Raw genomic sequence first — 144,179 nt, forward strand, 5'->3', positions numbered from 1 at the left:
GGAAAGGAGAAAATTGGCAGGAAGAAGACAAAAAGTATGTGTGCTACCAGGTAATATTTTCATTATATTGAAAATACATAAACTTGCTTTTAAGAACTTTTTAAACAAAGTATTGTGTTGGAGTGTTTCTGGAAACCTAAATCTGACCAGGATAGAGGCTGCAATAGAAGGTTGAATTCAATGAGAAGCAATAAGTAGACTAGCTCTCCATTTTACAGCTGTTCCTTGTTCCACTATCAATTTGAAATTGTTACAATTTAAAGCAAAACTCTGCTTTTTCTTTTGCTAAAATAATATTCCAATTTTTAACATACCTCACATCGGTGAGCAGAAAAAAATTACTTGCTTTTGTCTCCATCTACTATTTGACCCTTGATGTAACCAAATGCCTTCACTCGCTTCTTTAACTCTTCCTCCATAATGAAGCCTCTTTCCTTATGTTCGCTGCCTCATTTACAGGCTCTCTCTTCATATATTGAGGACTAATACATTAAGAGCAAGAGGATAATTAAACTAAGAGTGGGGCCTATTAAGGACCATAAAGGTAACCTGTGTGTGGAGGCAGAAGACATGGGTATGGTTCTTAATGAATACTTTGCATCTGTTTTCACAAAAGAGAGGGGCGATGCAGACATTGCAATCAGGGAGGAGTGTGAAATATTAGATGAAATAAACATAGTGAAAGAGGAAGTATTAAAGGGTTTAGCATCTTTGAAAGTGGATAAATCTCCAGGCCCAGATGAAATGTATCCCAGACTATTAAGAGAAGTAAGAGAGGAAATAGCAGCGGCTCTGACCATCATTTTCCAATCCTCTCTGGCTACAGGTGTGGTGCTGGAGGACTGGAAGACTGCTAACGTGGTATCGTTGTTTAAACAGGGAGAAAGGGATAGACCGAGTAATTACAGGCCAGTCAGCCTAACCTCGGTGGTAGGAAAATTATTGGGAAAAATTCTGAGTGACAGGATAAATCTTCATTTAGAAAGACATGGATTAATCAGGGACAGTCAGCATGGATTTGTTAAGGGAAGGGCGTGTTTGACTAACTTGATTGAATTTTTTGAGGAGGTAGCAAGGAGGGTCGATGAGGGTAGTGCGTTTGATGTAGTCCATATGGATTTTAGCAAGGCTTTTGATAAGGTCCTGCATGGCAGACTGGTCACGAAAGTAAAAGCCCATGGGATCCAAGGCAAAGTGGCAAGTTGGATCCAAAATTGGCTCAGAGGCAGGAAACAAAGGGTAATGGTCGAAGGGTGTTTTTGTGACTGGAAGGCTGTTTCCAGTGGGGTTCCGCAGGGCTCAGTACTGGGTCCTTTGTTTTTTGTGGTATATATCAATGATTTGGACTTGAATGTAAGAAGTATGATTAAGAAGTTTGCAGATGATACAAAAATTGGCCATGTGGTTGATAATGAAGAAGAAAGCTGTAGAAAGTGGGCAGAACAGTGGCAAATGGAATTCAATCCGGAGAAGTGTGAGGTAATGCATTTGGGGAGGGCTAACAAGGCAAGGGAATACACAATAAATGGTAGGTCACTGAGAAATGCAGAGGATCAGAGGGACCTTGGAGTGCATGTCCGCAGATCCCTGAAGGTAGCCAGTCACAAAAACACCCTTCGACCATTACCCTTTGTTTCCTGCCTCTGAGCCAATTTTGGATCCAACTTGCCACTTTGCCTTGGATCCCATGGGCTTTTACTTTCATGACCAGTCTGCCATGCCGTACCTTATCAAAAGCCTTGCTAAAATCCATATAGACTACATCAAACGCACTAGCAGGACAGGTAGATAAGGTGGTTAAGAAGGCACACGGGATACTTGCCTATAATAGCTGAGGCACAGAATATAAGAGCAGGGAGGTTATGCTTGAACTGTATAAAACACTAGTTAGGCCACAGCTAGAGTACTGCGTGCAGTTCTGGTCACCACATTACAGGAAGGATGTGATTGCACTAGAGAGGGTGCAGAGGAGATTTACGAGGATGTTGCCTGGGCTGGGGAATTTTGGCTATGAGGAAAGAGTGGATAGGCTGGGGTTGTTTTCTTTGGAACAGAGGAGGCTGAGTGGAGACCTAATTGAGGTGTATAAAATTATGAGGAGCCTAGATAGAGTGGATAGGAAGGACCTATTTCCATTAGCAGAAGGGTCAATAACATGAGGACATAGATTTAAAGTAATTGGTAGGAGGTTTAAAGGGGATTTGAGGAGAATTTTTTTCACCCAGAGGGTGGTGGGGGTCTGGAACTCACTGCCTGAAAGGGCGGTAGAGGCAGAAACCCTCATCACATTTAAAAAGTACTTGGATATGCACTTGAAGTGCTGTAACCTACAGGGCTACGGACCAAGTGCTGGAAAGTGGGATATGGGTGGATAGCTCTTTGTCGGCCAGCACGGACAAGATGAGCTGAACGGCCGCCTTCTGTGCTGTAAATTTCTATGATTCTATCATTCTATGATTCTATGATGTTGTAGTCAGTAACATTGTCTTGTATTATCACACATCATTACAACACTTTTTAGAATCATAGAATGGTTACAGCACAGAAGGAGGCCATCGGCCCATCGAGTCCGTGCTGGCTCTCTGCAGGAGCACTTCAGCTAGTCCCACTCCCCCGCCCTTTCCCTGTAACCCTGCAATTTGTTTTCCTTCTGGTACTTATCCAATTCCCTTTTGGAAGCCATGATTGAGTCTGCCTCCACCACCCTTTCAGGCAGTTAATTCCGGATCCTAACCACTCGCTGCAAAAAAAAGTTTTCCTCATGTCTCCTTTGGTGCTTTTGCCAATCGCCTTAAATCTGTGTCCTCTGGTTCTTGACCCTTCTGCCAATGGGAACAGTTTCTCTCTATCTACTCTGTCTAGACCCATCATGATTTTGAACACCTCTATCAAATCTCCTCTCAATCTTCTCTGCTGTAAGGGGAACAACCCCAGCTTCTCTAGTCTTTCCACATAACTGAAGTCCCTCATCCCTGGAACCATTCTCGTAAATCTTTTCTGCACCCTCTCTAAGGCCTTCACATCCTTCCTAAAGTGCAGTGCCCAGAATTGGACACAATACTCCAATTGTGGCCGAACCAGTGTTTTATACAGGTTCATCATAACCTCCTTGCTTTTGTACTCTATGCCTCTATTTATGAAGCCCAGGATCCCGTATGCTTTTTTAACCACTTTCCCATCCTGCCCTGCCACCTTCAACGATTTGTGCACATATACCCCCAGATCTCTCTGTTCGTGCACCTCCTTTAGGATTGTACCCTTTAGTTTATATTGCCTCTCCTCGTTCTTCCTGCCAAAATGTATCACTTCGCAATTTTCTGCGTTAAATTTCATCTGCCGTGTGTCCGCCCATTCCACCAGCCTGTCTATGTCCTCTTGAAGTCTATCACTATCCTCCTCACTGTTCACTATACTTCCAAGTTTTGTGTCATCTGCAAATTGTGAAAATTTACACAAAGATTTCCTCTAAGTTGGAACAATTTCAAATATTTTTGTTAATAAAACAGTATAACTATGGCTGCATTTACACGGCAGTTGTGGCATCAGTGTGCAATGGCTTTACTTTGCAGTCTCACTGAAGTTGCAGCGTGAATCTTGAGCTGGCCGCAGAACAAAGCAACGTGAAGTTCCACAGAAGAAATAAATACCCAGACTAATTATTGTAGTATAAATGAATCTCTAAGTACACAATATTAGCTGGAAAAAAAAATCCCATCTTGATGCCAGACTACAAACCTGGCCCGATATCATTTTGTAGTCTTCTCATCACTATTCCCTGATGTACATCCTTTCATTCACCCATATGTTCAAATGGGTTAACAGATTTTTTCAACAGCTGGGACAGATTCTGGTCATGCACTTGTGGTCAGTTCTGTATGCAACCCAATTCTTCAGAGAGTACGACGCAGGGACCATGTGGGGCTTGCACTCTTGAATCAGTTAGTGAGCTGAATAGCAAAATAGTCTACTCCAGCGGTTTCCCGTTTACATGAGCCCTATCAACATCACCTGATGCGATCGCAAACCTCCTGGAGTGTTGGCGCTGCATTCCTTAATAAAGCACCCCACCCACCCGTCCCTTCAACCACCGTCTGCTCCACCTGTGACAGAGACTGTAGGTCCCGCATTGGACTCATCAGACACCTGAGAACTATTTTTTAGTGAGGAAGCAAGTCATCCTCGGATCCGAGGGACTGCCTAAGAAAAAGACATCGCCACCCTGACTGAGACCCGGCGGGCAGGGAAAGGCCAGCTCAAGGAGCAAGGCGGTGGTTACACCTTCTTCTGGAAAGGCAGACCTTTAATAAAGCAATGAGCAATTCTTATTATTCCCACTTGCATTTAACATTTTGCTTTGATATTGACTGCCGTACATCTTGTACACTCTTCCATGTGGACAAATGGAACACCTGCATATAAACCTTGTAATTAGTTAAATGATAAAATACGTTCTCAGTCAGAATTCGCTTCGAGGGAAGTTTGTCGGTCATAACCAGCTCTAGCTCTGTTGGAGAAGAGAGGCGGGCTTGAACCTTCCCCTTCCCAACCTGCTCATCCATGAAGCGTGTGCAGGCTAGGATCATCCTGCCCCACCATTTAGAGAGAGCCAGATGGATATGTGGGAGAATTTTGGACGGGGGAGCAGAAACTACTCTCTCTATAAACACAAGTGGAAAACTATGTTTATGCAACATTCATATGTTGATACGGAAAGGAATACTTTCATTAATTTCCAATCTTCTCCCCAGCTGCTCTGGTTCAGGGTGGGCTATGTTTCCCTGGATCCCAACAGCCCTACTTTAATTTAACAAAGTGACCCTGTCGCATCTGTCAGCGTAGGCTGCGAATATCAACAGACCTTTTCATTATTCACCATTTTGGTCAAGCCCGATGCTACCCTCATCCAATGTCCACGTGCGCGCACTTTGCTGCATGTGTCACTGGCTACCGGTTACTGCAAACCTTGGCTAGTTTTTACCCTCCTAGTCCAGGAGACACAGGCCCAACTGCTGCCATAACTGCGAAAGAAAAAAAACCCCCAAGACTTGCATTTCTATAGCGCCTTTCATGACCTCAGTACGTCCCAAAGCACTTTACAGCCAATGAAGTACTTTTTTGAAGTGTAGTCACTGTTGTAATGTAGGAAACACAGCTGCCAATTTGTGCACAGCAAGCTCCCACAAACAGCAATGTGATAATGACCAGCTCATCTGTTTCAGTGATGTTGATTGAGGGATAAATATTGGCCCCAGGACACCAGGGAGAACTCCGCTGCTCTTCTTCGAAATAGTGCCGTGGAATCTTTTACGTCCACCCGAGAGAACAGACGGGGCCTCGGTTTAACGTCTCATCCGAAAGACGGCACCTGCGACAGTGCCGCGCTCCCTCAGTACTGCACTGGAGTGTCAGCATAGATTTTTGTGCTGAAGTCTCTGGAGTGAGACTGGAACCCACAACCTTCTGACTCAGAGGCGAGAGTGCCGCCCACTGAGCCACGGCTAAAACTAACTGAGGTCAGTTAACTCAGCACAGATTGAGGATTTAACCTGTCATCTTCTTGAAGTGTATGCTTCGTGCTACATCATATGCTGCATTTGCACATGAACCATGGGAGAGCTCAAGAATGAAATATTTACTTAACAGCGACCCTTAATTCAGACTAACTTTCTGAGGTCTACATAATTTTCAGCAACCATCTCTAAATAACAACACCTTAGCTGATGAAATTGTTCTATCTGATTATTATTTTTAACCCTACTATATAATCATTGTTTCAGTTCACAGTGCCACGCTTTCCATCATGCTTGTCAAAGAATTAACGTAATTAATCGATGTCTAGCATAAAAATTTCTCTGAGTGATGAGAGAATATAAAACTAACAAAACAAGGGTACAGTAGCATAGTGGTTATGTTACTAGTAATCCAGCAGCCTAGACTAATAATGTGTTGTTCAAATCCCACCACAGCAGCTGGGGAATTTAAATTCAGTTAATTAAATTAAAATCTGCAATAAAAAGCTAGTATCAGTAATGGTGACCATGAAACTACCGGATTGTTGTAAAAACCTATCTGGTTCACTAATGTCCTTTAGGGGAGGAAATCTGCCGTCCTTACTCGGTCTGGCCTATATGTGACTCCAGACCCACAGCAATGTGGTTGACTCTTAACTGCCCTCTGAAATGGCCCAGCGAGACACTCAGTTATATTCAAGAAGGCGGCTCACCACCACCTTCATGAGGACAATTAGGGATGGGCAATAAATGCTGGCCTTGCCAGCGACACCCACATCCCATGAATGAATTTTTAAAAAATTCTTAAATCCACAGGAATGAATACATTGCATGCCCAAAGCAAGAATTATACAAAAGTTTTGCTAGTTGTATTTTCGTTCATAAGGAAACCTAATCAGTACTGATCACAAATGTTTGGTTAACTGTACATGGGCTATGAATTGTGGCTAAAATGCAACGACAACAACTTGTATTTATATAGCGCCTTTAAAATGTTAAAACTTCCCAAGGTGCTTCACAGGAGCGATTATCAAACAAAATTTGACATCGAGCCATATAAGGAGAAATTAGGGCAGAGGTGTCAAAGCGGTAGGTTTTAAGGAGCATCTTAAAGGAGGAAAGAGAGGTAGAGAGGCAGAGAGGTTTAGGGAGGGAATTCCAGAGTTTAGGTCCTAGGCAGCTCAAGGCACGGCGGCCAATGGCGGAATGATTAAAATCGTGGATGCTCAAGAGGGCAGAATTGGAGGAGCGCAGAGATCTCAGGGGGGTTGTAGCGCTGGAGGTTAGAGAGATAGGGAGGGGCGAGGCCCTGGAGGGATTTGAAAACAAGGAAGAGAATTTTAAAATCGAGGTGTTGCTTAACCGGGAGCCAGTGTAGGTCAGCGAGCACAGGGGGTGATGGGTGAATGGGACTTGGTGCAAGTTAGGACATGGGCAGCGAGCACAGAGGCGATGGGTGAACGGGACTTGGCGCGAGTTAGGACACGGGGCAGCGAGCATAGGGGGTGATGGGTGAACGGGACTGGGTGCGAGTTAGGACATGGGCAGCGAGCACAGGGGGTGATGGGTGAACGGGACTGGGTGTGAGTTAGGACATGGGCAGCGAGCACAGGGGGTGATGGGTGAACGGGACTGGGTGTGAGTTAGGACACGGGGCAGTGAGCACAGGGGGCGATGGGTGAACGGGACTCGGTGCGAGTTAGGACACGGGGCAGTGAGCACAGGGGGTGATGGGTGAACAGGACTGGGTGCGAGTTAGGACATGGGGCAGTGAGCACAGGGGGCGATGGGTGAACGGGACTGGGTGTGAGTTAGGACACGGGGCAGTGAGCACAGGGGGTGATGGGTGAACAGGACTGGGTGCGAGTTAGGACATGGGGCAGTGAGGCTAACAGGTCTGTATTTCCCCGTTTTCTCTCTCCCTCCTTTCTTAAATAGTGGGGTTACATTTGCTATCCTCCAATCTGCAGGAACCATTCCAGAATCTATAGAATTTTGGAAGATGACAACCAATGCGTCCACTATCCCAATGGCCACCTTTTTCAAAACCCTAGGATGTAGGTCATCCACTCCTTGGGATTTAGCGACTTTTAGTCCCATTAATTTTGCTAGTACTGTTTTTTTTCTAATCATTTCTTTAAGTTCCTCATTCTCGCCACACCCTTGGTTTTCTCGTATTTCTAGGAGGATTTTTGTGTCTTCCTCTGTGAAGACAGAAACAAAGTATTTATTTAATTTCTCTGCCATTTCCTCATTCCCCATTATAAGTTCTTCCGTCTCTGACGGCACCTCCAACAGTGCAGCACTCCCTCAGCACTGCACTGGAGTGTCAGCCTTGATTTTTGTGCTCAAGTCTCTGGAGTGGGACTTGAACCCACAACCTTCTGTCTCGGAGAGGCGAGAGCGCTGCCCACTGAGCCACAGCTGACACTCCAGGGGCACAACATTATGCTGGCAACTCTTGTACTGTCAAACAGATGAAATTATGCCTAATGTTTGAAATACTTTGTCAATAACTGATCAAATTGAAGCGCATGAATACAAATTAAACAGGGTGCTAAGATTTGAATATATAACCACAAAGGTATGAAGAGAATATTTCACCAATCTGAGCTGCAATATGTGAGATTTCCTGCGGTTTTTCGTTACAGATTTTGCACACCTGGAGTTGCTGGCTTGAAATGAGGAAGAAAAACCTTATATTATCCACCATCACAAACAGAATAATTAGCAAAGTATATATTTTTTTTATTGAAATATACAGAAAACATCCTACAAACGGTTGAGAAAACAAATACAGACTGTGATTCTGAAACTGTCTAGACTCAGTAACACTTGATGCTAACGTACAAGATAACTTTTCTATTATATGTTTACTTTGAAAAATTATATTTCGTGTAAATGTGTCAAAAAAGTTTATAGAGAACTGGAGGATTGGTGCACAAATGCAGAATACCTGCCTTACTGTTGTCCGCACAAAAGAACCATGGATTTCCATTTAGGAAGGCACTGATTGAATGGATATTGTCTGTACTTTCGTACCAGCAATTGTTCTCTTAATTGTGGTGTCATTCACTTCTTAATTACAAGAATAAAACATGGACTATTCTCAAAAGGAAACGCTGCCGCAAAAGCAAGAAATACTTATCACATATTGGCGAAAGTAAAATAATGATTAATACTGTGCGCAGTAACTTTATCCAACTTTCCTTTTATCTTCTTAAACAAAGCAATGGGACTATAAAACTATTCATAAATGGCTTGGGGGGACCTAATGGCCTTGGATGAACATCACTGAGAGAGTACAGTGACGGAGCTAACTGAAATGCCCAGCACCTCCTGTGTTAGCTCATTGAGTAAATTACAAGACAGACAAGAGTAATTGCAACAATTTCAGTGCCTCGTACGCTGCCTGTGTGTTATACTTTGAGAATTGCCACGTTGGAGTCAGGTTTGGCGTAATGTGGACTCTGGCTGCCGCCGTTTGACGTTTTCTCCAGCAGTTTCTTGTTTAGTTGCTCCATGCGACGGCTGTTCTTCTTCACCTGCCGCAGGGTGCGTTTCACTCTCTTCACCTTGTCTTTCAGTTGCTTGTTGCGACTCTCCAGCATGGCGACGCGGCTGATCAATTTCTTCACTCTGTCTTCCTCTTCGAAAAGTGCCTTCTGCACTGTGGAACACATGAGCTGCAAAAGGAGCAGAAGTTTAGTGCCTTTTCTTTTTGGTATCGCATACAGGAAACCAAATGGTGCTGGCGAAACTCTACCACAACAAATAGTCAATGCTTTCCGTATATAAAGTACACAGATCACTGTCCACCTTGAAGCCACGGTATGCTACCTGCCAATGTGATTCTTATCTCCTTTCCCCCTTTTCCCTTCAGTTTTCTTCCCTCTTGCCCTCTCTTCTCTTGAAGGGATTGACTCCTTGCTCAGGTATAAGAACAGGAATTACTGTTGGGAATGTCGTTCTATGACCTCAGTGCACTCGTATCAAACTCTTCTGCTATTTCATGAGTGGCATCAACCCATTTATCTTAAATGGGTTCCCAACACAGCTAAAATAGCAGAGAGAGGAATTTGATACAAGCTCGTTAACTGTTCATGCAATAATATCACCGACAGCAATTGCTATCCTTTGATTTCACCATCGCCATTTGCACTCCACTACCTCACCACAACACCACATCACAATTCAATGTGAACCTTAACGATAAAAAGAAAAAAAAAAGACTTGCATTTCTATAGCACCTTTCACGACCACCGGACGTCCCAAAGCGCTTTCCAGCCAATTAAGTCCTTTTTGAAGTGTGGTCGCTGTTGTAATGTAGGAAACGTGGCAGCCAATTTTGCGCACAGCAAGCTCCCACAAACAGCAATGTGGTAATGACCAGATAATCTGTTTTTTTTTTTTAAGTGACATTAATTGAGGGATAAATATTGGCCCAGAAATTCAGGTCGGAGGCTTCCCGCGGGTGCAAGCCCCCGACCTGCACTTACCTAGCGCGCCGGCCGTTGTGCTGTGGGCCCGCGTGGGATTCCGATCCTGGGCCTCCTCCAACTGCCGGCGCGCAGTGCTTGCGTATCCCAGGGGCACAGTTAGTTTGATGCGTCCCCTGGGATCACGTGGGCCATGGAGAGCCAATGGTAGCAGGGAATGCTTCATTCATAAGTTTGACAGGAAGAGCTGTCAAACCTATAAATACTATAAGCCCCAAAACATCACTAAATCTTCAAATAAATTTTAAAAAAGCATCACATTTTTAAAATAAACTATAAATTACATGAAATAACTATTTTAAACAATAATTTAAATTTTTGAAAAAATTAATTACATTTTCTAACGGGGTTAAAAGTAAACTTACCTTTCTTTAAAGTTTTAAAAATAATAAACCTGTGGAAAAAATGTTTTAATTTTAATTAATTCACCACTTACCTTGTAAAAAGCAGGCCTTGCGACTGCTTTTTACATGTGTAACTGCTGGAGACTTACCCTGCCGGAGAAACCTGCAAAAAAAACGTAAGTTCGATGCGCACGCGCTGCCTCTCCGGCGCACGCGTTCGACCTCTGAACCCCTTCTTTCAGGGGAACGGAAGTGCCGGTTTCCCGCGCATGCGCAGTGCATGCACGAAACCGGCACTTCCATTGGGCTTACGGGTGAGTACCCCGCGCGTACTCACCCGTGGAGACCCGAATTTCTGGGCCATTGGCCTCAAGACACCGGGGAGAACGCCCCTGCTCTTCTTCAAAATAGTGCTATGGGATCTTTTGTGCGCAAGTCTCTGGAGTGGGACTTGAACCCGCAACCTTCTGACTCAGAGGCAAGGGTGCTACTCACTGAGTGGGATTTTTGACCATGGGGGGACATGACAGCTAACTCGTATCCTATCCTCACCTGGTGCCCACACACGTGCGCTTCCACTGGGGGTTACTGGTTAGGGATCAGGAGCTGGAGCTCCTGATTTTGCCTTTCTTAACCCAGTGGCCGAATGTCACGCCTCTACCACCACCCTGTGAGATCAACGAACCCAGCACAGACTGGGGATCAGAGCTGGGATTTCTTGTATGGTTCATCTAGATCAACTCGCTGAGGACCATTCGGGAAGTGGCAAATGCCTTTATTCGGTTTTTAGAATTCTTTGACCCTTCTCCCTCTTTCAATCAAACCAATCCATATTCGGACTTTTCCAGGAACACAGTCAATTTTGCTGCATTTTCAGAGCATGGTTTGGTGAAACGTAATCTTTATGAAAAAATGGTGAGACTATTGAAATAATCATAAATTGTTTTTGGACTAAAACATCATTCAGATGCAGTGTCTGACCTAGAATCATAGAATGGTTACAGCATGGAAGAAGGCCATTCGGCCCGTCGAGCCCGTGCCGGCTCTCTGCAAGAGCACTTCAGCTAGTCCCTCTCCCCCGCCCTTTCCCCGTAGCCCTGCAAATTTCATTCCTTCAGGTACTTATCCAATGACCTTTTGAGAGCCACGATTGAATCTGCCTCCACCACCCCTCTCAGGCAGTGCATTCCAGATCCTAACCACTCGCTGCGTAAAGAAGTTTTTTCTTATGTCACCTTTGGATCTTCTGCCAATCACCTTAAATCTGTGTCCTCTGGTTCTCGACCCTTCCGCCAATGGGAACAGTTTCCCTCTATCTACTCTGTCCAGAACCCCTCATGATTTTGAACATCTCTATCAAATCTCCTCTCAATCTTCTCTGCTCTAAGGAGAACAACCCCAGCTTCTCCAGTCTATCCACGTAACTGAAGTCCCTCATCCCTGGAATCATTCTCGTAAATCTTTTCTGCACCCTCTCTAAGGCCTTCACATCCTTCCTAAAGATGTGCGGGTTAGGTTGATTGGTATGATAAATTGACCCTTAGTGTTAGGGGGATTAAATACGTGGGGTTACGGGGATCGGGTGGGATATGTGTCGGTGCAGGCTCGATGGGCCAAAATGGCCTCTATCTGCACTGTGGGGTTTCTGTGATTTCTGTGATGTGATAAAGTGCGGTGCCCAGAATTGGACACAATACTCCAGTTGAGACCGAACCAGTGCTTTATAAAGGTTCATCATTTCCACGCTTCTGTACTCTATTCCTCTATTTATGAAGCCCAGGATCCCGTAAGCTTTTTTAACCGCTTTCTCAACCTGCCCTGCCACCTTCAATGATTTGTGCACATGCACCCCTAGGTCTCTCTGTTCATGCACCCCCTTTAGGATTGTACCCTTTAGTTTATATTGCCTCTCCTCATTCTTTCTACCAAAATGTATCACTTCGCACTTTTCTGCATTAAATTTCATCTGCCACGTGTCCGCCCATTCCACCAGCCTGCCTATGTCCTCTTGAAGTCTATCACTCTCCTCCTCACTGTTCACTATACTTTCAAGTTTCGTGTCATCTGCAAATTTTGAAATTGTGCCCTGTACACCCAAGTCCAAGTCATTAATATATATCAAGAAAAGCAGTGGTCCTAGTACCGACCCCTGGGGAACACCACTGTATACCTTCCTCCAGTCCGAAAAACAACTGTTAACCACTACTCTCTGTTTCCTGTCACTTAGCCAATTCTGTATCCATGCTGCCACTGTCCCTTTTATTCCATGGACTTCAACTTTGCCGGTAAACCTATTATGTGGCACTTTATTTGGAAATCCATGTACACTACATCAACCGCATTGCCCTCATCAACCCTCTCTGTTACCTCATCAAAAAACTCGATCAAGTTGGTTAAACACGATTTGCCTTTAACAAATCCGTGCTGGCTTTCCTTAATTAATCCACACTTGTCCAAGTGACTGTTAATTTTGTCCCTGATTATGGTTTCTAAAAGCTTCCCCACTACCAAGGTTGAACTGACTGGCCTGTAATTGCTGGGTTTATCTTTACGCCCTTTTTTGAACAATGGTGTAACATTTGCAATTCTCTAGTCCTCCGGCACAACCCCCGTTTCTAAGGAGGATTGGAAGATTATGGCCAGTACCTCTGCAATTTCCACCTTTACTTCCCTCGGTGTCCTAGGATGCATACCATCTTTTCCTGGTGACTTATTCACTTTAAGTACAGCCAGCCTTTCTAGTACCTCCTCTTTATCAATTTTTATCCCATCCAGTGTCTCCACTACCTCCTCTTTCACTATGTCTATGGCCTGACCTCACCAAGAATGCTGAGCACCTCTGTGAGTTCATTGGGTAATTAAAAGAGAACGGAGAGTAACTTGTGCTTTCAGTGCCTTCTACATTATATTTGGCTCCCGCCTGATTTCTTTTCTTACTTGACAGCCAAGTAGTTTTATTTTGGTCATCCAATGTTTCATCCAATTGAAGCCTGTCCAGAGAACCAATGAAATGAGCAAATGGAGGCACGTCAAGTGTCCAACAGTCAAGGCTGGGAATTCAACTCATGAACCTTTGGTTTAAGAATTCTAGGCCTCTAAAAATAAAAGTACACCGGTCAAAAGACTTGCATTTCTATAGTGCCCTTCACAACCACCGGACGTCCCAAAGCACTTTACAGCCAATTAAGTACTTTTTGAAGTGTAGTCACTGTTGTAATGTGGGAAACGCGGCAGCCAATTTGCGCGCAGCAAGCTCCCACAAACAGCAATGTGATAATGGCCAGATAATCCATTTTTTAGTGATATGATTGAGGGATAAATATTGGCCCCAGGACACCGGGGATAACTCCCCTGCTCTTCTTCGAAATAGTGTCGTGAGATCGTTTACGTCCACCTGAGAGAGCAGACGGGGCCTCGATTTAACATCTCATCTGCGAGACGACACCTCCGACAATGCAGCACTCCCTCAGCACTGCACTGGAGTGTCAGCCTAGCTTTTTGTGCTCAAGTCTCTGGAGTGGGACTGTGAACCCACAACCTTCTGACACAGAGGCGACGGTGCCGCCCAGAGCCACAGCTGACACTCAAATACTTCCATAAATCAGGTGAGGTTTACTGGAGTTTTTTTTAATTTTTAAAAAAATGCACGTAGTTAAAATATGATATAAGGAACTAGTATGTGTTTTTCTGGACAAAATTCAAAATTTAAGGTGACTAAATAAATCATTCGTTACGAGTAATATTATCCTCCACATATTATGCACCGGTGGTGAGTTAGTTGACACATTCTCTCCAGCACTGTTGGCAAGTTCTCCTGGTTTATTTTTATTTCTAGACTACAATTTCATTCCGTTACATTGATGAAGGATGAGAATAGCCAGAGTGTGTTGGAGGCAAAGGAACTGTTAAAAATATCTTGCTCTATATTTTTAGATTTAATATTTTGAAATGTGAGGAATATTAATGACATTCTAAATCAGAATCCAACAATATAAATCTAACTATAATATATTATGGCCATAATTTTCTGCTTGAGCAATCCTAGCACATGCTTATTATAAAAAAGCATATCTTCCAATGCCCTGCAAGTAACATAAGAACGTCAGAATTAGGAGCAAGAGTAGGCCATTCGGCCCCTTGAGCCTGCTCCGCCATTCAATAAGATCATGGCTGATCTTCAACCTCATCTCGACTTTCCTGCACTATCCCCATATCACTTGATTCCCTTAATATTCAAAAATCTATCGATCTCAGCCTTGAATATCCTCAACGACTGAGCCTCCACAGCCCTCTGGGGTAGAGAATTCCAAAGATTCACCACCCTCTGAGTGAAGACATTTCTCCTCATCTCAGTCCTAAATGGCCGACCCCTTATCCTGAGACTGTGACCCCTGGTTCTAGACTCTCCAGCCACAGTCACACCACAGCCTTGTGGTTATGGCACTGGATTAGTAACCCAGGGGGGTGTAAATTCATAATCTCATCATGGGAAGTTCTGACTTATTGGGGCCGATTTTCCTGCAGGTGTGGTGAATTGTCGGGTTCCCCGAATATCAGGATTCCCACACGAATGTAAATGGGTCTGCCAGATTGATGCAATTTTCCCTCAATTGGCCAATTCATTTCCAGCGTGTGGGAACCCTTGCTAATTAACTATTTCCAGTCAGAAAGTCGCACAGTATGATGTCATCATTCGTGGTGCTTTTAAGGTCCACAGCAAGCATTGCTTCCTCTGCAGGCTTCCAAACGAACCATACAGGATGGCAGAGGAGCCTGCAGCAGCTGTGGCCAGTGCCAGACCCCGAGCTGCCTCCAAATTCGACGAGGCTTCACTGCAGGCATTATTGGATGGGGTCAGGGCCCACGGGGAGGTCCTCTTCCCTAGGTCAGGGAGGAAGAGGCCACCCACTGAGACCAAGGCTGCATGGATGCAGGTGACAGCAGATGTCAACTCGCTGGGAGTCACCAGAAGAACCTGGATACAGTGTCGGAAACGATTCCATGGCCTTCACCGTACAGGAAAAGTAAGTATGAAGTTTCCATCACCCTCAAACTGATCCCCATTGCCTTTCCCCACCAGCACTCAGCTTTAGCACTCTCTTCCTCCACATCCCACTTCAGTCACATCCATGCACCCTTACCCATTCCCTTTCTCTCTATGTTCACATTCACATAACTATTCCACCATGCAGCCCTCACACTCCCTCTCACTCTGATGCTTTGAACACAACTGACAACAAACAGGGAGGGCCCTTGGTCTTGCAGCCTCACACCATCTTTGTCTCCCTCTAAGTATCTATGCTATGCAATCTCTATACTCACTCCTTCATTCTCACTCAAACTCCACTTGTCTCCCTCATTGCAGGAAAAGAGAGCTCACAACAACAGAGAGCGAGCCAGGACTGGAGGAGGCCCACCCTCAATAGCCCACCTGACCCCCTGGGAGGAAGGAGTGCTGGAAATTGTCGGGGCTGATGTGGCTGCGGAAGTTGGGAAAGGAGAGACGGGGCAGTCCCGCAAGCTGGTGACAGAATAGTTTTCCATCTCTGTCATTGGCACAGCATGAGTCGCTGTTATGATTCTGAAGCTACATCATTTGGACTTATGAACATCTGCAAAATCCAATGTGCATGTAACCTTGACATCACATCTCCAACTCTTTCCTTTACTCCCCCACAGGACCATCCAGAGCCCCTGTCCCCACTGCGGAGGAGGAAGAGGCTGAGCAGCCAGACTCCTCAGAGGAAGCTCCAACCTCTGAGGGCACAGCGTCAGCAGAATTCAGCGCAAACACTCACACCTCGGTGGGACCTTCGCGAGATAGAGTAGTATTTTTACCTGGTGTATCACAGCTCACAAGTGAGCATCAGCAGATGGTGGAGACAGGAACAGCAGTGGAGAGTCCTCGTCGGAGGGCGCAGGGCTCTGCCAGCTCAGCTCAGCTCAGCTGCATGTCAACCCTCTGCCTCTGGGTCCATCTGCAAGAGAAGAGGTGATGGATCTCCATGCACAGATGCAGGAGTCTCTGGCAGGTTTTGTCTCCAAGGTCGCTGCGAGTGTGGAGCGAATGGAGGAGTCCATAACGAACATGAGCAGAGCCTTTGTGGAGTCATTGGCGCATGAACGCATCACCACAGAAAGGATGGCAACCTCCGTGGAAAGGATGGCTACAGTAGAGGAGAGGATGGCTACGGCCATGGAGGAGCTAAGTCGCCAGAGTGTTGAAAACATGGTGAGTGTTCAGAATAGACTGACATCTCTGGAGGAGCGATGGTCAGCTATTGAACAGAGAAACCAGGCCTTCATGGCAGGTCCTCCGAGTAGGACTGCCATTGTAGAAACGGGTCCCCATGGCCCCCCTGATGTGCAGCAAGCTGCTCTCAAGCCATTTGCAGGCACTGAGGGGGACCTGACCCATGAGAGGGAGGTTGGTGGCAGACCTCAAGGAAGTGGGGGCTCCTCTCCAAGCGTTCACACTTTCATGCCACAGCAGAGCCCTCGGTCAGAGCCCCACCGGAGTCCACACCCAACGGAGATCGAGGTCTCAACCCCTGCACAGCCGCAGGAACAGCAGACTGCTGGCGAGCCCTCACAGGCTCGCAATCCCAGAGGATGCCCGCCAAAGGTGTCGAGACAGGAGCAGCAGGAAAGTGAGCAAGGGGCCTCCACATCTGCTGAAGCCACAGGGGAACCACTATGTAGGAGTACGCGTAAGAGGAAAATAAAGCACTAATAGTCACAAGGGTAGTCACTTGGGTGAAATGTGTTTATTTGAAAAATGCCATCTGTTGGTTATTGTAAATAAAATTTCTGATGGCAACTTCTGCAGTTGTGGCGTGTGTCATTTCGCGAATGGGGCTGGAGGTCCTCTAATGCCAAGAGGGGAAGGAAAAAAAGGCCTCCCATGCTTCTGGTAGGTGCCTCAGTTGAGGAAGCGCTGAGTGAGGGTGGCGAGAGGGGCTTCCCAGGAGCTCACACTGGAGAAGTGTGTGAGGCTCCAACCTTCCACAGCTGTGCCTAAGCCTGGAACAAGTTGCCCCAAGCCTGAAACAACAAGGTCCTGCAACCTACAAATGATGTCTGATTAAATCTCTTCTTTCCTGATTGACCTGCAGCTGATAGTCAGCAATCCGATATTGCTCACGCCAGGTTTCATCAGCGGGGTTCCCACCAGGCGTGTTTAACGTGGGAAAAGGCTGAAAATAGCAAGGGCCACTGAAAATGGCATTATAGATGCCAATTATTGGTGATTAAGGTGCCTGAAGACCAGTCCCACCTGCTGCGGGCGGGACTGATTCGGGTCAGACAGAAACGCCTGGGTGAAAATCGGACGGGGCGGGGAATCAGGCGGGGGGGGGCGGTCACGACCCCCTATTTTTGCAATTTCCCCCCCCCCCCCCCACATGCCTGAAAGCCCGCCTGACGGCTCCAGGAAAATCAGCCCCATTGTATTTAATTCACCTGCTAGTACATGGGCTAGTGACAGGAAAAGATGATCATAAAAGCGGTTTGTCCTAAAAACCCAACTAGATCAGTAATGTCCTTCAGAGAAAGCATTCTGCCACCCCTAAAGATCTGGCCTACATGTAACTCTTAATGACCCCCGTGGCAACTAAGGATAGGCAATAAATGCTGCCTTGCTGTTGTCGCCCGCCCCCCAAGAACAACTTAAAAAAAAATTCTGCTAGCATATAAAACAAAGACTTGCATTTCTACAGCGCCTTTCGCGACTACCGGACGTTTCAAAGCACTTTACAGCCAATAAAGTACTTTTCGAAGTGTAGTCACTGTTGTAATGTGGGAAACACGGCAGCCAATTTGTGCACAGCAAGCTCCCACAAACAGCAATGTGATAATGACCAGATCATCTGTTTTTGTTACATTGGTTGAGGGATAAATATTGGCCAGGACACTGGGGATTACTCCCCTGCTTTTCTTCAAAATAGTGGCCGTGGGATCTTTTACGTCCACCTGAGAGAGCAGACAGGGCCTCGGTTTAACGTCTCATCTGAAAGACGGCACCCCTGACAGTGCAGCGCTCCCTCAGCACTGCACTGGAGTGTCAGCCTAGATTTTTGTGCTCAAGTCTCTGGAGTGGGACTTGAACCCACAACCTTCTGACTCAGAGGCGAGGGTGCTGCCCACTGAGCCACCGCTGACACTGCTATACACAAATAAAAGCCTTGCATCTTGGGCACATTAGTCACGCGCTGGAGATCACACTCCAGGCTCCACACTTCAACATGTCACATTTTGTTACAGAAGCACAAAAATCTTTCTGTAAAAAAAGAAAGCCTCAAATTTAAAGTACTTTCCAGTTTATAATTAAACTCCATTGCACTGGGGCCTTAACAGGGCAGGATAATTGGCTGTGCTATAACTCTTCTGCCCTTACTTCACTGGCCTCTCCGGGATTTTGTAAGAGTGAGTAGAGGAAGTTCGGCCCAAATTGGAGCTCAGAACAGAATCAGGTTGGTAAGTGAGAATTACTTGTAATTAATCAATGCTAGAGTAAAAAGAAAGACTTGCATTTATGTAGCGCCTTTCACGACCACCGGACATCCCAAAGCGCTTTACAGCCAATGAAGTACTTTTTGAAGTGTAGTCACTGTTGTAAAGAAGGAAACGCAGCAGCCAATTTGAGCACAGCAAGCTCCCACAAACAGCAACGTGATAATGACCAGATCATCTGTTTTTTAGTGATGTTGATTGAGGGATAAATATTGGTCAGGACACCAGGGATAACTTCCCTGCTCTTCTTCGAAAATAGGATCTTTTACGTCCACCCGAGATATCAGACGTCTCGTCCGAAAGACGGCGCCTCCGACAGTGCAGCACTCCCTCAGCACTGAAGAACTAAGCTAGATGTGTGCCAGATGCATGATGCGAGATATCCTGGATCTACAAAGTATTCAGAATGAAAACACATGCACGAAGAATCATAGTTGTGTTGCTCAAGCAGGGGAATGCTGAGCTGAAGGATCGGCAGCATAATGTGGGCAGTAAAGGTTTCTGGAAGACACATTAGATGGAGAGGAATAGTGAAGCAGTGAGGAGGAAGTGGGTGACTATCCACAGGGAAGGCAGGACATAGGAGGAACCAATACAGTAAATGCTGTGGTTCAAGACTTGCCCAATACATATACAGTTCTCAACACCTATGATGAGGAGGAGGATGGAAAGTAACCAAGAGCAACACCATAGCACCAAGGAGCAAGAGGTCACCGATGAGTAAAAAGAGACATTATCCATTAGAACAGGCAAGTGGTAATAGTAGTAGAGGATGGGCGGCCTGTTTATCAGCCATGACCCAGAGACCCAAATGGTGTGTTACCACCAGGTGGGAGAGTAAGAGACATGCAGAATAGGTGGGAAAACATCTGAAAAGGGAGGGAAACCAACCAGGAACCAATGTTGTAGGAAACGGTTGAATGGATGTCTTGCAGATGAAGTTTAAAGAGTACTAGATTAAACTACAAGATCTTCCTTAGCAACTCTCTGGGAACAACAGATTAGATCATGTCAATGCCTTGCTAGAAAAGTGTAGGATACAGGGGTTCAGAGTCCATTGGGACAAGAACTGGAGCAGGGTGAAGCTGTTCAGGAGAAGTGGGCTTCATCTATACCAGACTGGTGTCTTTGCAGAGAAGTTAAATAGGGTGGTAGGAGAGGTTTTAACCTAGTATAGCGAGAGGGGGAGGGGGAAGAGGGCGGGCGGGGGTTACAATAGCAAAAAGATCAAATCAGAAACAGAATCTTTTGAAAGATAGGCTTAAACATAGTTATATACAATTGCAGGGAGCATCAGAATTAAAGTACTGGAATTTACGGGTTAATTCAATTTGAAATTATGCAACAACAAATTTCCTGTATTTTATTAATATTGTTTGATTTGTGTTACTGGATACTTTCTTTTCTCAGCAAAAAATGATTTCAAATGAATGGAAGTAGAGCGCAAAATGTTTTGTAAGCATAGATCTAAGAAGATAGGCGGAGAAGTTGCCTTATTCATTAGAAATGTGAAGTGACATTAAGAAGTCTGGCGAAGGGTCATCGACCTGAAACGTTAACTCGGTTTCTCTCCCCACAGATGCTGCCTGACCTGCTGAGTGTTTCCAGCATTTTCTGTTTTCAATCAAGATGTTTTGCTCCAGTGACATGCGGAATGTGAAACCTGGGATTTTCATTTTGTTTTTAAAGTCTTGCTGTTGTGTCGGGACAGTTGCACAAAATGTCTGTTCTAAAGATGCCCGTAACCAAGAGTGGAATTGTACCCTAAGGGAAATGGACAGGTACCCAATGTATTGCATCACTGGGATACAATTAGTCTAAGTCGCACAAGTACCATTGCTTTGCAGAGTTGTTAGATCCAAGTAGCTCCACATACCACAAGTATTCAATAGATAGTTTACATAAGAACGGAAGAAATAGGAGCAGGAGTCGGCCATTTGGCCCCTCGAGCCTGCTCTGCCATTCAATAAGATCATGGCTGATCTTCGACCTTAACTCCACTTTCCTGCTCTATCCCCATATCCCTTGATTCACTTAATATGCAAAAATATATGACTAAGCCTCCACAGCCCTCTGGGGCAGAGAATTCCAAAGATTCACCCTCTGAGTGAAGAAATTTCCCCTCATCTCAGTCCTAAATGGCCGACCCCTTATCCTGATACTGTGACCCCTGGTTCTAGACTCCCCAGCCAGGGGGGAAACATCCTCCCTGCACCTACCCTGTCAAGCCCTGTAAGAATTTTATATGTTTCAATGAGATCACCTCTCATTCTTCTAAATTCTAGGGAATGTCGGCCTAATCTACTCAATCTTGTAGTGTATGTAACTGTTCTACCTTTAAGAGAACTATTGTATGTAACCGTCCACCTTTAAGAGAACTATTTTAGGTGTGGCACTACTTTATCTTGACTGCTGTATACTGTAATACCGACGGTGACCACACCGGTATATAAGTGCTGTGTCAGGATTTATTGGGCAGATTCGCCCTGACCTTCGAATAGTAAAGTCCTGTTAAAGTTACTCTTGTAGTCTGTGTATTAATTCGCCATAATACCTACAGACTTTACAGTGGCGACGAGTTCGATCTTACCCTGCGGCAACAATACTTCCGAAGCAGTTAACGAGCGTCGAGAAGAGGCACCCGCCCTCGTCGTTCTGCTGAGAGAAGACTCGAGTCTGCAGAGCAAGGAAGAAGGAAGAATTCAGACACGAAGCCTTCCATCAGTAACAGGCACTGATTGTCCCTTCTGCCACGGTGGTGAGTGAGCCGATCAGCACGAGAAGCAAGTCGGCCACGGTGACTGTGAGTAAAGGGAAAATAAAAAAAATAAAAATAAACGGAGGATAAGGGCGGTGAACTCGACCACAGTCGGGGGGAAAGGAGCCGGACAGAAGTCGGGCCCAGAGGCGCTGAGACTGGGGCAGCGTGGAGCACGGAAGGCGCGGTACAAGCGGGCTGGGAGACGCAACGGCGTCGTGAGACAGCTAGACCGCGACCGGCGAAAAAGGCCGGGCAGCTACCGAGGCCACGAGGCGCTGCGACCGGGATCGTAAGGCGCGGGAAGATATAAAAATAAATAAACCGCGGTGAACTCAGCCGCAGCCGGGGAGGAAAGCACCGGACTGCGAGAGGGCTGGGAGGCGCGATTGGAGTGAAAAAGGCCGGGCAGCGACCGAGGCCACGAAGCGCTGCGACCGGGATCGTAAGGCGTGGGAAGATATAAAAATAAATAAATCGCGGAGAACTCAGCCGCAGCCGGGGAGGAAAGCACCGGACTGTGAGAGGGCTGGGAGGCGCGATTGGAAGCCGCTGAGGGAGAGACAGAGCCCAAGCGAGCGGGAGAGACAGAGCCCGAGCGAGGGAGACTGAGCGAGATCCAGCCCAGCGGCTGAAACTGTTCGCCGTCAACGGGTTGTACCCAGCGCCGGTTGCCCTGCCGAGAAAAGGGAACAAGGAACGCACTGAAGCCGACGCGCAGGCTGCGAACCCCGAAAGCCAGCGGTCGTCGCCCGAGGGAAAACCTTACCCCTCCCGCCAGGGGAAGAAACGCGGGAAGCCGCCAGTAGGCGGGGAAGAAGACAGAAGCGGGAAACCGCCATTTTGAAAGTGGGCGGGGAAAGAAGACAAGCGCGGGAAACCGCCATTTTGAAAAAAAAAAGTTAAAGAAATATTTCGTTGTTGTTTCTCAGGAAGAGGTGAAGATGCCTAAGCGTAGTAACATCAACGGTTTCGATTCCGATGTGGAAGATTGGGCCACGTATGTAGAACGCATCGAGATATATTGTAAGGTCAATAAGATAGCAAATTATGACAAAGCTCTAACCTTACTAAACTCAATGGGTGCGAAGGCATACGGGTTATTGAAGCATCTTCTATCACCAGCTAAACCGGCGGATCAGTCTTTCGCTAATATTGTTGCTGTCCTGAAGGATCATTTTAACCCCGCACCGCTGATGTTAGCGGAACGATCTAAATTTTACGTGAGAACGCAACGAAAAGAGGAAAGCAACGCGGAGTACCTGGTTGAACTGCGTAGGCTAGCAAAATACTGTCAGTTTGGGGTAAATCTGACAGAGGCACTGAGAGACAAGTTCGTGTGCGGGATGTCGAAGGAAGGAACACAAAAACGACTGCTCGAAGAGAACGATCTTACACTTGATAAGGCTGTCCTTATTGCAGCATCGCACGAAGCCGCAGCGAGAGGCACGGCGGAAATGCAGCGGAAGACAGCGGTACTCAGTGTGGATCAAATGACTTCGGGTACAACGAAATGTTATCGTTGTGGGAAGACAACACACAACCAGAACCAATGCTGGTTTAAAAACCAGGAATGTAGAAAATGTGGCAAGCTTGGTCACATAGCTAAGGTATGCCGGTCAGGAAAGAAGACCAGCAATAATAAGTCACCGCAGAAGAAGTACAGAAAGGTACATAAGGTGACTGGGAAGAGTCCAGATGAACAGAATTCGGACTCAGACTCCAACAGCAAGGAACTGGGTAGTCTGAGGATTCACAATGTGAGTAAAGAAGCTGACCGACAAACTATCTGGGTCACACTACAGATTGCAAAAGTCCAAGTGAAGATGGAAGTGGACACCGGATCGGCGTTGACGGTCATGAATAAGCAAGATTACAAAAAGTTATTCAAACATATTCCCCTACGGGATACGGAGATAGTATTGCAGACATACACGGGGCACAAAGTATACCCCATCGGAAAGATAAAAGTCAAGGTGAGATACAAGGACAAAGATCACCAAGGGATGGACATGTATGTGCTGCCCAAGGGAGGTCCACCACTTCTGGGACGGGAGTGGATCAGGAAAATAAAGATAGACTGGCATTCACTAAACACAATGACGGTAGATTCCGGGAAGGAAGAGGTCAAACCTGAAAAGTTGTCCAGAATATTGGACGAAGCTAAAGAGGTATTCCAGCAAGGACTGGGAACACTGAGAGGAATTAAAGCAAAAATCAAGATTGCAGAACATGCAAGCCCAAAATTTTTCAAAGCCAGATCGGTACCTTACGCGATATGACCTGCTGTGGAGGCAGAACTGGAAGAGCTTAAACGTTCAGGGGTACTGTCTAAGGTGGACTGGAGTGAGTGGGCCACGCCCATTGTTCCCGTCATGAAGTCTTCATCAAGTAACAAGCCAGGGGGACCGGGAAAGGTCCGCATCTGCGGAGACTTCAAGATCACAGTTAATCCGGTGCTTCACACGGTACAATACCCGCTTCCGCGGATTGAGGATATCTTTGCTTCATTGTCTGGCGGGAAACACTTCACCAAGATAGACCTGGCACAGGCATACTTACAAATGGAAGTCGAGGAAGAGTCGCGCCAGTATCTCACAATCAACACGCACAGAGGCTTGTATCGTTATAATAGACTGGTTTTTGGAGTAGCTTCGGCTCCAGCAATTTGGCAGAGGGCCATGGAGCAGGTCTTACAGGGTATTCCAAGCACGCAGTGTTACTTGGACGATATCCTGATTACGGGAGAAGACGAGGAGGAACACCTCACAAATTTGAAACTGGTGCTCACCAGGTTGAAGGAATATGGCCTTCGAGTTAATCGCCAGAAATGTGAGTTCTTCCAGAAACGGATCTCGTACTGCGGTCATGTCATTGACCAAGAGGGGCTGCACAAGTCACCTGACAAGATAGAAGCTGTCGTGAAGGCCCCCGCTCCGGAAAATGTATCACAGTTGAGATCGTTTCTGGGGTTGATTAATTATTACCACAAGTTTCTGCCAAATCTATCCACGGTGCTGCATCCGCTGAATGCTCTGTTGCGGAAAGAAGTACCATGGCAGTGGAGCGAGGACTGTAAGAAGGCCTTTCGCAGAAGCAAGGCGTTGATTACCTCTGAGGAAGTGTTGGCTCATTTCAACCCAACGTTACCTCTTCGTCTAGCTTGTGATGCTTCCCCTTATGGAATTGGAGCAGTACTTTCACACAAGTTACCAAATGGCTCGGAAAGGCCAGTCGCATTTGCGTCCCGATCATTGACCTCCGCTGAGCGAAATTATGCTCAGATAGATAGGGAGGCCCTCAGCCTTGTGTGGGGAGTAAAGAAATTCAATCATTACCTGCAGGGCAAGAAGTTCACATTACTGACAGACCACCAGCCGTTGGTGTCCATATTCAACCCTAACAAGGCCGTTTCCACTATGACAGCGCAAAGGCTACAGAGGTGGTCCGTGTTACTTGGGGCACACCAATATGACATCGAATACAAAAGGTCCAAACAGCATGGAAATGCTGATGGGTTATCGCGCCTACCGTTGTCAGTAGTAGAAGAGGCGGCTACAGTGGACCCGGTAGAGATGTTCCACTCATCCATAGTGGAATGTCTACCAGTATCAAATTCGATGATCGAAAATGAAACAAGAAATGACCCGACTCTCTCACGAGTCTACGATTTAACAGTGGAGGGATGGCCAGCACATGGCGAACCAACGCTGCCCGCATTTTCGCAAAGAAAAGAACAGCTGTCAGTGTGCCGAGGAACCTTGATGTGTGGATCTAGAGTGGTGATTCCACCCAAACTTCAGCATAAGATGCTAAAGGAGCTTCACGAGGGGCATCTGGGTGGAGTGAAAATGAAGAACCTAGCAAGAGCGTTTGTGTGGTGGCCAGGTATTGATGGAGACATCGAAGAAATAACCAAGAGCTGTCTAGGATGCCAGAAGGTCCAAAACGCGCCACCACAAGCTCCTCTGCACCCATGGGAGTGGCCCTCATCTCCTTGGCAAAGGGTACACGTCGACTTTGCTGGTCCATTTATGGACTCAATGTTTCTAATCGCGGTGGATGCACACTCCAAGTGGCCGGAGATAATAAAGATGTCCTCCACCACCACGGAAAAAACCATCACAGTATTAAGGACCATATTTGCCAGGAATGGGCTGCCGGAACAGATCTGTTCTGATAATGGACCGCAATTTGTGTCCGAAGAATTCAGGAAGTTCTTAAAAAGGAATGGGGTCAAGCACTACACGTCAGCCCCATACCATCCCGCCACCAATGGATTAGCTGAAAGGTTTGTCCAGACCTTCAAGAAGGCCATAAAGACCATGGGTAATGAAGACATCAACCTACAACATAAGGTAGATAACTTCTTGTTGGCGTACAGGAATGCAACACATGCGGTCACAAACCAAACTCCCGCCATGATGTTTTTCAATAGAAGACTAAGATGCCGGCTGGATTTGATTAAGCCAAACGTCAGAAGGGACGTAGAGAACCGGCAATTTCAGGGCATGAATGAAAGGCCAACTAGATCCTTTCAGATAGGTCAACAAGTTTTGGCCCGGGACTACCGTACCGAGAAATGGCAGCCTGGAACTATTGGGAAAAGGCTAGGGCCGCTGATGTATACCGTGGACATTGGTGACAGCATAATAAGGTGCCATGTTGACCAGATCATAGGGTCATCCACAAAGGACCAACCTACGCCACAACCTTACACGGCTAATGTTGAAGCAGAGATACCCAGAGCACCTACCTCTGATCTGGTAATACTGGAATCAGATGAACCTGACACTGTCCTTCAAGCCGAATCGACCTTGTCAGAAGAACCTACTACCCCGCCGAAAACTACTACACCACCGAGGCGTTATCCGGACAGAGTCAGGAAGCCTCCAGAGAGACTGAATCTGTGAACTGTTTTGCATAAGTTGTATATATGTTATGATGTTATGTTAATGGGGAATAAGTATGTTGTAAGCTAAAAAGGGAGGATTGTAGTGTATGTAACTGTTCTACCTTTAAGAGAACTATTGTATGTAACCGTCCACCTTTAAGAGAACTTTTTTAGGTGTGGCACTACTTTATCTTGGCTGCTGTATACTGTAATACCGACGGTGACCACACCGGTATATAAGTGCTTTGTCAGGATTTATTGGGCAGATTCGCCCTGACCTTCGAATAGTAAAGTCCTGTTAAAGTTACTCTTGTAGTCTGTGTATTAATTCGCCATAATACCTACAGACTTTACAAATCTCTCCTCATAGGACAATCCCCCCCATCCCAGTAATCAGTCTGGAGAACCTTCGATGCTCTCCCTCTATGACAAGTATATCCTTCCTTAGGTAAGGAGACCAAAACTGTACACAATACTCCAGGTGTGGTCTCACCAGGGCCCTATATAATTGCAGTAAGACGTCTTTACTCTTATACTCAAATCCTCTTGTAATAAAGGCCAACATACCATTTGCTTTCCTAATTGCTTGCTGTACCTGCATGTTAACTTTCAGTGATTCGTGTACAAGGACACCCAGGTCCCTCTGAACACCAGCATTTCCCAATCTCTCACCATTTAAAAAATACTCTGCTTTTCTATTTTTCCTACCAAACTGGATAACTTCACATTTCTCCACATCATATTCCATTTGCCATGTTCTTGCCCATTCACTTAGCCTGTCTATATCCCCTTGAAGCCTCTTTGCATCCTCCTCACAACTTACATTCCCACCCAGCTTTGTATCATCAGCAAACTGTGAAATATTACATTTGGTCCCCTCATCCAAATCATTGATGTAGATTGTGAATAGCTGAGGCCCCAGCACTGATCCTTGCGGTACCCCACTAGTTACAGCCTGCCAACCCACTAGCATTGCGTGTCATCCGTGGCTCAGCTGGTAACACTCTCACTCTCTGAGTCAGAAGGTTGTTGGTTCAAGTCCCACTCCAGAGACTTCAGCACAAAAGTCTAGCCTGACACTCCAGTGCAGTGCTGAGGGAGTGCATCACTGTCGGAGGTGCTGTCTTTCAGATGAGACGTTAACTTAAGTAATAGAAGCAGGAGTAGGCCATTTGGCCACTTGAGCTTGTTCTGCCATTCAATAATATCATGGCTGATCTGAACTCCACTTTCCTGCTCGCTCCCCATAACCCTTGACTCCAATGTAGTTCAAATGTCTGTCTATCTCTGCCTTGAATATATTCAATGACTCCACCTCCACAGCTCTCTGGGGTAGAGACTTCCAAAGATTCACAACCCTCTGAAAGAAGAAATTCCTCATCTCCGTTTTAAATGGGTGATCCCTTATTCTGAAACTGTGCCCCCGAGTTCTAGATTCCCCCATGAGGGGAAACATCTGCCCTGTCAAGCCATCTCAGAATCTTATATGTTTCAATAAGATCACCTCTCATTCTTCTAAAACCAAGGCCCCGTCTGCTCTCTCAGCTGGACGTAAAAGATCCCATGGCACTATTTTGAAAAAGAGCAGGGGAGTTCTCCCCAGTGTCCTGGCCAATATTAATCCCTCAATCAACATCACTAAAAAAAGAGATAATCTTGTCATTATCACATTGCTGTTTGTGGGAGCTTGCTGTTTGCAAATTGGCTGCCGCATTTCCTACATTACAACAGTGACTACACATCAAAAAGTACTTCATTGGCTGTAAAGCGCTTTAGGATGTCCAGTGGTCATGAAAGGCGTTTTTACATTTTTAATTGTTTAACAATAAATAGTTTTTGGTACAGAAGAAAGCTTGGAACAGAAACAGCCATTGACTCCTTAAACTCAGTATTTCCACATGTCCCATCATCATCTCTACCCTTACTATTTAATCTCCCGAGGCAAAGTTCTGCAATAGAATTGATCACTAAAGATTATGAATAAAAAGTCCAGAATATCCATCCATTTCCACACTTCTCACTCTCCTGTCCCTTCCACAAGCACTAGTACTGCTGGCACAGCCTCTCCCTTCACGCTCCCGCTCCCTCTCCCCTCAAAAGTGCTGCTTTAAGCCTTCTCCCTCTTCTTTCTTCCATTCTCCAAGTGCCTCTCCAAATCTCCTGGTGCCTCAATTGTGATTGACAACACTTCACACTGAGCAGAATTCCCACTCTAATGAGACCTCCGGCCAACAGTGTACTGTGCCGTCAATCACAGTAGGAGTACGGCCTTCCAGGGACTTGAGCACATAAAGCTAGGCTGACACTCCAGTGCAGTGCTGAGGGAGTGCTGCACTGTCGGAGTTGCCGTCTTTCGGATGAGATGTTAAACCGAGTCCCCGTCTGCTCTCTCAGGTGGACATTTCAAAGAAGAGCAGGGGAGTTCTCCCCGGTGTCCCGGGGCCAATATTTATCCCTCAACCAACATCACTAAAAACAGATTATTTGGTCATTATCACATTGCTGTTTGTGGGATCTTGCTGTGCGCAAATTGGCTGCCGTGTTTCCTACATTACAACAGTGACTACACTTCAAAAAGTACTTAATTGGCTGTAAAGCGCTTTGAGACGTCCGGTGGTCGTGAAAGGCGCTATAGAAATGCAAGTCTTTCTTTCTTTAAAGTAGGGGCCTGGTCTATATTGATTTGGATCTCTGAATCCAGATACACTGAACATTTAGTGCCCACAGTGACATGTGTGGATCCTACATTCTGCTCTTATCGGAGAGCTCTGCAACACATCAATGTTCTTTGGAAAATAGGATGCCCTGAACTGCAAACTCATGTTCCAAATATGGCCATACTAGTATCCTTTGCACAGTTAGAATCATTTCAACTGTACTCAAGATCATAGTGTTTGAGTAACTTTAATATCAGTTTCACATGAGTTAGATACACAGATAGCCACCACAATAGAAAATGAAATCAAAATCGTAAGAAAAAGCCTTTGTTACTTTTTCCTTTCCACTTATCTGTTCTAGTGATGCTACAGCTTTCTGCTCAACCCCCTCGACACATCCTCCATCGTGCCGCTACAACACTCCACTTGGCCGCATCATTTTTCTCAAGGTCACGAAGCGATCCTTCTGATGCCCCACGTGTTGTCACTCTTCAGTGCCTCACAGCTAACTGACAGCACTCCACTGATTCACATATCATCACCCTCTTCCTTCACAGAGATAATCAAATGCTTTGGGTTCTTGAGCTGCCAGGACCAGGGGGACTGAGCCTGGGAAGATTTCTGATCTGGCACATACAGTGTACAAATGGAAAATTGAATATGTATTCCGGAGTTTTGCTTGATTTACCTTTCAATGAGACATAGAAACATAGAAGATAGGAGCAGGAGTAGGCCATTCGGACCCTCGAGCCTGCTCCGCCATTCAATGAGATCATGGCTGATCATCCAAATTCAGTACCCTGTCCCTGCCTTCTCCCCATATCCCTTGATCCCTTTAGCCTTAAGAAATATATCTAACTCCTTCTTGAATATATTTAATGAATTGGCCTCTACTGCCTTCTGTGGTAGAGAATTCCACAGGTTCACCACTCTCTGGGTGAAGAAATTCCTCCTCATCTCTGTCCTAAATGTCTTACCCCTTATCCTTAGCTTGTGACCCCTGGTTCTGGACTCCCCGACCATCGGGAACATCCTTCCTGCATCTAGTCTGACTAGTCCTGTTAGAATTTTATAAGTTTCAATGAGACAAGGAGAAACGTTGGAGAATATGTCCTCAGGGGATTAAACGGGCCAAACAGACAGAGTAAATTGTGTCTGGTCTGTGGAAGGAATGGCATTTTATTGTTCCACACTCCCTTATTTACACTCTCTGGAATGCGTATTCACCCCAAAATGATCAAGTAACCACAGAACTTAAATATTTTTCCCTTAAAAGACGAATACTTCATGACCCAAGTACCATATTTTCCTTAAAATAGAGGGGGTACATTTAACTTGCATCACCCGGCAACATACGGGTGATAGCGAATTGGCAATCTGTTTTACACCTCGCCTGATCTGCTTTTCCATTGTAGTCTTTGGGCAAATTGTAAGCCGGGCTGCCGATTCCCTATCACAACTTTTGTCACCCGATGATAAAATTGCTCCCAGAGGTATTTTGATTTTTAAAATGTTCTTTAAAAATGAAGTAATCGCATTGTTTGTTTTAGTCCAATCAGTTTAAATTGTAATTACTGAAAACTTGACAACTGGTAAATACCTCATTTAAACCTTTTGCATGGATTACAAGCATCGGGTTGTACATAGGAGTGTGCAGGAGCAGAAAGGAACACTGAGGTACATCTGGCTGGTCGTAAAGTCCCCCAAAATATCATGCTACATCCATTTTGTCCCCCATTCACTTCTTGGTTAAAAAAAAACTACCCAATTCTCTCTTCAATTTGCCAATACCATCCAATTCCAGGCTGACAGACACCGGAGATGTGCCCATCGGGTACCCTGTGCCCACCAGCCCACAAACCCCAGTGGAGTCAGCGTTGATGGGCAAAAGAAAGACTTGCATTTCTATAGCGCCTTTCACGATCATCGGATGTCCCAAAGTGCTTTACAGCCAATGAAGTACTTTTTGAAGTGTGGTCACTGTTGTAATGTGGGAAATGCAGCAGCCAATTTGCGCACAGCAAGCTCTCACAAATAGCAGTGATAATGACCAGATAATCTGTTTTAATGATGTTGATTGAGGGATAAATATTGGCCTCAAGGATAACTCCCCTGCTCTTCTTCGAAATATTGCCATGGGATTTTTTCTGACCACCTGAGACAGTAGACGGAGCCTCAGTTAAACGTCTCATCCGAAAGACAGCCCCTCCGACAGTGCGGCACGCCCTCAGCACTGCACTGGGAGTGTCAGCCTAGATTTTTGTGCTCAAGTGTCTGGAGTGGGACTTGAACCCACAACCTTCTGACTCAGTAGGTGAGAGTGCTGCCCACTGAGCCACGGCTGACACCAGCAGGATTGCGATTACTTGAATCATAGCCCAGACAACGTCAGGGCCCATGCATCGTCTCTTTGTTGCAAATAAAAGATCCGTTGTCAAAAATAAATCAAACTACCCTTTCCAGCACTGAAGACCAACTGTCTTATCTCTGTTTAGTTAACTTAACTCCGAGGAATTTCAGGAATTTCCATTCCTTCCATTGAGAATTTGCGAGACTATTTTGTCCCAATTCATACAAGGGTTAAATAATCCATCAAAATGTTTGGCCGGCGTTCGAATCTGAAAATCTCTGTGGGATGCGAGTGCAGATTGATGACCAGTTTCATGCACACAAACCTTATGCCTCATTCATAATTACTTTAAGGACCTGTTCTTGATGTGAACAACGTGGTGCCAGATCGCTGGCAACCTGCTGACTCTGCTTTCAGTGCAGTCAGTTCGGACCTGTTCTACCTCACTCTTTAATGGGTGCCAAGATCAACATCAACCTGCGAACTGCAAACAGCAAAAGATATTTAACAGGGTTACGTAACGTTACAGGTAAGGGAAGAGAGCTGGCCAACTGTAGCATCTCAGAATATGCTCAGGCACTACCAATAACACTGTATTCATGCTGCAGGAGCTACACTGAATCTGCTGCAGTCTTTTGGGAATTTTTTTTTTTTTTATGTGATCGTATTAGAGACACTTCTATGCTATGGTAGATGCAAGTTTTGTACTCCACACACAACCAGTACTTGCTCTCAGGCGAGTCATAGGGAGGAATACATCAGGACAGATGCAAAAATTCCGAGTGACAACTATGTGCCCTCCATGTGTCCAACAGCTGAGTGCAACTTTTACATGTACTTCAACAAACAGACCTTTGATTTGAGAACTACCTTCATTTAAGAACTTTTATTCGGGAATAGTGGCATAGTGGTTACGTTATTGGACAAGTATTCCAGAGGGCCTGGACCATAGAGGGAGTGCAACGAAGGTTCACCAGACTGGTTCCTGGGATGGGGGGATTGTCCTACAAGGAGAGATTGAGTAGACTAGGCCTATACTGTCTAGAGTTTAGAAGATTGAGAGGTGATCTCATTGAAACATTCTTACAGGGCTTGACAGGGTAGATGCAGGGAGGATGTTTCTCCTGGCTGGGAAGTCTAAAACCAGGGGTCACAGCAGCACCTCCCAAACCCGCGACCTCTACCACCTAGAAGGACAAGGGCAGCAGGTGCATGGGAACACCACCACCTCCAAGTTCCCCTCCAAGTCACACGCCATCCTGACTTGGAAGTATATCGCCGTTCCTTCATCGTCGCTGGGTCAAAATCCTGGAACTCCCTCCCTAACAGCACTGTGGGAGCACCTTCACCACACGGACTGCAGCGGTTCAAGAAGGCGGCTCACCACCACCTTCTCAAGGGCAATTAGGGCTGGGCAATAAATGCTGGCCTTGTGAGCGACGCCCACATCCCAGGAACAAATTTTTAAAAAGTTTTAAATCCAATTTAATTTAATCAATCCTCATAGATCAGTAGTCCTAATAATATCTTGTATGTTACACCACGCAAGAAAAACTATCCTCTGATTCAGTGTGTGCAACACTTGCTGCATTTATTGTTTTTATAAAAATGCCAACGGTATTGAGTTACATTCCATCTTTTTACTCTGTTGCATAACTTAGCATTTCACAAACCATTTAGCTTTTGGTAAAATAAAGAGCTGTTCTGTTTATTATTTTTACAAAAACTGTGAAATACTTGGCTCTATTGTGTTATGAATTACTGCAGTTCGGTAGGATGATGAGATAACTATTTAGATTAGCAGTCCTTTTGGACCTTAAATGACCTGTGTGTTGTGTCCTGCGCTGGTTAGTTCACGTGAAGAATAAAGTAAGAGCTGCTGAAAAGGTCGGCGGGGCAATATTTGTTCACATGGAACCTATAAACAGCGGGAAATGTTATTTCAGCATACATTATGTTCCTGTAGTATTTTGTAAGCCTCTGTAAGCTTCAGTCTGTTTCAAGGACTGTTGGTTTGATTATGTAGCAGCATTAACTGTGGAGATCTCTCAATATAGGCAGCCAACCACTTCACTCCCACGCAACGTTGAACCAGATCAGTCAGATTCAGTGTGGGGAAAGAAAATTGCCTCTTCGCTGTCTTATGACTATGTGCTCATCCGTCTCCCGGTTAAGCCACGCCTCGATTTTAAAATTCTCTTCCTTGTTTTCAAATCCCTCCATGGCCTCACCCCTCCCTATCTCTGTAATCTCCTCCAGCCCCACCCAGAGATATCTGCGCTCCTCTAATTTTGCCCTCTTGAGCATCCCTGATTTTAATCGCTCCACCATTGGCGGCCGTGCCTTCAGCTGCCTGGGCCCTCAGCTCTGGAATTCCCTCCCTAAACCTCTCCGCCTCTCGACCTCTCTTTCCTCCTTTAAGACGCTCCTTAAAACCTACCTCTTTGACCAAGCTTTTGGTCACCTGCCCTAATTTCCCCTTATGTGGCTCGCTGTCAAATTTATTAGGACACTCCTGTGAAGCACCTTGGGACACTTTACTGCGTTAAAGGCGCTATATAAAGTTGTTGTTGTTGTAGTATATGAACCTACAGAGCAAAACTCAAGGTGGAGGTTCCGAAAGGTGGGAACCTGTATGGAAAATGTGGCATTTGCACAATACATGGGACGATTTGCTATTTCTGGCAAAATTGTACAGCCTTCTCTAATAGTGCACCTAGAGGTAGCAATCAGAGGGAAACTTCCTGCTACTAATTTACAATGATATTAACACAAAGGAATCTTCCCCCTCTGTTTGTTTTATCAGGAGTTAAGGCTGATATATATTAGAAGAGCCAGGTGCCATTTTTGGCAAGATGACACTGCGCTGGTGATGCAACTGTTACAGGATGTATTTATCTATGATTAGATGTTCTATTTATTCATTATAATCAATAAGGGTCTTGAAACATTACAGTCAAGCGCTTATTGATTTATTGAGCACGTAGTACTGGCTTCTTCGGCAGCACCTCCCAAACCCACGATCACTACCACCTAGAAGGACAAGGGCAGCAGGCGCATGGGGACACCATCACCTTCAAATTTCTCTCCAAGTCACACGCCATCCTGACTTGGAAGTATTTTACCGTTCCTTCATCGTCGCTGGGTCAAAATCCCGGAACTCCCTCCCTAACAGCACTGTGGGAGCACCTTCACCACACGGACTGCAGCAGTTCAAGAAGGTGGCTCACCACCACCTTCTCAAGGGCCTCGTCAGCGACGCCCACATCCCATGAATGAATAAAAAAGTTACAATCACACCGGAGGATGATGGTTAGGTCCTCAGCATTCAGGTCGATCAAACAAGCTGAACTCCTCGCTATCGAGCTCCTTTTCCATTGAGCACACAAAATCAGTATGCAGACTTTATTTTTGTTATACCTTATCACATGTTTCTTTTCGGTTACATTTAATTGCTGTTCGACCATGTGAATGGGTTGACTATAAGCTTGCCTTTAATTCTGCATCCCTTAGAACTACCACACTACATAAACGTCAGTTAAAAAAGATAATGTTTTACATAGATCTTCTCTTCTGTAGGACTACCATGTACCCTTGCAAGTCACGGTGATTACAGCTGCCTCAAGTTTGGGATTATGATGCACTGGCTCATCTTCAATTCGATTATATCATTAAGACACATTCTCTGTCAAGCGATTAATTCACACAAGCATATTAAAATTGCCGGTGCTGCAAGGGGCAGTCTCAGTTCAGTGGTCACCATTTTAACAATTAGTTATTTAAGACATTACAATTTAAGAATAGTACTACCCTACTTAACAAAGGGTAAAAGGTAACATTACTGCAATGTCAAATTCCTTCAAGTCAGTGTTAGAATTCTGCTGCCACTCGGATTAACGCGTTCCTTACACAGTTTATGCATTTCAGTCATTTTAATTGTGTCACGTGTTTGCAGACAAACTAAAAAGGTCTGGCCAACATTTTTTTTTCACAAAGACACATGCCCTTTTAATTTACCCTAAAAGAAAATAATGGTTAATTGTTAAGGCGGCAAATGGTATGTTGGCCTTCGTAGCGAGAGGGTTTGAGTACAGGAACAAGGATGTCTTGCTGCAGTTGTACAGGGCCTTGGTGAGACCACACCTTGAGTATTGTGTGCAGTTTTGGTCGCCTTATCTGAGGAAGGATGTTCTCTGAGGAAGGATGTTCTTGCCATGGAGGGAGTGCAGCGAAGATTCACCAGGCTGATACCTGGGATGGCAGGAATGACGTATGAGGAGAGATTGGGTCAATTGGGCTTGTACTCGCTGGAGTTTAGAAGAATGAGAAGGGATCTCATTGAAACTTATAAAATTCTGACAGGACTGGACAGACTAGATGCAGGAAGGATGTTCCCGATGGTCGGGGAGTCCAGAACCAGGGGTCACAGTCTAAGGATAAGGGGTAGGCCATTTAGGACAGAAATGAGGAGGAATTTCTTCACCAAGAGAGTGGTGAACTTGTGGAATTCTCTACCACAGAAGGCAGTAGAGGCCAATTCATTAAATATATTCAAGAAGGAGTTGGATATATTTCTTAAGGCTAAAGGGATCAAGGGATATGGGGAGAAGGCAGAGACAGGGTACTGAACTTGGATGATCAGCCATGATCGCATTGAATGGCGGAACAGGCTCGAGGGGCCGAATGGCCGACTCCTGCTCCTATCTTCTATGTTTCTATGAAAAGAAGTATGAAAATCCAGCGTGGTACTTTCAGTAAAACACTGGTTTCAAAAACATTTACACACATCCTTGGTTATTGTTTTCGCAGGGAAAGGGGGGCTGGATTTTGCCAGCCCTGGGAGGCCGGTTTGGAAGCGGGACTGCTGGGAAAATGGCAGAATCTGGGGGCAGGTACCCATCCCACCCCCAAGCTATCTTCTCAGGAGGCGGGTACCCAACCCACGTCAAATCCCGTCTCCGCGAGGTGGGAAGGGGATTACAGCCACTTAACTGCTTGTTAACAGGTAGTTAACAGGCAGTTAAGAGGATTATCCCCATTTTTCCAACAGAAGTGCGGGCTTCCTGACGTCAGGAAACCCTGCCAGGGTCAGCGAGACGAGCAGTGGGTCTGCGGGGGTAAGAGGGTTCGAAAAGTGCGCTGTGGAGGTGGGTGATGGGTGCAAGTGTGGAAAGGTAAGTATGTGAGGTGAGTGAAACATCTTAGAAAAAGTTTCCTGACCTTTGTTTCTTCCTGCAGGCTTCAATCGTTGGGGATCCGGAGGCTCCGGCTTCTCCACAGCAGAGATGACAGAATGGCTGCTGCATTCTCCGATGCAACAACCATCTGCTTTCTGCTCAGGAAATAGGTTTGGTGAGCCTTGAGTACAAGAACTCACCAAACAACAGAGAGTGTCGGTGTTTGAAAACTTCTCAAAGCTGTCAAACAATGACAATTCATCTGTCAAAAATTTTTGATAGATGAAACGTCATAACGCTGACGTTCTCTGTAACCGGCTTCCCCTTAATTGGCCGGCTAAGCCCGCTGGGCGGGGCTTAACAAGGTCAATCAAGGGAAAATAGCGTGGGTTGGCCAAACGTCGATGGAGGCGGGACTGAAACCCGACAAGCAGCAGTCCTGCCTCCAACACGCCCCCATTGGCAAAATCACCCCCATGGAGTCAGATTATCCAGAACTTAAATCATTGCATTCAACATAATGGCCCGGAATTTGTGGTCAGCGGCGAAGCGAGGGCGTTCGCTGCTGGCCCCGAAGAACGCTCCGCACAAGGACCTCGCAGTCCCGGTGTTGAGAACTTCGGGTTTTCCGACCTTTTTTTGTCTTCTAATACTCCTGTGCAGCGCCTTGGGACGTTTTACTACGTTAAAGGCACTATATAAATACAAGTTGTTGTTGTTCAATTCAATGAAGTATAGTGGAGATCCCCTTGCGCGAGCTGCTGTGACGTCAACAGGCTATCTCAGCCATCAACCAAATGGCAGAATTCTCACAGGCAGCGAACAAGGACGTGAGTCAGCTCTTAAAATTCTAACTTTTAAAATAGTTAGAGAGAGCAAAAGAAAGATTGGGGCGCTCACCTAATGGAAAGGCAAGCCTAAAATAAAGATGTGCAAACATTAAAAAAAATGTTTTTAAAATTTTTGCAAAGTATCTTAAAAAAAAATTATTTTTATTAAAATGGACAAATTTCACGCTGCACAAAAATTAAACCTAGTTTTCCAGGCCCTTAACCTGTGTTTAGCAGTCAACACGCTGTTAAAACCCCAGTTACACCTAATCCCTTTGGGTCTCATTTTTAGTGGGGAATTTAACAGCGTAATTACTGCGGAAGAGCGTTAATAATTTACGAGATTTCACTGATTGCTGGCTCTGTGGGGGTGGGGAGGCACAGCGCAGCCAGTTTCGGAGCGGTCATTGACAGACCGCAACTTTGCCAAATCCCGAAGTTGTGGTCAGTTTCAAAGGTGGTATGATGGCGTCCTCTGACAGCTTGCCATCATACTGACCATAAATTCTGGACCGCAATACTTAGCATCCAATGCACTGTGTTAATGCCACTTTTATACAGTACCTGGGAGGGTCAACAGTCAACCTTTTTATTTGGCTTACAGCAGTAATTCTGATTAGCAGTTCAGCTTTGGCTATAATGAAGTTTAGGTGTTCCAAACACTGAAATGAATCATACTTGAACAAGCAATGGGGTGGCAGTTCACTAAAGCAGCACCAGTAGAAACAACAATTATCGGGTTACTCTACCTCTGGATAATTGGATATGGCCAATTTAAAATGGTTGTGGCCCACTGAAAACACACATTAGAGGGGCTAGTTACATTGAAGCTGTGCACTGATATTTGGGAGGGAAAAACACGGTTCCATGTGACTGCGGTTCCTACTTAAAAGCAGCAGAATTTTTCACCCAGTTTGACCTCTTTCACGCTTTGGGTTTTGCTCCCCATTGAACCACATTTTGTAATTCCTTTCTTTTTTTTTATTCGTTCCTGGGATGTGGGTGTCGCTGGCAAGGCCAGTATTTATTGCCCATCGCTAATTGCCCTTGAGAAGGTGGTGGTGAGCCACCTTCTTGAACCGCTGCAGTCTGTGTGGTGAAGGTGCTCCCACAGTGCTGTTAGAGAGGGAGTTCCAGGATTTTGACCCAGCGACGATGAAGTATCAGCCAATATATTTCCAAGTCAGGATGGTGTGTGACTTGGAGGGGAACTTGGAGGTGGTGGTGTTCCCAATCACCTGCTGCCCTTGTCCTTCTAGGTGGAAGAGGTCGCGGGTTTGGGAGGTGCTGTCGAAGAAGCCTTGGTGAGTTGCTGCAGTGCATCTTGTAGATGGTACACATTGCAGCCATGGTGCGCCGGTGGTGGAGGGAGTGAATGTTTAAGGTGGTGGATGGAGTGCCAATCAAGCGGGCTGCTTTGTCCTGGATGGTGTCGAGCTTCTTGAGCGTTGTTGGAGCTGCACTCATCCAGACAAGTGGAGAGTACTCCATCACACTCCTTACTTGTGCCTTGTACAAGAGACTTTGGTTTATCTGGAGGTTGTATGTCTGGAAACCTTGATCTACCGGCAGAAATCAGGAGCCGTTTTGTTAGGTTTTTTTTCTTCTCGCTTTTTTTTCCAACAGTCGGGCTCTGGAAAGTCTCTCTGAAGCTGTTGCTAAGCTACAGAGACGCTTCCAAGGTACGGGCCGACTGTTTGAAGCTGTTGCTAAGCAACAGTGTTTGTTGTCAGATACGGAGATGAAAACCTCCGTATGCTTCAACATTAACTTTGTATGTCCGGCAGTTTTGATAGATTGGCAACAGCTCGGTCCCGTCGGTGCCGGATATCACAAAGTTTCCTGTAGATGGTGGAAAGGCTTTGGGGAGTCGGGAGGTGAGACAGTCTTCCAGTAGCATCATCAACATAACACATCTTGGACTGAAAGCTTACTGACTGAAATTATTACTCAATTATCTTCGAAAACTAGCTAACGTAATTGGGGACAGTGTCCTGTGTGGTGCCTATATTTTAAAAGGGAAATAAGTCAGAAAAGTAAGTAAGAAAGACTTGCATTTCTATAGCGCCTTTCACAACCTCAAGATGTCCCAAAGCGCTTTACAGCCAATGAAGTACTTTTTGAAGTGTAGTCACTGTTGTAATGTGGGAAATGCAGCAGCCAATTTGCGCACAGCAAGCTCCCACAAACAGCAATATGATAATTACCAAGTAATCTGTTTTAGTAATGTTGATTGAGGGATAAATATTGGCCCAGGGCACCGGGGAGAACGCCCCTGCTCTTCTTCATAATAATGCCGTGGGATCCTTTATGTCCACCTGAGAGAGCAGACGGGGCCTCGGTTTAACGTCTCATCCGAAAGAGGGCACCTCCGACAGTGCAGCACTCCCTCAGCACTGTACTGGGAGTGTCAGCCCAGATTTTTGGGCTCAAGTCTCTGGAGTGGGACTTGTACCCACAACCTTCTGACTCAGAAGTGAGAGACTGCGGCCCACTGAGCCACGGCTGACGCACAAAGAGCCAGAAAATTACAGGACCGTGAGTTTGACTTTGGCTACAGGCAAGTTACTAGATACACTGTGCGACCACTTTGGCAGGGAAAAAGTTATTAGAGAATCAGAACATGGCTTCTTGAAAAAAGGTGCTGCCTCAGCTAACTGGTAGAATTTTTGAGGTAGTTACTAGGTTGGTAGATGTCGGTAGTCCAGTTGATATTGCGGAACTTGATTTTCATAGAGCCTTTGACAAGGTGCTACACAACAGGCAAATAAATAAAGGCTCATTCCTGTGGGAATAATGGGCAGATTATGGGTTGTATAAGGAACTAGTTACATTCTTGTAGACAGCTGGTCAACAGTTCTTCTCTGCCCCTACCCCCCGCCCCCTCTGATGGGCACCCTAGACGCTCCCAAAGTGGGGTGGGTGCCTCACTATGGGCACATTATTTAAACTGGGGAAACTCCGATGGTGTGAAGAGCATACGTTCCCAGTGGGCAGATCACAGCACTTACTCCGGGTTCAATAGCTCGTGGATTTTTGGGCTCAACCATTTTTAATGTCGTGGTGAAGTGGGAACCCCCACTAAAGATGTGTGTGAATGCAACCTTAATATCCTTTCTTTAAATCATTTTTTAAACTTAATTCCCAAAATATATTATCGTCTTCAGTCCACCAGGACTTATCCTTTCTTTTTTTTCTACCAGGAGGGCAGAAAGGGGTCTGCTCCCGGAGCTCGTAAAAATGCCCGCCTTTTTCCGGTCAGGTAGTGGGAGGTGCAGGTAGTATCCACTCTGGACTTCCCCATTGGCTTTCCTTCCCAAGCAAGAACTTGTCACAGTCTCTGCTCAGCAGTTCCTCGCTCAGCATAGCTCGGATAGAAAGCTGAGCGGAGTGGGGGGATCGTCGTGCCCTCCCCCCAGGGATCGTCCAGCCCCCCCCCCCCCTCGGATCAATCCTGTGGCCCCCCCCCCCCTCGGATCAATCCTGTGCCCCCCGCCCCGGATCAATCCTGTGCCTCCCCCACCTCAGATCAATCCTGTGGCCCCCTCCCCCTCTGATCAATCCTGTGGCCCCCCCCCTCGGATCAATCCTGTGCCCCCCCCCCCTTGGATCAATCTTGTGCCCCCCCCCACCCCGGATCAATCTTGTGCCCCCCCCCACCCCGGATCAATCTTGTGCCCCCCCCCACCCCGGATCAATCCTGTGGCCCCTCCCCCCCCCCGGATCAATCCTGTGGCCCCCCCCCCCCCCGGATCAATCCTGTGGCCCCTCCCCCCTCCATCAATCCTGTGGCCCCTCCCCCCTCCCCCCCAGATCAATCCTGTCCCCTCCCCCCTAGATCAATCCTGTGGGCCCCCCAGATCAATCCTGTGGGCCCCCCCCCCCGCCCCCGATCAATCCTGTGGGCCCCCCCCCCCGGATCAATCCTGTGCCCCTCCCCTGGGGATCAATCCTGTGCCCCTCCCCTGGGGATCAATCCTGTGCCCTCCCCCTCCCCCTTCCCCCCAGATCAATCCTGTGCCCCCCCCACCCCCCGGATCAATCCTGTGCCCCTCCCCTGGGGATCAATCCTGTGCCCTCCCCCTCCATGGCACTAAGTGGTTTTGCTCCAATGCTCAGTCTCAGGTTGCCACCCCTTCCTTTATTTGTTTAGAGAATGAATGAAGAAGCATCCAGTGGCTACACACACTTTGTTAATTCTGTACTCACCAAGTCCCGTTCACCCATCGCCCCTGTGCTCGCTGACCTACATTGGCTCCCGGTTAAGTAACACCTCGATTTTAAAATTCTCTTCCTTGTTTTCAAATTCCTCAGTGGCCTCGCCCCTCCCTATCTGTGTAACCTCCTCCAGCCCTACAACCCTCCGAGATATCTGCGCTCCTCTGATTCTGCCCTCTTGAGCATCCTTGATGTTAATCACTCAGCCATTGGTGGCCGTGCCTTCAGCTGCCAAGGCCCTAAGATCTGGAATTCCCTCCCTAAACCTCTCCGCCTCTCTCCTTCTTTAAGATGCTCCTTAAAACCTACCTCGTCTGCCCTAATAGCTCCTTATGTGGCTCAATGTCAAATTTTGTTTGATAATCACTCCCGTGAAGCGCCTTGGGACATTTTACTACATTAAAGGCGCTGTATAAATGTAATTTGTTGTTGTTTATCATTAGAAAGTTACAAAAAGCCATTTATCCTGATGCTTTTCACTGCTTTAGTTCAACGTTGTGAAACAGAGGGAACACTCAAAGACATACAAAAGTTCCACTTATTCCCCTGCATACTATGGCTGCTTTTAGTCTGGAAAATGGGATTAGAATAGACAGGCTTGATGGCCGGCGCGGACACGATGGGCCGAAGGGCCTCTTTCTGTGCTGTATAACTCTATGACTCTATGACTAGTCTAGTTAATTCATAGCCTTATTTGAAACAGTGGATTTTCATTTTTCCCCATCGGAGTTGGGTTCAAATTAATGTATCTCAGTTTCCTGTGAAAACAGAACGGAGGTCACTCGGCATCCACTGAACGACAATCAGGAGAGGTGTTTAACAAGGGGCCGAGCCACTATCGTCCAACGTCAAAATTACCCCCAACATGTCCAACCACTACAAAGCAGCAATCAACCAGCAACAGAATGCTGAACTACATAGCCAAAACAAAAGAGCACAAGTTGTGCTCAAAAATCTAGGCTGACACGCCAGTGCAGTACTGAGCAAGCGCTCCACTGAGGGGAGAGAGAAAACCAGGAACTACAGGCCAGTTAGCCTGACATTATTCGTCGGGAAAATGCTGGAATCGATTATTAAGGAAGTGGTAACAGGGCACTTAGAAAATTACAACATGATTAGGCAGAGTCAACATGGTTTTATGAAAGGGAAATCGTGTTTAACAAATTTATTAGAGTTTTTTTTGAGGATATAACTAGCAGGATAGATAAAGGGGAACCAGTGGATGTAGTATATTTGGATTTCCAAAAGGCATTCGATAAGGTGCCACATAAAAGGTTGCTACACAAGATTAGGGTTCTTGGGGTTGGGGGTAATATATTAACATGGATAGAGGATTGGTTAACGGACAGAAAACAGAGTAGGGATAAATGGGTCATTTTCAGGTTGGTAGGTTGTAACTAATGGGGTGCCACAAGGATCAGTGTTGGGGCCTCAGCTATTTACAATTTATATTAATGACTTGGGTGAAGGGACCGAGTGCAATGTATCCAGGTTTGCTGATGATACAAAGCTAGGTGGGACAGTAAGCTGTGAGGAGGACACAAAGAGCCCGCAAAGGGGCATAGACAGGTTAAGTGAGTGAGCAATAAGATGGCAGATGGAGTATAATGTGAGGAAATGTGAGGTTATTCGTTTTGGTAGGAAGAATAGAAAAACAGAATATTTTTTAAATGGTGAGAAACTGTTAAATGTTGGTGTTCAGAGAGATTTAGGTGTCCTCGCACAGGAAACATAGAAAGCTAGCATGCAGGTACAGCAAGCAATAAGGAAGGCAAATGGCATGTTGGCCTTTATTGCAAGGGGGTTGGAGTATAAGAGTAAGGAAGTCTTGCTACAATTGTACAGGGCCTTGGTGAGACCACACCTGGAGTACTGTGCAGAGTTTTGGTCTCCTTACCTGAGAAAGGACATACATGCCTTGGAGGCGGTGCAACAAAGGTTCACTAAACTGATTTCTGGGATGAGGGGGCTGGCCTACGACGAGGGATTGCGTAGAATGGGCCGATACTCTGGAGTTTAGAAGAATGAGAGGTGATCTCATTGAAACATACAAGATTCTGAGGGGGATTGACAGGGTAGTTGCTGAGAGGTTGTTTCCCCTGGCTGGAGAGTCTAGAACTAGGGGGCATAGTCTCAGGATAAGTGGTTAGCCATTTAAGTCTGAGATGAGGAGGAATTTCTTCACTCACAGGGTTGTGAATCTTGCGAATTCTCTACCCCAAAGGGCTGTGGATGCTGAGTCGTTGAGTATATTCAAGGCTGAGATAGATTTTTGGACTCTCGGGGAAATCAAAGGATATGGGGATCGGGCAGGAAAGTGGAGTTGAATCGAAGATCAGCCATGATCTTATTGAATGGCAGAGCAGGCTCGAAGGGCTGTATGGCCTACTCCTGCTCCTAATTCTTATGTTCTGTCAGAGGTTCCGTCTTTCGGATGAGACATTAAGCCGAGGCCCCATCTGCTCTTTCAGGTAGACGTAAAAGATCCCATGGCACTATATCGAAGAAGAGATCGGGAGTTATCCCTGATGTCCTGGCAAATATTTATCTCTCAACCAACATCATTAAAACAGATTGTCTGGTCATTATCACATTGTTGTTTGTAGGAGCTTGCTGTGCGCAAATTAGCTGCCGTCTTTCCTACATTACAACAGTGACTACACTTCAAAAAGTACTTCATTGGCTGTAAAGCACTTTGGGACATCATGAGGTTGTGAAAAGCGCTATAGAAATGCAAGTCTTTCTTTTTTCTTTCCTTGTATATTGCTCTTGTCAGACCACACCTTGTATGTCCAATGTCGTCGGGAAGCAGGCGGAGGACGGTGACAAATTTTTGAGGGCAGCCGAATTTGAGGAGGACACTCCATAATCCCACACGGTTGACGGTGTTGAAGGCCTTTGTGAGGTCAATGAAGGCCACGTACAGCGGTTGGTGCGGTTACCTGCATTTCTCTTATAGTTGACGCACGGTGAAGATCATGTCCATTGTGCCCCTTAGTGGCCGGAATCCACATTGCGACTCTGGGAGGAGCTCTTCAGCCAATGGGAGAAGGTGATTGAGGAGGATTCTTGCAATGACTTTCCCTATGGCAGATAGCAGGGAGACTCCTCTGTAATTACCACAATCGGACTTGTCACCTTTCTTGAAGGTGGTCAAGATTACGGCATCTCTGAGATCCCCTGGCATGCTCTCCTCCTTCCAGATAAGAGAAATTAGTTCATGTATTCGCACCAGTAGTGCTTCTCCGCCATGTTTTAGCGCCATGGTGGGGATTCCATCTGCTCCCGAGACCTTGTTGTTCTTCAGTTGCCGGATGGCATTTTCAACCTCATGCCGGGCTGGGGTTGTACTGAGGTGGTGGCGGGTAGCATGCTGCAGGATGGAGTTGAAGATACTCGCGTCGAAGACAGAGTCTCGGTTAAGGAGATCTTCGAAGTGCTCCTTCCAGCGGGCACTGACAGCCTTTCACCCACAGACCCAATTCACGTACAGACTGGGGTCAAGCAAGGCTGTGTCATCGCTCTTCTCGATCTTCCTTGCTGCAATGCTCCATCTCACACTCAGTAAGCTCCCAGTTGGACTGGGGCTAATCTACAGAGCAAACGGGAAACTGTTCAACCTCTGTCGCCTCCAGTCCAGATCCAAGGTTGTCCCTTCCTCTGTCATCAAATTACAGTATGCAGACAATGCTTGCGTCTGTGCACACTCCGAGGTCGAACCCAAACCATCGTCAACACCTTCACTGAAGCATACGATAGCATGGGCCTTACAGTAAACATCCGTAAAACAAAGGTCCTCTACCAACCTGCCCCCGCCACACAGTACTGCTCCCCGATTATCAAAATCCATGACGAGGCCTTGGACAACGTGGACCACTTTCCATACCTCGGGAGCCTACTGTCAACAAGGGCAGACATCGATGACGAAGTCCAACACCGCCTTCAGTGTGCCAGTGCATCCTTCAGTCGCCTGAGGAAGAGTGTGTTTGAAGACCAGGACCTCAAACCAAGCTCATGGTCTACAGAGCAGTAGTGATACCCACCCTCCTGTATGCTTCAGAGACATGGACCATGTACAGCAGGCACCTCAAAGCACTGGAGAGGTACCACCAACGCTGCCTCCACAAGACCCTGCAAATGCATTGGCAGGATAGGCATACCAACGTCAGTGTTCTCGCTCAGGCCAATATCCCCAGCATCGAAGCTTTGACCACGCTCGATCAGCTCCGATGGACTGGACACATTGTCCACATGCCCGATACGAGACTCCCAAAACAAGCGCTCTACTCGGAGCTCCGACACGGCAAGAGAGTCCCAGGTGGGCAGAGGAAATGCTTCAAGGACACCCTCAAAGCCTCCTTGAAAAAGTGCAACATCCCCACCGACACCTGGGAATCCCTGGCCCAAGACCGCACAAAGTGGAGGAGAAGCATCCGGGGATGCGCCGAACACCTCGAGTCTCTTCGCCGGGAGCAAGCGGAAGCCAAGCGCAGGCAGCGGAAGGAGCGCACGTCAACCCAAGCACCCCACCCACCCGCCCCTTCAACCACCCTCTGCCCCACCTGTGACAGAGACTGTAGGTCCTGCATTGGACTCACCTGAGAACTCATTTTTAATGTGGAAGCAAGTCATCCTCGGTTCCGCCTAAGAAGACTATGTCCAATCATGGCCAACAAGACACAATGTGGACATTCAAACACTGGAGCCAGTTCAGAGAAGAACTGCAAAACTGATGCCTAGCATAAGTGCACTGAGATACGAGGATAGACAGAAGAAACTTCAGCTTTTCAGAGGAAGCAACTGAGCGGTATAGCAATAGCAAACGGTTTACAAGAGGTAGATCTGGAAAATTCCTTTAAACTAAAATCGGCAGCAGAGGATAAGGGGGAGCTGATTCAAACTCGAAAAATGGCAAATTTAGGACAGATGTCAGGAAGTACTTCACACAAAGGGTGATCAATACATGGAATGGAGTGGAACTGCGGAAGCAAAAACCCTGGAATTGTTTAAGAAACAGTTGGCTTCTGCAATGCGGGGGGGGGGGGACCTGTCGGATCATCTGGATGCATGAATTAAAATGAACTGAATGGCCTCCTTCCTCTGTTTTTATCATGTGAGCCTACAACTGCAAATAGTACGTAGTTTAAGAAAAATCAAACTGATAAGTACAAGTGACCCACAGTCACATCAGCTAAAATACCTCAATATGCACATTGCATCAGGAAATCACAATTCATTACTTCTATCTACATTTATTACTGCAAAGAAAAACAGCACTTCTGTGATCAGTAAACATCAAAAGCATTTCTATTATTTCCAGGCTGAAATCATAAAACAGTGACACTGGATAGGCTCTCAGCTTGTGAACCAAGTGCTGTAGACTGAAACAGCTAAAGACATCAAAGAGGAGGGAAGCGGTGCAATTAACACACGTGCGACTGTGCACCACTCTGCTCAGCAGCTGAAGATAAATCACTGTGCAAACTGACCACAGCTAATGGTGGCCAGAGCACTCCGTTAACAATGGAATGTGGCCCCTAAGGAAGCACTGATTACCTTTCACCCCCCCCCCCACTCCCCCGCCATCCTAAATAAATTAGACAACAGGATATCGGCCCGGAATTTGCGCTGGATAATAACAGCGAACGAACAGCCCTTTTTGAAACTGACCGCAACTTCAGGGTTCAGCGCCTGCGCATTACAACGGGGAAATCCTGAAGTTGCGGTCAGTCATTCACTGCTCCGACACTGGCTGCGCTATGACCCCTCCCCCTGTCCCTCCACACATAGCCGGCAATCAGTGTAATCAGTGAAACTGATGAAAACTCGGGCTTTTCCGCGCTGATATCGCTGTTAAATACCCCATTAAAAGTTAGACCTTGTTGGATTAGGTGTAACTGGGACTTAACAGCGTATTGACTGCTAAACAAAGGTTACAGCCCTGAAAAACTAATTCCAGCTTTGTGGAGTGTCAAATTTATCCATTTTTATAAACATTACAATTTTTAAGAAACTTTTTTAAAAAAAATTAAAGTTTGTTGATCTTTATTTCAGGTTTACCTTTTCCCCCGTGTGAGAGCCCCAATCTATGTTTTGCTCTCCGAAACATTTTTAAAAAGTTAGAATCAAAGGAGCTTCTTCACTTCCTGGTTCCCGGCCAGCGAGAATTCTGCGGCGTGATTGGCTGCTCACACAGCTTGTTGACGTCGCAGCAGCTCGCGTCAGGGATTCCCCATTAACTGACGCTGACCTCACCCGAAGGGCGGAAAAGCCGAGCTTCTCGCCACAGGGATCGCGAGACCTTTGTGCGAAGCTTCCTTCGGGGGCCAGCGGCGAGCGCCTTCGCTTCGCCGCCAACCGCGAATTCCGGGCCATCGTCTACATTCTGCCAGTCTTAACAAAAAGGCAAAGTTACCTGGAATTTGCTTCGATGCATCCTGAAAACAGATCCTGCGGATAACAAAGGGCAGACAGCCATCCGCGGGTATGGACAGTTCTGCAACTCCACAGCAAGGGCTCTTCCATCTCTTATTATTTAAAAGCCTCAGAACTTAAAAACCACAGGATTAAAACAATTAAGCCTGCACAAATCCTCGACTTTATGTACTGTGAAATAAATCACATCCTCCACTGAAAGAATTATTGATAAAAAATTAAAGCCATATTTTCTTCTGATGGCAGCAGTTGGCAATTGAACAAGGCGTCTGTATTCTAAACCAATAAAAGTGCACAATATTTATGGTGATTTTTTTTTTTTTTTGTTGCTGTTCCAAGGACCTACTCCAATTCGCAGGCTCATTAAACACCCAGTCAAGAGTGACAATGGGCAGAGACGCAATTATTTGAGTTTTCGGAAGTCAGTACTTCCCTTATCGCCACCAGGCAAGTGACGAGGGACCGTCCAGCTTAAATTATTTAGTTTCAAATTTTCCTTTGCAGTTAAACTATCACTTGGATTGGTTGATCCTTTGCCATTGCACTCATGGCTATGCAAGCTGATAAGCTAGGGCCCTTCAGCCTCAGTGCGATGTCTCATAGGATATGTAATCTGTCATGCTGATGCATAACAGTGTACAACATGCACCTCTCTCTCTCACTCTTCGATCTCACTAGCTTTAACATACAACTTGTATAGCGCCTTTAACGGAGTAAAACGTCCCAAGGTACTTGACAGGAGCGATTATCAGACAAAGATTTGGCACCGAATCTCCCAAACCGGCGACCTCTACCACCTAGGAGGACAAGGACAGCAGGTGCATGGGAACACCGCCACCTCCAAGTTCCCCTCCCAGTCCTTACGGGTACGGTAGCATAGTGGTAATGTCACTGGGCTAGTAATCCAGAGATCCGGACTAATAATCCAGAGACATGTTTAAATACCCACCACGGCAGCTGGGGAATTTAAATTCAGTTAATTAAATAAATCTGGAATAAAAAGCCAATATCAGTAAGGGTGACCATAAAACTATCAGATTGCCGGAAAAAACCCATCTGGTTCACTAATGTCCTTTAGGGAAGGAAATCTGCCGTCCTTACTCAGTCTGGCCTATATGTGACTCCAGACCCACAGCAATGTGGTTGACTCTTAACTGCCCTCTGAAATGGCCTAGTGAGACACTCAGTTGTATAAGGAGGCGGCTCATCTGCTCATGGGCAATAAATGTCGGCCTTGCCAGCAACGCCCACAACCCATAAATGAATTTTTTAAAATGTCACACACCATCCTGATTTGGAAATATATCGGCTGTTCCTTCATCGTCGCTGGGTCAAAATCCTGGAACTCCCTCCCTAACAGCACTGTGGGAGCACTGTTTTGATTTCTTTTTGGGTTCAATCAAGACTCATTTCTGAAAGAGAATGTTGTTTAATCTAAAGTCTTGTTCAAGACTTTCTACAGCTTTTTACAGAACACACTATGCTGTGATGCATCTAGAATGAAACTGAAAGTAAAACTCCTCTGGACTGCTTGTCTCTCACATGACCTCTGCTGGTCAGGCACAAGTAATCAAAAACACAGACAAATATGCTGTAAGGCATAAGTAATCAAACACAGACAAATATCATCACTATTTGCTGATATCATTACATCTCCCTTTCTTAAAACAAAAGTATTTTACTTTTAACTAACAACATTTAATGAACTTACATTATCATTATCATGATCAAGGTTTTTTACCCTTGCTTTGTGTGTTCACATGAAATATGTCAATACACTAGAACTTGAAGAAAGAATAAGATAACATTACTTCCTTCTTTAACAATAGTCCTTAAATTTGCTCAATGAGTCTCTCAGGAGGCTTCACGTGTCTTGAGGATTTTCTGATTGATTGTCCTTGAATCTGAGTTGTTGCCTCAGATGATTGGTTCTCAGCTGTGTGATCAGGTTGTTCACCAGTATCAGTCTCTTGACCTGCTGTGGCTGGTCCCATGAGAAGATCTCGACGATTTCTTCTCAGAACAGCACCCTCATCTGTCTGAATGGTGTATGATCTTGGTTGAACTTCACTCAGGACAGTTCCCTTCTCCGTCCATGTGTTTGTTTTGTCTTTGAACCTTACTTGGTCACCAGTGTGGAGTTCAGGTAGGTTTTGTGTTCCTCTGTCATAATAGTACTTTTGCTTTTCTGTCTGTTGTTCTTTGAACTTCCTCACTTTCTCCCCCTCTTTTGTTTTCAGGAGGTTCTCCGGGATGGGTAGGTTTGACGTTAGCCGACGTCCCATCAGGAGTTGGGCTGGTGACATACCACACTCGAGCGGCGTTGTGCGGTATACAAGCATGCTTTGGTAGAAGTCAGTTCCACTGTCTTTTGCCTTGTACTTCAGTCTTTCCACTGTGTTTGCGGGCTCTCCTGGGTCAACAGCTCTGGACAACGTGTCTGCTGTATACATCAGCTTACCCGGTGTGTACGCAACATTCAGTTCATCATAGACTGTCTCTCTTTCACTTTCCACAACGAGGACTCTCTTTACCAGGTTCAGTCTCTCACAGGCTTTTAAACCTAGTATGGCTTGCACATCCTTTGGCACCACGATTAATGCTAGCGTGTGCTCTCTGTCCTTGTGTGTTACTTTGACAATGCATTTTCCTTTCACTGGTATATCAGTACCTGAGTATCCGGTCACTTTCACTTGTATTCCATGTAACTTTGGTCTGGGTCTAATTCTCTTAAAATCGGTCTCTGATATCACATTAACTTGTGCTCCAGTATCCAATTTAAATGGAATGTGTATGTCATTCACTTTTAGTGTCAACATCCAGTCTCTTTCTTCTTTGTTGTTTTCAGACACAACATCTACATTGAATTCCTCCATCTCGCTTTCATCTACTGTATGGACCTTGCTTTGTTGCGCTTGGTTCTTACAGCAACGGGCATAATGGTTGTTTTTGTTGCATCTATAGCATGTTTTACCATATGCTGGACACTTTCTTGGTGGATGCTGTGTACCGCATCGACTACATGACTTCCGATTGTCCCTTTCATTTTCGTTTGCTGGCCACGTCTCTTTTTTCACATTGGCGCTCTCTTTGTTAAACGGTTTGTATCCGTGCTTTCTCACTGCATCCACGTTGCAGCTACTGTCACTGAACAGCTCCTTTGCCTGCAACTTCACAGTCTCTGTAACCCTACACAGTGCTATGGCTTTTCCCAGGTCTAGATCTTGCTCTCTTAGCAGCCTTTCCCTTAGATCATTATCTGGAATACCACACACCAGTCTGTCTTTTATCAGCGAGTCTGTGAGTCCCCCAAATTCACACGATTTGCTCCAGTTTCTCAGTTCAGTCACATACTGATCAACAGTCTCGCCGATTTTCTGTACACGTGAAAAACTTGTGCCTCTCAAAGGTCACGTTGCGTTTAGGTATGCAGTAGGCCTCAAACTGTTCCATTATTTTATCTAGCTTCATTTTGTCTCCATCAACGGCAAATATGAAATTATTATATACCTCCAGCGCTGCATCACCCACTACATGTAAAAACACGGACGATTTCTGTTTATTACTTTTATCGTCAGCTCCGATTGCTGATAAATACAACCCTACACGTTGTTTGAATCTCCTCCAATTTTCAGCCACATTACCTGACAATTGAAGCGTCGCCGGTGGGTGTAAACCTTCCATTTTTCACTTCGTTAGCTATTCTCTAATGGTAAGCAACGATGTTCTCTTCTGGCTTGCTAATCTGTGGAGAGCTGATTTCGCTTACTTGCCACAACTGCTTTCACTGTCCCATCGAGTTGCTAACTTCAGATTTTTTCTCTTTCAGCCACTTCTGACATCATGTTTTGATTTCTTTTTGGGTTCAATAAAGACTCATTTCTGAAAGAGAATGTTGTTTAATCTAAAGTCTTGTTCAAGACTTTCTACAGCTTTTTACAGAACACACTATGCTGTGATGCATCTAGAATGAAACTGAAAGTAAAACTCCTCTGGACTGCTCGTCTCTCACATGACCTCTGCTGGTCAGGCACAAGTAATCAAAAACACAGACAAATATGCTGTAAGGCATAAGTAATCAAACACAGACAAATATCATCACTATTTGCTGATATCATTACAAGCACCTTCACCACACGGACTGCAGTGGTTCAAGGCGGCGGCTCACCACCACCTTCTCAAGGGCAATTAGGATGGGCAATAAATGCTGGCCTTGACAGCGATGCCCACATCTCATGAATGAATTTTAAAAAAACATTAGGACAGATGACCAAAAGCTTGGTCAAAGAGGTAGCTTTTAAAGAGCATCTTAAAGGACGAAAGAGAGGCAGAGAGGTTTAGAGAGGGTAAGTCCAGAGCTCAGGGCCTCGGCAGCTGAAGGCACAGTCATTATTACATCAGACATTTTACAAACACAAACTTCACCGCAATGTCGAAAAAAATGGACAATGCCGAGCCGTTCGGAACAATCCCTCGACTGATGCTTTGAATTTTTTGAGTTAATGTTTCCAAAGCTTGAAGAATTGCTCATACTAATTCCTTTGAGTGACAAAGGCCTTCCTAATAAAGAAATGTTGCCTCTTCATAAACTGCCCACTGCAGGTGAGGCCACGCCAACCACACTACCCATTTTGGTGAATGTTCGCAGCAGCAGTTCAGCTCCAAAGTTCATCTTCAAAGGGTTAAGTGCGTCACTTTGCAGATTTTCTTCACATTTGTCAGACCCTCAAAGATGGCTCACTTAGTGATGTTAATATGACTTAGCAAAATATTTAGAAAACTGATAAAACTACTGGAAGTAGCAGAATTTTCATGAAAATGCCACTATACACTTACTGGTTTATGGAGGGTAAAGGTCAGAAATGATAAACAGCATCTCCTTTAAAATGCAAATCAATCCAAACTTTTTTTTGTTGCTGAAATCATTTTTTCCAATACAGGATGGTTCCAATGAAAAAGGCCATTCAGCTCATGTGACCTCATCATCCTTGCAGTATTCCCTCTACCCAGCACAGCATAGAGTGCTTTTTAAATATCCGTGCTTCAACCACACTTCCTGGCAACCAGTTCCAGCTGTCGATGGCCCCCTGCATAAAGAAATACTTCCTGACATCTGTCCTAAATTTGCACATCACCAATCTGAACCAGTACCCACTTGGCCTGCTGTCGTGATGTCTCCAAGTATTGTTTCAGGTTTGCTTTCTCTATCCCGTTATGTATATCTCTATAAGGCACCCTCTGAGATGTCTCTTTATGAGGCTGAAATGCATTAGCTTATTAAATTGTTCCTTGTAGCTCTTCCTTCTGACATCAGAGATAAGTCTTTTTTTTTTAATATTAATTCTCGGGATGTGGGCGTCGCTGGCAAGGCCAGTATTTATTGCCCATCCCTAGTTGCCCCTTGAGGTGGTGGTGAGCCGCTTTCTTGAACCGCTGCAGTCCGTGTGGTGAAGGTGCTCCCACAGTGCTGTTCGGGAGGGAGTTCCAGGATTTTGACCCAGTGGCGATGAAGGAATGATGATATATTTCCAAGTCAGGATGGTGTGTGACTTGGAGGGGAATTTGGAGGTGGTGGTGTTCCCATGCGCCTGCTGCCCTTGTCCTTCTAGGTGGAAGAGGTCATGGGTTTGGGAGGTGCTGCCGAAGAAGCCTTGGCGAGTTGCTGCAGTGCATCTTGTAGATGGTACACACTGCAGCCACGGTACGCCGGTGGTGGAGGGAGTGAATGTTTAAGGTGGTAGAGGGGGTGCCAATCAAGCGGGCTGCATTGTCCTGGATGATGTCGAGCTTCTTGAGTATTGTTGGAGCTGCACTCATCCAGGCAAGTAGAGAGTATTCCATCACACTCCTTACTTGTGCCTTGTAGATGGTAGAAAGGCTTTGGGGGTCAGGTGGTGAGACACTCGCCACAGAATACTTAGCCTCTGACCTGCTCTTGTTGCCATAGTATTTGTGTGGCTGATCCAGTTAAGTTTCTGGTCAATGGTAATCCCCAGGATGTTGATGGTGGGGGATTCGGTGATGGTAATGCCATTGAATGTCAAGGGGCAGTGTTCAGATTCTCGCTTGTTGGAGACAATCATTGCCTGGCACTTCTGTGGCTCGAATGTTACCTGCCACTTATCAGCCCAAGCCTGAACGTCGCCCAGGTCTTGTTGCATGCGGGCATGGACTGCTTCATTATCTGAGGAGTTGTGAATAGCGCTGAACACTCTGCAGTCATCAGCGAACATCCCCATTTCTGACCTTATGTTGGAGGGAAGGTCATTGATGAAGCAGCTGAAGATGGTTGGGCCTGGGACACTGCCCTGAGGTGACCTTCAATCACCACAACCATCTTCCTTTGTGCTAGGTATGACTCCAGCCAGTGGAGCGTTTTCCCCCCCGATTCCCATTGACTTCAGTTTTACTAGGGCTCCTTCATGCCACACTCGGTCAAATGCTGCCTTGACGTCAAGGGTAGTCACTCTCACCTCACCTCACCTCTCGAATTCGGCTCCTTTGTCCATATTTGGACCAAGGCTGTAATGAGGTTGGGAGCCGAGTGGTCCTGGCGGAACCCAAACTGGGCATCAGTGAGCAGGTTATTGGTGAGTAAGTGCCGCTTGATAGCACTGATGATGACACCTTCCATCACTTTGCTGATGATTGAGAGTAGACTGATGGGGCGGTAATTGGCCGGATTGGATTTGTCCTGCTTTTTGTGGACAGGACACACCTGGGCAGTTTCCCAGTGTGTCGGATAGATGCCAGTTGCTGCAGTGCATCTTGTAGACGGTACACACTGCAGCCATGGTGCACTGTGTGAGGGAGGGAGTGCATGTTTGAGGTGGTGGTTGGGGTGCCACTCTTCGGCACTGCCCTTAGTGCCTGGGTGCTGCCCTAGCATTGTTGTCAACAGAACTATAAACAGTACTCTAGGCACAGCCTGATCAGTACACTCTACAGCTACACATGACCGCTAGAGATTTGAACTCAACTGGTTTGGTAACTCAGTCTAGCATCCTATTTGCTTTGTTTATTGTCACCTTACATCACGGTGAGCAACAACAACTTGCATTTATATAGTGCATTTAATGTAGAAATACATCCCAACGTACTTCACAGAGGCATAATCAAAAAAAAATCAACACACACCCCTAGGTTTCTTTCACTTTACTATTAAGAAGTACACAAGCAGTACACATAAATGTTCCCTCTAAGCTGCGCACATACACAGCCGCGCAGTCATCTGCAAGGTCCCGCGCAGGCTGCTCACAAACTTTTACATTGTAAACACCGCACACGTGCACAGAAATTTAAAGGGACCACGCATTCAAAGAAGCAGGCCACGCAGAACAATGCCCAGCTTACTGGGCACATTGGCGCACTAGCCTCTATTTTTACTTCTAATATACAGGAACTTGTATTTGTCTATGCTGAATTTCATTCGTCACTGATCAGCTGAGGTGCAAATCCCAGTATAAGATTTTGGTTGTATCCACTTAGTCCAATGACCTCCCCATGCCCCCATCGTTTCTTCCAAGTGGGAAGAATGTCCCACTTGGAAGAAACCTGTGACGGGGCTAACCCTCCAGTGCCTGTACTGAGCCAGGGTTGGTGATCAGCAACTTTCCTGCTAAGCTGGGCGGCCGCGCAATGGTCTGGAGGTCCCGCGCCGGCCTTTACACGGAAGAAACCGCTCATGGCTGAAAATTTTAATGGGCCGCACAGCCAGTTGAAGGGACCGCGCGCGAAAAAAATATTAGAGGGAGCACTGGCGGTCAGTCATTCCCACTGGCTAGGAATACTGTGGACGAGCATGATTCAGGTATTGGATTAGAGTCTGTCATAGGGGTTAACTTGGTTCCGAGCTTACAGCACCGGGCGAGTCAGCTTCAAACAACCTCGACTCCAAAGACACGCAACATCCATCCTCTCTCCCCAAGGACAATAGTCGCTGGTTGATCATTAGACAACTGACAAGCGTGGGTTGCAGCCCTTGCTAGCAGGTACTGGAGCCTCCTCACAGTCCGCATGATAACCAGCACAACTCACCATAAAATTAATGAGTGCACTACCCTCATCCCCCTCACTACAAAACGGACATCCCGCACCTCCAACAATTAGAACCATGGAGCAGCTTGTCTCTCTGCAACCCAATCATGGCCAACACTAAGCCATATATGAGCACATGTTCTCACACCTGGCATCCAAGTAAACCCTTCCAGCAGCTTTTGTCCAAGTCTTCTAATATCCTCATCATCTATGCAACGGATATTTGCTTTCAGCGTAGTGCAAGGACCTATGCCAGGCAGCCGTGCCAGTGATCTTGATGTTCTAGATGTCCTGATCCAGTGCGAAATACTAGTCTTACTCATCACTAACTGCATAATCAAGGTCTTTACATCAGGGTCTGTAGCAAAGAGGTGTCTCTGCTGTAAGGCTCCTCCCCTTAAAAGAACAAAGACTTGCATTTCTACAGCGTCTTTCATGACCTCAGGATGTCCCAAAGCGCTTTACAGCCAATGAAGTACTTTTGAAGTGTAGTCACTGTTGTAATGTAGGAAACGCGGCAGCCAATTTCCACACAGCAAGCTCCCACAAACAGCAATGTGATAATGACCAGATAATCTGTTTTTAGTGATGTTGATTGAGGGATAAATATTGCCCAGGACACCGGGGAGAACTCCCCTGCTCTTCTTCAAAATAGTGCCACGGGATCTTTTATGACCACCTGAGAGAGCAGACAGGGCCTCGGTTTAACGTCTCTTCTGAAAGACGGCACCTCCGACAGTGCAGCACTCCCTCAGCACTGCACTGGAGTGTCAGCCTAGATATTTGTGCTTAAGTCTCTGGAGTGTTTGGACTACAAGTCTTGTGCACCACAACTTTATTCTACATTTGGACTTTGATGTAATTAGAGGTAGACCCAGGTGCCCTTCACCACGTCTCACCATGGTCCTGAAGGGCTGAAGGTGAAGCTGGCATCCACTGTGCCCCCAAGTGTCAAAATGAATCAACAATTGGAGCAGATGTCCTCTGTATCTTTCAATCAGTACCTTCAAGTACCTCCTCTCGGGCTGTGTAAAGCCGTAATATCACATATGGACGCAGCAGATACCATATTCCACTAGTTAGCTCAGGAAACTCTTAGCATAGCATCTTTTTTTTTCCAAATATAATTTAGTAAAATCTGTCTTTAACCACTGTGGAACATTAAAAATGTTTTTGTTTATTATCTGGCTATAGACACCCCACAGTTATTCTTACTATGTGAGTTTGGTTGCATCTATAATAGTTGGCACTGTGTCTTGCTCTGTGCTATTCATGTCTGGGTACTATCCAAAGAAAAGTTTTGGATTGCGCTACCATGTTGACGAATGGAATTCTGCAATAAAATACAATTTCTACACAAAACATCATCCCCTCGCTCCAGCATGGAGAACATCAATAGCAAGATACACTTGAAGACATTTTCCGAGTTTGCTGGAATCAGGCTACAGTTTAAATTGGTTCGAGGTTACCATCTCCTTTCGCCTCGCACCATCATCCCTTTTGTCATTTAATCTCTCCCGCCTTCCACCCGGTCACAGACCTTTCCTTTTTGTTCTTTCCTCCCCTCACCCCCCTTTCCCTGCCCCTACACTTGTTTAAAAACCTGTTACATCTCTAACTTTTCCAGTTCTGATGAAGGGTCATCGACCCGAAACGTTAACTCTGTTTCTCTCTCTCCACAGATGCTGTCTGACCTGCAGAGCATTTCCTGTTTTTATTGCTGTTTAAATTGTTGTGAAGTGTTTGTGAAATTTTAAACATTCCGGCCTAGAAATTCAGTTGTTAGCGCCAGCCGCTAGCGGCTTAGGAGAAGTGGGGTGCTAAGCGGTTAGCGCCCGGGCGCAGCGCGATCTGCGCCTCTCGCGAACTTCAGTTAAGATTTAGCGGCGGCGCAAAACCTTTCCTGACGTCATTTCATGGTGCAACGCCCTTTGTGCGCCCCAAACCAGAAATTCAGTGGCGCCGGCCTATTGTGTGCCTGGCGCCCCTAGCGACTGGTAGAGGGGAACGGTTCCCAGTCGCTGCGGGGCGCGCTAATTAAAGGGGACTCCTCCTGCAGTATAAATGGCAGCCATTTTGCACCACTCCTTCTTTGTGAGAGACGGATCTTTGGAGAGAGACAAAGGTAGAGAGCTTTCTGCTTTGGCTCAACACTCGCACAGGTACTTGTGGCTTCAGGCCACAGCTTTGCACTTGTCTTTAACTTCAGTGTCATAGCATTGATTGGAAACATATAATGGGGGCTGCAATGGGTGCAAACGCTGGCCTTCTCCATTGCATTCAAAGGGCTCAGAGACGCCGTGAGAGAGTGCCAGTCATGGCCAGACAGAGAAGGGGCAACAGGCGTCGGCAAAGGAGGCCTTACCCACCCAGGGTATACCGCCAGCAGTTCTCATATCTGAACATGTCTGAGGAGCAGTGTGTTCGGAGGCTGCGATTCAGAAGGGCGGTGGTCACTGAGATCTGCCACCTGCTTCACGGAGATCTGCAGCCACAGCTGAGGAGCAGGACGTCTCTGTCGGTGGCAGTGAAGGTGACGGTGGCTCTCAACTTCTATGCCACCGGCTCCTTCCAATCCGCTACTGGGGACATTTCCAACATCTCCCAGTTTGCGGTACATTGCTGCATCCGCCAGGTGACCAATGCCCTTTTCAGAAGGAGACGTCAGTTCATCTCCTTCTCCATGACCGTTGACAAGCAGCAACAGCGTGCAATGGGCCTTGCAGCATTAGCGGGCTTCCCCATGGTGCAGGGCGCCATTGACTGCACGCATGTGGCTTTGCGGGCACCTCTGGAGAATGCCGAGGATTACCGCAACCGGAAGGGCTACCATTCGCTCAACGTGCAGTTGGTGTGTGACCACAGGCAGCTCATCCTAGCTGTCAATGCCCGCTTTCCAGGCAGCAGCCACGATGCCTTCATCCTGCGCCAGACTTCTGTGGCAGACATGTTCGAGGCCCAGCCTCACCCACGAGGATGGCTTCTCGGGGACAAAGGCTATCCTTTGTGCACCTGGCTGATGACCCCGCTCCGTGCGCCCAGCACCCCTGCTGAAGAGGGATACAATGACAGCCATCAAGCAACCAGGAACATCACTGAGCAAACAATCGGCGTGCTGAAGCAACAGTTCCGCTGTCTGGATCGTTCCGGGGGAGCCCTACAGTACTCGCCTGAGCGAGTCTCCCATTTCGTTGTCGTGTGCTGCATGCTGCACAACCTGGCTATCCGCAGGACTCAGCCACTGCCAGCAGACATTGGAGGACCACCAGAGGAGGAGGAGGAGGAGGAGGAGGACCAGCACAGGAGGGAGGCAGAAAGTGCAAGGGCCGCCCGTCGGCGGTTTATTGCAAGTCGGTTCTAGGCCCCCTCTCAGGGAATGGCTTGTGCCAATGGCAGAAGATGAATGTAGCCGCTCCACAAGCCCTCAGCCGAGCAGGGCAACCAGGACTTCCAAAAGAAAGCATGGACAGTGCGATTTAAGAAAATGTTTTACTATGATACCTCTGTGCCCTTCCCACATGACAAACTAATGGAGAGAAACCCACCCCAAAAACACAAATACACCAGTCTCGGCCTTTACAAGTAAAACAAATACACCAGTCTTGGCCTTTAAATATGAAACAAATACACCGGCTTTTATATATGAAACAAATACACCAGTCTCGGCTTTTAAATATAAAACAAATACACCAGTCTCGGTTTTTATATACGAAACAAATACACCAGTCTCAGCTTTTATAAGTAAAAAACATTTGGCCACAACTTCTACTTTTTCCCCTGCGAGGGTGATCCGTTTCGCTTCCGTGACTGGCCCCTGCCCGCCCTGCAGCTCCTCCTCAATGGGACCCCAGTGGCTGCAGCAAGGCTGGGGGAAGGCTGCTGAGGGTCAGATGGTGAGACGGCAGATGCCCTTGGGGGTCGGCCTGGACCAGCTCTGGGCCTGGAGGGGCTGGCTGCTGACTGCTCCAACTCTGCTTGGGCGGCAGCAGTCTGTCCAACAGCTGGTGGCAGCTGCAATGGAGGAGCGACAGTGTTGGCTGCAGGAATGTTGCCAACCTGACAGATCACAGGCACTCCCTGGTTGGCTGAGACATTGGCACGCGCACGGGCCAGCACTGCAGCATGCGCAGCAATCTGCTGAGGCACAGACTGCTGGGCTGCTGCAGCACAGCGAGTGCCCCGGCAATGCCTGGCTGATCCAGCGAGTGTGGCAGCAGTTAGTGCCCGTGTGGCCCTGGTCTGTGTCTGCATGACAGCAGCCAGTGAATGCACGGCACGACTGAGCACTTGGCTAGAAGCCGCCTGTGAAGCAGCAAAGTCCTGCTGACTCCTAGCCTGTGCTGCCGCGATGTCCTGCAGACTCCTGGCCTGTGCTGCACTGAATTGTTGCAGACTCCTGGCCTGTGCTGCCCCGAATTCCTGCACACTCCTTGCCAGTGACTCTATGGAGTCAGGCATCCTTGCCACTGCAGCCATGAGCTCAGTGTGCCTGCGCTCAGCCTGGGCGCCCATTTCCGCTAGGAGCCGCACTTCCTCTGCGCTCACCGTAGCAGGACTGGAGGCCGCACTCACCCTCCGGGGAGAAGGCCGCCGAGCTTCCCCACCCATCCCGCGTTGCTGCAGCCCGCTGGTCCCCGGAGCTTCACTATCCTCCGACCCTTCCCCCCTGCTCCCCTCCAGGGAAGACGTGTCACCATCATGGCCATGGGCTGCCTCGGCTGAGGGTGTCCCTGATGGGCTGGCTTCCTCTTCCTCCTCCTCTATGTCTGACTCGGACACAGTGCCAGCTTGAGGGGCCGCCTCCTCACCTGGCGAGTCACCATCTGAAAGCAGGGAGGCACAAGAGTTGCTTTAGAGTGAGGACAGGGCAGCAGCGAGGGAGGCAGGAGTGCTGCTGTGCACTGCATTGGTTCGATAGTGGCAAAGGATGCTGGTGTGAGGCGCAAGTGGAAAGGGAGAGGTCAAAAAGGTGATGACCTTACCATTGGTGCCCAGAACAGGGTCAGCATCTCCAGTGGCGACGGGGCCACTCAGCCGGCCTGCCATGATCTGCTCCACTCGCTGCTCGAGGTCGCTCAGCTGTTTCAGGTCAGGACGGCCTCCCCCGGTCTGTCGCTGCTGTCTTCTGTTATGCGCCAGCTTGGCCTGCAAGAGAAAGGACCGCCTCTAAGTACAGTGTCAAGCCCTGATCTTGCCCGCACTGCCTCCCATGTTCGATTAGCCCTGACAGTGTCAAGCCCTGATCTTGCCCACACTGCCTCCCATGGTCGAATAGCCCTGACACTGTCTAAAGTCCTGATTGCGCAAGTGCTTTTCATGACAGTCCCATAGCTGCTGGATGAGGGCTGGCCATTAGGGCTTTCAGACCTGTTTGGCCATAAAATGAGGTGCACATGCAGGGATGAGGAGGATACTGGAAAGGGTACTCACCCTGACAACCCGAGTGAGGTCGTTGAATTTTTTCCAGCACTGGGTTGGTGTCCTGCCAACCACGCTGTTGGACGTGACCCTGTTTGCCACATCCCTCCATGCTTTCCGATATTCGGCGGGCAGCGGCCTCCTGCCACCCTCAGGGAAGAGGATATGGCGCCTGCGGTCCACTGCGCCAACCAGCAGCCTCAGGTCACCCTCGCTGAAGCGCTGCGCGCTCTCCCTGGCCTTCTCCATTCTCCTGGGCGTGGAGCTGTTCCAGAAGCAGTGTTCAGGCCTTGCCTTAGGGCTGCAGTGTGCAGGGCGTGGCAGCCAAGCAATTCCACCCTCCCCCTTTAAGTGCTGACCGGCGCCTGACTGTCTGGCCTTAATGAGCAACTCGCCGCACCTGCGCTGCGCCCGCCTTCGGTGTTTGCACCCCGGATCGCCGGCTTAGCGCCTAATGATAGTCGTGCATCGCCTGCTTTAGCGCAGCAGCAACCTCTTGGGGCGATGCAACTGAATATCGGCGAAGGTGGCGCTAAGTTGCGCCGGCGCAAAAGTTAGCGAACGCCATGCTGTAGCGCCCCAAACGTGGCTATACTGAATTTCTAGGCCTCCGTCTTATAATATTCTATGAAACAGGTATCGTCTTCATTCTACAAGTTCTGTTCTGGATTTTAACATTTTTTTTCAGGGAAATATTAGTTCTGTTATTTATTTTTTTTTAATTCCAAATTCACACAAATTATCTTTTCTGGAGCAACAATCACAACCCAGGGGTGAAATTCCTCCAATTGCTCATGTTAGCAAAAATAGTCTGTATAAATGTGGAAACCTGCTTTACATTTACACCAGCTTTTTCATTAAAACTAGGGATTGGAGGAATTTCATTCCCTAGTTATTTGTAATTTAAGCTTGCTATATTTCAAGTGTTCAACCAGTTTTCCGCAACTCCTGTACAGCATATGTTCTGGATAAATACATCAAGCGTGCTGGAGGCAGAGATAGATGGTTTACAAGCATCAATAGATGGTTCACAGGCATCAATAGATGGTTCACAGGCATCAATAGATGGTTCACAGCCATCAATAGATGGTTCACAGGCATCAATAGATGGTTCACAGGCATCAATAGATGGTTCACAGGCATCAATAGATGGTTCACAGGCATCAATAGATGGTTCACAGGCATCAATAGATGGTTCACAGGCATCAAGAAACAGTTTGCATCAGAGGTCTATGGGAAAAGCTCATGCAATAAATAGTTATTGTTGAGTACATGACGAGTAATAGGGGGTCATTTTCCGCGTTTGCTCCGCTGGTGGGACCCTTCCCCATCGGCCAGGTCTATCGGAGAACCGTGGGCGCGCCGCCCACCCTGGATTTTCTATCCATTCTACAAGTTCTGTTCTGGATATTAAAATTGGTTTTTTTCAGGGAAATATTAGTTCTGGTATCCACGATGGCCCGACGTGTCTGGTCTTCAATCGGCCCTCTCTTCCTGTGGAGGAAGTGCCCGGCTACCGCTCGGAGCCTGCTATAATTTAAAGAACTCGCCGTGGAAAAAAATGACGCTCATGAACCAGCGCGCTAGTGCTGCGTGGCACTCTGCGCTGGCCGTTCCAACCTACTGCACCTCGTCGCTAAGGGGCTTTTCAAAGTGGTAGTTATTTACCCCTGCGAGGTATAGGTGGCAGCTTGCGTGAGTTAATGGGGGGCATTAAAGCATCTTTTCCTCCCATCAGAATTATAGACTCATAGGGATAGATTTTGATTTGTCAGCATCCATTGAAGTCAAAAATCGGGAGATGTAAAACGGGCTGCCGATTTGCTATCACCCATTTTACACTATCGTACAGAGCCATTTTACAACACATAAAGAGCCCGCTCAGTCCATCGGCTCTCTGAAGGAACTATACATTTAGTTCCTTTCCCTGCTCTTTCCCCATACACCTTTTAATTTTATCTTTTTCAAATATTTATCGATTTCTCTTTTTTTTAAAGTTACTGTGGAGGCTGCTTCCATTATATTTTCTGCTCGCGCATTCCATGTCCTAACAACCCTCTGCACAAATCGTTTTCTCCTAACCTCTCCGGTTGTCTGCAACCTCCATCTCTTCTCCAAATTCCTAGAATACATGGATGCCTCCCAGATCCCGATCCGTCTCGCCCACAGCTTACTACTTGGATCCCTCCAATCAGGTGTCCGCCCCCACCCCCCACAGCACTGAAACAGCCCTTATGCTATCTGCCACTTAGATTCCAGTGTCTGGAATTCCTTTGCTCAAGTTTTCCACTTCTCCACCTCCCTCTCCTCCTCAAAGCCCATCTCATTGGCCAAGCTTCTTGTCATCCCTCTCAACCTCTCCGTTTTTGGTTCGCTGGCTGTTCTTTCCTACGCCTCTGTAAAGCACCTTGGGGTGTTCTTCAATCTTAAAGGTGCCAATCAAATCCAAGTTTTTGTTGGGGTTTTTTTTGTTGATGATCTTAATTGTCATTTGTAGAGTTTTTAAGTTAAATCAATAATCTAGCTGCTGAGTACTCAACGGACACAGAGTTTATTCTGCTCACTCACAAGATATTGATAATTCCCTCAAGAAATAAAGTCCATCTTGTGTAACACACCATGGAACACCTAACTTTAGCACATTTTAAATGTAACTTGGAAGCATAATATTTTTATTGGCTATATACTGCAGTAATTCATGGGTAGAAGTACTGAACTGCCTCAAATTAGCACACCTGATTTGTGGAGCTCCCAATTTCCAAGTGCTTAATATAAATCATCAAATTGTCAACCTGTGCTTCCGTCGAGCAGGGCTTCAGGCAGAGAGCAGAGTCTCACAAAATGTATCTCGTGTGTAGTCCTGTGGGGTAACCTATATGGATACTTTTTCCCCTTACTCTTGTTTTTGTACCAAAAGCGTTTTATTGTAGAAAAGGCCCGTTTCTCACAGCAGCAATTATCACTTTGTTAGACAGCGCCAATAGTAATCCACTGCCAAAATAACATTAAACAATTGTAATATTAGAATACCAGCCGTATGATGCTGTGGACCTTCACCTCCTACATCTCTGACCTTTCAATCCTTTTGCTCGTGTAACTCTGCCTCTACCACAATCAATTCAACCCGTAACAGTAAGGAAAATTGGAGAAAAAAAATTAAAGAAGGTATATCGCCTCTGAGTCAGAAGATTGTGGGTTCAAGTCCCACTCCAGAGACTGTGCTGTAACCGTTCTACGATTCGATGAATTGCGTACAAAAATCGGCTGACACTGAGGGAGTGCTGCACTGTCGGAGGTGCTGTCTTTCAGATGAGACTTTAAAATCGAAGCTCCGTCTGCTCTCTCAGGTGGACGTAAAACACAGAAAAAATAGGAGCAGGAGTCGGCCATTCGGCTCTTCGAGCCTGCTCCGCCATTCAATAATGATCATGGCTGATCCTCTATCTCAATACCATATTCCCGCTCTCTCCCCATGCCTCTCGATGCCTTTTGTGTCTAGAAAGGCAAAGATCCCCTGGCACTATTTTGGCAAAGATCCCATGGCACTATTTGAAAGAAGAGCAGGGGAGTTGCCCTAGCCAATATTTATCCCTCAATCAACATCTAAAAGAGATTATCTGGTCCTGTTCATATTGCTGTTTGTGGGAGCTTGCTGTGCACAAATTGGCTGCCGCGTTTCCTACATTACAACAGTGACTACAGTTCAAAAAGTACTTCATTGGCTGTAAAGCGCTTTGGGAGGTCCGTTGGTCGTGAAAGGCGCTATAGAAATGTAAGTCTTTCTTCTTTTCTTTCCTATCTCAAAGAATAATAAACACTGACTGTAAGTTCACGGTTGTAACTCAATCTTGGGCTCTGCTGACTTTCAAGCTTCACTCTCATGGTTTATGACAACACTGGAACCACTTGATTGAATTACTTTCTTGCAACTTACTGCCAACCATCTATTATTACTGTGTTCGTAGCACAAGTGTTTGGCAAATGAGCAGAAGGTGGAGATCACCGGCAAAAATCACATCAGGAAACAGTACAAGAAACCCATGGATTTGAGGAATTGGGGGCCCTTTATAAGCTTTGATCACTACATTTTTTTCACATCCTGTAGGTCTGGACTGACTAAATCCATTTCCTCCCTCACAGTTGCATTAGAAGCTCAGCTAACATGAAAGACAAATGCTGGGGAATTGTTAAATTGCAGAATAGAACTTGCCTTTTGACAGTGAAAACTGAATCTGTATCCTCCACCCCAAGTGCACGACCCCAACCACTTACTATAAAAAAAATAGCTTGAGATTTTAAAACATATAGCATTGCAGGGATGTGCAATTTACAACATTTTGAGCCAAGAGGCTGAGGGAGGGGAAAATCTCAAACTGGTAAAACAGGAGCCAACTGCAACAAAAGAAAATGTACAAATAAATCTAGGAACATATGGGGGGTGATTTTATCAATGGGGACGCGATGGAGGCGGGAAAGCTGCTCGTCGGGTTTCAGTCCTGCCTCCATTGACTTCCGGCCAACCCACGCTGTTTTCCCTTGATTGGCCTCGTTAAGCCCGTCCAGCGGGCTTAGCCGGCCAATTAAGGGAAAGCCGGCGACAGGTGACGTCAGCGTATGACGTTTCATCTGTCAAGATTTTTTTGACAGATGAATTGTCATCGTTTGACAGCTCTGTGAAGCTGTCCAACGCTGACAGTCTGTCTTCTGAGTTGAGACCTAGGACACAGGCTCACTTAGAAAGCTTTCCAGAGCAGAAAGCAGAGGGTTGCTGTATTTAAGAATGCAGCGGCCATTCTGCTTTCTCTGCCGGTGGGATGAGGCAGCTCCGCAGCCTAAAGGGGTGAAGCCTGGAGGAAGAAGTAAAGGTAAGTAATCTTATTAAAACACTTTAGACTCACCTCACACACTTGTTATGTTCATTAATAAATAGACATTCTTATTATGAACACAGCTAGCTTCTAGCTAGTCATTTATTCAGTACATGTTCTCTAGGTACAGTGGGCTAAAAATTCAGTTTGGGGCGCCAAGCTCGCCTGGGCGCCGGAATTACCGCTGCGCGCGGAGCCACTTGCGCCATCGGGATATTCAGTTTCAGCGCCCCAAACGGAAGCCGGCCGCTAAACAAGGCTTTCGGCGCCCCGCTTGGGGCGCTGAAACTGAATTTCGGCGCGCAAAGTGCCGCAGCGCCACCCGCTGTGGCATGGCAGGCTGCGGTACTGCAGGCCTTCCTCCCACTGTTAAGGGGGAGGTGCCTGCAACAGCGCGATCCCCGCTCGCGAGTGCCGGCAAATGAGCCCGGCACCAAGGAGAAGTGCCGGGCTCTCGGGAAACAGCCGGCAATGCCGCGGGGGGGGGGGGGGGGGGTGTGTAGGAGGCCGGGGATGGAGGTGCGGGCAGGCGGCCGCACCTCCACCTTAACTCGCCCCACTACCGCCACAGGTAGGCCCCTGTGTACCGGTCGCTATTTGCGGCCGGCGCGGAAGAGGTGGCCACGACCTAATATGGCGCTCGGGGCGGTAGCGGGGCGCTGCGCACACCGATGACGTCATCGGTGGCGGCGCAGCGCTACAGGCTAACGCCGCCATTAGCGCCCCGCTAAATATCGCGGTGGTTGTGGCCAGTGGCGCTAAAGCCTCTGAGTGGCCTCTTTGGGCGCAAACTGGTGGCGCAAGCAACTGAATTTCTAGGCCAGTATCTGTAGAGATGCTGCATGTGTGCGCCTGTGTGCAGGCTGCCATCTTGACTGTTGCCTTGTGGGTAGCCTAGTGCCTCATGGGTAATGTAGTCTTAATATCTATACAGCTGGGTATTGTAGTCTTATACATACAGCTATATACAGCTCTACGGCTCCACCTAGTGTCCACTATAGAATGACATGCTATTGATCACTACAGCACTTACCTCTCCACACTTGCACTCATCACTCACCTGCACACCGGACATTTCGACCCCTCCGACCCCCACAGACTGACGGCCCGCCTCGCTGACCCTGGCGCAGTTCGGAGCCGTCGGGAAGCCCACACTTCAGGGCTCAAAATAGGGATTAGCCAAAAAACTGCCTGTTAACTACCTGTTACCAGGCAGTTAATTGGCACTAATCCCCTTCCCGCCTCGAGGAGACGGGACCCGGGGCAGGAAGATGACACGGAGGCAGGTTGGGGGCGGGATGGGTACCCGCTCCCAGATTCTGCCATTTTCCTGGCAGCCCCGCCTCCATACCCTCCCTCCCCAGGGCTGGGAAAATTGCCCCCATATATACACGAACCGGGGTACCAGATCCTGGAAAATGTTCAAAATCAAAGCAAGAGGCCAAAATGAAATAATATATTTTGAGTTACTGAGGGAAGGGTGTGACCGACCCAGCATGTCTATTGTAAAGAAAGTCACTTTTTGTTAAAAACCCAAATTTGGTAAAAGGCAACAATGATTTTCCGTTAGTTTCTGAATCTTGTACAAAGGTCTAGAGTTCAGAAGACAATTAATGGAAAGTTGCCAGCCTGACTATAAGCAACACTCGTCACAGGTTTCTCCAAGTTAAGGTTTTGGGGATCAGATTAGTACAAAAAAAAACCTAAAGAGCCGCTGGCCATTTGATCCAATGCCAGCGACACGTGATCCTATTTCTGCTCCATTAATGCCTATCCAATGGGACGCGAGCCTTCCTCCTCCAATTCCCCGCCAGCTTTAACTGGTCCCCTGCTACTCTGTGTCCTCTTCCCACTGCATCATCCATGCTATTTATGTTGCTACTAAATGTGGACATCATTCTCACAACGAGAGGAAATACGCTGAGGGACAGACAAACTGGGGACCGTGACTAGTGCGGAAGTGTATAGACCATTTCAACTGGGAATGTCGGTTAACCCCATTTCCATTGAACTCCCCGGCTAACCAAAGCAAGCCTGGGAGAAAGTGATGAACGTACACTGCATTTATGAAGTGCTGATTACGTTATTTGTCTTTTTAATAGCAACAAGTTCCTTGTTTTATTGGTTAATAGGTTCATGGGTTCGGGTGGGGTGGAGAGTGTGTATATTGTGATACACAAGGTATCGCAATTGTGTGGGACGGGCTGGATGGACCAGAGGGTCTTTACCTGTCCCTCATTGTTCCCTTGCCACATATTTAGGCACGCTCTGAAAACACACCAACCTTAATGTCTGATCACATTAAAAACAGTAAACATTTATGAAAGTAATGTCATTTTATGCTGCAATCTAAAAGCAGCTTTACCATCAGCTCTGAACTGGATTTATAAGTGACAATCTCTCAAGTATAAAGAAATGACAACATTATCCCTTTTTCTAATTAAATTCTCTTCGCCCTCCTGAACACATCAACTCCTTGACGGGCTACATTTCCATAGAGTAAGGGGCATCTCCAGTACATCGCTAAAATGGCCATTATTCACGTATAAGCCTTGATGGCGAATATCACAGAGGCTATTCAAACACAGGGGAATCACAGCTGCACCCAACCCTAACCCTCACCTGTACATTTCCAGCAGGGATCACTAACGCAGGTCAACTGCAACGCCCTCCTGCCCTCCTGGCCGAGATCGGCAAACTCACTACAAACCGTGTGTCGGCCGTGGCTCAGTGGGCAGCACTCTCACCTCTGAGTCAGAAGGTTGTGGGTTCAAGTCCCACTCCAGAGACTTGAGCACAAAATCTAGGCTGACACTCCAGTGCAGTACTGAGGGAGTGCTGCACTGTCAGAGGTGCCGTCTTTCGAATGAGACATTAAACCAACTGCTCTCTCAGGTGAACGTAAAAGATCTCATAGCACTATTTTGTAGAGCAGGGGAGTTATCCCCAGTGTCCTGGGGCCAATATTTATCCCTCAATCAACATCACTAAAACAGATTATCTGGGCATTGCTGTTTGTGGGAGCTTGCTGTGTGCAAATTGGCTGTCGCGTTTCCCTACATTACAACAGTGACTCCACTTCAAAAAGTACTTCATTGACTGTAAAGCACTTTGGGACATCCGGTGGTCATGAAAGGTGCTATAGAAATGCAAGTCTTTCTTTTCTTTTTTGGTTTGTTTGGCTCAGCTGCTCGCTGGGTAACTTGTTCAATATGATCTCATTACTTCGATTCATATGCTCGCCCCGCCCAGTTAATGCACTTAATTGGTACTTTGCAGACAATTTCACCAACTGGCTTTTTTTTTAAATAAATGTTGGCAAGAACTGTTGGAAACTGGTAACCTCTATCCCCAATGGAACATAACATCAGATCCCACAAAGCTTCTATTTCTGGGCAGTGTGTTGTACTAGTGACAGAATACAGAAATTATCCGCTTCCCTCCTGTGCAACCACAAACTGCTGTTACACTACAGAAAGTATTCATAGAATCATAGAAAGTACTCTAACATTTGTCTACAATAAATTGTCCCATTATGTCGGCCATGGCTCAGTGGGTAGCACACTTGCCTCTGAGTCAGAAGGCTGTGAGTTCCAATCCCACTCCAGAGACTAGAGCAACAAAAAACAAAAATCTAGGCTGACACTCCAGTGCAGTGCTGAGAGAGCATGGCACTGTCAGAGGTGCCGGTTTTTGGATGAGACGTTAAACCGAGGCCATCTGCTCTCTCGGGTGGACGTAAAAGATCCCATGGCCCTATTTTGAAGAACAGCAGGGGAGTTAACCCCGGTGTCCTGGCCAATATTTATCCCTGAACCAACATCACTAAAAAAAAAACAGATTATCTGGTCATTATCACATTGCTGTTTGTGGGAGCTTGCTGTGCACAAATTGACTGCCACGTTTCCTACATTACGCTTCAAAAAAAAGTACTTAATTGGCTGTAAAGCACTTTGGGACATTCAGTGGTCGTGAAAGGTGCTATATAAATGCAAGTCTTTCTTTCTTTCTTATTGTTATGACAATATGTTGGCCTTTATTGCAAGACAATTTGAGTACAAGAGTAAGGATGTCTTACTGCAATTATATAGGGCCCTGGTGAGACCACACCTGGAGTATTGTGTACAGTTTTGGTCTCCTTACCTACTTGCCATAGAGGGAGTGCAACGAAGGTTCACCAGACTGGTTCCTGGGATGGGGGGATTGTCCTATGAGGAGAGATTGAGTAGACTAGGCCTATATTCTCTAGAGTTTAGAAGAATGAAACATACAAAATTCTTACAGGGCTTGACAGGGTAGATGCAGGGAGGATGTTTCCCCTGGCTGGGGAGTCTAGAACCAGGGGTCACAGTATCAGAATAAGGGGTTGGCCATTTAGGACTGAGATGAGGAGAAATTTCTTCACTCAGAGGGTGGTGAATCTTTGGAATTCTCTACCCCAGAGGGCTGTGGAAGCTCAGTCGTTGAGTATATTCAAGACAGAGATCAATAGATTTTTGGATATTAAGCAAATCAAAGGATATGGGGATCGAGCGGGAAAGCGGAGATGAGGTAGAAGATCAGCCATGATCTTATTGAATGGCGGAGCAGGCTCGAGGGGCCGAATGGCCGACTCCTGCTCCTAATTCTTATGTTCTTATGACATAAATGTTCCTTTAGTGCTATTTGGTATTTCAAAATATCTAACTTTACCAAAAACCTATAAATACTTGCTGGTAATTTTATAACTTTTAGATCAAATAGTGTACAGAACACAATGGCCCTACGTTGCTGGGTAGTGGTAGCAGAGGGAAATATCTTTGTTGGGCAGCAGGCCGGACTTGAATACTGGAGATATGCAGGTAGACGAATATTCTGGAGTTTTGCCTGATTACCTTTGAGGATCAAGGAGTATTTAATCGAGAGCTTTGTCTCAGAAATTTGAATAAGCGCGTTAGATGCATGACCGGTTACATTGCACATGATCGCCAGAAAGAAAACACTTGATCTGCGAATGTTTTTTTTAATTTTGTCTTAAGTCTTTAACATGATTCCAAGTTTTGAACTAAACTTAGAACATAAGAACATAAAAAATAAGAGGAGTCGGCCATACGGCCCCTCGAGCCTGCTCCGCCATTCAATAAGATCATGGCTGATCATCGACCTCAACTCCACTTTCCCGCCCGATCCCGATATCCCTTGATTCCCCTAGAGTCCAAAAATCTATCTCAGCCTTCAATATACTCAAAGGGCTGGATTCTCCAAGCCCCATGGAGGCGGGAGTGGGGGGGAAATTGCAGAATCGGGGGGCACGAACCCTTCCCGCCCCCATGCCCGTTTCCCAGGAGGCGGGTACCCGACCTGTGCTGGGAGCCGCCTCCCCAAGGCGGGAAGGGGATTACTGCCTGTTAACAGGCAGTTTTTGGCCTAATCCTTATTTTTAGCCCTGAAGTGTGGGCTTCCTGACGGCTCCAAACCACGCCAAGTTAGCGAGGCGGACCGTCGGGCTGCAGGGCTTGGAGGGTTTGAGATGTCCGGTGTTCAGGTGAGTAATGGGTGCATGAGTGCAGAGGTAAGTGTGTTTGGTGTGTGTAAAGTGTTTAAATAAGTTTTACTTACCTTTACTTACTAATGCAGGCTTCCTTCCTTGTACTTCATGTACTTGTGCATTGTACAATGACAATAAAGTTGAATTATTATTATTATTCAGGTCTCGGGAGTCCCTCATCTCACCGGCACAGAAAGCAGAATGGCCGCGAGCTGTCAAAAGTTGCAGCATTCTGCTTTCTGTTCTGGAGAGATTTCTAACTGAGTCTGTGGAGAAGGACTCAAGTTAGAAGTCAGATTGTCAGTGTTTGACAGCTTCACAGAGCCGTCAAATGCTGATATTTCATCTGTCAAAAGCTCTTGACAAATGAAATGTCAATCCCTGACGTCACCTGTAACCGGGTGTCCTTTAATTGGCCTGCTGAGCCCGCTGGGCGGGCTCAACAAGGTCAATCAAGGGAAAATAGCGTGGGTTGGCCACAAGTCGATGGAGGTGGGACTACAACCCAAAAAGTGGGAGTCCCGCCTCCATCACATCCCCATTGACAAAATCCAGCCCAAAGACTCAGCATCCACAGCCCTCTGGGGCAGAGAATTCCAAAGATTCACCACCCTCTGAGTGAAGAAATTCCTCTTCATCTCAGTCTTAAATGGCCGACCCTTTATCCTGAGACTGTGACCCCTGGTTCTAGACTCTCCAGCCAGGGGAAACAACCTCTCAGCATCTACCCTGTCAATCCCCTTCAGAATCTTATATGTTTCAATTTAAACTTAGTTATAACAATGCCAACTAGCAACAATACAAAATACCAAGCTGGCTAAGAAACATCCTTAATCTGGTAACACAAAACTGGGTAGTATTTCTAATGTTTGTGCCTCATACTTCAAAACTATCACTATTTTTTTTCTTTTTCTTTAAATTATGGGAAGCGATGCAGTTGTAAAGGATGACCAATGATTCACTGATATAAGAATATGGGGCCAAACTCCATTGGTGCAAGCATGTTAAGGTGAAGCCCATTTGAACTTTCAGGAAGCCATATAAAAGAGTACACAACACACTAGGTCATTGCTGAAAGAGTGGCGGTTAGCATAAGGATAATTATTTGAGCAGAATGTTTGCACCTCGCTAATGGGGATGGTTAAGAACAGGTGTTGGCCCAAGTCTGGCTTTGGGGCCAGGTTGCCAATTCAGTATCAGAAGGCAAGTTGAGGATCACTAGAGAGCACGTCTATCAAAGTCTCACACATTAGGTGAAAGATTCATTCATTTCCCATCATGTGCTCTCATGCATAAACTAGACCTCGAGAATTTACATTAAAAACTCTTCACCATCGCAGGAAATGACTATAATGGTCTCCTGTACTGAAGAATGAGACTTCTCTCTCCTCCTTTGTCAATGAAGTCTCTATTCTCTTCTCCACTACCACCTCCACCCAACCACTAGAACAGTCCTGTCCAACAGGAATTGCTGACTGGCCAGAGGTGTAGCTATGGCAACACCGTTCTAGCCACAGGCATTAATTTTAGTAGAAAATGCCTTGCACACGCTCACACAATACAGGTAAATGTGCTTCACCACGTGTATATTTACTTAACAAGCATCTACCACCATTCAGTAACCAAGGAAGTAAAGAGCTCACATGATCAAAAAACACTCGCACTCGCTGCTTTTCACATTACTATTTTACCAACAAATGCAAAAAAAGGTTAAAGTACACGTATATGCTGTGTGAATATGAGTACTGCAATCATATGGCCTAGGATGGTGTCAATTATTCCATGTTTATTTACTAATCAGAATCCAGATTATTTACACATCTGGATTCCCAGTTAGCCACATGTGGCTAGTAGCTAATGTATTGGACCACACTGCACTAGGATTTGTCACTCAAAATCTTTATCCTCCCCACAAGCACCAATACGGTGCACTTCTAATGCATTGTAACACAGAGCTGTTGAACAGACATTTAGTCACTTCCCCTTCTCCAGATTACACATTTCTGAGATCTATCTTTGGCATGTCAAACACTGCATCTATATTTCATCACTGCCATGGACTACAGTCCCAACTTTGGTGACAGAGCTATACTGTCAATGAAGCAGTGCTTTACTTATCTTCTTCTTAGGCAGTCCCTCGGAACTGAGGATGACTTGCTTCCAAACTAAAAATGAGTTCTCAGGTGACTGATGAGTCCAATGCGGGACCTACAGTTTCTGTCACAGCCTTGAGGGTCCTGACGTTCCAGGTCCCGAACTTCATTTTAAAGGGTGGAAGATGCCTGCGGGTGAATTCTTTTAACGTGGGGTGGTCGTTGCACACCAGCTACCACACGGGGCTTGACAGAGCAAGGTGATCCAAGACGAACGAACACACACACACACACCACACCTCCTCCCTGCAGGTCCTCTCTGCCTGGGTTTCATAGGCCTTTCATAGGCTTTACTTATAGTGCAGGGGCCAGACTCTTGTTTCAAGAGGTGTTTCTCCCCACCCGCCACACCCCGGTCCCCAATGTTAACAGAGGCATAGCACCAATGTCAGCAGATGTAAAAAGCCATCTCGGGCCCTGCAAGCTACCGCAAGTGGCCATTATTCTTACTAGAAGCAGTTTTTCAATATCATAGAATCACAGAACAGTACAGCACAGAAGGAAGCCATTCGGTCCATCGAGTCTGCGCCGGCTCTTTCGAAGAGCAATCCAGTTAGTCCCACTCCCCCCGCACTTTCCCCATATCTTGCAATTATTTCTCCTTTAAGTATTTATCCAATTCCCTTTTGAAGGCGACTATTGAATCTGTATCCACCGCCCTATCAGGCAGCGCGTTCCAAATCCTAACCACTCGCTGTGTAAAAAATCTTTTCCTCATGTCGCCTCTGGTTCTTTTGCCAAATCACCTTAAATCTGTGTCCTCTGGTTATCGACCCTTCAGCCATTGGAAACAGTTTCTCTTTATTTACTCTATCTAAACCCTTCATGATTTTAAACACCTCGATCAAATCTCCTCTTAGCCTTCTCTGCTCCAAGGGGAACAACCCCAGCTTCTCTAGTCTATCCACATAACTGAAGTCCTTCATCCCTGGAGGGTTTTGAAACTACCATAAAAGAGTGGCAGTGTACAAAATGCACTCTAAAGAGCTTACAAAACATAATTCAATCCAACTTACCATCTGACTTCAATACCATGTTACAAACAGGTTCAAGTATTTATATATCTAGAACAAGTTAACTATTCAGTACAGAGTAAGGTTATGGGTTGGTTATCTGCTTAATATTCCCTTTGTAGTCTGACCCACTACGAGTAATTACAATTGAAGCTGAAGGTGGTTGAAAAATAATTTGGGTTTTATTTTTGGACCTTATATAAGGATTGGTGAGAGATTGCAGAGCTCTGAGATGCAGAGGGATCTGGGTGTCCGAGTGCATGAATCGCAAAAGGTTACTATGCAGGTACAGCAAGTAATTAGGAAAGCTAATAGAATGTTATAGTTTATTGTGAAGGGAATTGAATACAAAAGTAGGGAGGTTATGCTTCAGTTATAGAGGGCATTGGTGAGACCACATCTGGAGTACTGTGTACAGTATTGGTCTCCTTATTTAAGGAAGGATGTAAATGCGTTGGAAGCAGTTCAGAGAAGGTTTACTAGACAATAGCTGGAATGGGCGGGTTGTCTTATGAGGAAAGGTTGGACAGGCTAGGCTTGTATCCGCTGGTGTTTAGAAGAGTAAGAGGTGACTTGATTGAAACATATAAGATCCGAGGGGTCTGGACAGGGTGGATTTGGAGAGGATGTTTCCTCTTGTGGGAGACCCTAGAACTAGGGGTCACTGTTTAAAAATAAGGGGTCGCCCATTTAAAACAGAGATGAAGAGAATTTTTTTCTCACAGATGATCGTGAGTCTTTGGAACTCTCTTCCTCAGAGGGCGGTGGAAGCAGAGTCTTTGAATATTTTTAAGGCAGAGGTAGATAGATTCTTGATAAGCAAGGGGGTGAAAGGTTATCGGGGGTAGGCGGGAATGTGGAGTAATCGGATCAGCCATGATCTTAGTGAATGGCGGAGCAGGCTCGAGGGGCCCAGTGGCCGACCCCTGCTCCTAATTCGTATGTTCTGTATGTTCGTATGATTCAAAGCTGACACCACATAGGGAGAGGAAATGCTACAAGAGGGACCATTCCAGCTTCGCAACGGGGAGCTGTGGGAAAACGTGAAGAGAAAGACAGCTTTATCTTAAATAACAACTGAAAACGCTGGAAAAACTCAGCAGGCCAGGCAGCATCCGTGGAGAGAGAAACAGAGTTAACGTTTCGGGTCTGGGACCCTTCATCTTGTTGTCTTATCTGCAAAAGGTGCTAGACAAATGCTTTTAATACTCATGGAGTCATGGATTAGCATTTCTCCTCTCAGCCTGTAAGAATGCCAAAAAGAGATGGACTCATCCTCTTGTTGGAAAAGTGCAAGCCCTTCTTTCCCAGGCAATTTTAGGGGTACAAGAGGATATTGATTTTTACATTGTGTAAATTATGCCTGGATCAGACCATTTAAGAGTACCTTCAGATACATGAGAAAGTAAAGGCTGAGACCGATGTTAATCCTACTTTAATTTCATGGATCAGGAAGCAGATGAAGTGCTTTAGGTTAAAGTACTACGATGAGAATCAACAAACTGAATAGTTTCAATTTACTACCCCTAGATTGTAGATCTCGTTTCTAAATTGAATTATTCTACATGAAATCTTACCTCAGATAATTCGACATATTTGATTTAGCAGATACTTTGAACATTCGACTGTAACTTTTTAAAAGGTCGAGTTCTCCCACATTACAACAGTGACGACACTTCAAAAAGTACTTCATTGGCTGTAAAGCGCTTTGGGGCATCTGGTGTTCATGAAAGGCGCTATAGAAATGCAAGTCTTTCTTTTTATTACAATGCTGCTGGAATCGGCAGCTCTGACCCCAAAGCCATAGTGCAATATTAGCAATGCACCCTTACCGCTGCTAGAGGCGCACAGAACCGCCCGAGATAGGGTATTTCCCCCAAAGGTCCTCTGGTGGTAGCATTGTCGCCAACACATGTCACCATTTCTGGCCACAGCCAGACTGTGCACTCAGCCCGCTCCGGATAAACTAGCAGTGGGGATTTTAACATTGCTAGCCTGCATGGGCCTGACCCTGACATCAGTGAGGCTCTGTGGCCCAATAGAAACGGTTGCTAGTGCATCTTTTCAACAACAGTGCATGCGCCTGTTGTTGTTCTGTCATTACCCAGTGCTGTGGTATCGATAAATTGGGTGGATTACACAGGCTACCATAGAACTACTGCTACTAGAAGTAGTATTGCAATATGAAAGGGATAGGAGACTCTCCACAAATATGAGGCCGTTCCAGCGGAGTAGTGGCCTTTAATTTTATTCGTTCCTGGGATGTGGGCGTCGCTGGCAAGGCCAGCATTTATTGCCCATCCCCTAATTGCCCTCGAGAAGGTGGTGGTGAGCCGCCTTCTTGAACCGCTGCAGTCCGTGTGGTGAAGGTGCTCCCACAGTGCTGTTAGGGAGGGAGTTCCAGGATTTTGACCCAGCGACGATGAAGGAACGGCGATATACTTCCAAGTCAGGATGGTGTGTGACTTGGAGGGGAACTTGGAGGTGGTGGTGTTCCCGTGCGCCTGCTGCCCTTGTCCTTCTAGCTGGTGGTAGAGGTCGCGGGTTTGGGAGGTGCTGCCATCTCATCACACCACTTATGGTGGCTTCAGCCACTTAATGATATTCCACGTCTGATGGGAGTCTGGGCATTCTGAGCAGTTCCTGGAGGATGCAGCAGATCAAACAGGAGCCCAGAGAACAACATTACATAGGGAGCTCACAGAGATTTATGGGAAGGTTGGGGAGTTCAGATAAACAGAGGGAAAACAATGATGAATGAACACACTGAGAAGAAAGATGAACCACTTGGGAGAAAAGAGAGCAGCCAGAAGAAAACAAACAAACTGGGCTCTGTGGGTGGGGCTCGACACAAGCAGATCAGAATTGGAAAACAGTTTCATCAGCGAGCCATAAACCATTACACGGTTGACAGTTTCACAACTTGTGCTAATATAAAGAAAGACTTGCATTTCTATAGCTCCCTTCACGATCTCAGGGCGTCCCAAAGTGCTTTACAGCCAATGAAATACTTTTGAAGTATAGTCACTGTTGTAATGTAGGAAACGCGGCAGCCAATTTGCGCACAGCAAGCTCCCACAAACAGCAATGTGATAATGACCCAGATAATCTGTTTTAGTGATCACAGAAATCACAGAAACCCCACAGTGCAGATAGAGGCCATTTCGGCCCATCGAGCCTGCACCAACACATATCCCACCCGATCCCCGTAACCCCTACACCAACACATATCCCATCCTATCCCCGTAACCCCATGTATTTAATCCCCCCAACACTAAGGGTCAATTTATCATAGCCAATCAACCTAACCCGCACATCTTTGGACTGTGGGAGGAAACCGGAGCACCTGGAGAAAACCCACGCAAACACGGGGAGAATGTGCAAACTCCACACAGACAGTCGCCCGAGGCCGGATTCGAACCCGGGTCCCTGGTGCTGTGAGGCAACAGTGCTAACCACTATGCCACCGTGCTGCCCTGTTGATGGAGGGATAAAATATTGGCCCCAGGACACCGGGGACAACTCCCCTGCTCTTCTTCGAAATAGTGCCATAGGATCTTTTATGTCCACCCTAGAGAGCAGACGGGACCTCGGTTTAATGTCTCATCCGAAAGACGGCACCTCCGGCAATGTAGCACTCCCTCAGTACTGCACTGAAGCGTCAGCCTGGATTTTTGTGCTCAAGTCTCTGGAGTGGGACTTGAACCCACAACCTTCTGACTCAGAGGCAAGAGTGCCGCCCACTGAGCCACAGCTGACACCGTGTGCTGGCCTAGTACAGTGCATTGGCATTCCATATAACTGGATATATAATTTCTATCCATTCAGAGTGATTTTGCAAATACTCAAAACCCCAGAAGATTCAACATACGTATCAGTTTGATTTGATGATATATTCATTTTGTCTCCAATACTGGCAGCCACCTTTGGCCAGGGGGGTCCATTGTAAACAAGCTTTCAAGCTTAGCTGGAAGCTTAAATGTACAAACAGAAATGAAGGAGAAAGGTAAATCTCTTGTATTGTTGGCAAACTACTGCATCCGTTCAATTTAGAATAAAACTGAAAGTGATGTGGGTTCTTGTAGAGCAAGATCATTCTGATCAAGACACAAACAGTAAAAAGCTTGTGTGTCATGTAGGTTGCTGCTTATGTTTACGCATGAATTTTCAATTATATTGGCACAAGTGCTATAGGGACCAAGTCCAGGATGTTAACGGTTCACATTACTGGGCTTTTCCAGCATTAAGGCCCTGTCGAATTCTGATAGAAAGCATTGACGACTTAGACAAGCTGTGGCAAAACCACCAATGGACTCCTGTACAAATGCATAACTGTCTTTAACCCAATGTTACAGCATCTATGTTTGTTTGCTGAGTGTAAATAAGCTTTCTGTAAAAGTCCTGAAACAACGCGATGACGTCATCACGTTGGTCACGTGATGCCCCGAACGGCGGGAAACGTGATGACGTCATGACGTCAGAGAGTGGGAGGTCCCTTAGTCAGACCTCGTGTAACAAGCTGCTGTAAAGACCTTTTCGCTGTTGCGCCTGCATGCTTTTGTTTTGTTCGCTTGTTTAATTAAATTCGGTTGATTTATTGAACTGACTCGACCTCAGTGCTTCAGTTAGGGATCGGTCGATTCCTACAAAGCAATGTTATGCTTGGATCAGGATTCCACAGAGAAACTATGAACATAAAAATAAATCTCCATTGCATACCTCCATGCACCTAATCATTTAATTGTGGTTGAATCTATTTTCAGACACTTTCATTATTCAAAAAAATAATTATTTTTATTACAAGAACATGTGAACAATGACGAAGCACTGCGCTGACTGACACCCGTGTGCCAATTGAAGAAAACGCAAATAGATTGAATTGTATTTTGAGTTTTAATTGGGATTATAGATTTATGTCTGGGTCAGAGTCTTTAAAGGGCTGGATTTTCATTGAGGAGGCGGGACTACAACTTTTGGGGTTGTAGTCCCGCCTCCATCGAGTTGTGGCCAACCCACACGATTTTGACTTGATTGACCTTGTTGAGCCCGCCCAGCGGGTTCAGCAGGCCAATCAAGGGCCACTCGGCAACAGGTGACGTCACAGATTGACATTTCATCTGTCAAGACCTTTTGACAGATGAAATATCAGCGTTCAACAGCTGTTTGAAGCGGTCAAACACTGACAATCTGTACACTAAGTTAATTCCTTCCTCTCAGGATGATTTAGAGATCTCTCCAGAACAGAAAGCTGAATGCTGCAATTTTTGACAGCTCGCGGCCATTCTGCTTTCTGTGCCGGTGAGATGAGGGACTCCCGAGACCTGAAGGAAGGAAGGCTGTAAAGGTAAGTAAAACTTCTTTAAACACTTTACACACACCAAATACACTTACCTCTGCACTCATGCACCCATCACTCACTTGAACACCGGACATCTCGACCCCTCCAAGCCCTTCAGCCAGACGGCCCGCCTCGCTAACTTGGCGTGGTTTGGAGCCGTCGGGAATCCCACACTTCAATGAAAATAGGGATTAGGCTAAAAACTGCCTGTTAACGGGCAGTTAATTGGCACTAATCCCCTTCCCGCCTCGGGGAGGCGGGTCCCAGCACAGGTCGGGTACCCGCCTCCTTTGAAACTGGCATGGAGACGGGTGGGTTTGTGCCCCCCGATTTCAAGATTTTAACCCCCCACATGCCTCCACGGCTCAATAAAAATCCTGCCCTTTGTGTGATAGGAGTGAATGGGAAATTATGTGGTGCACAGGGTTTCAATGTTTGGATTAGTTATCTGAAGTCAACTGGATTGCATTTGTTCTTTGGTGCTATTCATCATTATATCTACTTTGAAAACAGAAAAGATATAATCAATTCATTCTTTTAGCTGGCTGGAGATCTAGAACCAGGGGTCACAGTCTCAGGATAAGGGGTCGGCCATTTAGGACTGCGATGAGGAGGAATTTCTTCACTCAGAGGGTGGTGAATCTTTGGAATTCTCTACCCCAGAGGGCTGTGGATGCTGAGTCATTGAGTATATTCAAGGCTGAGATCGATAGATTTTGGGCTTTAGAGGAATCAAGGGATATGGGGATTGGGTGGGAAGGTGGAGTTGAGGTCGATGATCAGACATGATCCTACTGAATGGCGGAGCAGGCTCGAGGGGCCGTATGGTCGACTCCTGCTCCCAATTCTTGTTATTATGTTCTTCCGAGCTCCATTGTAGAAATAGAGATACAAAGCAATACATTTAAAACACAAGAATGAAAAGAATAAAGAAATAACGCAGCTTAGCATAAAAAGGAGCAAGTAAAAATAAAGCAATATGAAGTTCTTGTTGGGTAAAGCCAATTAATCTGATATGTATTAGCCCTAATTTTACAAGAATGGCAAAAAATGAGATTGTATTGGCCCATGGCACAGGCCCAGCTGTTCCAGCAGCACAGAGGACAGAGCACACTAAAACAACCCCGAGTTGTACAGGGAGCCTAAAATATAGTGAGGTTGCAGCTTGGTATCAACGGATACGCTGTATTGGCAGCAGAGAAGTTCACAGCGGCCAAGTGGAGACACAGAAGACGAGATCTGCTCTGTTGGCGAAGCCTCTCCTGAAAACAGGAAGTTCCAGGTGGGACCAAATATCAATGCGTGCAACATTCCCTTCAAGCTGCGCGGCCGCACGGCGCTCCAAGAGTCCCGCACAGCCAGCTTTTAAATTGAAAAAACCACACATGCGCGGAATTTTGAATGGGCTATGCAACCCGTTAAAGGGGCCCCACGGCGCCCCCCCCCCAAAAGATTACAGGAAACACTGATAATGTGTTCCATGTTAATAAGACGTGCGCCTTCCTATAGACCCAAAAATCATATGTCACGACATGTGGCATGCAGCAAATCGGAGGCTTGATTTTTCCAACCTCTGCCCGCCATCGGCAAGGATGCACGCTGCCAACACAACTTGGAGAATCAGGGCTATTATGTCGTGGAGAAACGCAACGTTTGCACCCGAGAATCCCCACGACTGTCTGTTGCCCGGCGGCGAAGGGGGAGAGGAGGAAAATGAGCAGCAGATCAAAATGCTGCTCTAGAAGAGGGTAGGGAAAAATTAGATGATGAGTCAACCAGAGTCGTAGCAGTAAAAAAAATTTTTTTAATAAAATTGATATATTCAATTTTAGTAAGTTTTCAATTAGGACCTTACAGCACGTCCAATCTTAAAATACAAGCAGGCAAAAGAAACTGAGGTATAATATGATTGTACATGTTGTTAAAAATATATTTATCTGTGCTCCCTGATGACCATTACTAGTAGCACTCAGACTTCCAGTTTCACCCAAAATCTCTTGGCTGCGGCTTCATTTCTTGCACAATGGAACTGCACTAGAATTTTCAAAGAGGTAAGAAACAGCTGCAAAAACATGTAACATTTGGTATCGCAGCATTAATTTTCACTCTGTCACATTGCCTGCGCAGGTTCTGCTGGCTGCTGTAAGTTACAGCCCCATTTCGTAGCTAAGCTGTATTTGTGAAGATGTCATGCTGTAACCATTTTGATGTCAATTTTTTTTGTAAAACTGTTATTTACTTACTAGGTTCAAGGAAAGTCAAAATTCTGTCGAGGTACATAATATAATACGGGGTTTAATTAAATCTGTACTGATCAAAGTCCAAACTTCCCTGGTGGTCTAGTGGCTTGGATTTCAGCGCTCTCACGGTTCGTTTCTCGGGCAAGGAACAGGACGTTTAAATGTCAGCTGTGGCTCAGTGGGCAGCACGCTCGCCTCTGAGTCAGAAGGTTGTGGGTTCAAGTCCCACTCCAGAGACTTGAGCACAAAAATCTAGGCTGACACTCCAGTGTAGTGCTGAGGGAGTGCCGCACTGTCTTTTAGATGAGACGTTAAACCGAGGCCCCGTCTGCTCTCTCAGGTGGATGTAAAAGATCCCATGGCACTATTCAAAGAAGAGCAGGGGAGTTATCCCCAGTGTCCTGGAGCCAATGTTTATCCCTCAATCAAAATCATTGAAAAACAGATTATCTGGTCATTATCACGTTGCTGTTTGTGGGAGCTTGCTGTGCGCAAATTGGCTGCTGTGTTTCCTACATTACAACAGTGACTACTCTTCAAAAAGTATTTCATTGGCTGTAAAGCGCTTTGGGACGTCCGATGGTTGTGAAAGGCGCTATAGAAATGCAAGTTTCTTTTTTTCTGTCACAGTGCAACAATCATTTGTCGATCAATAGTTTTTTGAATCATCTGTTACTGTCGTATGCTCAATTGTATGATCAGAAACTCACCAAGGGGAGAAATTTCCTTTGTGCGTTAAGTGTAATGAAATATTTTTGTAAATGTATTTACAATGTCATTATGCACAGGAAAAGGCCGATTCTCTGGTCAACTGTGCCAGAAGAGCAGGCACACAACTGGGCCAGGGAAAATTGGGAGAGTGGATTTTGCAGCAATCTCTGACTCGGCTGCAATTTTGCAAACTGCTGTATTTTGTGTGCTGAAATTCTTGTATCCATTTCAACCTCAGCCTCATTATTCCCCAAGATTTGTTGCCAAAATATTTAAATGAATACCGAGCACAATTTTGCAGCTTTTGCTCCAGCTTTGCTCTTTTTTCCCCCCTACGTACCCATTTGGAATGGGAGCAAGGGGGAAGCACCATGTGTGAATTAACTCTTAAATTGCTACACACTATGCATCACCCCTGTGCTCACTGACCTACATTGGCTCCCGGTTAACCAACGCCTCGACTTCAAAATTCTCATCCTCGTTTTCAAATCCCTCCATGGCCTCTCGCCCCTCCCTATCTCTGTAACCTCCTCCAGCCACCCCCCTCCCCCCACCCCACACTCCGAGATATCTGCGCTCCTCTAATTCTGGCCTCTTGAGCATCCCTGATTATAATCGCTCCACCATTGGCAGCCATGCCTTCTGTTGCTGGACCCTAAGCTCTGGAATTCCCTCCCTAAACCCCTCCGCCATGCCATCTCTCTTTCCTCCTTTAAGACGCTCCTTAAAACCTGCCTCTTTGACCAAGCTTTTGGTCACCTGCCCTAATTTAACCTTATGTGGCTCGGTGTCAAATTTTTTGCCTTATAATACTCCTGTGAAGCGCCTTGGGATGTTTCACTACGTTAAAGGCGCTATATAAATACAAGTTGTTGTTGTAAGTTTTTGTATTTTTCTCCCCAATGTTTTCAATACTGTTATGGTTTTTATTAGATTTTTTTTTAACATATTTCTGATTTTTTTTTGGTAACAGATGCCATTTCCTGTCTTTATATTTAGGTTTTCCCTCATTTCAGCTTTGCTGTTCACTCCCCCTCCACACAGTTGGAAACTTTTTATAATAGTTTTTTGAGTCTGTAAAAAGCCTCGAAACAATGTTCTCTCCCACATGTGCAGCTTTTGTTTAAGTGGCTGCATCCCTTTAATATTGAGCAGCGACCTTTTCAGGGCTGCATGCTTTTGTGATTTAACCCACTGCGCTCCCACGTCAGGCTCCAGTGGCGCAGGTTTATTTACAGACTATTTGTGAGCTTTGCTGGTGATATCAGCTGGCAGCTCCCCGCCGTTCTGACTTCAGCAGCTTTTTGAGCCAGGAGTGCAAAATTCGCTCTATAGCATGCAGAGGGAATATGCTTTCCATATGTGGAACTGTAAGACCACTGCCGTCGCTGCAGGTTCTTTCAAGCCTCACTAAATAGGCCAGGGGGGTGTGATTAGAAAATGGGAGTAAAGGGCAAGGAGGGGAGAAAATTACAAGTCAGAACAATCCACTTAATCCAATGCTGTGAGCACATTTAAGTTAGATTGTCCAAGTTAAATATCAACCTCTGTTTGTTTTAGCATACATAAATATTAGTGGCATATTGAGAGAATTTGTGCTTATTTCATTTGAAAGAAAAAAGCCTACATTTCTACAGCGCCTCTCACGACCACCGGATGTCTCAAAGCGCTTTACAGCCAATGAAGTACTTTTTGAAGCGAGGTCACTATTGTAGTGTAAGAAACGCGGCAGCCAATTTGCGCACAGCAAGCTCCCACAAACAGCAATGCGATAATGACCAGATAATCTGTTTTAGTGATGTTGATTGAGGGATAAATATTGGCCTCAGGACACCAAGGATAACTCCCCTGCTCTTCTTCGAAATAGTGCCCATGGGATCTTTTACATCCACCTGAGAGAGCAGACGGGGCCTTGGTTTAATGTCTCTTCCGAAAGACGGCACCTCCGACAGTGCAGCACTCCCTCAGCACTGCCCTGGAGTGTCAGCCTTGATTTTTGTGCTCAAGTCTCTGAAGTGGGACTTTGAACCCACAACCTTCTGACTCAGAAGCGAGAGTGCTGCCCACTGAGCCACGGCTATTACACCAAGAGTGCATGGTATGATGAGTATGTGTGACCACACCATTGCTTGGTTCTAATCCAGTTTATTTAGTATGAGCTTGAGTCTATAGGACAGGAGGAAAACGGCACTCATTTCAGAATATTAAAACAAAGTTGAGTTGCAAGACAAATGTTGAAGCTTATCAACTTCGCTGAGTGAAGCAAGTGAAAAAACAACCACGTTTCTGCTGATGAAAAGTGTAGACTAAATGAGAATGAAGCCATACGAGGGGAGTACGCAAATCATCCAACAGTTCTTAAAATGTATCTCCCCGTTGGTTTTATTTTTCCAATTTGCCTTTAGGTTCTCTCACATCACACTACCATTTGTTTTTTCCCTCTGCAATGATCATAGCAGCTTTTCTGAATGAAGACAAATTTAGTATTTAGAAGGAGACTTTCACCATATCTCTCCAGCTGGATTCAATACCAGGGCACAGAAGTGAAAGGACATGTTTTAACCTACGGCATCATTCACACCCCTTTAATATCTATGTATGCTTTTAGTTACTGCAATGTGAAGGTGTACCAGCAGTGCAGACAACTGACCACACCAGATAGCATGAGGTCAGTTAATTTGTGTTTTAAAAGTACCACTCCAGCACATAGCACACGACGTACTGGGAGCGCAAAAGTTGGCGGGTGGGGTGGGGTGGGGGAGAAAGCAACAGCTCCTAAAGGTCCTTTGGTCACCCCGCCTAATCCTTCCTTCTTTGATTCAGCATCCATTTTCCTCGCACCTTTGTGAAGCTGTCCTGCTACTGAATGGACGCTGAATAACTGGAAAAAGAGATTGGCAAGCGTAAAACAAAAAGAAAGAAAGTGAGAAAGAAAGAAAGAAAATAAGTGAGAAAGAAAGAAAGGCGAGAAGGAAAGAGTGAAAGAAAGAAAGGAAAGAAGAAAAGAAAAGAAAAAAAAGAGAGAAAGAAAAGAAAGTGAGAGAAAGAGAGAAAAAGAAAGAACTTGCATTTCCCTTGATATTGATGGTGGCAAGTTGAAAATCTACCCTACCATGCTGTGTGCGGACATGGAGCATCTGAGCGTTCTTGAAACACCACAGGCCCAGAGTTTGCGGTCGGAAGATTCCCGCGGGAAACGCCTCCGATCCGCAAATGAAATGCCCGCGTACCTGGTGCCTCGGGATCCACGGAGACTCGCGGTCCTGGGCCTCTCCGGGTACCCGCGGGTAGAGGCCCCGCGTATCCCGGGGGTTCAGGCGGATCGTGAGCGCCCCTGGGATCACGTGGGCCGGCCCAACCAATGACTGAAGGGAATCCCCATTCATACATATGGAGGTTCCGTAAGTACAGAAACCCCGTGAGCATGAATGGGGACACCCCAAAAATACACTTAGACAGCAAATAAATAAATCACATATTTTAAATGAATTAAAATGGCATTTAATTAAATACTTAAAACAAAAATTTAATTTTTTGAAAAATAAATTTAAATATTTTAAAGGGGCTAAAAATAACATTACCTTATTTTGCAGGTTTTTTAATGTTTAAATTATTGATAGTTTTATTTTTATGTTTTTTTAAACTTTTAAAAAACTTTTTCAAACCAGGCGTAAGAATTTCACGGGCATTCGCTGGGCAGAAGTGGGGCAAATATCGCAACTCTCCGCCCGCGCGCGCCCTTCTCCCGGGGATGCGGAGGATCTGTCAAGATTCTTGACAGATCGCAGGTTCCAGGTTGTAGCGCATGCGCTTCGTTCGCCTAAACCCGGAACTTGCGTGGCCCTTATGGGCACGTACGCACCCGTAGGTGCCGTAAATTATAACCCACCATATTTGTGGGGCCTAATGAACCCTGCGAACAACACATGCATAGGCTCGGTGCATTGCAAGTGTTTCCAAGGCACATTTTGATGCGCAGTCTTTATTTGGCACTGTAGGCTTTAGGCCTCAACACCTCATAATGCAGGGCACCTGGGCCTGAAGCTCAGCGGGGTTATGATGTTGAGGAGCATGTTATTGAGAGTCAGCCATGCAGCGCTCCTTCAGTACCGCACTGTATTGGTTCAAAAATACTGGGCACCACACAAAAAGAAACATATTAATACATATATAAGGCTCTGCCTAATACTTTTATCTGAATCTTAATAAGATTTTTCTTGCAGGATTTTACATTAGTACTAAATTGCGGTGTGTTCCTTTAGGAATTGTAAGGAATTTTTACAAGGACACACTTACATCCTTATTTGTTCAGGGGCCATAACCTTACAACCCCCTAGTGTTTAAACCCGTTTTATCCTACAAAGATTAGTGCATATCTGTTAACCCCTTTAGCAATGTTTGCTCGGCTTAGATCCCTTAGATCGAACAGGATTTGTTACAGGGATTGCTAATGAAGCACAGTTGAAAGGCCATGTGTATTCTCATTTTTCTTGCTTGCAAACAAAAATATTTGGTCTGTAAACATCCTGATCTGTTGACATCTTGCTGAGCTTTGGTGTCATCGTGTCATTTGCACAAATGTATAGCTGGACAGGAATGGGCTGCTGTTGAGTGCTCTGGGTCTTAGCAGTTCTGCGGGTGTTGGCTTGAAGCTGCTGTCATTTTGGAAACAGCCTGGGCTCTTAAAAGCTGTGTGAAAGTCCAAGTGGTCATTGGTAGACATTTCATATCCTTTAACACAGTTTTATAATATAAAAAAGAAACACTTGTATGTCTACGGTGCCTTTCACGACCACCAGACGCCCAAAGAGCTTTACAGCCAATGAAGTACTTTTTGAAGTGTAGTCACTGTTGTAATGTGGGCAATAATGTTATAATAACAACGACGACGACGACTTGTATTTATATAGCACCTTTAACGTAGTAAAACATCCCAAGGCGCTTCACAAGAGTATTACAAGACAAAAAATTTGACAGCGGACCACATAAGGAGATATTAGGGCAGAGGACCAAATGCTTGGTCAAAGAGGTAGGTTTTAAGGAGCGTCTAAAAGGAGGAAAGAGAGGTAGAGAGGCAGAGAGGTTTAGGGAGGGAATTCCAGAGCTTAGGACCTCGGCAGCAGAAGGCACGGCCGCCAATGGTGGAGTGTTTATAATCAGGGATGCACAAGAGGGCAGAATTAGAGGAGCGCAGATATCTCGGGGGGCTTTGTGGTATGCAAAAGGCAAAATACTGCGGATGCTGGAAATCTGAAATAAAATCAGAAAATGCTGGAAATACTCAGCAGGTCTAACGAAAGATCATCGACCAGAAACATTGACTCTGTTTCTCTCTCTCCACAGATGCTGCCTCACCCACTGAGTATTTCCAGCATTTTCTGTTTATTATTTATAATATATAGTTGCTCATATTATCTTATTCATCTGTATATTACTGTGATTTATTATTTAAAGATATCTCTATAAAGACTGATGTAATATTTATGTGAAGTGATAAAAGTCAAATTAGGCGGACTGCATTTGAGATGAGGACAGGTTGTATTATGAGTGGATGAAATCAGCCTGCTTTGGGGGAGAGGAGGCAATTCGAATATCTTCGCGATGGAGTGCCTGTGATTCCTTATGGCATGGCAGACAACTTATTGATCAAGGACAACTAAACCAGTTTTACAATTTAAAATTTCCTTTTTGCAAATTCCTGCTGATTGCTAAAATGTTTTCAGGAGCAGATTATATTAGTGTTGGCTACAGTACTGATTTCTGGCAGCATTAAGCACTACAACTATAAAAACTGGGCAGCTTTTTACACTGTGCCGTGTTAATGATTGGATTCCAATGTAACATGATTTTGAATGACAGCTACTTCGTCCGAGGTGAAACTATTGCTTCTAGAATAAACATTTCAAACTCACTGCCTAACCAAATAACAAACATGTATAATAGAATTATTTATGCAGTTGCTTGAAGCACTGAAATCAGATGACCAGAACAGATTAGGAATGACCAGGTTCTTCATTCACTGTCAAAGGCTTAATCAGTTATTTATTTTGCCATCATATGTAGTTCTCATTTATTAAGCAGACAAGACTACTTGAAAGAAAGACTTGCATTTATATAGCGCCTTTCACGACCACCAGGCGTCCCAAAGCGCTTTACAGCCAATGAAGTACTTTTTGAAGTGTAGTCACTGTTGAAACGAGGCAGCCAATTTGCGTACAGCAAGCTCCCACAAACAGCAACGTAATAATGACCAGATTATCTGTTTTCAGTGATGTTGATTGAGAGATAAATATTGGTCAGGACACCGGGGAGAACTCCTGCTCTTCTTCGAAATACAGGTAGACTATCCTTTATCCGAAAACCTCGGGACCAGCCGAGTTTCGGATAAAGGAGAATTTCGGATTTCGGAAGGTGGGTCGGCGGGGGTCCGCGGGGGGGGGGGGGGGTCGGCGGGGGGTCGTGCGCACGACTTACGCTGACGCTCAGCGTAAGTCAGTCGGGGTCGGCGGGGGTCGGGGCCGGCGGGGGGGGTCGGCGGTTGTCGGGGCCGGCGGGGTCCGCGGGGGGGTCGGCGGTTGTCGGGGCCGGCGGGGGGGTCGGCGGTTGTCGGGGCCGGCGGGGTCCGCGGGGGGGGGTCGGCGGTTGTCGGGGCTGGCGGGGTCGGCGGTTGTCGGGGTCGGCGGGGGGTCGTGCGCGCGACTTACCCTTTATCCGAACTTCCAAAACTGGAACCCTCTAAAAACCGAAGGTTTTTTCGTTCCTACGCACGACTTACGCTGAACGAAAAAACCTTCGGTTTTTAGAGGGTTTCGGTTTTCGGAAGTCCGGATAAAGGGTAGTCTACCTGTAGTGGCCATGGGATCTTTTACGTCCACCTGAGAGAGCAGACGGGGCCTCGGTTTAACGTCTCATCCAAAAGACGGCACCTCCGACAGTGCAGCGCTCCCTCAGTACTGCACTGGGAGTGTCAGCCTGGATTTTTGTGCTCAAGTCTCTGGAGTGGGACTTGAACCCACAACCTTCTGACTCAGGGGCGAGCGTGCTGCCCACTGAGCCATGGCTGACAATGAAAGGCAATGGAAGATAAACATCGTCCTTGAATAAGCCCACGTCTATTTTGATTCTGCTTTCCAATAGTTTATGACAAAATCAATTCTGATCAAGAGGCATCAGTCTTTACATTAAAAATGACTGCATTAAAAATTTTGCTTGCATTCATTCACAGTGTAAAAGTTGCAAGCATGATGATTTTTGTAAATCAATCCATTGTTTAAATTAAATATGTGGGTACATATATGGAAAACTGGAAGGATAGAACAGAAAATGCCAGCCTAATCATGGATCCTACTTCCATTGTAGGCATCTGTGATGACGCCTGTGCTTAATGTTTCTACGTCTTTCTAGGTTATAGATTTTACCACAATTATAGTGCCTAAAGTCTGCGTTAGATTATTAGTCACTTTCCATAATACAAGTTAAACTTGGGATAATATTGAATCATGTTGTCGTGGCCTGCTATGTCATGATTGTCAGGTCTGTCCATCGCTCCTCTTCTTCCTTGTTGGTTATATGATTGTCTCCGTTTTTCTACCTTATGATCAGTTATTTTAAGAACATAAGAATTAGGAGCAGGAGTCGGCCACACGGCCCCTCGAGCCTGCTCCGCCATTCAACAAGATCATGACTGATCATCGACCTCAACTCCACTTTCCCGCCCGATCCCCATATCCCTCGATTCCCCCTAGAGTCCAAAAATCTATCGATCTCAGCCTTGGATATACTCAACATTTTCACCTTTTATTATTCGCCAATCATATTATGTAAAACATGCCTCCTCAATTTCAATGTAATCCCCTATCATCAGATACAGCTGCCATGACAGTTCCTCATCCATCCCACTATACACCCCAGAATTTTTTTTTTTTTTTTCATTTCCCCACCCCAAAATAAACAGCAACTTAACTATAAACTTCGCTCCAACCACTAGACAGCATCTCTTCCACAAGCAGTACGAATCAGCGTGTCTGCCCTAAGGCCTAGATTTTCAGTGTGCCGTGAGGCGGGCTTTTAGGCGGGCGGGGGGCAAAAATCCCAAATTCGGGGGTCCCGACACCATCCCGCCTAAAACCCGCCTCCACGCAAGTTTCAGAGGAGGCCGGTACCCGCCCCGCACTGGGACCCGCCGACCCGAGGCGGGAAGGGATTAGTGCCAATTAACTGCCTGTTAACAGGTAGTTAACAGGCAGTTTTTAGCCTAATCCCTATTTTGAGGGGTTTCGTGTGGGATTCCCGACGGCTCCAAACCACGCCAGGTTAGAGCAGGCGGGCCATCGGGTTGAAGGACTTGGAGGGGTCGAGATGTCGGTGTTCAGGTGAGTGATGGGTGCATGAGTGCAAAGGTAAGTGTGTTTGGTGTGTCTAAAGTGTGTAAAGAAGTTTAAATTACCTGTACTTACCTTAACAGCCTTTCTTCCTGTAGGCGTCGGGAGCCCATCACTTAGCTGGCACTGAAAGCAGAATGGCTGCAATCTGTCAAAAGTGACAGCCTTCAGCTTTCAGTGCCAGTGAGAGTTCTAACTGAGTCTGCGTAGAATGACTCAGGTTAGAAGTCAGACTGTCAGTGTTTGACAGCTTCAAACAGCTGTGAAACACGGATATTTCATCTGTCAAAAATTCTTGACAGATGAAATTTCAGTCTGTGACATCATCTGTTGCCAGGTGGTCCTTAATTGGCCTGTTGAGCCCACTGGGCGGGCTTAACAAGGTCAATCAAGGGAAAATCACGTAGATTGGCCGGACGTCGATGGAGGCGGGACTAAAACCCGAAAGTTGTAGCCCCGCTTCCTTCCCGACTGCTGAATGAAAATCCAGCCCTTAGACTTCTGACATACCCTCTCCCCAGCAAATAACTAGGCAAATTGTGTATTAATTTTCCCTACATTGCAACACTTTAAATATACATCATTGGCTGTGAAGTACTTTGGGACATTTTGAGGTGCTATATAAATGCAAGTTCTTTCTTTCTTTAGTTTGTCTGTCAATGTTCCAGGACTACAATTCCTACAAAGACACAAAGCAGCCATCCTCTCCTGCTAGAGTTTCTCTGTCCACCTCCCAGCCTCCTGTCCAGGAATACAATTCCCAGAAGTGTGTCCCTCCTTTCTCCCAGTCTCTCTCTCTCTGGTTTATTTTCATACCCCAGCCCTTCCCTCTCTCAATCTCCCCATGCTGCAGTGTAAATGCTACAAGAAATAGGAGGTGAAAGCATTACAGAAAGAAACAGGAAACAGAGAGGTGAAACAAAAGAGCAAGAAAGGGGGGAAAAGAAAAAGTTAAAATAAATGAAAAAGACTTGCATTTATATAGCGCCTTTCATGACCACCAGACATCTCAAAGCGCTTTACAGCCAATGAAGTACTTTTTGAAGTGGAGTCACTGTTGTAATGTAGGAAATGCAGCAGCCAATTTGCACACAGCAAGTTCCCACAAACAGCAATGTGAGAATGACCAGGTAATCCGTTTTTTTTTATGTTGATTGAGGGATAAATATTGGCCCCAGGACACCAGGGAGAACGCCCCTGCTCTTCTTTGAAATAGTGCCATGGGAACTTTACATCCACTTGAGAAAGCAGATGGGGCCTTGGTTTAACATCTCATCTAAAAGACAACACCTTCGACAGTGCAGTGCTCCCTCAGTACTGCCCCTCCGACAGTGCGGCGCTCCCTCAGTACTGCCCCTCCGACAGTGCGGCGCTCCCTCAGTACTGCCCCGCCGACAGTGCGGCGCTCCCTCAGTACTGCCCCTCCGACAGTGCGGCGCTCCCTCAGTACTGCCCCTCCGACAGTGCGGCGCTCCCTCAGTACTGCCCCTCCGACAGTGCGGCGCTCCCTCAGTACTGCCCCTCCGGCAGTGTGGCGCTCCCTCAGTACTGCCCCTCCGGCAGTGCAGTGCTCCCTCAGTACTGCACTGGAATGTCAGCCTAGATGAAAGAAAAAAGCAAGGGAGGAGGGAGAAGGACAAAGAATTGAAGGAAAGGGCAAGGAAAAGCGACATGCACATGTGTAGAAGTCCATATCCAATGAAAAAGTTCCCAACTTAATATTTTTTCAGCAGTGTTGCTGCCCAGGAAACAGGGAGAGAAAAGAGATGGAGAAAGAGAAACACTGTTGCAGATGGATGGAGAAGGGAATGAGAGAAAGACCCTTGGGGGCTGCGGGGGGGGGGGGGGGGGGCTGGGGGTGGGGGGCGGAGGGGGGGAACCAAGGGCGAAGCGGAAAGACTCACTTGAGGATCTGGTTGAGGGTGTGATGGAAAGAGACAAATAGACAGACATTGGGATATTGGGTGGGGGGGCAGGGAAAGAGAGAAAGAGAGAAACAGACATAACCCTGAGAAAAGCGAAGGATGTACACCCGCTCGTGGAGAGTGGAGAGAAAGAATCCATTGGAGGGGGAAATCCTATTGAAGGGCGGGAAGAGAGAACATGTTAAGGCAGAAGAGAGATGAGGAGGGCGGGGGAGTGTTGTGGGAAAAAAAAAAAAGGGATGAAATGCTGTTGGGATAAGGGAAGCATCTCTGACTCTACTGGGAATGGGACAGGTGCTAGCTGTTGCAGCTTAGAGCGTCGACAATATAACAATAACAACATTCATTTGTCTAGTGTCTTAAGAACATAAGAAATAGGAGCAGGAGTCAGCCATGCGACTCCTCGAGCCTGCTCCGCCATTCAATAAGATCATGGCTGATCTTTGACCTCAACTCCACTTTCCTGCCCGATCCCCATATCCCTTGATTCCCCTGGAGTCCAAAAATCTATCGATCTCAGCCTTGAATATACTCAATGACTCAGCATCCACAGCCCTCTGGGGCAGAGAATTCCAAAGATTCACAACCCTCTGAGTGTAGAAATTCCTCATCTTAGTCTTAAATGGTCGACCCCTTATCCCGAGACTATGCCCCCTGGTTCTAGACTCTCCAGCCCGGTGGAAACAACCTCTCAGCATCTACACTGTCAATCCCCCTCAGAATCTTATGGAGGAAAAATTGAGCCGCGTCCCTTTTGCGGTGCTAACTTCACCGGAGTGCCCAGAAAAAATTAGCGCCTCCACAGCCGAAATTCATCGGTAGCGCCCCAAGAGGGGAGCGGGGTGCTACTGGAAGCACCCCATCTCCCTCTTGGGGCGCTGCGAGTGAATATCGCGGCGCTACGTGCCGCAGTACTGCAGGCCTTCCTCCCCTTCTTAAAGGGGAGGGGCCTAGCGCAGCGCGACCCGGGGCCCAGCTGGGCCACCAGGGGTCGGAGTGCCAGCAAAGGAGCCCGGCACTCAAGAGAAGTGCCGGGGTGACGGAGCGCAGCCGGCACTCCGCAAGGGGGGCTTCAGAGGAGGCCAGGGACGGCAGAGGGGGCAAATGCTGGCAGGCGGCTAGCAACAAAAATGGCCACCCAGCACCTTCCCTTTAATTAGCGCCGCCCTGGCCGCAGGTAGGCCCCCCCTGACCCCGTCAGACATAGTGTCCAGCGATAAGTCAGGGGGCGCTACTGAAGATCGTGGCCGGGGCGCGAGCGGGACGCTGCGCGCGGCGATAATGTCATCGCCGGTGGCGCAGCATCGCAGGGCGCCAATGGTTACCACCGCCACTAATCTCCCGCTGAATTTCGCGGGAGGCGTTGGCGGCGCCGCGCCCTAGTTGCTTTGCGTCCCATTAGCGCCCTCCAAAGCAACCCAATTTTTAGGCCTATGTTTCAATGAGATCACCTCTCATTCTTCTAAACTCCAGAGAGTATAGGCCCAATCCACCCAATCTCTTCTCATAGGACAGCCCTCTCATCAGTCTAGTGTCTTTGACACACAAAACATCCCAAGGCTATTTACAGAGCATAGTAAGAGGAATGGAACACCACATTTGCTCATTCACTGCTGAGAATTACCGTGGGAGATTCACTAGTAAGCTGCAATATTTTCACTACAATTAAAAAGCATTGTTGCTGATGGAAATTCCTATGATTCTTTAAGAATGCAAAATTTTGGTAAACAAGGTACGGCAGTCTCTTAACTGGAATCAGAAGACCTTCAGTTTGATGAAATAAGCAGGAAAGAAAAGAATGTCGTATTGAACCAATTTATTTTTAGTACTCATAAATGATACCCTGTTTTGAACTACTTGAATCCTTTCACATTCAATCAAGAAGGTTGTATTTCCATTAAAACGCATTAGTATTCATTAGATTTATAGCGGAGAATGTTAAAATGAGACAGTATGAATATTTGGCCTCCGACCAATAATAATAATTCAGAAACTTTATTTTACTACCAAAATCCACAGTGCCTAAATGCTCCACGGAGCTGCCCAGCAGATGGCGAGCTTACCCTGTGATCCTCTTGGATTTCCCACTCGGCGGTGTACGTTTGGAGATGTTGCCCTTGAGTGCAATTAGAGAACTGGAAGAGACTGGAAAACATCTTCCTGTTCTCAGTTGTGTCTGGAAAAATAGCATCCTGGAAATTAACTCCGTGAGGAAGTATGTTATAATTGTCGTCCATCCTGCAAAAAAAAATCAAAAACAGCAGTTTTTCAACATTAATATTACCAACAGGTTGAGGTCTACAGTGATGTTCTGGTCGCAGTAGATACTTCACCCTGTGATGAAGTAGCAAAGAATATTTTAAAAACATAAAGCTGAGGATAAAATAGACACTACCTTCATGCAGGATTATCGTATACCCCTGTAATAACAAAAACTTGCATTTATATAGCACCTTTGACATAGAACAATGCCCCTAGGTGCTTCAGAGGCGTCATCAAAAAAAAGACAAACACAGAAAGAGTTCCCTCCCATGAAGAAAGAGCTAAATTAAAACCCCAATTCTAAAGCTGAACCGGTGCTGCTGCCAGGGTGCCAATCTCCACTGAAAAATCAATAATGAATTTAAATTTATTCTTATGAAATTAAAGTAAATTAAAACATTTCATAATTTTTCATTTCAACTTTTTGGGGGATTTTCCAATAAGCAGAATTGTTGGAAAAACTTTGATTAATGGCATTGCCCCCTGTCAATGAATGAATGTAACCTTTGATGTGCAAGATGACAACTGATTTGGGAGAGAGACTTCAGAAACTCCACTGGTGTAGCCTTCTATTGCCGAGGCCCTAAGCTCTGGAATTCCCTCCCTAAACCTCTCCGCCTCGCTCTCCTCCTTTAAGACGCTCCTTAAAACCTTCCTCTTTGACCAAACTCTTGGTCACCTGTCCTAATATCTCCTCATGTGGCTCGGTGTAAAAGTTTTGTCTTATAATACTCCTGTGAAGCGCATTGGGACGTTTTACTACGTTAAAGCCGCTATATAAATACAAGTTGTTGTTGTAGTAGGGACCTTAACCTGCAGAAACATTGCGGCACTGGGAAATACTGACGTAGCAGTTTATAATGCCAAATATTGACAGAGAAGCACAATGAAAAATTGTGATAACAGGAAGTAAAGTTTGCGGACAAAAAGCGCACGCCTTACACAAGATTTAATAATAATAGAGATATTTTCCACACATTTACTGCCTAGTATAGTTTTACTAAAGTCTGAGTTATATAACAGAAGAAAGAAAGACTTGCATTTCTATAGCGCCTTTCATGACCTCAGGATGTCCCAAAGTGCTTTACAGTCAATGAAGTACTTTTTAAAGTGTAGTCACTGTTGTAATGTGGGAAACGCAGCAGCCAATTTGCGCACAGCAAGCTCCCACAAACAGCAAGTGATAATGACCAGCTCATCTGTTTTTAGTGATGTTGATTGAGGGATAAATATTGGTCAAGACACCAGGGAGAACTCCCCTGCTCTTCTTCGAAATAGTGCCCTGGGATCCTTTACGTCCACCTGAGAGAGCAGACGGGGCCTCGGTTTAACATCTCATCCGAAAGACAACGCCTCTGACAGTGCAGCACTCCCTCAGCACTGCACTGGAGTGTCAGCCTAGATTTTTGTGCTCAAGTCTCTGGAGTGGGACTTGAACCCACAACCTTCTGACTCAGAGGCGAGAGTGCTACCTGATCCTGGTCACTATCTTCTTTATTATCTTCCATTTGTATCATACTGACTACTGTAACTGCTACCTATGGGGAAAGAAAATTAAATATTTTAGCCTAATTGTTATGGTACTGGGCTAGCAGCCCAGAGGTCATGAGCTCAAACCTACCGTGGCAAGTTGGGAAACTGAATTCAATAAATCTGGTCATTTGTAGGCCGTGGCTCAGTGGGTAGCACCGTCGCCTCGGAGTCAGAAGGTTGTGGGTTCAAGTCCCACTCAAGAGACTCCAGCACAAAAATCTAGGCTGACACTCCGGTGCAGTGCTGAGGGAGCGCTGCACTGTCGGAGGCGCCATCTTTCGGATGCGACGTTAAACCGAGGACCCGTCTGCCCTCTCAGGTGGATGTAAAAGATCCCGTGGCATTATTGCGAAGAAGAGCAGGGAGGTTATCCCTGGTGTCCTGGGGCCAATATTTATCCCTCAACCAACATTAAAAAAAACAGATTACCTGGTCATTCTCACATTGCTGTTTGTGGGAGCTTGCTGTGCGCAAATTGGCTGCTGCGTTTCCCACATTACAACAGTGACTACACTTCAAAAAGTACTTCATTGGCTGTAAAGTGCTTTGGGACGTCCGGTGGTCGAGAAAGACACTTTATTAATTGCAAGTCTGTCTTTCTTTTCTAAGATTAGAAAATGACAACGAAAGCTGCTGGATTGTCATAAAAACCCAAGTGGTTCACTAATGTTCTTCAGGAAAGGGAGCCAACCATCCTCACCAGGTCTCGGCTACATGTGGCTCCAGTCACACATGCATGGTTGACTCTTAATGCTCTCTGGGCAACCAGGGATGGGGAGTAACAAGAACAAATATATATATTATATGAAAAGGCTATAAAACTAAGAATAACTAATGTCTGGCAGTGAATGAGTTTAAGGATGTAATTTGATCTTGTGCATCCGTTAACTTTCAGAAAATATTTGAGCATTTCTTTTTGCAGATTAAGTTGTCACCCAAGCCTTACTGCTTACTGCTTTATAACTCATTGCCCGCCATCTACTATCTTATCGGACATCTTGGATTCAGGATGGAGGCCACGATAAGTCAGGGCGTTGCCTCCTCTGCTCCTCCAGCATGTCAGTGTTTATTTTTTTTAATCATAATGTCATCAGCAGCTTTCTGTGGAGCAAAAAGCTAAACGACCAGATTAGGAATGTGCACAGCACGTTATAAGACTATGACTGTACCGAATGCCTCAATCACAAGACGATCAGTAATTATGGACTGATAAAAAATGTAAGGCCACTTGTTATAGGTATAAGGAGTATACGCTACCTATTTGTTTGTAAATATATTAAAGAAGTAATCTGTGTTTTGTCACTAATAACAAAGATTAGGGAGAGAAATTCAGTTGGTTGCGCCACCGATTAGCGGCTAAAGAGGCCGAGAAGTGGGGCGCTAACCAACTAGCGCCCGGGCGCAGCAAACCCAGTGCCTCTCCCCACATTGAGCAGACATTTAGCGCCAGTGCTAAATCTTAGCGCCCGCTCATGGGCGCAGGCAGATTATGACATCATTTGAGTGTGCAATGCCTTTTGGGCGCCCCGGACCGGAAATTCAGTGGCGCCCCCCTCCATACCGCCTGGCGCTAATAAGGACAGCTTACCTGGAGCCTTCCCCAGTCGCTCTCGGGCTGGAGGGGTGTTATTTAAAGGGGATTGGTGTGGTTTAAAGGCGGTAGCCTTTTTGGCTCACAACTTCTTCGAGAGTTACAGAGAGTTGCTGGGCTGCACACTGCGAGCCATTTCACCACTGAGCCAGCGCTGGCAGAGGAACTTCAGCCTTCTGACCATCACCTTGCTGTTGGTGAGCTTTTACAACAGGAAAACTTCCTGTGCGCACTTATTATGGGGGCTGCATTGGAGGGGAACGTCCTGCTGCTGAATCATCGGGAAAGGGCACTGAGAAGCAGGGAGAGAGGGGCAGGCATGGCCAGACGGAGGAGGGCCAACAGACGTCGCCACACCAGACCTTACACTGGCAGGGTTTTCCGACAGCAGTTTTCCTACTTGAACATGTCGGAGGAGCAGTGTATCAGAAGGCTGCGCTTTAGAAAGGAGGTGGTGACTGAGCTGTGCCACCTGCTTCAGCCAGATCTGCAGCCTCAGATAAGGTGCAGGACATCTCTGTCGGTGGCTGTGAAGATGACTGCTGCCCTGAACTTCTATGCAAGCAGCTCCTTTCAGGCCGCAACTGGGGACATAGCCGACATCTCGCAGTTTGCGGTACATTGCTGCATCCGTCAAGTGACTGATGCCCTGTTTAAAAGGAGGCGGCAGTACATCTCCTTCCCAATGACCCCGGACAAGCAGCGGGAGCGCGCAGAGGGCTTCGCTGCAATAGCGGACTTCCCCATGGTGCAGGGTGCCATTGACTGCACGCACGTGGCTTTGCGGGCGCCTGTAGAGAATCTGGAGGAGTTCCGCAAGCGCAAGGGGTTCCATTCCTTGAATGTCCAGCTGGTCTGTGACCCTCGCAGTGAATGCGCAGTTCCCAGGCAGCAGCCACGACGCCTTCATCCTGCGCCAGACTTCTGTTGCAGACCTTCGAGGCCCCGGCTCACCCAGGAGGCTGGCTTCTCGGGGAGAAGGGCTATCCTCTGTGCCCGTGGCTGATGACCCGGCCCTTTAAGAGCTTGCCGGCGCCAGTGTGTCTCGGGGAAAGTGATTATTGACAGCACCTGCGCTGCGCCCCGCCACCGCGAAATTGGGTTGCGCCGCCGTGTTAGCGCCTTAAGAGTATCGTGCAGTGCCTGATTTAGCGCTGCAATCACCTTCAGGGGTGCTGCAACCCAATATCGTGCGAGGTGGCACTAAATTGCGCCTGGCGCTAAACTTTGCGCATCGCCAGGACTAGCGCCCCAAACGGGGCGATACCGAATTTCTCCCCCTAAATGTTTTACTCAAAATGCAAAGAGAGAACTAGACAGGTTCACTTTGCAAGTTCCTAACATATGGCCCAGTTAATTTGTGCTAGTTTTTGACATTTGAAAAACAAAATTTAGCTCAATGACAATTAATACAAGAAATATGTTTACAATGGTTAAACATAACAATACTTAGTTCAGGAAAACTGCTTTTTGGAGTAAATTAGAAATATGACATTTACAAAAGCATGGATATAAAATTCATTAAGGAACAGAATGCAGAGAGTAGTGGTGAATGGTTGTTTTTTGGGCTGGAGGGAAGTGTGCAGTGATGTTGCCCAGGGGTCGGTATTAGAACCACTGCTCTTTTTGATATATATTAACAATCTGGACTCGGGTATACAGGGCATAAATTCAAGGTGTGCAAATGACACGAAACTCGCAGATGCTGAAACAATGAGGAAGATAGTAACAGACTTCAGGAGGACATAGACAGACTAGTGAAATGGGCAGACAGATGGCAGATGAAATTTAACGCAGAGAAGTGTGAAGTGATACATTTTGGTAGGAAGAATGAGGAGAGGCAATATAAACTAAATTGTACAATTTTAAAAAGGTGCAGGAAGAGTGACCAGGGGGTATATGTACAAGTCTGGACAAGTTGAGAAGGCTGCTAAAAAAGTATACGGGATCCTTGGCTTTATTAATAGAGGCATAGAGTACAAAGGCAAGGAAGTTATGCTAAACCTTTATAAAACACTGGTTAGGCCCCAGCTGGACTATTGTGTTCAATTCTGGGCACTGCACTTTAGGAAGGATATCAAGGCCTTAGAGAGAGTGCAGAAGAGATTTACTAGAATGGTACCGGGGATGCAGGACTTCAGTTATGTGGAGAGACTGGAGAAGCTGGGGTTGTTCTCCTTAGAACAGAGAAGGTTAAGAGGAGATTTGATAGAGGTGTTTAAAATCATGAAGGGTTTCGATAGAGTAAATAAAGAGAAACTGTTTCCAGTGACTGAAGGGTCGATAACCAGAGGGGACAGATTGAAGATGATTGGCAAAATAACCAGAGGCGACATGAGGAAAAAAAATACGCAGCGAGTTGTTGTGATCTGGAATGCGCTGCCTGAAAGGGCGGTGGAAGCAGATTCAATAATAACATTCAAAAGGGAATTGGAGAAATACTTGAAGGGAAAAATTTGCAGGGCTATGGGGAAAGAGTGGGGGAGTGGGATTAATTGGAGAGCTCTACCAAAGAGCCGGCACAGGCACGATGGGCCGAATGACCTCCTTCTGCGCTGTCTTATTCTATGATTCTATGAAAAGTCTCCCCAAAAGGCAAGTAGGTGATTTGTTTGGTGGTACATCTGTTTGAAAGGCAGGATTGGTAACCACTCATATACTTGAGAATATTTTAAGGAGATTAGACTGACATTTACTTTAACATGTCAGATCCCCATACACCCCCAGGTCTCTCTGTTCCTGCACTCCCTTTAAAATTGCAATTGGATCCTCATTTTTTTTTTTTTTAATGGAGAAGTCGGAAATTAAAACAGTAAATTCTGGCACACACAGCAGGCCAGTCAGCATCTGTTACGAGAAAAGGCAAGTTAAGGTTTGGGGTGTATACCCTTCGTCAGAACTGAAAACTAAAAGATAAGCAACCTTTTTAAATAAGATTAGATTGGGGCACAGATTTAAAGTAATTGGCGGAAGGTTTAGAGGGGAGTTGAGGAGAACTGTCTTCACCCAGAGGGTGGTGGGGGTCTGGAACTCACTGCCTGAAAGGGTGGGAGAGGCAGAAACCCTCATCACATTTAAAAAGTACTTGGATGTGCACCTGAAGTGCCGAAACCTACAGGGCTACGGACCAAGAGCTGGAAAGTGGGATTAGGCTGGAGAGTTCGTCAGCCGGCACAGACACGATGGGCCGAATGGCCTCCTTCTGTGCTGTAACTTTCTATGATCCTATGAAATGAGAAGCCCATACTGAATTGCAGCTGCCTGTTTCAGCCTCTACTGAAGTTTCTGAAATAGGAGTTGCAGGACACATTGAGAGCACATTGTTGGCAACAGGCAAAGTTTAAAAGGACATATTTGCTTTTTTAACATCTTGATGTTGTTAACATGTCATCTTTAAAAAAAAATCTTTTTTACATTGGATATACGGCACCGAAACAGGCCATTCGGCCCAACCGGTCCATGCCGGTGTTTATGCTCCACTCGAGCCTCCTCCCGTCTTTCCTCATTTAACCCTATCAGCATAACCCTCTATTCCCTTCTCCCTTGTATATTTGTCCAGCCTCCCCTTAAATGCATCTATATTATTCGCTTCAACCACTCCCTGTGGTAGCGAGTTCCACATTCTCACCACTCTCTGGGTAAAGAAGTTTCTTCTGAATTCCCTGTTGGATTTCTTGGTGACTATCTTATATTGATGGTCTCTAGTTTTGCTCTTCCCCACAAGTGGAAACGCTCTCTCTGTATCCACTCTATCAAAACCTTTCATCATTTTAAAGCCCTCTATTAGGTCACCCCTCAGCCTTCTCTTTTCAAGAGACAAGAGACCCAGCCTGTTCATCCTTTCCTGATAGGTATACCCTCGCATTTCTGGTATCATCCTTGTAAATCATCTCTGCACCCTCTCCAGTGCCTCTATATCCTTTTTATAATAGTGGTCTAACCAAGGTTCGATACAGGTTTAGCATAACTTCACTACTTTTCAATTCTATCCCTCTAGAAATAAACTCTAGTGCTTGGTTTGCTTTTTTAACCTGTGTCACTACTTTTAGTGATTTGTGCTCCGAGATCCCTTTGCTCCTCTACCCCACCGAGACTAGGCACCCTCCAAGTAATAAGTGACCTCCCTATTGTTCCTACCAAAAGGTAATAATACCTTTATACGATTCAAGTCTGACACACGATTGTGCTAAGAGGGATAGTAGTGTTCTTAGCTGAACCGCTTTAGTTAGAAAATACAAGTGCAATTCGAGACGAGGAACATTTCTGTTGCTGCTGGTGTTACCGCTGTGTTTATGGGTGGTTTTTACCTGAGGAAGAAGAAGTAGCTATTGTTCTCCATGACGGTGTGAGACTGACAGGAGAAGTAGCCGAGGGCGGTGAGGTTGAGACGGGATCCGCAGGGCACCTCCAGCATGCTGCCCCACGCCTGGTCGCAGAGCAGCTCAATCTCCGCCGAGTAAAACAGACTGGTCTCGTACTGCCAGGGCAGGTAGTTATAGACGCTGTACATGTCCTGGTGGATGGCCAGCACTCGGGCGTACACTATTATCTCGGCCAGTTCAGCCCTGCAGCCTTCACTCAGTGGTCTCCAGTCGGTGGGGAACTGACATGTTAAAGCTGGGGTCAACTTATAACCTGTAACAATTAGGATTATCACCGACAAGAAGATCATGCTGTCTTCACTGGTTATAGAATTGCAATTTTTGTTGGATAGAAAGTTCTTTTTTTCCCCCCTCTACTCCTCAACTTTGGTGCTTGTTTTCTAACTTTTTTTTTCTCCTCCCACCCCCCCCCAAAAAAAAAAGAAATAAAATGCCACAGCGATCCGAGGATTTGCTTGGAGTAAGTGATTCTGGAAAATGAGCAGAGCTAGTCAACAAACTCGATTCCCAGCTGCCAGCGAAAAGATACACAGTCGCATTGTTAAAACAAAACTTGAATGAAGTTGAGACTTCAGACCTTGGAGCAGCGAGCCAATTGTAGCTCAGCCCGCTGCAACCAATCAGCGCCCCGTGTGCTGGGTGAGAGCCAATCACAGCTTTCCACTGAGGGGAACCAATCGGTGGGATTTGTTAACTCTTTCCCAGCAAAGCTCCTCTGGGAAATCCTCAATTAATTTTTTTTAAAAGGGTCACTGTCATCTTGAGAAAGTGCCTTTAAAAGAAATGTTAACAGAAGGGGGCGCACTTCTATGATGCGATCACAAATTCAATTAGTTACAAGTTAGCAGGAAAGTTCAGAAGTAGATTGCAAAAGTTTGTGCTCCAGTGTGGCCAACTCACCCGGGCCTAAAGTCTTTGAGAAAAGGAACGTTGTGTCCCTAAATTCACGAATCTAGGAGCAAAATTCCGTTTCACTCACTGTTGTGCAGGCAAAACATGTTTTCTACGGTCAAGCTTTAAGTCACACTGAAGCTGAATGAAAGGCCATTTCTCGAATTGAAAAATGTTTGTGCACATGTTGAAGGCACAGTAGCTGTAAAGCATTGTAAAGCTTACAGATATTTCATACATTTTATGATATGTTGACTTGGTGAAGTCTGACTGCGATTAACTGAGGATTTTTAAGCAGTAAAGCATACCTTGTTGGAAACACATCAATCTCTACTGGGGATATCTGCAACAGCTAAGGAAGGTCAATGGTTGGTCAGCTTTATCATCAGGCTCTATTGCCATGTTTGTTTATAATTCAAAAACTGGGCTTACTTAACATGTGGGGCAGATCCACACTGTCACACCGAGCTCAGCAGGGTATTTATTATCTTCTTCAGCTATCACCGTCAGACAGATACAGCACATACTTATATGCAGTTCAATGGAGTTGCCAGTTTATTTGCACATGCAGAACATTCTAAATGCATAGACCACTTCTAAATGCAATGAATAATTTTGGGATGGACGGGTCACATTGTCCGCATGCCCGATACGAGACTCCCAAAACAAGTGCTCTACTCGGAGCTCCGACACGGCAAGACAGCCCCAGGTGGGCAGAGGAAACGCTTCAAGGACACCCTCAAAGCCTCCTTGAAAAAGTGCAACATCCCCACCGACACCTTGGAATCCCTGGCCCAAGACCGCACAAAGTGGAGGAGAAGCATCCGGGAAGGCACTGAACACCTCGAGTCTCTTCGCCGGGAGCAAGCGGAAGCCAAGCGCAGGCAGCACAAGGAGCGCACGTCAACCCAAGCACCCCACCCACCCGCCCCTTCAACCACCGTCTGCCCCACCTGTGACAGAGACTCTAGATCCCGCATTGGACTCATCAGTCACCTGAGAACTCATTTTTAATGTGGAAGCAAGTCATCCTCGGTTCCGAGGGACTGCCTAAGAAGAAGAAGGAATCATTTTGGAAACTATAATCTTTGCCACTGTTTCTAGAGTGAGATTTTAATTTGCCTGGCAACACTGCGATTATGTCTAAAAGTCAGACAGTATTTTTCAATGAAAGACTTGCATTTATATAGCACCTTTCACATCGTCCCAAAGTGCTTTACAGCCAACAAAGTACTGTTATAATGTAGGAAACGCAGCAGCCAATTTTCACACAGCAAGCTCCCACAAACAGCAATGTGATAATGACCAGATAATCTGTTATTTCGTGATGTTGATTGAGGGATAAATATTGGCCAGGACACCGGGAATAACTCCCCTGCTCTTCTTCAAAATAGTGCCATGGGATCTTTTACGTTCACCTGAGAGGGCAGGCAGGACCTCGGTTTAACGTCTCATCCAAAAGACGGCACCTCCGACAGTGCATCACTCCCTCAGTACTGCCCCTCCAACAGTGCAGCACTCCCTCAGTACTGCCCCTCCGACAGTGCAGCACTCCCTCAGTACTGCCCCTCCGACAGTGCATCACTCCCTCAGTACTGCCCCTCCGACAGTGCGGCGCTCCCTCAGTACTGCCCCTCTGACAGTGCAGCACTCCCTCAGGACTGCCCCTCCGACAGTGCATCACTCCCTCAGTACTGCCCCTCCGACAGTGCGACGCTCCCTCAGTACTGCCCCTCCGACAGTGCAGCGCTCCCTCAGTATTGCCCCTCCGACAGTGCAGCGCTCCCTCAGTACTGCCCCTCCGACAGTGCGGCGCTCCCTCAGTACTGCCTCTCCGACAGTGCAGCACTCCCTCAGTATTGCCCCTCCGACAGTGCAGCGCTCCCTCAGTACTGCCCCTTCGACAGTGCGGCGCTCCCTCAGTATTGCCCCTCCGACAGTGCGGCGCTCCCTCAGTACTGCCCCTCTGACAGTGCAGCACTCCCTCAGTACTGCCCCTCCGACAGTGCATCACTCCCTCAGTACTGCCCTTCCAACAGTGCGGCGCTCCCTCAGTACTGCCCCTCTGACAGTGTGGCGCTCCCTCAGTACTGCCCCTCCGACAGTGCAGCACTCCCTCAGTATTGCCCCTCCGACAGTGCAGCGCTCCCTCAGTACTGCCCCTCCGACAGTGCAGCGCTCCCTCAGTACTGCCCCTCCGACAGTGCGGCGCTCCCTCAGTACTGCCTCTCCGACAGTGCAGCACTCCCTCAGTATTGCCCCTCCGACAGTGCAGCGCTCCCTCAGTACTGCCCCTCCGACAGTGCATCACTCCCTCAGTACTGCCCCTCCGACAGTGTGGCGCTCCCTCAGTACTGCCGCTCCGACAGTGCGACGCTCCCTCAGTACTGCCCCTCCGACAGTGCAGCACTCCCTCAGTATTGCCCCTCCGACAGTGCAGCGCTCCCTCAGTACTGCCCCTCCGACAGTGCAGCACTCCCTCAGTACTGCCCCTCCGACAGTGCATCACTCCCTCAGTACTGCCCTTCCAACAGTGCGGCGCTCCCTCAGTACTGCCCCTCTGACAGTGTGGCGCTCCCTCAGTACTGCCTCTCCAACAGTGCAGCACTCCCTCAGTGTTGCCCCTCCAACAGTGCAGCGCTCCCTCAGTACTGCCCCTCCGACAGTGCAGCACTCCCTCAGTATTGCCCCTCCGACAGTGCAGCGCTCCCTCAGTACTGCCCCTCCGACAGTGCAGCGCTCCCTCAGTACTGCCTCAACGACAGTGCAGCACTCCCTCAGTATTGCCCCTCCGACAGTGTGACGCTCCCTCAGTACTGCCCCTCCGACAGTGTGGCGCTCCCTCAGTACTGCCCCTCCGACAGTGCAGAGCACCCTCAGTACTGCACTGGCATGTCAGCCTAGATTTTTGTGCTCAAGTCTCTGGAGTGGGACTATGAACACACAACCTTCTGACTCAGAGGCGAGAGTGCTACCCACTGAGCCAAGGCTGACAGTCTGACAATGATGTACAGTAAGCATATTTAAATTAATTTGTCTGACAGTGGGAGGGTGTACATGGTCACTGAAAGGGCTTTCAAACTTTTATATGCATGGATCTCTCATTGTATTGCTCACGAATGAAAGCTTTTTTTTTAAATGGAGTACATAAATAGTGTTTCCTTCACCATTGTGGATAACTAAAGAAATAAACTTGTTCCCCTCATATACCACAACTATTTCTGTGTATGCATTGTGTTGCAGGTACATAAATAAACAAGCACTTTAATATAATTAGTTAAATTTTATTTACTCAATTTACCCAGATAAGGTTCGCAGGTTCATATTTAGCTTTGTTTTGACATTTTAATTGTATAGAAAGTTACCTTCACAGTCTTTATAATAGCTTTGTAGCTTTTATTGCTGTTAGTGCTCAGGCCTTTTCCATGGCTGGAGGGAGGGAGGCATGATTTTGGGCTTATACTCACTGGAGTTTAGAAGAATGAGAGGGGATCTGATTGAAACGTGTAAAATTCTAACAGGACTAGACAGACTAGATGCAGGAAGGATGTTCCCGATGGCGGGGAAGTCCAGAACCAGGGGTCACAGTCTGAGGATAAGGGGTAAGCCATTTAGGACAGGGATGAGGAGGAATTTCTTCACCCAGAGAGTGGTGAACCTGTGGAATTCTCTACCACAGAGGGCAGTGGAGGCCAATTCATTAAATATATTCAAGAAGGAGTTAGATATATTTCTTAAGGCTAAAGGAATCAAGGGATATGGGGAGAAGGCAGGGACAGGGTACTGAGTTTGGATGATCAGCCATGATCGCACTGAATGGCGGAGCAGGCTCGAGGGGCCGAATGGCCTATTCCTGCTCCTATCTTCTATGTAAATACAGCAATTCTAGCACATTTATCACCAATCATAAAAAAATAGTGTGACATGTGCCCCCTCACCCCAAAATGCAGCATCGTTCCTTCGACTCGAGGAAGAGGCAACCTTAATTGCAGGCTGGAAGGTGTAGCGCACAAATTGCTTACTTTCACAGAGTGACACTGTGCCATCCGAGAGTTGTGGCCTCCTATCTGGTTTCTTGATTCAGCTGATAGTTATCGACAGTCCGCTGAGCTTAAGATCTAGGCTTCTTCAAGAGGGACAGGTCTCCCGCTAAAAATGTTGCTCGAGACATTTCAAGCACGCCAAAACTCAACTCTGTTGGTAAGCTTAATCGTTTTCTGTGAATTATATTTTTTTCTTACGTTTTTTATTGTGTTAGAAACCTTATTTTAGTACCACATCCTTAGCCCAGTGAGGAGCAAGATGGTGGCACAAAGGTTTTTCAAAAAATATTTAGAGCAATTTAATTGGTTCAAGTTCTGGTTCTTAAAATTGGTCGCCGTTTGCCAATTGCCAATTTTTTTTAATGCTTAATGGACAGTTTTCATTCCCACTTGCTATTTACTTATTGTATGTTCCATACCGATTCATGTTCTTAGAATGGGCCTATACTCTCTGGAGTTTAGAAGAATGAGAGGTGATCTTATTGAAACATACAAGATTCTGAGGGGGATTGACAGGGTAGATGCTGAGAGGTTGTTTCCCCTGGCTGGAGAGTCTATAACCAGGGGTCACAGTCTCAGAATAAGGGGTCGGCCATTTAGGACTGAGATGAGGAAAAATTTCTTCACTCAGAGGGTTGTGAATCTTTGGAATTCTCTACCCCAGAGGGCTGTGGATGCTGAGTCGTTGAGTATATTCAAAGCTGAGATCGATAGATTTTTGGACTCTAGGGGAATCAAGGGAAATGGGGGTCGGGCGGGAAAGTGGAGTTGAGGTCAAAGATCAGCCATGATTTTATTGAATGGCGGAGCAGGCGGAGTATGGCCTACTCCTGCTCCTAATTGTTATGTTCTTATATATGATTTGTTTGTATTTTACGAAAATGGTATTCTGCCAATCAGGCACAAGTTTGACATACATTTTCCATGGTGCAATTTTTCAAGTGTGATGCTTTGAGGAGTGCAATTCTGAGATGCGATGAACTTGGTAAGCTCAAATCCCATCTCCTGCTGGATGATTACAACAGAATTTTGGAAGCTTTTGCAAGCCGACTAAAAGGCCCAGATTTTGCTGGGAAAATAACAGCGTGTGAACGACGCACGCCGTTATTAATGTGCAAATCGACCAGCAGCTTGTGGCAAGGATGAGACTCCCTGTGAATTGCGAAACGCCACAAGTTGCTGGCCGATTTGTGCCGCTCTGCCGCTAGTTTCGCAAAAACAGAATCTCGCCCTTAACCTCCCCGTGAGTTTCATAAAGTTGCTGCATTTTCACATGAATTACCCATTAAACTCGCCACAGCAAGTTAGGTCTAGTAATTAACAGCGTAAGTGCCCTTTTAAGGAGATACACTATTTCTCCCGTTGTTCACCCAGGTCCCAGATGCCCTGTTGCCCTCGCCGCGCCATTATCAGCTCGCACTTCCAGCAACTTTGTGGGCAAATAATGTTAAAACCTAAATGTGCACGAACATGTCTAACTAATGGGGCATGCCACGCCACGTCCCGCGCCAGGTAAATCTGGGCCAAAATATCATTTTTTATTCATCACTGAGCTATAAGTTGCATACATACATTTTAATACCAAACTAATTGTTAAGCAGAAATAATTCATGTTGAAGTGAGAAATTCAGCAAGTAACTAACCACATCCTTGATTTAACAAGCTTGTACCACCAGGCCAGTCTATGACAAAGCGTCACCTTACAAGATATATATCTCTGTAAATTGTAAAGGCATGTATGAGATGTTGATCTTGCATTGAAAAAATTAATTATTCTAAAACAATGACACTGTACAGCATTATCCCTTTTTATTAACCTAATTTGATACAGGAAGTATCCACAATTTTGAAGTTATATTAATATTACTTTTATGCACACTGTACAACATGCTATGTTGTTTTTCTTTCTCTATCTGATGCCACCATACCAATTGTCACTCGGCCATTGGGCGAGAAGATGCTCCTCTCACCTGAGGCCGCTTTTCGTTACTCTGAAGCAATCAGAACCAACCACACTTGGAGTACTGCGTACAATTCTGGTCGCCATATTATAAAAAGGATATAGAGGCACTGGAGAGGGTGCAAAAAAGATTTACAGGTAGACTATCCTTTATCCGAAAACCTCGGGACCAGCCGAGTTTCGGATAAAGGAGAATTTCGGATTTCGGAAGGTGGGTCGGCGGGGGTCCGCGGGGGGGTCGGCGGGGGGTCGTGCGCACGACTTACGCTGACGCTCAGCGTAAGTCAGTCGGGGTCGGCGGGGGTCGGGGCTGGCGGGGTCCGCGGGGGGGTCGGCGGCTGGCGGGGTCGGCGGTTGTCGGGGCTGGCGGGGTCCGCGGGGGGGTCGGCGGCTGGCGGGGTCCGCGGGGGGGTCGGCGGTTGTCGGGGCTGGCGGGGTCGGCGGTTGTCGGGGCTGGCGGGGTCCGCGGGGGGGTCGGCGGTTGTCGGGGCTGGCGGGGTCGGCGGTTGTCGGGGCCGGCGGGGTCCGCGGGGGGGTCGGCGGCTGGCGGGGTCGGCGGTTGTCGGGGCCGGCGGGGTCCGCAGGGGGGTCGGCGGTTGTCGGGGCTGGCGGGGTCGGCAGGGGGTCGTGCGCACGACTTACCCTTTATCCGAACTTCCGCAACCGGAACCCTCTAAAAACCGAAGGTTTTTTCGTTCAGCGTAAGTCGTACGCACGACTTACGCTGAACAGAAAAACCTTCGGTTTTTAGAGGGTTTCGGTTTTCGGAAGTCCGGATAAAGGGTAGTCTACCTGTACAAGTATGATACCAGAAATGCGAGGGTATACCTATCAGGAAAGGATGAACAGGCTGGGTCTCTTTTCTCTTGAAAAGAGAAGGCTGAGGGGTGACCTAATAGAGGTCTTTAAAACTATGAAAGGTTTTGATAGAGTGGATACAGAGAGAATGTTTCCACTTGTGGGGAAGAGCATAACTAGAGGCCATCAATATAAGATAATCACCAAGAAATCCAATAGGGAATTCAGAAGAAACTTCTTTACCCAGAGAGTTGTGAGAATGTGGAACTCGCTGCCACAGGGAGTGGTTGGAGTGAATAGTATCGATGCATTTAAGGGGCGGTTAGATAAGCATATGAGGGAGAAGGGGATAGAGGGTTATACTGATGAGGAAAGATGGGAGGAGGCTCGAGTGGAGCATAAACGCCGGCATGGACTGGTTGGGCCGAATGGCCTGTTTCTGTGCCGTATATCCTGTGTAATCCTGTGTAAATGACAATGATACACGCGGCTCACCCTTAAATATCCTTTCTCCTTCCTTCAACGACAACAAGAACAACTTGCATTCATATAGCACCTTTAGTGTAGAAAAATCTACCAAGGTGCCTCACAGAGGGATAATCAGACAAAAAAGAACGGCAGGCCAGAGGAGATAGTAGGAGGGCGTGACCAAAACATTGTTCAAAGAGGTGGGTTTTAAAGAGGGTGTTTGAGGAGGAGGGAGATGGAAAGGCGGAGGGGCTTAGCTAGGGAATTCTGGAGCATGGGAGCCCTGCAGCCGAAGGTACAGCAGCCAGTGGTGGGGAAAAGGGGGAAGGGGATGCGCCAAAGCCCAGAGTATGATGAACGGAATGTTCAAGGGAGTTGTAGGGCTGGAGGAGGTTGCAGAAATAGAGAGGCGATGCCGTGAAAGGATTTAAATAAGGGTGAGAATTTTAAATTGGAGGCATTGGGGAACTGGGAGCTAATGTAGGTCGGCAAGGACAGGGGCGATGGGTGAGCAGGGCTTGGTGCGGGACAGGAGATTTAGGATGGGATGAAGCGTACAGAGGGCGGGAGGACAGGAAGACCGTCAGGCGAGCATTGGAACAGTCAAGTCTGGAGTTGACAGAGACATGGATTAAGGTTTTCAGCAGCAGACGGGCTGAGGTAAGGGCGGCAGCGGGCGATGTCACGGAGGGGGAGGTAGGCGGTCTTTGTGATGGAGAGGATATGAGGTCAGAAGCTCAGTCTGGAGTCGAGTAGGGGACTGAGGTTTTCACCGTCTGATTCAGCCTCAGACAATGGCCGGGGAGGGAGATGGAATCTGTGGCAAGGATGTGTAGTTTGTGGTGGGGCCAATGCGATGGCTTTGGTCTTCCCAGCGTTTCACTGGACAGAATTGGGGCTCATTTAAGTCTGGATGTCAAAGCAAGCAATCTGACAACATAGAATCAGTGGAGGGGTCAAAAGAGTTGAGAGAGAGGTAGAGCTGGGTGTTGTGCAGAAGTGCCTTCAGGGCTAACTTAACACCTGTCCAGATGACCCCAGCTGAAATCAGGTTATCAATGAGCAGCCAATTCCTAGAACCTATGGCCTGCCACTCCATTGTGTTATCACCACTATACTCATGTACTAGGCTCTCAGAACCACTTCTGTAATTCTAGAATTTGCCAGTGGATCAAGGGAAAAAAGGAGCTATCTTGCTAAAAAAAATACATTCAATAAGGAAGTGATTTCAACTTTAGAACTCGTTTCTCATGAATAACAATTTTAAAGTATTTATTTAAAATTAAATGTGGAACTGACATGAAATAAAGTGGTACGCTAAATACTTCCAGCAATTTTATGATGCTGACTCATTTAAAATCTATGGTGTGAGAGCACCATCTAGTGGGTAGATAAAGTAATCCTTACACTCCGAATGTGGCACAACCCGACCAAGCTCACAAGGTAAGTATGGATGAGGCAGACCATTCAGCTCATTTTAGTTCATCCACCCAGAAGCAGTCTGCAGTCCCCCCCCCCCAACCCCCGCAATGCTGCAGCTAATTGTTTCCTAAATGATTCCTGGGTTTTCACCTCCACTATTCCAACAGGAAGTCCATTCCAAGTGTTACTATCACTCTCTGCAACAAGAACTTCCTGATATCAGTTCTAAAGTTACCTTTCGCTAGTTTGAACCTGTATCCCTTTGTCCTACTCTTATAATTCAACTTAAATTAATATTTCAGATTAACCTTTTCCATACCATTTACAGTCTGAGATATTGTAAGAATAAGTTATTTGCTGTAAATTTTGCTGTAACTTGACCAAACTTAAAAGTTGACCAAATTTAATATACCAGCATGCTTTGAGAGGCTGAGAGGTTCCTGTGGGAACTTGTACAGAAAACTGTTCACAGATAAAGAAGACCTTGGACAGAAACAGAGAATTTCTATATGAAAGCTGCCAACTGTCTTTCAATAGATAAGGGAAACAGACTTTGAAAAGTCCTGTGGAGAAGAAGCTATTGCAAAAAAACAGAAACATCTTTAGACTATGGAATGTAGAATGAAGGCTCACAGGTGCTTAACGGACTAGTGATAAGAGGGTCTGAGAAAGAACTGCTGGCCATTACTAACATAATTTAGGACGTATATGGTGGGAGATCTGCCAAATTTTAGGGTAGAAAAGGTGCTGTCTCAAGATACTCAGGGCTGCAGTCGGGGGCAGCCTGGTCAGTTGTCAGAATTCATACATCTAGTCATCGCCGAATTGACCAATCGCTGGTGTTAGTAGTATGTGGTGTTTTGCTTATTATCGCTTGAGCTTAAAGTAAAGGGATAGCTCTGTGTATGCTGAAGTATAATCGGGAATTGTTATACGCTACATAACTGTCGGATGCTTACTTGTAATCTCTTGCTGATTTTTAAGTAAAAGAAGTTTTTCACAGATTAATTGGGTTTTGTGTTGTCTGTTCGACGGGTCTGAACTTTGGAAACTGTTGGACGGGGCGATTTCTACACGTCTTACATCTCTCAGATGCCACCTTTCCAAGCTAAAACGTTTCTCTTGTCTTTCTTCATAACTCAGACCCCTGATACCTGGGCCCAACCTCATGGCTCATCTCTGCAATGCTTGAATATCTCTCTTATGGCTCGATGACCAGAATTAGACAGAATATTCACAGCGTGGTCTGGCCAGACATGATTATATCGAACTGTTCTCACGCTATAGTTCAACATTCTGTTTGCTCTGCATCAGTTGGGCATGTTTAATCTACTAAAACTCCTTAGTCTTTTTCCACATCATCCTATTTCTGCAGGTTTTCCAAAAGGTTTTTAAAAAACCATGTACGGGATCTAGAGTGGTGGCACTCTTTGGTCTTGTACGTGGGCAGGGAAGTTATTTTTGGAAAGACTGCACATCATACCTGAGAGTTGTTCTACACATGGCCCATGATTTAGCCCTAGCCCTGAACTCATCTTTCTCCAGTTTCTCTCCGATCTCCCCTCTTGACCTCTCCACGCTCATCTTGTCCATGAGACCTACTTCCTGCTCCCTCGACCCTATTCCCCTCTCTTTCTTCTTCTTCTCTCTTAGGCAGTCCCTCGGAACCGAGGAGGACTTGCTTCCACATTAAAAATGAGTTCGCAGGTGACTGATGAGTCCAATGCGGGACCTACAGTCTCTGTCACAGGTGGGGCAGACGGTGGTTGAAGGGGCGGGTGGGTGGGGTGCTTGGGTTGACGTGCGCTCCTTGCGCTGCCTGCGCTTGGCTTCCGCTTGCTCCCGGCGAAGAGACTCGAGGTGTTCGGCGCCTTCCCGGATGCTTCTCCTCCACTTTGTGCGGTCTTGGGCCAGAGATTCCCAGGTGTCGGTGGGGATGTTACACTTTTTCAAGGAGGCTTTGAGGGTGCCCTTGAAGCGTTTCCTCTGCCCACCTGGGGCTCTCTTGCCGTGCAGGAGCTCCGAGTAGAGCACTTGTTTTGGGAGTCTCGTATCGGGCATGCGGACAATGTGACCCGTCCATCGGAGCTGATTGAGCGTGGTCAGAGCTTCGATGCTGGGGATGTTGGCCTGAGCGAGAACACTGACGTTGGTGCGCCTATCCTGCCAATGGATTTGCAGGATCTTGCGGAGGCACCGTTGGTGGTACCTCTCCAGTGCTTTGAGGTGCCTGCTGTACATGATCCATGTAAGACAAAGGTCCTCTACCAACCTGCCCCTGCCACACAGTGCTGCCTCCCGATTATCAAAATCCACAACACGGCCTTGGACAATGTGGTCCACTTTCCATACCTCGGGAGCCTACTGTCAACAAGGGCAGACGTCGACGACGAAGTCCAACACCGCCTTCAGTGTGCCAGTGCAGCCTTCGGTCGCCTGAGGAAGAGAGTGTTTGAAGACCAGGGCCTCAAACCCGGCACTAAGCTCATGGTCTACAGGGCAGCAGTGATACCCGCCCTGCTGTATGCCTCAGAGACATGGGCCCTATTCCCACTAAACTGTTGACCACCCAACTTCCTTCCCTGGCTCCCATGTTTGCTGACATTGTTAACGGTTCACTCGCCTCAGGTATTGTCCCCCTCTCTCTCAAATCTGCTATCATCACTCCTCCTCAAAAAAACCCTTGAGCTTTCCGTCCTTGCAAACTACCGCCCCATCTCCAACCTCCCTTTCCTCTCCAAAGTCCTTGAACGTGTTGTCGCCTCCCAAATCTGTGCCCATTTTTCCCGGAATCCCTCCAATCCGGTTTTCGCCCCTGCCACAGTACCGAAACGGCTCTCATCAAAGTCACAAATGATATCCTTTGTGACTATGACAATGGTAAACTATCCCTTCTCGTCCTTCTCCACCTGTCTGCAACCTTTGACACGGTTGCTCACTCCATCCTCCTCCAATGCCGCTCCAGTAGCTGGATGGGACTGTGCTTGCTTGGTTCCATTCTTATCTATCTAATCGTAGCCAGAAAATCACCTGTAATGGCTTCTCTTCCCACTCCCGCATTATTACCTCTGGGGTCCCCCAAGGATCTATCCTTTCTGGGCCCCCTATATGCTGCCCCTTAGCGACATCATCTGAAAACATGGCGTCAGTTTCCACATGTATGCTGATGACACTCAGTTCTACCTCACCACCACTTCTCTCGACCCCTTCACGGTTTCTAATTTGTCAGGCTGCTTATCCGACATCCAGTACTGGATGAGCAGAAATGTTCTCTAATTAAATATTGGGAAGACTGAAGTCATTGTCTTCGATCCCCGCCACAAACTCTGTTCCCTAGCCATCGACTCCATCCCTCTCCGTACCATCTGTCTGAGGTTGAACCAGACTGTTCTCAACCTTGGTGTCATATTTGACCCTGAAGTGAGTTTCCGGCCACATATCCGTGGCATAACTAAGACCGCCTATTTCCACCTCCATAACATCGCCCGTCTCCACCTCTGCCTCAGCTCATCCGCTGCTGAAACCCTCATCCATGCCTTTGTTACCTCTATATTTGACTATTCCAAAGCACTCCTGGCTGGCCTCCCACATTCTACCCTACGTAAACTTGAAGTCATCCAAAACTCGGCTGCCCATGTCCTAACTCGCACCAAGTCCCATTCACCCATCACCCCTGTGCTCACTGACCTACATTGGCTCCCGGTTAAGCAACGCCTCGATTTCAAAATTCTCGTCCTTGTTTTCAAATCCCTCCATGGCCTCGCTCCTCCCTATCTCTGTAATCTCCTTCAGCCCCACAACACCCCGAGATATCTGCGCTCCTCCAATTCTGCCCTCTTGAGCATCCCTGATTTTAATTGCTCAACCATTGGTGGCCGTGCCTTCAACTGCCTGGGCCCAAAGCTCTGGAATTCCCTGCCTAAACCTCTCCACCTCTCTACCTCTCTTTCCTCCTTTAAGATGTTCCTTAAAACCTACATCTTTGACCAAGCTTTTTGTCATCTGCCCTAATTTCTTATGTGGCCCGGTGTCAAATGTTTGACTTATAACACTCCTGTGAAGCGCCTTGGGACGTTTTACTACATTAAAGACGCTATATAAATACAAGTTGTTGTTGATAGTTCTCCACAAGCCAACGCTGAATCTAAACAGGTGAATTTCTAATTTTATATAGCGGGGAAAGGCTGAGAGGTAAGAAGAAAGATGACTGTTTTAAAAAGGGCCTCTTGCTACTAGACTACTCCTTTGTTAACTACTATTGGTGAAACGGTTTCAAGTCTTGTGCGAGTTCACTGATCTCTCTACCCACTCCCGTTAACTAGATCTGTGACCTGCTCCCTCTCCAGCTCATTGTAGATCGGGATCCAGACAGTCCCCTTCTAAAGAGATGAACTAAAGCACTTTGAGATTCCAGTTCCGCTTTCTGCCTTCACCATTCTTCAGCATATATCATTTGTTTTAATGGTGTTGACCCCTGGTTGCACAGCTAGCAACATAAGAAGGCTATGAATGATAAGATTGAAAGCTTTCATACTAATTCCAGGAGAATTACCAATAAATTATTGGAATTCAAGATACGCATGGTTAACCAAGATGTTGACAATTTTGCTATCACAGAAACATAATGGAGCACTGCGTAGAATTCTGGTCGCTATATTATAAAAAGGATATAGAGGCACTGGAGAGGGTGCAAAAAAGATTTACAAGACTGATACCAGAAAAGCAAGTGGCGCAGAGGACTCAAAGAATCTGCAAAGGGATATAGACAGGCTAAGTGAGTGGCCGAGTCCTAAAGGACATAGCTGCCAGACTGGGTCTGCGACAGGTGGTGAGGGAACCAACAAGAGGGAAAAACCTACTTGATCTCGTCCTCACCAATCTACCTGTTGCAGATGCATCTGTCCATGACAGCATTGGTGGAAGTGACCACCGCACAGTCCTTGTGGAGACGAAGTCCCGTCTTCATGTTGAGGATACCCTCCACCATGTTGTGTGGCACTACCACCGTGCTAAATGGGACAGATTTTGAACAGATCTGGCAACTCAAAACTGGGCATCCATGAGGCGCTGTGGGCCATCAGCAGCAGCAGAATTGTATTCAACCACAATCTGTAACCTCATGGCCCGGCATATCCCTCACTCTACCATTACCATCAAGCCGGGAGATCAACCCTGGTTTAAGGAAGAGTGCAGGAGAGCGTGCCGGGAACAGCACCAGGCATACCGAAAAATGAGGTGTCAACCTGGTGAGGCTACAACACAGGACTACTTGCATGCCAAACAACGGAAGCAACATGCGATAGACAGAGCTAAGCGATCTCACAACCATCGGATCAAATCAAAGCTCTGCAGTCCTGCCACATCCAGTCATGAGTGGTGGTGGACAATTAAACAGTTAACAGGAGGAGGAGGCTCCAAAAATATCCCCATCCTCAATGATGGTGGAGCCCAGCACGTGAGTGCAAAAGACAAGGCTGAAGCATTTGCAACTATCTTCAGCCAGAAGTGCCGAGTGGATGATCCATCTCGGCCTCCTCCTGAGGTCCCCAGCATCACAGATGCCAGTCTTCAGCCCATTCAATTCACTCCACGTGATGTCAAGAAACGGCTGAAGACACTGGATACTGCAAAGGCTATGGGCCCTGACAACATTCCAGCAATAGTACATTGTGCAAGACTTGTGCTCCAGAACTAGCTGCGCCCCTAGCCAAGCTGTTCCAGTACAGCTACAACACTGGCATCTACCCGGCAATGTGGAAAATTGCCCAAGTATGTCCTGTCTACAAAAAGCAGGACAAATCCGACCCGGCCAATTACCATCCCATCAGTCTAGTCTCAATCATCAGCAAAGTGATGGAAGGTGTCGTCGACAGTGCTATCAAGCGGCACTTACTCAGCAATAACCTGCTAACTGACGCCCAGTTTGGGTTCCGCCAGGGCCGCTCAGCTCCTGACCCCATTACAGCCTTGGTCCAAACATGGACAAAAGATCTGAACTCAAGAGGTGAGTTGAGAGTGACTGCCCTTGACATCAAGGCAGCATTTGATCAAGTGTGGCATCAAGGAGCCCTAGCAAAACTGAAGTCAATGGGAATCAAGGGGAAAACTCTCCATTGGTTGGAATCATATCTAGCACAAAGGAAGTTGGCTGTGGTTGTTGGAGGTCATTCATCTCAATCACATGACATCACTGCAGGAGTTCCTCAGGGCAGTGTCCTAGGCCCAACCATCTTCAGCTGTTTCATCAATGACCTTCCCTCCATCATAAGGTCAGAAGTGGGGATGTTCGCTGATGATTGCACACTGTTCAGCACCATTCGAGACTCGTCAGATACTGACACAGTCCGTGTCCATATGCAGCAAGACCTGGACAACAATCAGACTTTGGCTGACAATTGGCAAGTAACATTCGCACCACACAAGTGCCAGGCAATGACCATCTCCAACAAGCGAGACTCTAACCATCTCCCCTTGACATTCAATGGCATTACCATCGCTGAATCCCCCACTATCAACATCCTGGGGGTTACCATTGATCAGAAACTGAACTGGACCAGCCATATAAATACTGTGGCTACAAGAGCAGGCCAGAGGCTGGGAATTCTGCGGCGAGTGTCTCACCTCCTGACTCCCCAAAGCCTTTCCACCATCTACAAGGCACAAGTCAGGAGTGTGATGGAATACTCTCCACTTGCCTGGATGAGTGCAGCTCCAACAACACTCAAGAAGCTCGACACCATTCAGGATAAAGCAGCCCGCTTGATTGGCACTCCATCCACCACCTTCAACATTCACTCCCTCCACCACCGGCGCACTGTGGCTGCAGTGTGTACCATCTACAAGATGCACTGCAGCAACTCGCCAAAGCTCCTTCAACAGCATCTTCCAAACCCGCGACCTCTACCACTTAGAAGGACAAGGGCAGCAGACGCATGGGAACATCACCACCTACAAGTTCCCCTCCAAGCCACACACCATCCTGACTTGGACCTGTATCGCCGTTCCTTCACTGTCGCTGGGCCAAAATCCTGGAACTCCCTTCCTAACAGCATTGTGGGTGTACCTACACCATATGGACTGCAGCGGTTCAAGAAGGCGGCTCACCACCATCTTCTCGAGGGCAATTAGGGATGGGCACTAAATGCAGGCCTAGCCAGCGACGCCCACATCCCATCAATGAATAAAAAAAATAATAAAAATATTTGGCAGATGGAATATAATGTGGGAAAGTGCGAGGTTATCCACTTTGGCAGAAAAAATAAAAAAGCAAACTATTATTTAAATGGAGAGAGATTACAAAATGCTACAGTTCAGAGGGACCTGGGGGTCCTTGTGCATGAAACACAAAAAGTTAGCATGCAGGTACAGCAAGTAATCAAAAAGGCAAATGGAATGTTGGCCTTTATTTGAAGGGGGTTGGAGTATAAAAGCAGGGAAGTCCTGCTACAACTGTACAGGGTATTGGTGAGACCACACCTGGAGTACTGCGTACAGTTTTGGTCTCTTTATTTAAGGAAGGATATACTTGCATTGGAGGCAGTTCAGAGACGATTCACTCAGTTAATTCCTGGGATGAGGGGGTTGACTTATGAGGAAAGGTTGAGCAGGTTGGGCCTATACTCATTGGAATTTAGAAGAATGAGAGGTGATCTTATTGAAACATATAAGATACTGAGGGGGCTCGACAAGGTAGATGCAGAGAGGATGTTTCCCCTCGTGGGGAAATCTAGAACGCAGGGGCACAATTTTAGAATAAAGGGTCGCCCTTTTAGAACTGAGATGAGGAGGAATTTCTTCTCTCAGAGGGTCGTAAATCTGTGGAATTCTCTGTCCAGAGAGCTGTGGAGGCTGGGTCATTAAATACATTTAAGGTGGAGATAGACAAATTTTTACAAGATAAGGGAGTGAAGGGTTATGGGGAGCGGCTAGGAAGTGGCTTTGAGCCCAAGATCAGCCATGATCTTATTGAATGGCAGAGCAGGCTCGAGGGGCCAAGTGGCCTATTCCTGCTCCTATTTCTTATGTTCTTATCCTTCCTTAAATAAAGAGACCAAAACTGTACGCAGTACTCCAGGTGTGGTCTCACCAACGCCCTGTACAGTTGTAACAGGACTTTCCTACTTTTACATTCCATTCCCTTTGCAATAAAGGCCAACATTCCATTTGCCTTCCTAATTACTTGCTGTACCTTCATGCTAACTTTTTGTAATTCATGTACAAGGACCCCCAGGTCCCTCTGTACCTCAGCATTTTGTAATCTCTCCCTATTTAAATAATAATTTGCTTTTTTATTTTTCCTACCAAAGTGGATAACCTCGCATTTTCCCACATTATACTCCATCTGCCAGATTTTTGCCCACTCAATTAGCCTATCTATATCCCTTTGGAGATTCTTTGCGTCCTCCACACAAATTGCTTTCCCATCTATCTTTGTATCATCAGCAAATTTGGCCACATTACACTCGGTCCCTTCATCCAAGTCATTAATATAGATTGTAAATAGTTGAGGCCCAGCACCGATCCCTGTGGCACCCCACTAGTTACCGTTTGCCAACCAGAAAATGACTCTCTGCTTTCTGTTAATTAGCTAATTCTCTATCCATGCTAATATATTACAGGAAACTTTCGTTTAACCGGAGGTTAAAAGTCCGGAAAGCTCTATCTACCGGCAAAATTCAGGAGCCGTTTTCTATAAGTTTTTTTACTTCTCGTTGCTTTTTTTTTCCTAGTCAGGCTCTGCAAGATCTGTAGCTAAGCAATAGCTTCAGCTAGAGACGCTTGCAGCTGCAGCCGACTGTTTTGAAGCTGTTGCTAAGCAACAGGGTTTGTTGATTCACACGGAGCTGAAAAGCTCTGTATGTTTTAACATTGCCACTGGTTTATACGGCAGTTTTGATCTAACGGCACCAGCTCGGTCCCGTCAGTGCCGGATACCAGAAAGTTTCCTGTACCCCCAATTCCATGAGCTCTTATCTTATGCAGTAACCTTTTATGTGGCACCTTATTGAATGCCTTCTGGAAATCCAAATACACCACATCTACTGGTTCACCTTTGTCCACCCTGCTCGTTACATCCTCAAAGAACTCCAGCAAATTTGTTAAACATGATTTCCCTTTCATAAAACCATGCCAACTCTGTTTGACTGCATTATGATTTTCCAAATGCCCTGCTACTGCTTCCTTAGTGAAGGACTCCAGCATTTTCCCAACGACAGAAGTTAGGCTAACTGGTTTATAGCTTCCTGCTTTCTGTCTTCCCTCCTTTCTTAAATAGGGGTGTTACATATGCAGTTTTCCAATCCACTGGGACCTCTCCAGAGTCCAGGGAATTTTGGTATATTGCAACCAATGTATCCACTATCTCTGCAGCCACTTCTTTTAAGACCTTGGGATGCAGGCCATCTGGTCCAGGGGACTTGTCGTCTTTTAGTCCCATTATTTTACCAAGTACTATTTCCTTAGTGATAGTGATTGTCTTTATTTCCCCCCCTCCCTGTAGCCCCTTGATTATCCATTATTGGGATGTTGTTAGTGTCTTCTACCGTGAAGACAGATACAAAATATTTGTTCAGATTCTCTGCCATTTCACCATTCCCCATTATTAATTCCCCAGTCTCATCCTCTAAGGGACCAATGTTTACTTTAGCTACTCTCTTCCTTTTTATATACCTGTATATACTTGCATTGGAGAGACAGTTCTGAGAAGGTTCACAAGGTTGATTCCAGAGATGAAGGGGTTGTCTTATGAAGAAAGGTTGAGCAGGTTGGGCCTATACTCATTGGAGTTTAGAAGAATGAGAGGGGATCTTATTGAAACATATGATTCTGAAGGGGCTTGACAGAGTAGATGCAGAGAGGATGTTTCCCCTCGTGGGAGAATCTAGAACTAGGGGGCATAATTTCAGAATAAGGGGACACCCATTTAAAATGGAAATGAGGAGGAATTTCTTCTCTCAGAGGGTCGTGAATCTTTGGAATTCTCTTCCCCAGAGAGCTGTGGAGGCTGGGTCATTGAATATATTCAAGGCGGAGATAGACAGATTTTTGAATGGTAAGGGAGTCAAGGGTTATGGGGAGCGGGCAGGGAAGTGGAGTTGAGGCCAAGATCAGATCAGGCATGATCTTATTGAATGGCGGAGCAGGCTCGAGGGGCCGAATGACCGACTCCTGCTCCTAATTCTTATGTTATGTTCTTATGTATATCCAATACTTGCCAAAATTTGATTTGGGAGACTAATCGTATACTCAAGTTACATTACATGCAGAACTTGCAGTATAGCTAACTGGTCCATTATATTGTTGATCAGATCACAAGTTGGATGAGGAAGGGTATTCAACTTATCCTGTTTCTTAAATAATTTCAGGATTTTTCTGCCACTATCCTACCTGAAATTCCATTCTATGTATTCCAAAGATTCACAACCCTTTGAGTGAAGAAATGTCTCCTCATCTCAATCCTAAATGGCCGACCGCTTATTCTAACACTGTAACCCCGTGTTCTAGATTCCCCAGCCAGGGGAAACATTTTCTCAGCATTAACTCCGTAAAACCCCTTAAGAATTTTATATATTTCAATTAGATCACCTCTCATTCTTCTAAACTCGAGGGAATATAGGCCTAGACTACTCAATCTCTCCTCATAGGGCAATCCCCTCATCCCAGGAACCAGTCCAGTGAACCTTCGTTGCACTCCATCTAAGGCAAGTATGTCTTTCCTTATTTTAAGACAATCGGATGAGATGTTAAACCGAGGCCCCGTCTGCTCTCTCAGGTGGACGTAAAGGATCCCATGGGCACTATTTTGAAGAAGAGCAGGGGAGTTCTCCCCGGTGTCCTGGACAATATTTATCCCTCAATCAACATCACTAAAACAGATTATCTGGTCATTATCACATTGCTATTTGCGGGAGCTTGCTGTGCACAAATTGACTACTGCATTTCCTACTTTACAACAGTGACTACACTTCAAAAAGTATTTCATTGGCTGTGAAGCGCTTTGGGACGTCCGGTGATCGTGAAAGGCGCTATATAAATGCTAGTCTTTCTTAAATAAAAACAGAAAATGCTGGAAATACTCAGCAGGTCAGGCAACATCTGAGGTGATTGGCAGAAGAACCAAAGGTGACATAAGGAAAAACATTTTTACGCAGCGAGTGGTTCGGATCTGGAATGCACTGCCTGATAGGGTGGTGGAGGCAGATTCAATTGTGGCTCTCAAAAGGGAATTGGATAAGAACCTGAAGGGAAAAAAAATGCAGGGCTACTAGGAAAGGGCGGGGGAGTGGGACTAGCTGAAGTGCTCTTGCAGAGAGCCGGCACGGGCTCGACGGACTGAATGGCCTCCTTCTGTACTGTAACCATTCTATGATTCTACCTTTCCTGCATTACAATAGTGACTACTTTTCAAAAATACTTCAAAGTGCTTGGGAACTTCCGGTGGTCGTGAAAGGCGCTATATAAATGCAAGTCTTTCTTCCTTTATCTGTGGAGAGAGAGAAAAACAGAGTTAACTTTTCAGGTGGATGACCTTTCATCAATTTTTTTTCAATTTTTTTTTTTCAATTTCAATTTTGTCACATAACCAAATACAACAAGTGAAATCCAGTCAGCAGAAGCTTTCTTTCTGCTGCCACGCACCAGCATCATCCTGATCCTATACCAAGATGGTGGCGTCGGGTGGCGGTTTATTGGCCATCATCATTGTTGTCCTTTTACTAAGATGGCGGCGACTTACGGCGATTGACTAAACTTTTTTTTCTCTCTCCCACATGGCAGCTGTCTCCCATTCTGCCAGCGCATTTCACACCTAATCTAGAGCCGTCTTTTGTCTCCACTAGTCCTATCACCATCTCGTCTCGTTTTGAATACCTCTTAATGTCTCTTCACTTTTGTTCTCTCCCAGCCCGGCCTCTTAATCTATTTCATTCCCCGTGCTTCTTTAGTCTTGATAAAGGGGTTTGCCCCGAAACGTTGCCTCTAATTTCTCTCCACGGATGTTGCCTGGCCTGCTGAGTTTTTCCAGCATTTTCTGTTGTTATTTCGGATTTCCAGCATCTGCAGTATTTTGCTATCGGACTAAACCATCATCATTGTTGTCCTTTACGAAGATGGCGGGCGGCGGTTGACTAAACCATCATCGTTGTTGTCCTTTACGAAGATGGCGGGCAGCGATTGACTAAACCATCATCGTTGTTGTCCTTCACGAAGATGGCGGGCAGCGATTGACTAAACCATCATCGTTGTTGTCCTTTACAAAGATGGCGGGCGGCGGTTGACTGTCTACAATTGTCATCCTTTACCAATGTAAGAAGTCACACAACACCAGGTTATAGTCCAACAGCTTTATTTGAAATCACAAGCTTTCGGAGCGCTGCGCCTTCGTCAGGTGAAGTGGAGAAATGCATAAAGACACAGCTTATATAGTCAGAGAATAATGTCAGATGTTTACAGGTAATCTTGCCAACTGCCATTTATCACACCTCGGCAGAGAGATAATCACAGCAATCAAAGGTGTGAATGGTGTCCAAACAGGTCAGTCAGGAAAACATTACATCAAAGAACAATGAGGTGGGGTCACAAGGGGTCAAATATTGCAGATGCTGGGGTCTGTATCAGTCTCGCGGCAGACACAGAGGAATTCATCAGGAGAATGAGGCTCCGGGAATTCTTCCACAAATCCCAAGATGTCAGCAGCGAACCCAATGAGACAATCAATGATCCGGAACAGCAGACAAAGGGATCCGCAGTGCAGCAACCGAAGAAGAAAGAGTCAAATTGGACCCCTCCGGAGGGTCGCTGGCCTAAGCTTGACATGTATGCTCAAGCTGTCAGGAGATGCATCAACGCCAGATTCATCAGCCGCACTCACAAGACAGTCCAGAATGTCACCCGAGCACAACGCAATGCCATCCACGCTCTCAAGACCAACCGCAACATCGTCATCAAACCAGCAGACAAAGGAGGCGCCATCGTCATACAGAACAGAACGGACTATTGCAAAGAAGTATACCGACAACTGGACAACCAGGAACACTACAGACAGTTACCCGCAGATCCGACCAAAGAACACACCCGCCAACTCAACAGACTGATCAAGACCTTCGATCCAGACCTTCAAAGCATCCTACATGCTCTCATCCCACGTACTCCCCGCGTGGGAGACTTCTACTGCCTCCCAAAGATACACAAAGCCAACACACCCGGACGTCCTATCGCATCAGGCAACGGAACCCTGTGTGAGAACCTCTCTGGATATGTCGAGGGCATCCTGAAACCCATCGTACAGGGAACCCCCAGCTTCTGTCGCGACACTACAGACTTCTTACAGAAACTCAGCACCCACGGACCAGTTGAACCAGGAACACTCGCCACGGTGGACGTCTCTGCACTCTACACCAGTATCCCCCACGATGACGGCATCGCTGCGACAGCCTCAGTACTCAACACCAACAACAGCCAATCTCCAGACGCCATCCTACAACTCATCCGCTTCATCCTTGACCACAATGTCTTCACCTTCGACAACCAGTTCTTTACCCAAACACACGGAACAGCCATGGGGACCAAATTCGCACCCCAATACGCAAACATCTTCATGCACAAGTTCGAGCAAGACTTCTTCGCTGCACAGGATCTCCAACCAACGCTATACACCAGATACATCGACGACATTTTCTTCCTATGGACCCACGGCGAAGAATCACTGAAAAGACTACACGATAACATCAACGAGTTCCATCCCACCATCAAACTCACCATGGACTACTCCTCAGAATCGGTTTCATTCTTGGACACACGAATCTCCATCAAAGACGGACACCTCAGCACTTCACTCTACCGCAAGCCCACGGACAACCTCACGATGCTTCACTTCTCCAGCTTCCACCCTAACCACGTTAAAGAAGCCATCCCCTATGGACAAGCCCTGCGAATACACAGGATCTGCTCAGACGAGGAGGAACGCGATGGACACCTACAGACACTGAAAGACGCCCTTGTAAGAACGGGATATGACGCTCGACTCGTCGATCGACAGTTCCGATGGGCCACAGCGAAAAATCGCACCGACCTCCTCAGAAGACGAACACGGGACACAACCAACAGAGTACCCTTCGTCGTCCAGTACTTCCCCGGAGCAGAGAAACTACGCCATGTTCTTCGCAGCCTTCAACATGTCATCGATGATGACGAACACCTCGCTAAGGCCATCCCCACGCCTCCACTACTCGCTTTCAAACAGCTGCCTAACCTCAAACAGACCATCGTTCGCAGCAAATTACCCAGCTTTCAGGAGAACAGCGACCACGACACCACACAACCCTACCACAGCAACCTCTGCAAGACATGCCAGATCATCAACACAGATACCATCATCACACGTGAGGACACCACCCACCAGGTACATGGTACATACTTATGTGACTCGGCCAACGTTGTCTACCTCATACGTTGCAGGAAAGGATGCCCCGGAGCATGGTACATCGGCGAGACCATGCAGACACTGCGACAACGGATGAATGGACACCGCGCAACAATCGCCAGGCAGGAGTGTTCCCTCCCAATCGGGGAACACTTCAGCAGTCAAGGACATTCAGCCTCCGATCTTCGGGTAAGCATTCTCCAAGGCGGCCTTCGAGACACACGACAACGCAAAATCGTCGAGCAGAAACTGATAGCCAAGTTCCGCATCCATGAGGACGGCCTCAACCGAGATCTTGGGTTCATGTCACGCTACATGTAGCCCCACCTGACGCAGGGTCATCCAGACTCGAGTCGACATTGGCTTGTTCTCTCTACACAGATGCGGCCGGACCTGCTGTGATTTCCAGCAAAAAAAATGTTTTTTGTCTTTTTTTGTTTTTCATACAGATCCCAGCATCTGCAATATTTGACCCCTTGTGACCCCACCTCATTGTTCTTTGATGTAATGTTTTCCTGACTGACCTGTTTGGACACCATTCACACCTTTGATTGCTGTGATTATCTCTCTGCCGAGGTGTGATAAATGGCAGTTGGCAAGATTACCTGTAAACATCTGACATTATTCTCTGACTATATAAGCTGTGTCTTTATGCATCTCTCCACTTCACCTGACGGAGCAGCGCTCTGAAAGCTTGTGATTTCAAATAAAGCTGTTGGACTATAACCTGGTGTTGTGTGACTTCTTACATTTGTCCACCCCAGGCCAACTCCGGCATCTCCACACCATGACTAAACCATCATCATTGTTGTCCTTTACGAAGATGGCGGTTGACTGTCCATAATTGTCATCCTTTACCAAGACAGGGGCCGGCCGCGTTGAACGGCGCCTTCGGGGGGCACGTGACCGAGTTCCAATGACGCAAAGGGTTTGACGTCAGGCGGACCGCGGGGACTGCGGCTGCGCAAAAAGCGGCTCAGCATCCCTGCCGAGGGCACGTGATGGAGCTACCCATGACGTAAAGGCATTACGTCAGGCGTAAGCCGGCGACAGCGCCGGGACTGCGACTGCGCGAACAGTCGCCCCTAGCAGAAGCGGCGGCGGTGGAGGAGGAGGTGAGTGCAATGAACTCCGGTGTGTGGCCCGCTTAAAAAGGAAGCGTTTGTCCTTGGGAATGCAAATGATCGGTTTTAACCGCGAAAACACGACGGTATCGCCAAAAAACAGTCATTCCTGGTACGAGATTTTAGCCCAGGAGCCGGCGGGGCCGCCGCTCGTCCTTCAGGCCCGGCGGGAGCGGCGCTCGGGCCCGGCCGCTCCCCTCGCCTGGTTGTGGGCAAACGGCGGCCGGGGGTCGGGGTCGGGGGTCATCGGGTGAGTTTAAAGGCAAGGACATTGAGCAATAGTTAACGGGGACCAAAGCGAAAGCGAAACTGGAGCCTCCGCCTGAGAGTGGGGCGGGGTGTCGCAATCCCGGCCTTATTGTTGTGAACTTTTCTCGCTCCTTCAGAAGCTGCAGTTTTCTGGGATCCGCCTCCGACCAATGCGCCTGAGGTGGATCGTTTCCCCAATGGGAATGGCACTAGCCAGCAAAACTGCAGTGAGAGGGAGCCAAGCTTCACTTCCCTCCCTTCCTTCAGTGAAGAATGTGCTTGGTCTGAAAATAATTAATGTAAAATTAACAGAATTCTGTTTTTCTTCTGTTAAAAAGATTTCTATAGCGCCTTTCACGACCACCGGATGTCCCAAAGCGCGTTACAGCCAATGAAGTACTTTTTGAAGTGTAGTCACTGTTGTAAAGTAGGAAATGCCGCAGACAATTTGCGCACAGCAAGCTCCTGCAAACAGCAGTGGGATAATGACCAGATAATCTGTTTTAGTGATGTTGATTGAGGGATAAATATTGGCCAGGACACCGGGGATAACTCCCTGCTTCTCTTCAAAATAGTGCCATGGGATCTTTTATGTCCAAGAGAGAAAAGACGGATCCTCAGTTTACCGTCTCATTCGAAAGACAGCACCTCCGACAATGCAGCACTCCCTCTGTACTGCACTGGAGTGTCAGCCTAGATTTTTGTGCTCGAGTCCCAGGCCCACATTTCAAGACCTATATTGTGTAACTGATGCTGCCCTGTGCCATACAGAACATCAAGAGTCCAGGTTCCATTACCATTCCTTATGGAGTTAGCTGACCTCAGCTGCTGATGGTAAAGACTTGCCCACTGGCCAAAAGAAGGAACAATCAACCAGATTCCCACTTCAGATTATTATCCATTATCTCCAGGCAGGATTGGGCTCCATTGTCCAATAACATGCTGACATTCACTGTCTAAGCACATATGAAGAATGGCCATTTAGGTAGAGTCAGGATCTCTGTTGGTGGCTGTGGAGCCATACTGCAGCCTGATGCAACCCCTTCAGTTTAAAAAAAAAAGGGAGTAATTTCTCAGGAAGGGGTGGGTAGAATTGAGCCAACTTTCTTCCTGGTTCATTAATAAACTTAAAGGTGGCCCACAAGTTTTCTGGGCTTTTTTAAACCTTCAAATTAAGAACATAAGAGATAGGTGTAGGGGGAAGGGTGAACAGCCAGAGGTCGTGGTCCACATTGGTATCAACGACATAGGTAGACAGAGAGATGAGGTCCTGCAGGCAGATTTTAGGGAGCTAGGAAAGAGGTTAAAAAGCAGAATCTCAAAGGTAGTGGTGCCACGTGCTAGTGAGTACAGAAACAGGAGGATAGAGCAGATGAATGTGTGGCTGGAGAGATGGTGTGGGAGGGAGGGCTTTAGATTCCTGAGGCATTGGGACCGCTTCTGGGGGAGGTGTCATCTGTTCAAGCCGGACGGGTTGCACCTCAACAGGACCGGAACCAATATCCTCGCGGCGGGGTTTGCTAGTGCTGTTGGGGAGGGTTTAAGCTAGCTTGGCAGGAGGATGGGAACCTGAGTGGATTCAGAAGGGAGAGAAGCAAAGCTGGAAATGGAAGGCAGAAAATTAGTAAGCGTCTTTGGTAGGCAGTGGAAACAAAGGCTAGCAAATAGACAACAAGGGAGTTTGGCAGTGCTAAATGGTATATACTTCAGTGCAAGGAGTCTAGGGAATAAAGCAGATGAGCTGAGGGCACAGATAGACACGTGGGAGTATGATATCTATTCCTGAGACATGGCTCAAAGAAGGGCAGGAATGGCAGCTCAACATTCCTGTTTACAGGGTTTTCAGACGGGATAGAGAGGGGGATAAAAAAGGAGGGGGGGTCGCAATATTAATTAAAGAATCAATTACAGCTGTGAGGCGGGAGGATATCTTGGAAGGATCAACAAATGAGGCCATATGGGTTGAACTGAAAAACAAAAAAAAGTAATCACACTGCTGGGAGTGTACTATAGACCTCCGAACAGTCAGAGGGAGATAGAAGAGCAAATATGTAGGCAAAATTCTGAGATGTGCAAAAATACGGCAGTAATAGTGGGGGATTTCAACTTCCCTAATATTATTAACTGGGATAAAATTAGTGTGAAAGGCATAGAGGGAGCAGAATTCCTAAAATGCATTCAGGAGAACTTTTTTAGCCAGTATGTAGCAAGCCCAACGAGAGGGGGCGGTGCTGGACCTAGTTTTAGGGAATGAAGCTGGGCAGGTGGAAAGGCTATCAGTGGGGGAGCATATTGGTGGTAATGATCATAATTCAGTTAGATTTAGGGTAGTTATGGAAAAGGACAAGGATGAACCAGGAATAAAAGTTCTCAATTGGGGAAAAGCTAATTTTACTAAGCTGAGAGGTGATTTAGCCAAAGTGGACTGGAGACAGAAACTTGAAGGTAAATCCAGTGTCAGAGCAGTGGGAGGCATTCAAGGAGGAGATAGTGAGGCAAAAGTGAAATACTGCGGATGCTGGAAATCTGAAATAAAAACAGAAAATGCTGGAAATACTCAGCAGGTCAGGCAGCATCTGTGGAGAGAGAAACCGAGTTAACGTTTCAGATCGATGACCCTTTGTCAGGAGATAGGGTTCAGAGCACGTATGTTCCCTTAAAGAAAAAGGGTGAGACTAACAAATCTAGAGCTCCCTGGATGTCAAGGGGCATACAGGGTAGGATAAAGGAAAAAAAGGGAAGCTTATGACAGATGCTGAGGACTCAATACTGCAGAAAGCAGAGAGGAGTAGAGAAAGTGCAGGGATGAAATCAAAAAGGAAATTAGGAAAGCAAAGAGAGAGCATGAAAAAATATTGGCAAGGAAAACCCAAAGATGTTTTATAAATACATTAAGAGCAAGTGGATAACTGAAGTAAAAGTAGGACCTATTGGGAACCATAAAGGTAACCTGTGTGTGGAAGCAGAAGACATGGGTATGGTTCTTAATTAATACTTTGCGTCTGTTTTCACAAAAGAGAGGGGCGATGCAGACATTGCAATTGGAGGAGGAGGATGAAATAAACATAGTGAAAGAGGAAGTATTAAGGGGTTTAACATCTTTGAAAGCGGATAAATCCCCAGACCCGGATGAAATGTATCCCAGACTGGTAAGAGAGGAAATAGCAGAGGCTCTGACCATCATTTTCCAATCCTCTCTGGCTACAGGTGTGGTGCCAGAGGACTGCTAATGTGGTACTGTTTAAAAAGGGATAGACCGAGTAATTACAGGCCAGTCAGCCTAACCTCGGTAGTGGGAAATTATTGGAAAAATTCTGAGGGACAGGATAAATCTTCATTTAGAAAGATATGGATTAATCAGGGACAGTCAGCATAGATTTGTTAAGGGAAGGTTGTGTCTGACTAACTTGATTGAATTTTTTGAGGAGGTAACAAGGAGGGTCGATGAGGGTAGTGCGTTTGATGTAGTCTATATTGATTTTAGCAAGGCTTTTGATAAGGTCCCGCATGGCAGACTGGTCACGAGAGTAAAAGCCCATGGGATCCAAGGCAAAGTGGCAAGTTGGATCCAAAATTGGCTCAGAGGCAGGAAACAAAGGGTAATGGTCGAAGGGTGTTTTTGTGACTGGAAGGCTGTTTCCAGTGGGGTTCCGCAGGGCTCAGTACTGGGTCCTTTGCTTTTTGTAGTTTATATCAATGATTTGGACTTGAATGTAGGAAGTATGATTAAGAAGTTTGCAGATGATACAAAAATTGGCCGTGTGGTTGATAATGAAGAAGAAAGCTGTAGACTGCAGGAAGATACCAATGGACTAGTCAGGTGGGCAGAATAGTGGCAAATGGAATTCAGTCTGGAGAAGTGTGAGGTAATGCATTTGGAGAGGGCTAAAGGCAAGAGAATACACAATAATGGTAGGACACTGAGAAATGCAGAAGATCAGAGGGACCTTGGAGTGCATGTCCACAGATCCTTGAAGGTAGCAGGGCAGGTAGATAAGGTGGTTAAGAAGGCACACGGAATGCTTGCCTTTATTAGCCGAGGCATAGAATACAAGAGCACGGAGGTTATGCTCGAACTGTATAAAACACTAGTTAGGTCACAGCTAGAATACTGCGTGCAGTTCTGGTCACCACATTACAGGAAGGATGTGACTGCACTAGAGAGGGTACAGAGGAGATGTATGAGGATGTGGCCAGGACTGGAGAATTTTAGCTACGAGGAAAGATTGGATAGGCTGGGGTTGTTTTCTTTGGAACAGAGGAGGCTGAGGGGCGATTTAACTGAGGTGTATAAATTTATGAGGGGCCTAGATAGAGTGGATAAGAACGACCTATTTCCCTTAGCAGAGAGGTCAATAACCAGGGGGCATAGATTTAAAGTAATTGGTCGGAAGTTTAGAGGGGATTTGAGGAGAGATTTTTTTTTCCCCCCCAGAGGGTGGTGGGGGTCTGGAACTCACTGCCTGAAAGGGTGGTAGAGGCAGAGACCCTCATCACATTTAAAAAGTACTTTGGATATGCACTTGAAGCGCCGTAACCCACAGGGCTACGGACCCAGAGCTGGAAAGTGGGATTAGGCTGGAGAGCTCTGTCGGGTGGTACAAACACGATGAGCCGAATGGCCTCCTTCTGTGCTGTAAATTGGTATGATTCTATGATATGGCCCCTCGAGCCTGCTGCACCATTCAGTAAAATCATGGCTGAACTTCGACCTCAACTCCAGTTTCCCACCCAATCTCCATATCCCTTGGTGCCCAAAAATCTATCGATCTCGGCCTTGAATATACTCATCGACTCCGCATTCACAGACCTTTGGGGCAGAGAATTGCAAAGATTCACAACCCTCTTGAGTGAAGAAATGTTTCCTCATCTCGGTCTTAAATGGTCAACCCCTTATCCTGAAACTATTGACCCTTAGTTCTAGACTCTTCAGCCAAGGGAAACAGCCTCTCAGCATCTACCCTGTCGAGCCCACTAAGAATTTTATACGTTTCAATGAGATCACCTCTCATTTTTCTAAACTCCAGAGAGTATAGGCCCATTCTCTTCAATCTCTCCTCATAGGACAGCCCTTTCATCCCAGGAATCAATCTAGTGAACCTTCGTTGCAGCCAGTGTTTTTTTGGAGCACGGCCTCTTTAACTGACTGCACAGCCCATCGAGATTTTCGCGCATGCATGGTTCCACCCATGTAAAAGCCAGTGGGCGGCCTGAGCAGGACCTCCAGACCGCTGCACAGCCACGCAGCTTTACTGGAACGTTGGTTGCACCCTCGCCAAGGCTAGTATATCCTTTTTACATTTTTACTTATTTTTTATCCACACCTTTGTTTTGGCCCCCCCCCCCCTTTATTTCTCTCTCCCACATGGCAGCTGTCTCCCATTCTGCCAGCGCATTTCACACCTAATCTAGAGCCGTCTTTTGTCTCCACTAGTCCTATCACCATCTCGTCTCGTTTTGAACACCTCTTCATGTCTCTTCACTTCTCTCTTGTTCTCTCCCAGCCTGGCCTTTCAATCTATTTCATTTCCTGTGCTTTTCCAGTCTTGACAAAGGGTTTGACCCGAAACGTTGACTCTATTTTCTCCACGGATGTTGCCTGGCCTGCTGAGTTTTTCCAGCATTTTCTGTTGTTATTTCTAGTATATCCTTCCTTGGGTATGGAGACCAAAGCTGTACACACTACTTCAAGTGTGATCTCACCAAAGCCCTATATAATTTCAGCTCGACTTCCTTACCCTTGTACTCCAACCCCCTTGCAATAAAGGTTAACAAACCATTTGCATGGTAGTTTAAAAAAGGGGTTTTGTGCATTTGCAGTTACGGCTAAAATAGTGTAAGAGCATCTTGAGCCGTACAGAAAAGGAAAGTCCCTGGTTTGATCACAAGTATGTGCTGGATCAGCTGATCTCAGGGAGAACAGCAGTAAAGGTGCTTGTTCAGCTGGAGTTATATTGTGTATTTTTGCTTCATTGTGATTTGGAAGCTGCTTTGAATCATTGCTAACTGGGCAGTAAAACTGCACTACATATAGTATTCTTTACAATGTTGAAAGAAAGAAAGACTTGCATTTATAGAGCGCCTTTTACAACCACCGGACGTCTCAAAGCGCTTTACAACCAATGAAGTACTTTTGAAGTGTAGTCACTGTTGTAATGTGGGAAACGTGACAGCCAATTTGCGCACAGCAAGCTCCCACAAATGACAATGTGATAATGACCAGATAAACTCTTTTTGTTATGTTGATTGAGGGATAAATATTGGCCAGGACTTATTTAGGCTGAATTTAAAATTTAATTTAAAACACTCATACTTGTTTTCAAATCCTTCCATGGCCTCGCCCCCCACCCCCACAATCTCTAATCTCCTCCAACTCCCCCCCCCCCCCCCCCCCCAAAGATATCTGCACTCCTCTAGTTCTGGTCTATTGAGCATCCCTGATTTTAATCGCTCCACCATTGACGGCCGTGCCTTCGGCTGCCGAGGCCCTAAGCTCTGGAATTCTCTCCGCCTCTCTACCTCTCTTTCCTCCTTTTAAGACTCTTCTTAAAACCTACCACTTTGACCAAGCTTCTGCCCTAATATCATATGTGGCTCGGTGTCAAATTTTATTTTGTAACACACTTGTGAAGCACGGCCCCTTTAACTGGCTGCACCTTGGGACGTTTTGCTGTGTTAAAGGCGCTATATAAATGCAAGCTGTTGTTGTTGAAGTAGTAGTTATCAAAGTGCCATAACTAATGCACAACTATCTTGTGCAGTCAACTTTTGTACATTTTTAAATGTTTGTTTGTTTCTTTCAGAATGAAAAGAGGGAATGATGTGTTCTAACCAGTTAAATGCTTCTGCCGTTGGGCAGACTGCAGAGAATTTGAATCAGGGCCTGCATGCTGTGAATGGTACTGCCATGAACATCAACGGCCCCCACATGTTGGACACGTTTACCCCAGAAGAAACCTTGCAGCAGATGGACGAACTGATTAAGGAGAACAGTGAGTTAAAAGGTGCCCTTACTTTTGTAATACAGGAAACTCTTTCGTATCCGGGACCGACGGGACCGGGATGGTGCCGGTTAATTAAAAATTCTGAATAACGGAGAGGGTTATCTACCGAGGCTATTTTTAACAAACAAAAATTAAAAAATCAAGAAATGTGCAGTATAATTGGGTACTCACCTACAGAATGTTGTGTTAAATGGATGGTGGAAGATGCTTGATTTTAAGTACAGTACTGCCAGTTGAGGGTAATCCATAACTCTTTAATTGCTTAACAGTAAAACAAAACTTATAGACGACTGTATACTGTAGTTTTCGGAGTGAGAATTTTGCCGGTTATTAGAGAATTCCGGATATTTAGGTGCCGTTTAAACGAGAGTTTCCTGTACATGAGCTTAATATAAAGATGGGTATGGTGGTCATATTGTGGCCACTCACAGATGGATTAAGCAAGTGTGGGTAATTTTGTTTTGAACTTATCCTCCTGCAAAACCTCCCTTAAAATTAAAGGGCCTGGAAAATACTTTATTTTTGCTGTGCTGAGGGAATGGGCCTGAGAATAGAAATGGAATCCTTGCGTACACTTATAGAAACGGGCTCCGTCAGAAACTTGCTTGTATGGAACAAAGAACCTTTTTTATAAAAATGCTCGGGTGGCCCTGGAAAAACATTGTTGCAGAGATAGTACCAAATATTACTGCGTGGAGCTTTCTGCTTCTTTGACAAAAGACAAACCAAGCACTGGGACGAGCTGGCTTTGCAGCTTTATATTCTTGGTGTAATTTCAAAGGCAAAGCTTGTTAAAATATTATCAGGAACAATTAAGTAACAAACAAAAAGCATAGTCCGAAGCGCCCTTAGTAAACAAGAGAACAGTTGCTTGCTCTGATTTGATTTTGTAGTTTTAGAATGAGTTTTTTAAAAGCTCCCTCTATCCAACTATATATCTAATTTTTCATGTCCATTTGAAGAGATGTTTTCTCAAAGCTCTTTTATATTTCAGGCATGTGAAACAAGTTGAACTGGAGGTAGAAAAGACAAAGCTAGGATAGGCATGGAGAACTTGAGATGGGTAGCACATAATAAATCACTAGCCTCAAAGTTGGGCTACATTCCCTCTAAGCTGCGCATCCCGGGACCGGTTTTTCCAATGTAAAATTTCATGCATGCGCGAAACTTTGAATGGGCTGCACAGCCCGTTAAAGGGACCACGCACCCAAATTTAAAATTGGGGGAACATTGCAGTTGGGCACAATTTTTTTTTTTTTTTTTGCACAAGACTTAACTATATAGCCTTTTGAATTCTATTAGACAGAACAGAATGTTTCAGATCCCCAGTCTGCACCATTTTTGGTTTGTCAAAATCACAAAGAATGCTTTTTTTATAAAAAGGAATTTAGAAGCTTTTTTTAAATCGTACAAAAAAAGGATTTCCAAAGAAATGGTGAGCATTGGAGTCAGCGCCTACCCCCATTAGTTGTCGTTTTTCTAACACTATTCCTGCAGTAATTTAATACATTACAGAACATTTTTTAATAGGCCAATTAAATCTCAGTTTTGAATAAAATGTATTTATGTCTGTAGTGAAGGGCTTTCTTTAAAAAAAAAGTCTTTCACTAAATTACAGAATTATTCTTTTAGATTAGACATTACAGGAAACTTTGGTTTATCCGGAGGTTGTATGTCCGGAATACTCGATCTAACAGCAAAAATCAGGAGCCGTTTTTTTAGTTCTCGTTCTTTTTTTTTTCCCCAGTCAGGCACTGCAAGGTCTGTAGCTATAGCAACAGCTTCAGCTAGAGACGCTTGCAGCTGCAGCCGACTCTTTAGAAGCTGTTGCTAAGCAACAGTGTTTGTTGTCGGATACGGAGATGAAAACCTCCGTATGCTTCAACATTAACTTTGTATGTCCGGCAGTTTTGATAGATCGGCAACACGCCGGTCCCGTCGGTGCCGGATATCACAAAGTTTCCTGTATTTACAGGACAGCTCCATATTAATTTTTTTTTAAGCGAAGTATTGGTGATTGTGTCTTGCAGAAGCCATCAAGCAAACGAATCATGCTATGAAGGAACGTTACGAAGAACTTGCAACTTGGCGTGAGAAACAGCGGGAAGAACGGGAGTATATTCAGAACAAATTCGTGGAGGCCAAAGCCCGACTCTCGGACTTCGCCACAGAGAATGAAGCCTTGAAGAGCAAAATACGAGAACTAAATCCAGATGGTTTACAGGTATACAGAACAGAGATTTAAGATTCACAGCACTATCTGGAAACCTATTTAATTTCACTGAAGATACGGAGGCTGAAATATTTTAACTTGCTCTCATTAAAGGGAAAATGAGGAAAAATATGATCCAGGTCTTTTTAAAATGCTGGAAGGCAATTACATTGTGAAATAGTTGATTTTTAAAAAAAACTCTCTTTTATCTCTGCAATCTAGGTTCTAATCTTATGGGCATATGTCCACAACGGAAGACTGCACAAAAGGGCACTGAACTGATTGGAGAGGCTGACTGGGACATGTAAAAAATTTGCACATGTAGTAGGGGTGCTCTTCTGAGTTTGGCATTGTAACACATTGTTGGCGGAATAAGAAAGAGTAGTAGTTTTCACTTGACCCTGATTCACTTAGTCTGGAAGTGCTTAATGTTGACACTGGCTGTTAAAGAGGGAAAGAGTTCCATTGCCTGGGAGTGTTGTCCTACACACGCATGTGGTTAAAACCAAGCAAAATACTGCGGATGCTGGAAATCTGAAATAACAACAGAAAATGCTGGAAATACTCAGCAGGCCAGGCAGCATCCGTGGAGAGAGAAACAGGGTTAACGTTTCGGGCCTGGGACCCTTCATCAGAACTGGAAAAAGCTGGAGATGTAACAGATTAAGCAGGTGCAGAGACAGGGGTGGGGGGGGGGAAGGAATTGAAAGAACATGCTGTGAAAATGTTGTAAATGGGAATTTCAAAATCATACTGCATGAAAAATGGGGGCAGGGATTATTATCTGAAATTGTTGAACTCCATGTTGAGTCTGGCAGGCTGTAACGTGCCTAATCGAAAGATGAGGTGCTGTTCCTCGAGCTTACGTTAAGCTTCATTAGAACAATGTAATAGGCCAAGGACAGAGATCAGAGTGGGAGTGAAATGGAGAATTAAAGTGACAGGCGACCGGAAGCTCAGGGTCACCCTTACGGACTGAATGGAGGTGTTCCGCAAAGCGGTCGCCCAATCTGCGTTTGGTCTCCCCAATGTAGAGGAGACCGCATCGTGAGCAGCGAATACAGTATATTAAATTCCAAGTAGTGCAAGTAAATCGCTGTTTCACCTGGAAGGGGTGTTTTGGGCCCTGGACAGTGGGAAGGGAGGAGGTAAAAGGGCATGTGTTGCATCTCCTGCGCTTGCACGGGAAGGTGCCAGGTGAAGGGGAAGGGCTGTTGGGGGTGATTGAGGAGTGGACCAGGGTGTCGCGGAGAGAGCGGTCCCTTCGGAATGCTGAAAGGGGAGGTGAGGGGAAGATGTGTTTGTTGGTGGGATCACGTTGGAGATGGCGGAGGATGATCCGTTGAATGTGGAGGCTGGTGGGGTGAAGGGTGAGGACAAGGGGAATCCTAGCATGGTTCTGGGAGGGAGGGGAAGGGGTGAGAGCAGAAGTGCAGGAAATAGAACGGACACGGTCAAGAGTCGCGAATGTAGGTGGGAAGAGACATCAAGCCATTGTTTCCAAGTGTGTCACTGACCTCATCTCCTCTGGAGATCTTCCCTCCGTGGCTGCCAACCTCATAGTCCCCCAACCCCGCACAGCCTGCTTCTACCTCCTTCCCAAGATCCACAAACAGGACTGCCCTGGTAGACCCATCGTTTCAGCCTGTTCTTGCCCCACGGAACTTATCTCTTTCTATCTCAACTCTATTTTTTCTCCCCTTGTCCAGTCTCTTCCCACCTACATTTGCGACTCTTCCGACTGATGCACTATCAACAACACCAAAGACTACGAGTTGAACTTATATGAAGTAGGCTTTTATTGACTAAGAACTGGAGCATGCCTCTGCTAGTGGATCCATCCTAAGAGCTCCCGGGGGAAGGGTGGTGAGTCACCTTTATACCCGGGCTTAGGGGTGGAGCCAGGGGCGGAGACATGCCCGGACCTGTACAGAGTTAGCAGTGGTTTACCACACCGACACCCTCTGTCACTTTAACAGTTTCCAGTTTCCTGACCCCAACCGTCTCCTTTTTCACTGGACGTACAATCCCTCCACACCTCCATCCCCCACCAGGATGGCCTGAGGGCGCTCCGTTTCTTCCTTGAACAGAGGCCCAACCAGTCCCCATCCACCACCACCCTCCTCCGCCTGGCTGAACTTGTTCTCACATTGAACAACTTCTCCTTTGACTCCACTCACTTCCTCCAAATTAAAGGTGTTGCTATGGGAACCCGCATGGGCCCTAGCTATGCCTGCCTGTTCATGGGATATGTGGAACATTCTTTGTTCCAGTCCTACTTGGGTCCCCTCCCTCACCTCTTTTTCCAGTACATCGATGACTGTATTGGTGCCGTTTCCTGCTCTCGCCCTGAACTAGATAAGTTCATTCACTTTACTTCCAATTTCCACCCTTCCCTCACCGTCACATGGTCCATCTCCGACTCTTCCCTTCCTTGACTTCTCCGTCTCCATTTCTGGCGATCGGCTTTCGACAAACACCCACTACAAGCCCACCGACTCCCACAGCTACCTGGACTACACTTCCTCACACCCCGCTTCCTGTAAGGACTCTATTCCATTCTCCCAGTTTCTCTGTCTCTGCCGCGTCAGTTCTGACGATGCCACCTTCCGTACCACTGCTTCCGACATGTCTTCCTTTTTCCTCAACCGAGGATTCCCCTCTACTGTGGTTGACACGGCCCTTGACCGTGTCCGTTCTATTTCCCGCACTTCTGCTCTCACCCCTGCCCCTCCCTCCCAGAACCACGATAGGGTTCCCCTTGTCCTCACCTTTCACCCCACCAGCCTCCACATTCAACGGATCATCCTCTGCCATTTCTGCCACCTCCAACGTGATCCCACCACCAAACACATCTTCCCCTCACCTACCCTTTCAGCATTCCGCAGGGACCGCTCCCTCCACGACACCCTGGTCCACTCCTCAATCACCCCCAACAGCCCTTCTCCTTCGCCCGGCACCTTCCCGTGCAAGCGCAGGAGATGCAACACATGCCCTTTTACCTCCTCCCTTCCCACTGTCCAGGGCCCCAAACACCCCTTCCAGGTGAAACAGCGATTTACTTGTACTTCTTGCAATTTAATATACTGTATTCGCTGCTCACGACGCAGATCGGGCGACCGCTTTGCGGAACACCTCCGTTCAGTCCGTAAGGGTGACCCTGAGCATTCCGGTCGCCTGTCGCTTTAATTCTCCACTTCACTCCCACACTGATCTCTCTGTCCTCGGCCTATTACAGGAAACGTTGTGTTATCCGGAGGCTAAATGTCCGGCAAGCTCGAGCCACCGGCAAAAATCAGGAGCCGTTTTTAGTTTTTTTTTCTTCTCGTGGCTTTTTTTTTTCAACAGTCAGGCTCTGGAAAGTCTCTCTGAAGCTGTTGCTAAGCTACAGAGATGCTTCCAAGGTACGGGCTGACTGTTTAGAAGCTGTTGCTAAGCAACAGTGTTTGTTGTCAGATACGGAGCTTCACCGTATGCTTCAACATTAACGCTGGTTTGTCCAGCAGTTTTGAGGGAACGGCAACAGCTCGGTCCCGTCGGTGTCGGATAGCACAAAGTTTCCTGTACATTGTTCTAATGAAGCTCAGCGTAAGCTCGAGGAACAGCACCTCATCTTTCGATTAGGCACTTTACAGCCTGCTGGACTCAACATAAAGTTCAACAATTTCAGATAATAATCCCTGCCCCCATTTTTCATTCAGTATGATTTTTGCCATTCCCATTTGCAACATTTTCACAGCATGTACTTTCAATTCCTTCCCCCCCCCCCCCCCCCCCCCCCCGTCTCTGCACCTGCTTAAAATCTGTTACTTTTCCAGTTCTGATGAAGGGTCCCAGACCTGAAACGTTGACTCTGTTTCTCTCTCCATGGATGCTGCCTGGCCTGCTGAGTATTTCCAGCATTTTCTGTTATTACTGTTGGATGTAAATAGGGTATTCAAGTATGATTACAAAATTCACAAGACTAATGTTGACTTTTTTCCCCCTCTAGTGTAGTACATTGTATAGAATAAGCTTCTGTTAAAATCAGTTAACTACTTTTTGTTTTACAAGAGTGGCACGGTGGCATAGTGGTTAGCACTGTTGCCTCACAGCGCCAGGGACCCGGGTTCGAATCTGGCCTCGGGCGACTGTCTGTGTGGAGTTTGCACATTCTTCCTCCGGGTGCTCCGGTTTCCTCCCACAGTCCAAAGATGTGCAGGTTAGGTTGATTTGGCTATGATAAATTGACCCTTAGTGTTATGGGATTAAATACATGGGGTTACAGGGATAGGGTGGGATATGTGTCGGTGCAGGCTCGATGGGCCGAAATGGCCTCTATCTGCACTGTAGATTCTGTGAAGAGTGACCAAATACCTGGTTAAGACTGAGTTTAAAAGTTCTAAATATAGACATTGATGATCAGAATCTCTGAAACACTATCCTTCCAGTCCTTTCGTGGCCCCATCTGTAGAATGGAACTTGTCAGATTTGAATAGATTGTAACTTTAGGTTGGCATTTAATATCTGCTCGATTACCTGTGAAGCTGGAAGTTTCACAGAATTATAACTTCAGTTATTTACCTCCCTTTTATATATGTTGGCAAGAGCCCCATATCACAACGCAAATTATACTTGGTCTCTTGGAAGTAATGGGCTTTGTGGGCACAATTTCATCCTCTCATTCCATGCTTTCTTGTGTTTGTAAGTAATCTGTCAAGATGTTGTTTAAAAAATACATATATATACTATTTTATTTCCTTACAGGGGGTACCCAAAGCTGATTCAGTTTCTGAAGGTGTGTGCTCTAATCTGGTGGAGCAAGATGTTCAGCAACTGAAGGCGCTTGTTAGCAGGTTGCAGGCAGAAAAGGCTGATTTGGTTGCCATGAATTCCGAGCTCCTACTGAAGTTGGGTGCGGCATCACCGGATGATTCATTTGTTGAAATTCGAATGGTGGTATGTGGAAAAACTAACAAACTATATGGAAATCCTGTACATATAAGTTCCGAAATTGGTTACTGTTGGTGTACAATTATATATTTCTACACTAAAAGGACTGAATGATTGCGATATAAATTAGTGTTAGTGCAGGATCCTATTTAATTTATGAGCCAAGCCTATGGTACAGACCTAATGTATGAAAATTGAGAAATGCTAGCATAGCACATTTATAAAGTGAAAGAATGCACTGCACCATGAAATTGCAGACAACAACAAGTTGTTTTTATATAGTGCCTTTAACGTAGTAAAACGTCCCATGGCGCTTCACAGGAGCATTGTAAATCAAAGTTTGACACCGAGCTACATAAGGAGAAATTAGGGAAGATGACCAAAAACTTGCTCAGAGGCAGGTTTTAAGGAGCATCTTAAAGGAGGAAAGCGAGGTAACAAGACAGAGGTTTAGGGAGGGAATACCACAGCTTAGGGCCTCGGCAACTGAAGGTACAGCCACCAATAGTGGAGCGATTAAAATCGGGGATGCCCAAGAGGCCAGAATTGGAGGAGTGCAGATATCTCGGAGGGTTGTAGGGCTGGAAGAGGTTAGAGTTAGGGATGGGTGAGGCCATGGAGGGATTTGAAAACAAGGATCCCCTGCGCATTTTCTACCTGGGCCTGATTGCTGTGATTCTCCGTACTATGACATACTGCTCTCCAGCTTTGCTTTAGACAGGAGGCAAGTGAAAAAGACTGGGGGTGGAGGAGGAGGAGGTGGGGATGGGTGGGTGAAGGAGGGCAAATCACCCTGTACTGTTCACTCAAGTCCTGACATTCAATTCAAGAGCAATAGTGGCAGAGGCTTAGGAACACATTGATTTGAATGAATGGAATTTTGGATGGGAAATGGAACATGTGCAGGGGATCTAAAAGTAGGCATGAAAATTTAAAAATATATTAATGCAATTTGCCTGCAATAATGCTCTTTACTTCTGTAGGAGGCTGCGGATGATGGCGAATTAAAAGCAACAAAGGAGCCCCAGTGCAAGGTTACAAACAGCCCTGCAGCCTATACGTAAGTGATTCCATTTGTTTGTGCTTCATTGTCAT

The 144,179-nt window shown here is 46.5% G+C and overlaps 2 protein-coding genes across 2 annotated transcripts in view; one reads left to right on the top strand and one right to left on the bottom strand.

Annotated features, from left to right (window-relative positions):
* Positions 1-8,241: 8,241 nt before the first annotated feature.
* ccdc3a (coiled-coil domain containing 3a) lies at positions 8,242-104,117 on the bottom strand. Its single transcript, XM_086010789.1, has 3 exons — positions 103,488-104,117; positions 95,858-96,032; positions 8,242-9,196 (listed from the first exon to the last, which is right to left on the bottom strand). The coding sequence occupies exons 1-3, from the start codon at positions 103,850-103,852 to the stop codon at positions 8,930-8,932; spliced, it is 807 nt and encodes a 268-aa protein (XP_085866915.1). The 5' UTR covers positions 103,853-104,117; the 3' UTR covers positions 8,242-8,929.
* A 24,457-nt stretch (positions 104,118-128,574) lies between these two features.
* The window catches only part of optn (optineurin), a 43,092-nt gene continuing 27,487 nt past the window's right edge, over positions 128,575-144,179 (top strand). Inside the window, exons 1-5 of the mRNA XM_086010790.1 lie at positions 128,575-128,678; positions 135,740-135,940; positions 137,971-138,164; positions 142,899-143,090; positions 144,068-144,144. Coding sequence (XP_085866916.1) covers positions 135,754-135,940; positions 137,971-138,164; positions 142,899-143,090; positions 144,068-144,144 — 650 coding nt within the window. The 5' untranslated portion in view covers positions 128,575-128,678; positions 135,740-135,753. The remainder of the gene's footprint in view (positions 128,679-135,739; positions 135,941-137,970; positions 138,165-142,898; positions 143,091-144,067; positions 144,145-144,179) is intronic.

This window comes from Somniosus microcephalus, chromosome 17 (assembly GCF_052327205.1).
Source record: "Somniosus microcephalus isolate GS21.2 chromosome 17, FLI_Smic_1.0, whole genome shotgun sequence".
Lineage (NCBI taxonomy): Eukaryota > Metazoa > Chordata > Chondrichthyes > Squaliformes > Somniosidae > Somniosus > Somniosus microcephalus.

Coding starts and splice junctions, on each gene's coding strand:
- ccdc3a (XM_086010789.1), bottom strand. CDS start 103,852: ATGATCTTCTTGTCGGTGATAATCCTAATTGTTACAGGTTATAAGTTG. Junction 96,033..103,487: donor AGCTACTTCTTCTTCCTCAG/GTAAAAACCACC, acceptor TTTTTTTTGCAG/GATGGACGACAATTATAACA. Junction 9,197..95,857: donor AAATCCAAGAGGATCACAGG/GTAAGCTCGCCA, acceptor CTCCTTTTGCAG/CTCATGTGTTCCACAGTGCA.